This window comes from Tamandua tetradactyla, chromosome 9, assembly GCF_023851605.1.
Source record: "Tamandua tetradactyla isolate mTamTet1 chromosome 9, mTamTet1.pri, whole genome shotgun sequence".
Taxonomy (NCBI): domain Eukaryota; kingdom Metazoa; phylum Chordata; class Mammalia; order Pilosa; family Myrmecophagidae; genus Tamandua; species Tamandua tetradactyla.
Window position 1 is genome coordinate 4,872,962 of NC_135335.1, and position 141,841 is coordinate 5,014,802.

At 49.6% G+C, this 141,841-nt stretch overlaps 3 protein-coding genes across 4 annotated transcripts; 2 read left to right on the plus strand and 1 right to left on the minus strand.

The window, feature by feature from the left end:
• The first annotated feature begins 2,459 nt into the window (after positions 1–2,459).
• On the plus strand, positions 2,460–5,825 carry FGF19 (fibroblast growth factor 19). Its single transcript, XM_077114824.1, has 3 exons — positions 2,460–2,700; positions 2,978–3,081; positions 5,511–5,825. The coding sequence occupies exons 1-3, from the start codon at positions 2,460–2,462 to the stop codon at positions 5,823–5,825; spliced, it is 660 nt and encodes a 219-aa protein (XP_076970939.1).
• A 16,891-nt stretch (positions 5,826–22,716) lies between these two features.
• Positions 22,717–38,163, plus strand: LTO1 (LTO1 maturation factor of ABCE1). 2 transcript variants are annotated; one of them, XM_077115430.1, is made up of 5 exons: positions 22,717–22,900; positions 24,274–24,379; positions 25,486–25,556; positions 37,544–37,661; positions 37,987–38,163. In XM_077115430.1, the coding sequence occupies exons 1-5, from the start codon at positions 22,851–22,853 to the stop codon at positions 38,053–38,055; spliced, it is 414 nt and encodes a 137-aa protein (XP_076971545.1). In that variant the 5' UTR covers positions 22,717–22,850; the 3' UTR covers positions 38,056–38,163. The 2 variants fall into 2 exon arrangements, with proteins under 2 accessions (XP_076971545.1, XP_076971546.1); XM_077115431.1 differs by lacking the exon at positions 22,717–22,900 and adding an exon at positions 23,017–23,335.
• A 9,347-nt stretch (positions 38,164–47,510) lies between these two features.
• Positions 47,511–60,222, minus strand: CCND1 (cyclin D1). Its single transcript, XM_077115428.1, has 5 exons — positions 59,791–60,222; positions 58,006–58,221; positions 57,270–57,429; positions 53,168–53,316; positions 47,511–50,730 (listed from the first exon to the last, which is right to left on the minus strand). Exons 1-5 carry the CDS (start codon positions 59,986–59,988, stop codon positions 50,563–50,565), a joined length of 891 nt encoding a protein of 296 aa, XP_076971543.1. The 5' UTR covers positions 59,989–60,222; the 3' UTR covers positions 47,511–50,562.
• Positions 60,223–141,841: the final 81,619 nt, after the last annotated feature.

Genomic DNA, 141,841 nt, shown 5'->3' on the forward strand with positions numbered 1-141,841 from the left:
GATGATCACCAAAAGCTCTTAGTGTTTGCTGTGGTAAAATGCCAGCTCTACAGCCAATATTCTATATAGGACAGTAATTATCTTAATGAACCCATCACAAGCCTTGCACTGACAAACCTGAAAACAGGCTTTAGGAACAGAGAGGCTGTCCAGGGGGAGCCGGGCATGCATCTGAGCTGCGGTGGGTTGGACCCCAGAGCCTGCACCCCTATTATACGGCCATGTTGACCGCTCCTCCTGCCCCCCATCAATGCAGTGGAGCCTGGATTTACCAGCTCACCTGCCCGGGTTCAAATTCCAGCTTCAGTACTTGCCTGTTGTGGGACCTTGGACCACTCTGTCACTTTTCTGGGGCTCTGTTTTACCATCTGGAAAATGGGGAGTCTTTCGGGGATTTAAGGTGTAACACCCCTGAAGTGCTTAGAACTGGGCCTGGGGCATCAGAGGCCCCCAGTGCCCATCAGGTCCCTATCTTTTAAACACTGTGCCCCAGGGAAGGACTGCAGGCAGGAGGGGGATATTACCCCCAGCTCATCCACACTTGGGATGAGCCCCCGAAACGGCCATTGCCACCCCCCTCAGGGTCCTGCATTTATCGAGGATCTTTAAAACGAAGGCTGCAGAGGAGAGTAATTAAGTTTAATAGGAGCCGCCGTCGATTTAAAGCCACAGGGGGGGAAGTAATTAGATTTAACAGAAGCCACAGCTTTCGAAACCAAGACACACAGCGTGGGGTGTGCGGACTAGAAAGCCACCTGCGAGATGGTGTCTTTTTGTAAAGGCTTCCCTGGTGACACTTTCTATACGCTCCGTCATTAATGCCAGTCACTCGCTGATGTGTGAATTTGGCCTCTGCTCATTGAAATTCATCAAGCCTCGCCCTGGTCTCTGCCCCCTTTGCCTCCTGCAGCCTTTGCACTGGGCCAGTGCAGCTGTGCTCCAAATTCGTGGGGCCTCTGGGAGGAGCTGGAGGCATAATGAGAAAGAATGAGGGGGTGGGGGGCATGCCAAAGCCCCTTAGGAGGCATCCTTTCTCTCCTGCCTGGGACGTGGTTTCCCTCTTCGGAGCATCACTGGACCAGGTCTCTTGTGTGCAGGCACCACTTCTCTGAGGGCGTCTCAAAGTCACATCTGGACCCGAGGGGATGCCAATTCCTGCTCCTGGGACCTCCCACCCACCCCACCACCAGTTAAGGACCTCCTGAGCTCTCCCATCGCAGACAGTGCGCCCTGGCACCAGAGAAGTGCACCCAAGGACCGGCCAAACGACATAAGGCACCCCCCAAAGAGGAGACCCAAGCCCCCGCCCCCTTCCCCTCACCCCACCCCGGTCTTGCCTCCCAGCACCGCACGCCCGGCCAGCGCTGGGCAGTCGGAGTTGATCAGTTCTCCAGCTGGCAAGCTCACCTGCCCCCAAAGTCGTCGACATGATGACAATCCTTCCAGGTTCCATCTCCGGAGACTAGGGCGGAGCAGAGCATCCTGGGGGGCGCACGCGGCTGCAGGGACCCCGCGGAAGATGAAGCTGAGGCGCCATCTAGCGGACGCAGCGCTCGCGGCGCCCCATTGTTTCTCCTAGGGTGGGGTTCGCGCCGGGGGCCCCCGTCGGTGGCAATTCCCCGGCTAAAAGGGTACAAGGTCCGAGAGCGCGAGAAAACACAGCAGGGAAAACGCGAGAGAATCCGAATTGCTTGGAGAAATTCTAATAGAAGGGGTTTAAGCCTGGTGATATGCAGAGACCTTGGGACTGTCGCGGGCTGGGGGTGAATGTGGAATCCACCACTTGAATCTAGGGGAGGCCTTTCTGTCCCGGGGTGAGGGAAAGCAAAGCTCAACTTTCCCATCTCTGGTCCAGGGGTTACTGTCGTCCCCCCACCCCTACCCCTCGCCTTTCGCCCCTGCTACTGCCGGGCGCAGAGCGCATCCCCTGGGGAGCACGGGGCCTGGGGGAGGGGCTCCCGTTGTCTCTCTGGATTTTAAAAATTCGACTTGCCCAGCCAAGAAAGGCCCAGTCTCAGGTCCTGCCGCCGCGCCTTGGGGAGGAGTTCCGCGGACCCTCCGGGAGGAGGGGACCTCCTCTTCCCCCAGATCCCGGCGGCCTGGGCGGGGTCACCTGGGCGGAGACGACGAGCCTCCGGGGAGGGGGCTGGGGCCGGGGGCGGGGTGTAAGTGGGTGTGTGCGGGGGGCGGAGGGCTGATGCAATCCCGATAAGAAATGCTCGGGCGTCGCGGGCACCTACCCGTGGGGCAGATAAGGCGCGCTATATAAGGCGGCCGCCGGGAGCCGTCGCGCCGTCGGAGGAGGAGCGCAGCGCATCCAGGCGCCCAGAGCGCACCGCCGGCCAGAGGGACGCGGCCACCCCCGGTCGCCCGATCCCCCCCAGCACGTCCCGGCCTCCTCCAGCGTCCTGCACCCGCGCTGCCTCAAGCCGCGCCCGGAGCCGGAGAGAGGTGGTGCCATGCGGAACGCGCCGTGTGGGCGCACAGTGGCGCGCGTCCTGGCCCTGGCGGGCCTCTGGCTAGCCGCGGCCGGTCGTCCCCTGGCCTTCTCGGACCCGGGGCCGCACGTGCACTACGGCTGGGGCGAGCCGGTCCGCCTGCGACACCTGTACACCGCCAGCCCCCACGGCCTGTTCAGCTGCTTCCTGCGCATCCGTGCAGACGGCGCGGTGGACGGCGCGCGGGGCCAGAGCGCGCACAGTGAGTGCCGGCAGGACCTCCCACAGACCCCCGCCACCCGCGCCCTGCCCCGGCACCCCTCCCCAACGCCCTCTTCCCCATCCCTTCCCCCCCGCTCTCGTGGGCCTCTCACTCCCGGGAACCCTGGGTCTTGGCACCTCTGCGTTCCGCTCCTTCGCGGGTCCCATGGCTGCGCTCGGAGGGAGTGACACGAGCCGGTGGGCGCGTCGCCCCCACGCGTTGCTGTCCCCGCGCGTTCCGGCTCCGGGCTGCAGCTTCTTGCTTTCTTCGCGCCCAGGTTTGCTCGAGATCAAGGCAGTGGCGCTGCGGGCGGTGGCCATCAAAGGCGTGCACAGCGCGCTCTACCTCTGCATGAACGCCGACGGCAGTCTGCACGGGCTGGTAGGTGTCCCCACGGGGCGGGGACGCGCCGGGGCGTGGGGGCCGGCGGGGGCCGGCGGGGCCCGCAGCGCCTCGATGGAACCCGGGGCCGCCTTGCTTGCTGCAGCCGGGCCCACATGGCACTCCTAGGGAAAGATCGCAAGGGACAATTAAGCTGTGTCCGTCCCTTCTTTGATGCGCAAGTGGTCGCCCCAGTACCGGGCAGTGGGAGAGGGGCTCTTTGCATTTTCAGTTGAGCTAAACGCTCGCCCCCGCCATGGAGGAAATCCATGCCTCGGCTCCCTTTCATATTAAAACAGGAAAACCCACCTCGGGCTTATGCAGAAGCAGACTCATTCTGCGCGTGTGTGGTCCTTCCTCTCCCTGTGGTTTAAAAAAAAAAAAGAATATCCACCACTTGAGACTGAAAAAAGACTTAATCTTCAAATAAGTCAGAAAAAAACGGCGCATTTGGGACTGGGGAGATATTTTTAAAGTTAGTTTTGTCCACCAGGATGACGGCGTGGTTTAGGTCTGCAGACGCGTGAGTAAATATATTCCAGGGGCAGCTGGACTCACCTGTATCGTGCACGCTTTTTGGTGGGGGTGGGTGGGTGTGGGGAAGCTGTGGCGGGGTCGCGGGAAGGCCCAGGTAACCGTAGAAGTTTCTGGGCTGGAAGTGTGCGGATGCCGGGACTCGGGTCTGCCGGGAACAAAAGCTGGCAGTTCAAAGCAAGAAGCCCTCAGCCCACCCGCCGGCTCCGGGCGCTGAAAGGAGCCTGTGTGAGGTCTGGGGCGGCGCAGGGCCCCCCACGCAGCCCCGCGCGGCTCGGACGCAGGAGCCGGAGACAAGGGCGGGGGCGGCCGCGCTTCCCCGGAGCGCCCCCGCCCCAAAGCAGACGCGAGCGCGGGGCCTCCAGCGCCCGATCAGCCCCTTTGTGAACCACGGAGCAAGGCTTTTTAGCGTCTCAAAATTGTTTTGTGGCCGTGAGGTCAGTTTATTCAAAGTCCTGTGCGAAGGGGCGTGACAGGCGGTGGCCGGCACTTTGAAAACTGATGCCTGAGCCCCTCCAAACCGGCAGTTGCACGCTTTATTATTTAGACATTTACTTAGGATAGGGCTGCACCAAGGGTGGGCAGGAGGGCGGGGGCATGGGGTCTCCCTCACCTAGCCCTTCCACCCTAATCCAGACTGGGGAGGGGTTGATGTCTCTTCACCCCAAATCCTATTCTGCCTCTTTATCCTGGGGACATGGCTTAGCAAAAATTAGGGACTCGGTTTCATTTTTTTTCCGGAGCAAATTTTGAATATTTTTTCTGGACACTCAAAATTATTTCATTTCCTGAATAGAGAAAGAATGAGACGCTCATTTTCCCCCTAAGAGCTAGCAGAGAAAACAGGCCTCTCATACCATTTGGTTTTACTTCCCCTGTTTTGGCGTCTGTTGATCTGAACTTTTTGCAAGTTGGGAGAGAGCGCCCCGCCTGGGGAGCAGTGGATGGGTGGCTGGCTGCAGCACGTGCCTTATCGCGGCCTTATCAGCACCTAGCCTCCACCTGTCGTTCAGTGACCTTTCTAGACTTAGCCAGAAGTGAGACCGGGTGCCTCTGGAGCCCTGCCTCCTGCCCCACCCTCCTGGCACTGCACCTCCCAGCGCTGCCTGGAAGGGGTCATGAGCTGTCCATTGGCACCTCTCAGCCCTGTGGCTGCGGAGGTGCTGAGACCTGGCAATGGTCTGCGGTCACCTGCTGGGTGCAGGGAGTGCTGGACCTGGGCGCGCCCCTTTGTCCTGAAGTCTCAATCGCTATGAATGAGTGAACAGGAGGGGCTGATATGTCTTACACCCAGAGGACCTCAGAATTATTCAGGGCATAGGTGGGCAGATCTGGATATCTGTAACTCTTCATGGAAAGATTCCTCCTAAAATGATAGCATAATCTGGCGGTACTTCCCAAAGTGCCAGTTTAAGGGGAATGCAATGAGCTTTTTAATGTTAAAAGGTAAATATTTAATGCAAATTTTAATGTGAAAAGTTAAATATTTAGTGCAAAGGATGATGGAACCATGTGTTCATTGTGGATATTACTGTTAATTGATTGCCTAATAATATGGATCTTATTGAGCCTGTTAAAAAATGAATTGTTTTAATGAACAATATTCAGGGACTAATTATAGCATGTAGAAATTAAGTATACACATAAAATACACATATATGAAGTATAGATATAAAGTAGATTTAAAGGCATCTGGAATATAAACTATGAAGTCTATAAAAAGCATGCAAGCGATGCATGCATGCTTTCCACAGATTTGGAAAACGGTGATCGGTGCATGCGTGGCAGCGTGTGGCTGCAGCACAAATGTCCTGTGTTTACGCCGTGGGTTTTCCCTGCTGCCTGGTCGGAGTCAGGCCCAGGAGATGCGCTCACGGCATCTGTTTTCTCCGCAGCCTCTGTTCTCTGCAGAAGACTGTGCTTTTGAGGAGGAAATCCGCGCCGACGGCTACAATGTGTACCATTCCCGGAAGCACGGCCTCCCGGTCTCTTTGAGCAGTGCCAAGCAGAGGCAGCTGTACAAAGGCAGAGGGTTTCTGCCTCTGTCCCAGTTCCTGCCCATGCTGCCCATGACGCCGGAAGAGCCCACGGACCTCGGGGACGACGCGGGGTCCGACGTGTTCTCTTCGCCTCTCGAGACCGACAGCATGGATCCTTTTGGAATCGCCTCCAGCCTCGGGCTTGTGAAGAGTCCTAGCTTTCAGAAATAAGCGAGACTCTGGGCTGGCTCCCTACCCGCTCGCCGGAGGCCGGGACCCCGGGCTCTGCTGCCTGGCGCCGTCGGTGTTTTGATTACGCTCCTCCAAGAACAATCCCTTGGTCCGTGTTCTCTTTAGCTTTAGGAAGAACCATTTAGAACATGTACATATTACGCACAGCTTGGCGTGGGCTGTGCCAGCTTCTAGTGGGTAGACATGTCTGATCAGAAAATCGTCAGCCCCCCCCCCCCAGCTGCCCAACCGCTACCCGAGTCCCCCACCCTGCACCCTTCCCACTGCTGGATGCTTTGCTGTGCTGCCCCGGCTCTGCTTGAATACCTCCACTGGTGGGGAACTCACTACCTTGGGGGAAAGTTCGGGCCGAGCTGAAACTCTGGTAGTTCCATCTCCCATCCTTTCCTGCAGGAATGGCCCAAAGAAAAGGGATCATTTTAAACTCATGTGCAGGTGATCGGCTCTGCGAAACGCAAGGTAAATTTGAGTAGACACTTTAGCTCTTGTGAAGATTGATTGAGATCTTGACTCCAAAGATATTTATCTCCCTGAGCTCCTCCAGGCCAGAACTAACAGGGGGGGTGGGGAGGGAGAGGGAAGGCAGGCATGACCCAGCAGCCTCAGAAGCTAGGGAGGCCCCCAAACCCCCTTCTAACCCAGGTAAATCTGGCTACCTCTGACAGTTGCTTTTTGGCCATCTGTTCAGGACGATAAGGTCTGTCCTGTGCATTGACCTCTTCCCCACCCCTCTTCTTGGGAGCTAGCACGCTGCACATACCCCGCTTTCTTGCCCAGTTTCAGAGCTGGTTTCCCTAAGGTGGATGGCTGTGATACCACCTCCACCACCTGCTCAGAGGGACAAGATGAGAAGGCAGCAGTGCCAGCTGCCCTTCCCCATCACAGGGATCCTGGGACTTGCCCAAGACTCCAGTTCGCCTAGGCCAGGCAGACGTCGTCCATGAGATGGCCCCCCACGTGCTTTTGCCCCAGCTCCAGCCCTCCCGCCCCACCTCGGGGGTCTGCCTCCTTTCTAAAGAACAAATTGCCCACTTCTGTGTCCCCTGCTTCCCTCTCCTTGGCCACTGACCTAGCTTTTGTTCCCTTCACAAGTCACACTGTGGCTCGGGACTTTGCAGCCTCCCACCTCTGTGAGAACACACACGTCCCTCAAAAGCCAGAAAAAGAAATATCTTTAAGCCTCACCTGCCTGTGGCAGCAGCAGAAGGGGAACTTTTGGGGCCCTTTCCCCAGCACTTAGTTTGCAGCATGGATATTTATGAGTAATTTATTTTGATATGTACATCTGTTTATTTTCTTACTTTATTTATACCCCCAAATTGTATTTATGTACGTACATGCGTTTTGTTTTCTACATTAAAGTGGAGTTTGTATCGAAAAGCGCATGCTCTCTATTGTCCGATGGAGCTCCGGGGAAGGGGACAGCTGAACCCCCAAGAGTGAGGTTGATTCTGTGCACCGAGCCCACTGGCTGGTCACAGCAGCCCCCCCGCGTGGCGCCTTGGCTGGGTTGAAGAGTAGATGTAGGTGAGACCGCTCCCGGTGCAGGCTGGACTCAATCACCCACGCCCTTGGCTGCCTTGTCCTCTGCTCAGGACCCGAGCTGTCGGGGAGGCCAGCTAGCAGTGACCCATCGAGGTGTCTCATCCGGCAGCATTGACATCTTGGGTGACACCTGCCATTCTGGGTTGGGGGACAGGGGTGTGCCTGTGCCTCCTCGTGTGTTGAGCGGCATTCCTGGCATTTGCCTGCCAAATGCCAACAGCATAACCCAATATATCTCCAGACATTGCCACACATCCTTGGGGCGGGGGGTGGGGGAGGTAGATTGGGCCCTGACTGAGAACTGTTGGCCCAAACAGAGTTTCCTTTTCTCCAATAAGAAGAAATCTGGAGGGAAAGGATGCCGGCTCGTCTCTGTCATTCTCTTGGTGTTTCTGTCACGCACTTGGCCTCGTGGTCTCAGCAGGGCTGCTGTGGCATCAGCTGAAATGTCTGCACTCCAACTGGGGAGAAGATCGTTGCAGTGTTGGCTATTCCCGTCCTCGTCAGGAAAGCCCAGACTTCCTTAGAACTTTCTAGCTAGGTTCTAGTTGCATCTTCTGAGCCAGGACTGTGTTTTCGGGCCACCCTCAGCTGCAAAGCAGGAATTAAGCATGTCCCTTTGCCACCCTCAAAAGGGGGTTTTATTAGCCAGGAGGAAGTGGGGGGTGGAGATCAGGTGGGTGACTAACCAGACAACCACAGCAAGTACCCGAAAGCAGCTACCAGGGTGGGTGTGAGAGTCGTGATGGGGGAGAAGAGTAGTTGTGACTGTAGAGGTGGGTGGTGGGAGGCTGGGTTAGGGGTGCCTGGGACCACTCTGTACTATCTTTGCAACTTACTGTCAATCTATAATTATGTTAAAATAAAAAGTTAAGGAAAAAAAGAACTGTTCACAAACGTTGGCTTCATCATAAGCTGCGGCTGTGGACGGCATGGTGGGGGCACCAGGCCCCCCACTAACAGCTATTCATTCTGCAGCACATCATTGAACTTACCCAAGCCTCAACTTCCTCATCTGTAAAATGGGATAATAGTCCTTCAGTCCCACAGGCAATGAATGGGAAGCACGCACAGGTGTTCCGATCGCTCATTCCACAGGTAGTTGGTTACTGGGGGCTTATGTTGGCCGTTATTATGATTAAAATAATTTGTAAATGTCGTTAAAGGCCATTTCAGGGGTGGGCTTTAAACCCCTACCGTGAAGATGTCCCTCATTCTCTAAGTCTTCATTTGCATTAAGACCAGGACACCCGAAGTTGTCCCTTGGTTTCTTCCCCTTCCCCCACTTGTCCATCAAGCTTGCCCATCCTTCTTTGAGGCCCCTGCCCTGTGCTTATTTGAGACCTGAGTGGGCAGGGCTGGAAGATACTTGGAGAGACAGATGAGTGAGTACAGGACCAGAGAGAGGAAGGCACTTATCCGAAGTTGCACAGCTTGGAAGTGGTAAGGTATGGGGTCTGTGGGGTCCAGACAGCCCCACTTCGAAACCTGTAGCCTGTTAACTTGCTGGGTTCCCTTGAGTAAATTACACCACCTCTCTGAGCCAGCTTCCTCATTGTGTGTGGCAGGGTGGATGACGTCTCCACTGCAGGACTGTTGGGAGAGGTAAATGAAGTTCAGGATGCCTGGTGCAGATGGCTGGCAGCCAACAGCACCCCTCAACAAGTCCAGAGCCCTCTGCTCTGCACTGCTGTTACCATGGTTCTCAAATTTGGCTGCATGTTGGAATCCCTCAGGGAAAAATAGGATGGCTAGGTCCCAGAGATTCTGATTTAGTTGGTATGTGTGTGGTCTGGCCTCGGAATTTTTTAAAGCTCCCTTAGTGATACTAAAGTGCAGTCCTGATTGGAGAGTCCAGGGGAAAAATGAGGGAAGGGGGCTTTCAGCGTCTCCCTCTCCTGGGTCTCCTCCCGGCAGCACAGCTGACAATAATTAAGTGCACAGTTTTGTAACCTAATTCATACTAGAGTGTTGATGGTTAACATGTTTTCTCTCTGGGCCATGTTTTCATTTGACCTGGCAGGCACGGAGTCGTGAAGACTGACTAGATGATGTGGGCACTTCGGCAGGTAGGTTATTTTTTTGAGACTGCGCCCTCCTTCGCCCCTGTTTCCAGCTCTTTTTTTCATAGGATGGTAACTTTGCCTTCCTGCTTCATCTCCCTTCCCTGCTTCAGAAAGGATTGTCAAAGCGAGCAAATAAAAATATAGGATGCCCAGTTAAATCTGAATTTCCAATAAGTATGTCCTAAATATTGCATTGGATATACTTGTACTAAAAATGCATTATTGATCTGAAATTCAAATCTAACTGGGGCCGACTGTACTTTTAATAGCTGAATTTACTTAAATCCTATATTTTATCAAGCAACTTGAGCTTTAATTCCAACCACTGACATGGTCGGGGATGTGAAGTGGAGGAAGTAGCAAACCAGTCCCCTGAAGCTGAAATCAAGAGATCACAAGGGCGGCCTTGGGGGGGGATCCCATTCCCCTTTGGGACTGTTTCCGTGTCTGGGAAGCAAGAATCCTCACTCTGCCTTGAGGTCTCCTTACTCTGGGGACTGCATCACAGTGCTTGTGACTGGGAGAGGGAGCCCTGTGACATCCCCTTCCAAGGCCCTGATGTAGGACCCCTGTGGTTGCAAGTGGCAGGAAAGCCAGCTCAGATTGGCTCCGGGAGGGAAAGGAGGGGAGTATGCTTTATCGGCTTGCATGACTTGAAAAAGCCAGGGGGCCCCTGGTGGCGGCAGGCTGGACCTGAGGGTGCAGGCTGCATTTTTAGGCATCCGTCTGTCTCTGGTTTAGGCATCTGCCCCCTCTGTGATAAGAGGATGGAAACCAGGAGCTTCAGGCTTATCTCATAGCCTCCCGGCAGCTGCGGCAGGGAGGCCTGGGGGTCTGCTCCAGACTCTGTGATGGGTGGGCCTGGGAGGAGGGGAGGGGTGGCTCCCCATGGGAAAACCCAGGGAACAGACATTCCCTCTAAACGCTTGCATCTGTCTTCAGATTTGTGAGGTCCAAAACTGGGCAAGCTTCTCTGGCCTCGATCGGGGAACGCTAGCTGGAAATGTGCTTGAATGACTAGGAAGGAGGAGGGGGCTGTGCAGCCAGGGCCCGTCATCCAGCATGGGGGGGGCAGGAAAGAAAGAGAGACCCCCAGACAGAGACACAGGAAGGGAGAGACAGACAGGCAGAGACACGGGAGGATTTGGGCTTCACTCTCCCTTTGCTTCTCTTTGTACAGTTTGAGGTTCTTTTTTAAAAAACCGTATGACTGTGTTTAGCTATCAGTTTTGCAAGGAATGAAGAAAGGATGAGAGAATTTTACCCTGGGCTTCCCCCATCTTTCCTGGAACTCCAGCTCCTCGGGGGCATGTTAGATGTCCCCGTCCCTGCTCTCCCCCAGCCCTAGAACACGCAGTAGGAGTCACGAAATGCCTGTGGAATGAATGGATGGATGAATGAATGAATGAATGAATGCACTTCTGAGCGGCCCCACAGCGACAGTGCAAGTTCCCATGTGCTCCCAGCTCCCAGGAAGCGGCCTCACGTGGAGGGCTGGAGTGGAACCCCAGGGGGGAGGCTGCTTGTGCCCCAACAACGGATTTTCCAATCTCTTCTCTCCGGGGGCCTGGGAAGTTTCTGAGTGCGGGAACCCGGAGCAGCGGGTTTTGCTGCTTCCCTCCTGGGCCTCAGGAAGCTCCATCGGCCTCAGGCTGCAGGACACAACGAGAGGGTGTCCGGCCCACCGAACCCCCACGTCCTCCAGGCCGACAGCAGCCCACGGAGACCCCGGGCAGATCCCATGGACCCCATGAAATGAGGTGTCGGGCTCGGGTCCTCGGAACCCACGGGCAGCACTGACCCTTCTAAAGCGCATCTCGCTAATAAGGGCAGGTGAGTTAGGGTCGTTGTGGAAAGCGCATCCCGTGGGGGAAGAGAGGAGCCTCCCCAACCCCCCAGCCCTGCCACCCCTGCAGAGGGGCGGATGCGACCCCATGCTGGTGCCACAGCCCCACGGCACACAGAATCCTCACCCCTCTCTCCGCCCTCCCCTCCCCCGCTCTCCAGCCCCCCTGCCCCTTTCCACCCCAGCCCCACCCCAGCCCCCTCCTCACGCTCCTCCAACCTGCCCACCTCTAGGGTCTGTGCACTTCCTACCTCCTTCCCCAAATGTGCACACCCTCTTTATTCCAGTCTTTCCTGCCAGCGCCCACTAGAACAGCCCCTTTCCTTCCCACCGTGCCCATCACTCTCCACCCCCTCAGCCACTGGGTTTCTCCTCACAGCCCCTGTCCCACTGAACGCAGTGCAGATTTGGGTGTGTGCTTTCTTTGCTGCCTGCTCACCCCACCAGAAGGCAAGCTCCTTGAGAGTTGAATTGAATACTGGTGGACACAGATGTCCTGTTCACGGCTCCCTGCCTCCTGAGGGGACGCACAGTCAGCACCTGCCTCCTGGGGGTATGCACAGTCAGCACCTGCCTCCTGGGGGGATGCACAGCCAATACCCTGCTTCCTGGAGGGATGCACAGTCAATACCCTGCCTCCCAGGGGGATGCACAGTCAGCACCTGCCTCCTGGGGAGATGCACAGTAAGCACCCTGCCTCCAGGGGAGATGCACAGTCAGTACCCTTCCTCCTGGGGGGGATGCATAGTCAGCACCTGCCTCCTGGGGGATGCACAGTAAGCACCCTGCTTCCCGAAGGATGCACAGTCAGCACCTGCCTCCCGGGGGGATGCACAGTCAGCACCTTGCCTCCTGGAGGGATGCACAGTCAGCACCCTGCCTCCTGGGGAGATGCACAGTAAGCACCCTGCCTCCTGGGGAGACACACAGTCAGCACCCTGCCTCCTGGGGAGACACACAGTCAGCACCCTGTGTCCTGAGGGTATGCACAGTCAGCACCGTTCCTCTGAAGGGGATACACAGTCAGCACCCTGCCTTGGAGATTTGGGGAGGGGGACCACAGCCATGGCAGCCCATCCCACCCTGCCACCACGGAGGATCATCCTCGAGCCCATCCCTGCATATATCAGCAAGCATTTTTGCTGTAACGAGGTGCCACAAACTGGGGGACTTACAACAACAGAAATTGCTTGTGCCATTGTTCAGAGGCCAGAGGTCCGAAATCCAGATGTGGGCAGGGCCTGCTTCCTCTGCAGGCTTCGGGGAGGCTCTCTCCTGCTTCCTCTGTTTTTTTCCACTTTAAAATTTCTTTATTAATTTTCTAATTTTTTAAAAAATATAACAAACAAACACAAACATTCTTAACATATGATCATTCCATTGCTACATGTATAATCAGTAATTCACAACATCATCACATAGTTCATTTTCATCATCATCATTTCTTAGAACATTTGCATCAATTAAGAAAAAGAAATAAAAAGACAGCAGAAAACAACTCATCCATACCATACCCCTTACACTTCCCTTTCATTGATCACTAGCATTTCAATCTACTAAATTTATTTTAACATTTGTTCCCCCTATTATTTATTTATTTTTAATGCATATGTTTTACTCATCTGTCCATAAGGGAGATAAAAGGAACATCAGACACAAGGTTTTCACAATCACACAGTCACATTGTGAAAGCTATATCATTATACAATCATCTTCAGGAAACATGTTTCCTGCCTCCTCTTACTCCTGGCTGCTCCAGATGTCCCTGGGCTGGTGGCAGCTTCACCCCATCTCTGCCTCGGTCTTGCCAGGGCCCCTCCTCCGTGCCAGCTGAATCTCCCACTGAGTATCTCTTAGGGGGACGCTCATGGCTGGACTGAGGACCCACCTGGTGATCCAGCATAATCTCAGCCTAAAACTCTTAATCTAATCACACCTGCAGAGACCCTGTCTCCAAATAAGGCCACACTTGCAGGTTCGGGGGGGGTTAGGACATGGACATATATATATATTTTTTTTATTAATTAAAGAAAGAATTAACAAAACAATTAGAAATCATTCCAATCTACATGTACAATCAGTAATTCTTAATAACATCACATAGTTGCATATTCATCATTTCTTAGTACATTTGCATCGATTTAGAAAAAGAAATAAAAAGACAACAGAATAAGAATTAAAACAATAATAGAAAGAAAAAAAAACAAAAAAACAAAAACAAAAAACCTATACCTCACATGCAGCTTCATTCAGTGTTTTAACATAATTGCATTACAATTGGGTAGTATTGTGCTGACATGGACATATTTTGTGGGGCCACCACTGAACTCTCTACTGGTGGGGGGACGTGAGCGAGCTGGGTCGGAAAAGGCCCACATGTTTCGTCTTTCCAGAAGGGGCCAAGCGATGCTCCGCGGCAGCCTCCCCCAGTTACACCCAGCGCAGCGCACAGCCAGGCTCTTCGGTTCCGTCAAAACCCTGCGGACCCTCTGGAAGCCTGGGGAAGTGCCTGCAAGCGGCCAGGCCCCGGGTTTTGCCCACCACGGACACTGCCCAGACTGGAAGCCCCTGCTGCAGGGAGCCCTCCCTGTCCCAGGACACAGGCTGGCAGGGAGGTCTGAGGCAGGCGGGGATGGGGGGGCTTGGGGGGCTCGGGGTGGGGCTTGGGGTGACAGGTCCCTGGCTGGAGTGACCGCTGCCTGAAGCCTGGGTCCCAGGCAGCCCTGAAGGACTCTGAGCCAGGTAGCAGCTGGGGGAGACCCAGGCAGGTTGACTTGGGGGCGCGTGTGCCCCAAACTTCCATGCTGTCCTCCTTGGGGGAAGGCCTGGGAAGGCAGGATCCCAAGAGAAGAGACAGAATTCCTTTCTCTCCGTAGGTGATGAGAGCTCTGAGCTGGACACGGGGCTCACTGGGAGCTGAGGGTGGACGAAAGTGTGCCTGGGGTGGCCCAGCCCTAGAACCCCAGCTGTGAGAGCTGCCTTGCAGCCTCCTCCATGTCCTTCCCTGCAGCGATGCTGATAACACTCATCTCCAAGGCATTGGGTTGAAAATCACCGGTGACAACCTAAGAAAAGGGTCCTTGTTATAATTACTGTGGCCAGGGTGGGGGAACTAGGGGATCGGTAGAATTTTCTAGCAGCTAGAGCTGCCGCCCATAGAAGGGCAGGGAGGAGGAGGAGATGCCCGAATCCAGGCTGCAGGGCGGGCCTGGCTGGGGAGACACGCGCGGCTGCGTCCCGGGCGGGGCGGGAACCCCTCCGAAGCGCAGCGGCGCCCCCAGGTGGCGGGTGCGCGAAATGACCCGGTGCGGGGCAGCGCGGCAGGCGCACGGGTCCCAGCCCCCGCCGCCCCCGGACCCCGCCGCCTGCCGCACCTTTGCCCTCGCGGCGTCGGGGACTTGGGGCAAGGATGAACGGGAGCGCATCCAGCAGCTGTGCGCTCGGGATCGCCCCTTGGCGCAGTCTGATCTGATGGTCCATGGGCTGCTCAGGCCCCCACGCGCGCCCAAAGAACCCCGGCCACTGACGCGAGCACCCACAGAGCCCCTCCTGTGTGCCTGGGACCCGGAGGTGCGGCTGGAAGGCTCCATCCCTTCTGCAACCTGATGTGACAAAACTGCACCAGGAATCTATTATCCGTATATATTTATATTATATTTATTAATATACATATTCTATTTCTTACCTGCCAGGTACTCATCCTCATAACAACTCTGGGAGAGGGGTTCGAGTATTATGCCCATTTCACGGATAAGGAAACTGAAGCACAGTGAGGTTAATTCCACCTTCAGAAGCAAGCTCATTTGGCCAGACTGCGTTTCAGGTGCCAAAAGGCTGGTTTCCTGTGTCTGCACCCCCCCACCCCCACCCCGGAGACATGAAGACGCTGCCCACCCCCTACTCTGCTTAGACCCCCTACTGGGCGTGGATGGGGTGCTAGATTTAGGAGCTGCAACCTCCTTCCAGATGTTACCATCTGGTAGGGGTTGGGGGCTGGGCTTCCTCATAGCAGCAGAGGGACATGTCCTACCTGCCCCCTCCCAGTTCTCTCAGGCTGAGAGCAGGGGTCCAGCCCAGAACCTCTGCCCCACGGAGGTGGGAAAGGAGGAAGCTCCTCCTGGGTTGGGGCTGGGAGGCCTGGGGGCGGAAGGGCTGCAGTCTGCCTGTCAATCCCAGCCAAAGGGCAGACACGAGGTCCCGAACTGAGGGCCCTTGGAAGAAATGAGGGGGCAGAGGCCATAAGTGTGGGAGCCCCCACAGAACCTCCACAAGTGGAGGGGGTCCTGAGTCATGGGACAAGGGCTGGGGTGGGCTCTGAGCTTTACGGCGGCAAGAAGGCCAAGCCCAGGCAGGGCTTGCCATTTCTCCTTTGACCCCCACTTCCCCAAGACAAACTTGGGGAAATGAACCCAGAAGGGCCCGGTATGGACTGGGTCAAAGGGCTCTGGAAGGAAAACCCTTTACAGGGGAGCTCTCTCTATTTGGATGAGCCCATGAGCTGTGGTTTCCAAGTCAAGAGCCAGCCCAGCTGCGGTGGTCTCCAGACCCCCTCCCCTCCTGAGCCATCTGTCACACTTCCCGTATGTGTGCAACAACCTTTTCTTGAGCATCTCCTACATGCTCGTCCTGTGTAAAGTAAACCCTGTGAGCTTGGTATTGCAAATAGTCAAGCTTTTGTATTTTCTTTTAAATCTTTATTGACTTCAAAAATCAAAGTTTTGGAGAGAACAATTTTTCATTATTTTCAGTAGCAATGTGGCTGTGACACATGACATTGAGAGCATGTCACATTTTGCTCAGTTGCGTGGGGAGAAGTGACTAATCTATCGTGTGCGTGTTACATTACTATATATGACGAACTTACTCAGCTCTTTCTTTTCTTTCTTTTTAAATTGGAAAAGCCAATTGAAAAAAAAATTCAAACAGCCCTAAAGCGTTGTGGCTACGATGAAATTCTCCAAATAGCCATGTGCTCTCCTACATCTCCCGGCCTCCTTTTAATTTTAGCGGGTGGCATGTGACTAGCGTTGGCCATTGGAACTTGTTTTTTCTTAACTTTTTACTTGTATAACATATATACAAAGCAAAGAAAGAAAAAAGCAATAGTTTTCAAAGCACTCTTCTACAAGTAGTTACAGGACAGATCCCAGAGTGTGTCATGGGCTCCCATACCATCCTCGCAGATTTTTCCTTCTAGCTGCTCCAGAATATAGGAGGCTAGAAGGAATGGAATGAATATATATATATGTATTTATTTATCATCACAATTGACCTTTTTTCTTTTTTGTAAAAAATAACATATATACAAAAAAGCAATCAATTTCAAAGCACAGCACAATAATTAGCTGTAGTAGAGATTTCAGAGTTTGGTATGGGTTACAATTACACAATTTTAGGTTTTTACTTCTAATTGCTCAAAGACACTGGAGACTGAAAGAAATGTCAATTTAATGATTCAGCAGTCATCCTCATTTGTTGAATCCAATGTTCTCTGTATAACGCCACCATCACCTTTGATCTTTGGGCTATGGCCATTGGCCATTGGAATTTAAGTAGAAGCAAATCATTCGCTTCTGGGGCAAGGTAATTAGGAGCTCATGTGCTGCCCCCACGTCTCTCTTCTCTGACTGGGGCTACCTTGGAGTCTCTTGCTCCTAGAAGTTGGAGGAGGGCTGCTTTGCCTGGATAGGACTTTGGGAGTTTGGAAACAGTCCTTACTGGCCAGCCACTAAGATGTCAGGATATGTTTGTTACCGCAGACAGCACAGCCTAACCTGACTAATACAAGGAGTAAGTCTCCTCTCAGAATTCCAGTCCCCCTGCTGCCATATCTTTGTGCTGCTTTCTAGAAATTGTCTCTGCTTTCAGAAACATATATAAGACTATCCTGAGGCTCCATGGAGCCAGCCTGGGTTTAAGAAACCTAGCCCCCACCCACCACTCCAGGGCCCTCCAGTGGCCCCAAAGGCTTGGGAGGCCTGTTCAGCAGCGCCTCCTTCAGGAAAAGAGGAGAAGCTCAGCCTGAAAGCCGAAGGGGGGCTCTGCCTTTGGATTTTACTCCTCTGCCCCAGGGTGCCCAGTGGATTTAAAGCCCAGAATATGCCTCTTTCTTCAATTGTGTTTTCATTTCTTTATAACTTATATAGATCGAGATGAGGGATTCTCTGGGTCTTAAAATGAATTGTTATTTATTTATTTTTTTGAATTGTTATTTGATGACATGTTTTTAAGAATTTGACTAGCTCTTTTATTTTTTATATTATGAACGGCATCGCTGCTTTATGTTCTGTATTCTATACAGAAAATCATCAAGGATAAAATAAAGATCACCTACAATCTCACCTAGTAAAGCTAACTGTTCACACCTGGGAACCTACACTTGCAGCGTTAACTACACACATGTAAAGACTTGATATGCTTACAAGGTGTGTGTGTGTGTGTGTTTAAGCAAAATAGGAATAAATAGTACATTTTGTTTCTAACATGCTTTTTTAAAAAAATTATAAAATGGAGGTATTACCAGGTTCACAATTTTAAATCTACATGATAGGTTTCCTTTGGTTTGGTTTAGAGGCTACCTAGGGTTTTGCTGCAGAGATATTCTTTAAAATATAGATACCTATTAGAGAACATCTTTTTTTTTTAACTTTTATTGCTGAGTACTTTTATTGGTGGGTACTTATTTTGATTCCATTTTTGCCATTATGTAGAGAACACCTTTTAATATTAAACTTCGTTTTTTCACTTGAGTGACCTGCTTTCCTTTGAACTTGAACAAGCAGGACATTCCTATTAAAAAAAATATTTTATTTCCTATTTTGCTGGGAGTTTGTTATATCCATTACACCTTAAACTATTTAGCCATAGAGTTTTTCAACCACTGGAGTCAATACAATCAATGCAGCTTTTGGGGAAATAAAAAACTGAAGTGTAAAAAGCTATAAACCTTAAAAAAAATTCTCTTCAGTTAGTTGTTTCTGTTCTTATGCAAATTTATCGTATTTTATTTTATTCATTAAACTGAGCTGAGAAATTCCAGTTTGTGACGTATACAAAAGCCAGTCTCACAAGTCACAAGGAGTGATATTCATTGTGATTTTTCCTACCCAGTTTTAATGTGTTCAGTTGCTAAAATACAAACTAAATTTTGATCTTATTTCAGGATTTTGAAATAAAACATTTGCTCTCGAAAACTCTGCCTTTTTCTGCTTTCAGAGACCCTATTTTAAAAATCTGTTCCTTGTTTGAAAATAAAGCAATATGTGATACAAATTAAAATTCCAAGAGAACCTAATCAGACTCTTAACCCTGATTTTAAGGTAGTCTTGGTTCAAAAAGTATTTTTGGAACAAAACCAAAGAACAAATGAGGTAAAAAATCTTATTAAAGCTTTATTTTTAAATGAATAGTCTGAACGAATAGTGTTTATTTTTGTAGTATATAATCTTTTAAAGCTTTGCAAACTTTTTCAAGTTTGAAATTGACTCTGTACTCTTCTATACGAATCTTTATCAGTTTACCTGCAAATTTTTTTAATTTTCCCTACCATACATCTGTTTTCTTATACCAAAAGACATAGTCTTCTATTTTATTTTCATTGTTTATGCTCAGAAAATGTGTTTTAAATATGTAATAATAAGAAGGCAGTTCTCTTATTTGGGAAATGTTTGAAGTATAATATTAAGTAGGTGGGGAAAGTATATAAAATTGTACATATATTAAGACTATGTTTATATTAAACTTCAAGGAAAAAATTCAATAAAATTAGCCAAAAAAAAAAAACAAACCCAAAAAACTGGTGGCCAGGGTGGTGGGACAGTGGTTTTTTTTGCTTGCTTTTCCCTTTTCCCTATATTAGAAATGTTTTTAAATTTCATTTGCTGATGGGAAAAGAAACCTAAAAATTAAAAAAAAATTTTTTTTTTTTTACATGGGCAGGCACTGGGAATCGAACCTGGGTCCTCTGGCATGGCAGGCAAGCATTCTTGCCTGCTGAGCCACCGTGGCCCACCCTTAAAAGACATTTTAAGGTCAAAATTATAAAAAAATTATCTAATCTCATCTCCCACCTAAAAAGATAATTTATTTTTTTAATGATTATAAAAGTAATTCATGTTCATTCTGGAAACATAGAAAACTCAGAAAAATAGTAAAAAGGGAAATAAAAAAGGTACATATCATTCCAATACCTAGTTATAGTCACCTTTAAAATTAGGATTAAAAAAACAAAATATTAGGGTGTATTTATGTTCACTCCTTTGAAATGCCTAATTGTTTAATGTAATTGATACTCAGGTTTTTGTAGAGCTTTTTGTTTCCTAAATCATCATGGGCACCTTTAATGATATTGCTTCTTTTTCAAATATTATTTCAAGTGGTTTCTTTAGAGTTCTTGTAAGATATCCTATGACAGAGATTATTGTTTTTCGTTTTACCCATTTGAACTGCTTTCTTGTTTTCATTTTTACAAATAATGCTGCCCAGAACATTATTGCCCTCTGATTATTTCCTCAAGATAAATTCCTAGAAGTGAAATTACTAGGTCAAAAGTTAAAAACATTTATAAAGCCCTTTATATCTGATCAAGTTTTAATTTATGCAACCCTGGAAAATGAGAAGTATCTTTAATATTAATTTAAAAGTGTATAAAATAAGCAAAGATTGTTTCCTATTTTATAGGCAAAAAAAAAAAAAAGCATCTCATTGTGCTTTCAATCAGCATTCCTTTGATTGCTAGTTAGGCCCCGCTTTTCTTTCCTTGGGCAGCCAGCTGTCATTCATTTCTGTGAATTTTGTATTCAAATCCGCGGCCCATTTCCGCCCCCCTGTTTGGATGCATTCATCTCTTATCCATTTTAATAAATTATTTATAAATCAGAATCATTACCCCTTCACTTCTAATATTTATGACAAATATTTTTCCCAGATTGTTCTTTGGTTTTTAATTTTGCTTATCACATTTGCCATGCACAAGTTCACATTTTATTGTGGTAAAGTACATGGTTTTTCCCTTTGTGATTTCCTCTATTGCTTTTTCTGTTTTAAAAGGCCAACTTTGTACTTCTGTAAATGTTCCACCTAGACTTTCAATGTACATTTACGTTTTCTTAGCTAACTTCTAATTCAGCTGGAATTATTTCGATGAACGGTGTGGGATGTAAGTGCAATTTATTTCTTTCCCCAAATGGCCAATTTTTCCACCATACCTATTGAATAATATATCTTTTCCCCATTAATTTGTGATTCTTTTTTTAATTATTATTTTTATTGGGAAATCTTCACACATATACATTCCAGGCATGGTGTACAATCAATGGCTCACAATATCACCACATAGTGGTAAATTCATCACCAGGATCCTATTTTAGAACATTCTCATGTGATTCTTCTTTTATCATGTGAGAAGGGTTTACAGCTACTACAGTCCATTTCTGGGCTATTCTATTTCTTTGCTCTGTCTATTCTTGAACCACATGAGACTTGATTCTTTCATATCTGCCCTGGTGAGTTCTCTATTGTTCTCTTTTTCAAAAACTTCTTGGTTATTCTTATCAACTTATTTATCCAACTTTTGGAACTTAGAATTTTGACACATTTCCCCAAATCCCATGGGGAATTTTTTTGATGGTATTACATTTGATGGTTCAATTTTCTCATTCTTGATCTGTGGTTTTCTTCATATAAGTCTGTTTTCGTTTACTAGGCTGCTCAAAAAAATACCATGAAATGATTCTGCTTAAACAATGGGAATTTATTTGCTTGATGGCTGAGTATGAGAAAATGTCCAAATCATTAAGACGATGCTTCCTTCCCAAAGACCAGCTGCCAGCCATCCTTGACTTCTCTGCCACATGGCCGAGTCTGCTTGTCTCTCCCTTCTCTTACAGGTTTCATTGATCTCGGCTTCTTGCCTCCATGGCTTTCTCTCTGTGTCTGAATTTCATTCTTTTATAAAAGGCCTTCAGTAATAGGATTAACACCCATTGTGAATGAGGTTGCTCACACTTTAAGTGAAGGAGCCTCATCAAAAGGCCCCACTTATAGTAGGTCCGCACCCGCAGGAATGGATTAGCTTTAAGAACATGTTTTCTGGGTACATACAGCTTCAAACCACCCCAAGGTCTTGTTCAAATCTTATTTCTAATAAGTTTATAATGACTATCATAAAGCAGATTTCAGCACCACTGTTCCTGCCCAGGCTATTACTAATTGTTGAAATAACAGAAAAGAAGTAATTTTTAAAATTTCTCTTCCCAACGTTTCTGAGCTACTTGCTAAACTGTATTATGTATTCAGAGATTTGGGCTGGGGGCGGGATTGTTTCTAGATGAGCCAGAACAATTGCAAATAATGATACTGTTGTCTCTCCTTTTTTATATTTACACCTTTCATTTCCTGTTCAAGTCTCATTGCCTTGGCTAAGTTTACCAGAAAAATATTAAATGGGCATGGTGACATAAACATTCTTGTTTTATTTCATTTGATTTCAATGGAAATGCTTCTAGTGCTTCACTTTTGTTGATAGTCCGAAATCATTTTTTAGCAATCGTGTTCAGAAAGTATCTTTCATGGAAATGACAAATAGGAGAACGAAAATCAGATCCTGTTTAAGAAACAAACAAAAAAAAGCGTGTCTGCAACGGGTCTGCAATGGGGGCGAAAAGCCTTGGGACGGCGCCAGTTCTTAATTATAAACCTTTCTATACTATGTGATTCTTGACTCTGCACGAATAACTTTGCTGGTGCTTAAAAACAAACAACAACAAAGCACTTTCATTTCTAGTTTTCAAGAAACTTCACAATTTCAACTACAATACCCAAACGTATCATTTGCATATTTTCCAGCGAGGCTGATCCGACGTGTCCTTTGGCCGGCCGAGGTCCCCGAGCTCCTGCTGTCAATGGGGCCGTCCCCTCGAGGGCAGCCCGCAGTCCGGGTGGGCCGTCCTCCATCCGTGCTGGTCGCCCGCCCTTGGGATCACGCCTTTGAGACCCGATCCCCGCAGCGAGCCGGGGCAGATCCTCTGGGAATCTGGTCCGCTCTTTCCCGAGGGCGCTTCCGGGGGTGTCAGAGCCCTCGGGGCCCCGCGCGACCCTCCCCTAGCCCCAGGCCGAGCCTCCAGCCCCACCCCCAAAACTTATGCGGTTTCCTCGTGGTTTCTTGCCGAGTCACCTCTGGTCACTCGGGCCCATCCGCTCGGTTTCTGAACAGTGGTAACAAGGGTCTCTAGGGCTCCCCCCTGCCCTCGCCCACAGTGGGGAACCCGCCCACCCACCGCGGAGCAAAGGGGGAGGCGAGGAGTCCCCCGGGACTTCGCCCACGCCCAGACCCGCCCACCACCTCCACTGCGCCTGCGCCCTGGCTCCGCGCCGGCCCCTACTGAGCCCTCCCGCCTGCCGTCCCTTACCCGGCCTGCCCCGCGCGGCCGCGCCCGGAAGTTGCCTTCCCCTCCTCCGAAGCCGGGGGATTGTGCCTGAATCTCGCCCCTTGGCAACCGCAGCGCGAACAGGCCCGGCCCAAGGGGCAGGGGCCGCTGGGCTGCCGCCATGGCCGGGAGCCAGGACATGTTCGATGCCATCGTCATGGCGGATGAGAGGTGGGTGGTGGTGGTGCTGCTGTTGGGCCACCCGTCTCGTCTGGTCTTCTCTCAGCTGGTCACGTGCGGCCTCCGGGGCGGGACGGCCGCCTGGGCCCTGTGTCCCGCGGGCGCGTGTGTCAGGAGGGCGCTCTGTGGCCCTGAAAGCAGTGAGCATGTGTGGGGCTGGGATGCTATTGATTCTCCTTGACTCTTCGCCCGCCGGGCCGGCCCCTCTTCTGCACGGGCGGGCGCCACGTGCCCAGCTGCTTCCCCAGACCCGCCTCCCGGGTCAGGGGCGGCCCCAGGCATCTGCTCCGCCTGTTGACTCCCTTCCTCCAGGGATGCCCCGTCCTCGGGTGAGACAGACCTTTGCCATCTGGGAGCTGCCGTTTTTCGTTGTTCTTTAATCGCAGGACATACGGCAGTATTCATGGACGTGCTGATATATGTCAGGTGTCGTCCCTTTTCCTCCAGGGCCTTGGGGAGCGTTTAGGGCAGTGAAAGGGTGGAGCTGGGAGTTGCTTTGTCAGTGTTTTCCAGTGCCCCGCCTACAGGAGACGATCAATAAATGTCACTTAAGAAAGCGACAGATTCAGCAATCAGTTTCCTGACATTTATTTAGCACTTACTGTGAATCAGACCCTGAGCTAAATGTTCTAACCCAGTCGGCTGTGAGCTGTTAGTTCCACTGGTGAGGTAGATCCCATTATTTTCCCTACTTTAGAGATGGGAAGGCAGAACCACTCTCTAGGCTCATACAACTAATATATGAGGCTTATACACCCTGCCTCATAGGATGCTCCAAGAAACTCCCGTCTTTGGGGACTGCAGATTAGAATGGTGCCAGTTTGCTGTTGAGCCCTCAAAGTCAGTGCATTTATTAGACTCTATGTCACACAGTCATCGTTTGTTTTGGGGTGGTAATTGACGGTGTTTCTCTGATGCAGAGTTTTTTGAAACATTTGATTGCTTTAACGTTACTTACAGACCCATATCATTGGCCGCTAAACCTGGCTGCACAACAGATTATCTAGGAGGTTCTGAAAAGTAGTTTCCAGGGCCTTGCTCCATTGGGCAGGACTCTTAAATTTGTATCTTTAAACTTTTCTTGTTCTGGTACTCCACCAGGTTAGAGAAATCACCGATTTAACTCATGCTTCTCATCGTAGAAAAGGAGAATTGGACCATAAGAGGTATTGCGACTTGCCAGAGGAGAGACTTAGGATGTGGTAGAGCTGGCATCAGAATCCATGTCTTCTGATTCTTGAATTCTCTGCTTTTTCTACTATACACTGCCTTGACTTGATGGCTTTGAGTAATATGAGAGAGAAACGGGTTTCCAGAAAATATACTGCCCCTGTTTATGACCGTGTACTTTTTCTTTGTCATAGGTTTCATGGGGAGGGCTTTCAGGAAGGCTATGAAGAAGGCAGTAGTCTGGGTATAACTGAAGGAAGACAGTACGGCACATTACATGGAGCCAAGATTGGATCTGAGGTAAGTGAGAACCCCATCTGTAAATGACTCTGTTTTACTTACAGTTTATACTTTACTTTGATGTTCAATATAATTGAGCTAGAACTTTAAGCCTCTTAAAATTGCAAAGCCTTTGTTGGAAGTTAATAGACTAGATAAAATACTGATGGAGAAAACCCCTTTGTATTGCTTTAGGAACATAATGAAATCCTATAGGCTGAAGAATGATAAAACAAGCCTTTGGGATCCTTAAATTACATTGGAGTGTCACAGTACTGTTTCATGTCTTAAGCCAACTGAATCCTGAAGAATGAGTGCTCTGTGTCATGTGAAAATATTCCATTTATATTTACATGAAACCCATAACTATTCTTTTGTCCTAGACTGGCCCTCACTTACAAATTACTGGTTCCCACTGGCAAAGTCTGAGGCAGTCAGGACTATTATATAGCTGTTGCTGTGAAACAAACCACCACAGAATCTGTGGGCTTAAAACAATAGACATTTATTATCTCACAGTTTCTGAGGGTCTGGAATCCTGGAACAGCTGGGCTGGGTGGTTCTGGCTCAGGGTCTAATGAGGGTGCAGACAAGAGGTTGGCAGGGGCCGCATCATCCGAAGGCTTGACTGAGGCTAGGGGACCAGCTTCAAAGACAGTTCGCTTACATGGCTTTTGGCAAGAGGCTTCAGTTCCATGCCTTGTGGATGACTCCACGTGGGTGTGTGGGCTTCTGGAGTGTCCTCACCACATGACTGGCGTTCCCTTGAGAGGTCCAGGAGAGCAAGGCAGAAGTGATTATGTCTTTTATGACCTAGGGTCGGAAATCACACCCATCCTTTCCTCCACATTCTCTTGGTTATGCAAACCGCCTCGATGTGGTGTGGGAGAGGACATTGCAAGGGTGCGAACCCAGGGCTTGAGGATCCCTGGGGCCACCTCGGAGCCCGGCCACTCCACTGAAGACTTAACCTCCTAACTTCCACAGTGTGATGCTCAGATAGTGCTTCCGGAACAACCCGAAGTGCCCCCGCCTTCCATCCCCACCTTCTGTTTTGGGAGCTTGGTAATTAAAAATCCAGCTGATTGCTTATTAATTTCACTCTTAAATATTTTTTCATTTCACAGATTGGGTGCTATCAAGGTTTTGCTTTTGCATGGAAATGTCTCCTCTGTAATTGTGCCACTGAGAAAGACAGGTAGAGTTGGAGACTTCTTTCTTTTTCAGTGTATGGACCAGAGTTCTGGCTCTGTAGCTACTGGGTCATTAATTCGGCTGAACCTCAGTTTCCTCTTTTGTGAGATGGAGGTGATGATATTATGAAACTTGAATGTAGTTACATGATTTAAAGAAAGAGATAAATAGTAAATGCTGGGCACATTGTAGGTGGTCAGTGAACACTGGTTATAACTCCTCAAAAGAGTTTTCTTATTCCTCAGATTTTTCCCTGGAGGCTTTAGTGCCCTGAGTGAGTTTTAGATACCCTGCTAATAAAATAATGTTAAAATTGTTTATATCTTCTTACTCATCTTTCCTCTAAATTGATTATAAACAGATGACAATATTCTTGGCATGGCTGAGGTTCACAAATGTTGATTCCCTTATCACCAGTTTTTAAAATGATAGTCAGCTAAATCTGTTAATGGGATTATTTTGGTTTGCTAAAGCTGCCAGAATGCAATATACCAGAAATGGATTGGCTTTTACAAAGGGGATTTATTGAGGTACAAGTTACAATTCTAAGGCCATAAAAATGTCCAAATTAAGGCACCAATCAGAGGATGTCTTCTCAGTGAGAGGCAGCCTCTGGGTTCCTCTGTCGTGTGGGAAGCACGTGGTGATGTCTCCTAGCCCTCCTCTCCTGGGTTGGTTTCAGAATGGCTCCTCAGTTCCTTCTGGCTTCTACCGGGGGCATTTCCTTCTGCATCTCCAAATATCTGTGTTTGCTCTCTGTGCCATCTCTGAGCTCGCTCTCTCTGTGAGCTCCTTTAAGGACTCCAGTGAGCTAATTAAGACCCACCTTGAATGGGTGGGGTCACATCTCCGTCTGATCGAAAGGTCCCACCCACTGTTGGTGGGTTGCATCTCCATGGAAACAACCTAATCAAAAGGTCCCACCCAAACAATAGGTCTGCCCCCACAAGGTTAGGTTAGAATTAAAAGAACATGGTTTTAAAAAAAAAATAAGAACATGGCTTTTCTCAGGTACATGATAGTTTCAAATCAACGCATTCCACCCTCTGGATCCCCAAAAGACATGTTCTTTCCATATGCAAAATATATTAATTCCATCACAATATTAAAAGTCCTTAAACCATTTCAGTAACAATACAAATGCAATATGCAGTCAGAAACAGTACAAAATCTCATCAAAGTCAGTTACAGGTGTGATTTGTCCTAAGGCAGAAATTCTCCGGCTGTGGAACCGTGAAGCTTAGAATAAGTTAGCAGCAGCCAATATACAAACGAGAGACAGTCACAGGATAAACGTTTCCATTGCCAGAGGAATAAATTGAAAGTAAAACAGGTCACTATACCCAAACAGGTCTCAAAACTGTTTTCAGTTTTCAGAGTTTGGTATGGATCACCATTCCCTTATTTCAGATTTTTCCTTCTAGCTGCTCCAAAACACTGGAGCCTAAAAGAAATATCAATATAGTGATTCAGAAGTCATACCCATTTGTTAAATACTATTTTCTCTGATATAACCACCCCTCCTTTGATCCTTATCCCATCTGTAGGGCTCTTTGGGCAATGCCTAGTCTAACTTCATATTGAATGGCGGGGGTATACTTAAAGTTGATCATCTTAGAGAGACTGGTCCCTCTGGGCTTCAGGATTTATCTGGCCCGGAATCCTCTGGACATTATAGGTTTCAGGAAGGTAAACTTAGTATGTGAAATTTTTACAGAGTTTCAGTCAGAGCCCTAGGTGTTCTCAAGAGTTAACAGTAGTGATATTCGTTGGGGGTTGGCAAACGATGGCAACCATCAGTATCTAGCTGAAGCTTGCAGAAAAGTAGCCTCCAGAATAGCCTCTTGACTCCATTTGAACTCTCTTAGCCACCTTGTTACACCTGTCTTTCCCTCTTTGGTCAGGAAGGTGTTGTTGATCTCATGGTGTCAGGACCAGATTCATCCTTAGGAGTCATGTCCCACGATGTCAGGAAGATTTACATCCTGAATGTCATGTCCCAAATAGGGGAGAGGGTAATGATTTTCCTTGCAGAGTTGGCCTTAGAGAGGGGGAGGCTGCATCTTCACAACAAAAGAGGTTTCCTGGAAGCAACTCTTAGGCTTCATATAGGTAGTGTCCATTTCTCTGCTGCAGAAATAAGTTTCATAAGGGCAAGCCTCAAAATCAAGGGCTTGCCTATTTTCTTGGGAGTCCCAGCGTTTGGGAGATTACCAGAGGTTTCCCAGATGGGAAGTTTAATAGTTTCATATTTTTTTTCAGTCCCTCAAGGGACTCTTATGAGTACTTTTTTTTTTCATTATTTAGAGAATATTTTATTAAACTCTGTAATCAAACCTCTGTAGATAAGATCTTACATATTTAATACAATGTGTTAACCTACCAGTATTTTTTAATTATCAGCCCACCATAGTCTGAGATGTGTCCCGTTATCACATTAATCTATGCAGAGTTACAAAGTGAACTCAGTGCCCTCCCCCATACATGGGACATGACTCCCAGGGGTGTAAATCTCCCTGGCATCATGGAACAGAACTCTTGGGATGAGCCAGGACCCAGCATCATGGGATTGAGAAAGCCTTCTAGACCAAAAGGAGGAAGAGAGAAATGAGACAAAGTAAAGTTTCAGTGGTTGAGAGATTTCAGACAGTCAAGAGGTTATCTTAGAGGTTATTAATGCGCTATATAGATATCCCTTTTTAGTTTATGGCGTGTTGGAGTGGCTGGCGGGAAGTACCTGAAACTGTTGAGCTGTGTGTCAGGAGCCTTGACTCTTGAGGACAATTATATAAAGTTAAAACTTTTTTTAATTTTACATGGGCAGGCACTGGGAATCGAACCCCGGTCTCTGGTGTGGCAGGCGAGGACTCTGCCACTGAGCCACCGTGGCCTGCCCGGTATAACTTTTTCACAATCAGTGAAAACCTTGTGTCTGATGTTTCTTTTATCCAGGGCATAGACAAATGAGTAAAAAAATAAATAGATAATGGGAGGACAAAGGGTAAAATAATGTGGGTAGATGGAAATACTAGTGGTAAATGAGAGGGAGGGGTAAGGTGTATGGTATGTATGAGCTTTTTCTTTTCTTTTATTATTTCTTTTTTGGAGTGATACAAATGTACTAAAAAAGGAGCACGGTGATGAACACACAGTTATGTGATGATATTGTGAGCCATTTATTGTGCACCATGTATGGAAAGTATATTTGTGGAGATTTGCCAGTAAAAATATTAAAGAAAAAAGAATGTTAGGGACCTGGAGGTAAACAAAAGCTAGAAACAAAAGGAAGCTTACCCAGTGAGGATGAACTCAAATGTAAGGGAACAGGTGGACGTGATGGTAACTAATTTAGTGAATTATATTTGTGATTATAATTTTATGGCTCTTTTCATTTAGTAGGAGCCTTTCCGTCAGTATGGAAAACTAAGAAAATTGCTTTCTACTGTATAATCTGAAGTCATCTTAAATTAAAGCTTATTTTTCTGTGAATAAAACATTCAATAAAGTACTCTTCTTTAAAATATCTTAAAAAAAAAAAGATTCCATGTACTTGTGTTCAACTAAACTGATCATACAAGTTAAATTAGGTAACGTGCTACCCAAAATATAATTTTTACACCAAATAAACATCTCTCCCTTTAGTCTCACACAGAAGTTGAAGTTTTAAAATATTAGGTCCCCGATATTCTACAGTGTAAACCTCTCAAATTACCTATACCAGGTCGTAATAATGAAATCATACAGTAGCTATCCTTTTATGTTTGACTTATTTCACTCAGCTTTATGCCCTCCAAGTTTATCCATGTTGTCTTATGCTTTAAGACCTCATTTTATCTTACTGCTGCATAATATTCCATCACATATGCATGCCGTATTGTTCTTATCCACTCATCTGTTGACGGGCACTTGAATCGTTTCCATCTTTTCCCAGATGTGAACAGTGCCACTGTGAATATCAGTGTGCAAATGTCTGTTCATGTCACTGCTTTCTGCTCTTCGGGGTACATACTGAGTAGTGGTATTGCTGAGTCATAGGGCAACTTGATATGTAGTCTTCTAAGAAACCACCAAACTGTCTTCCATAGAGGCTGCACCATTATACATTCCCACCAGCAGTGCACAAGTGTCCCACACTTATGCACATCCTCTCCAACATTTATAGTTTCCTGCTTGTTTCATAGCAGCCATTCTTATAGGTATGAGGTGATAAGCTCATTGTGGTTGACTTGCATTTCCCTAACAGCTAATTTGGAGAAATTTATTTATGTATGTTAATCTTGAATCCCCCCACTTTGCTGAATTTGTTTATTAGCTCAAGGATCTTGTTGTAGATTTCTCAGGGTTTTCCAAGAATAGGATCATGTCATTTGCAAATAGTGAAAATTTTGTTTTTTCCTTTCCTATTTTGATGCCTTTTATTTCTTTGTCCTGCCTAATCACTCTAGCTAGGACTTCTAGTACAGTACTGAGTATAGTGTGACAGTGGGCGTCCTCGTCTCACTCCCGATCTTAGGGGCACGCTTAGTCTCTTACTGTTAAGTATGGTGCTGGCTTTGGGTTTTTCATATATACCCTTTATGAGATTGAGGAAGTTTCATTTGATTCCTACTTTTTGAAGTGTTTTTATCAGAGAAAAGGATGCTGCATTTTGTTAAATGCTTTTTCAGCATCAATCTAGATAGTGTTTTTTCCTTTTTGATTTGTTAATGTGATGTATTATGTTGATTGGTTTTCTTATTTTGAACCACCTTCGCATTCTTGGTATAACCCTACTTGGTCGTGATGTGTATTTCTTTTAATAAGTCGTTGGATTTGATTTGCTGGTATTTTGTTGGCAAGTTTGCATCTATGTTAATTAGGGAGATTGGTCTGTAGTTTTACTTTCTTTAGCATCTTTATCTGGTTTTAGTATTAGAGTGATGTTAGCTTCATACAATGAGTTAGGTAGATTACCTTTTTCCTCAATTTTTTTGAAGAGTTTGAGCAGAATTGATGTTAGTTCTTTTTGGAATGTTTGATAAAATTCTCCTTTGAAGGTGTCTGGTCCTGGGCTTTTCTTTTTAGGAAGATTTTTAATGACTAATTGAATCTCTTTACTTGTAATTGATCTGTTGAGATCTTCTGTTTCTCGAGTCAGTGTAGGTAGTTCGTGTGTTTCTAGAAGTTTATCCATTTCATCTAAGTTGTCTGGTTTGTTGGCATTTAGTTGTTCATAGTATTCTCTTATGAATTTTAAAATTTCTTCAGGATCCATTGTCACAACCCCCCTCTCATTTCTGATTTTCTTCATTTGTGTCCTCTTTTTTTCTTTGTCAAGCTCATTAGGGGTCCATTGATTTTATTGATTTTCTCAGAGAGCCAACGTTTGGTTTTGTTGGTTCTTTCTGTTTGTTTATTTTTGTTCTCCAGTTTGTTTATTTCTGCTTTAATCTTTGTTATTTCTCTTCATCTTTTGCTTTGGGGTTTGTTTGCAGTTCTTTCTCTAATTTCTCCAAGTGAGCAGTTAAGTCCTCAGTTTTTGCTCATTCTTGTTTTTTAACATAGGCATTTAGGGCAATAAATTTCCCTCTCAGCACTGCCTTTGCTGTATCCCATAAGTTCTAATACGTTGTCTTCTCATTTTCATTCGTCTCCAGGTATTTATTGATTTCTCTAGCAATTTCTTCTTTGACCCACTGGTTATTTGAGAGTGTGTGTTTAATCTCATATATTTGTGCAAGTTCTGGTTCTTTGGTGGTTGTTAATTTCCAGCTTCATTCCATTGTGGTCAGAGAAAGTGCTTAGGATAATTTCAATCTTATTAAATTTATTAAGACTTGTTTTATATGTTCCAGCATATGATCTATCCTGGAGAACGTTCTGTGAGCACTGGGGAATTAATATATATCCTGATGTTTTGAGGTGTAATGATCTATATTTGTCTATTAGGCCTAATTAATTTATCATTTTACTTAGGTTCTCTCTTTCCTCATTGATCCTCTGTGTGTTTGTTCTGTCTATAGTGGAGAGTGGTGTATTGAAGTCTTCCACTATTATCGTTGAAATATTTATAGCTTCCTTCAGTTTTGCCAATGTTTGCCTCATGTACTTTGGAGCTCTTTGATTGGGAGCATAAACATTTATGATTGTTATTTTTTCTTCTTGAATTGTCCCTTTTATTAATATGTAGTATCCTTCCTTATCTCTTATGACGTCTTTACATTTAAAGTCTATTTTATCTCATATTAGTATAGGTACTCCTGCTTTCTTTTGGTTATAGCTTGCATAGAATCCTTTTCCATCCTTTCTTTACTCTCTTTGTATCCTTGGGGCTAAGATGAGTCTCTTGTAAGCAGCATATGGATGGGTCATATTTTTTATGCAGTCTTCCAAATCCATATCTTTAAATTGTTGCGTTTAGTCCTTTAACCTTCAACAGTATTACTGTAAAAGCAGTTCTTTAATCTACCAGCTAATGCGTTACTTTTTATTTGTCAGGCATGTACATTCTTTTCCCTCTCTCTCTTTTTAGCCTTTAAATTACCCTTATTGGTACTCTTCAGTTCTGTGCCTTCCTCCAGACGTCCCACTCCTCTCTTTTGTTTTCAGCTACAGAACTCCCTTTAGTAGTTCTTGTAGGGCAGGTCTCTTGTTGACTAGTTCTCTCAGTCTTTGTTTGCCTTTGAAGATTTTAATCTCTCCCTCAGTCTTGTAGGAAGACTTGGCTGGATAAAGAATTCATGGCTGGAAGCCTTTCTTATCCAGGATGTTAAATATATCATACCATGGCCTTCTCATCTCCATGGTGTCTGTTCAGTCAGTCCTGTGTGTTTTCCCTTGAACATAGTAGATTGCTCTTCTCATGCTGTTTTCAGCATTTGAGAGTTTGTGTCTTAGAGTGGGCCTGTTTGCATTTATTCTATTTGGGGTATATTGGACCTTTCTTTTATAAGGGTTTGGAGGTTTTCTCCAATTATCTCTTCAACTAACTGTCTCAGCCCTTTACTCTTCTCCAGTGATTCTTATGTTTGTGTGCTTTTTGTTGTCCATCATTTCACTGAGATCCAGTTCCATTTTTCCATCTTTTTTGCCTTTTGTTCTTTTGCATGCTCTAGTTCAATTGTCTGTCTTCTAGCTCACCTACTCTTCCTTCTGCTTCTTCGAATCTGCTATTGTGTGTCTCTAGTATATTTCTAATTTGGTTCTAGAGTATTTTTCATCTCTGTGAAATCTGGTATTTTTCTATTTAATCTTCTGAATACTTCTTTATGCTCTTCTAGTGTTTTCTTGATATACTTTATTTCTTTATAAATATCCTTGAGTAGTTGTTCCATATTCTGTGTCCCCTTCAGTGTTTTGATTTGATTATTTAGCTTGACCATTTCTGCCTGGATTGCCATGTGCTTTGTGATTTTCTTTTGTGCTTGGGGCATTTGATTATCTTAATAAGGTTATTTTGCAATGTTGGTTTTGTTTAAAGTTTTGTATTTATTTGGGTTTGCGTTGAAGGTCCCCTTTTACACTTGTTCTGTCAGCAGTTCCCCACCAAACCAAGGCCCAGATCTCATGTAGGCAGTGTAATTCTACTTGGGGGTCTACTAAAAGCTAGGTCGAAAAGAGTGCACAGATGGTTTGGTGGTAGAAAGCTCACCTGTCGTGTGGGAGACCTAGATTCAACTCCTGGCCCATGCACCAGAGAAAAGAAAAAGATAATAAAAAGATGGCAGCATAGCTCGGTGGGCCTCCTCGGCTCCCCCTCTCCTGTGCACCCCCAAGATCCCTGGGCCTCCATGGGTAAAGGGGAGCAGGACTGGGCCCCCATAAGCCTCCCTTGCCAGCTGGCCATTGAATTGGCTACTCTCCATGTCCCCCTCTCCTCCCTGGGGGAGGGCCTCCTGGTCTCTGCCAAAACCAGGTGCCCATGGAGACCCACCTCAGGGGTTGGGAGCAGGCACCATGCACCAACCCATCAGTCCTTGTGCACAGGGAAAGCAAGTCCACTCCCCTCTGGGCTCCCGGCCGTGGAGCCACAAGAGAATATCGCTCAGGCCTGCTATAGGAGCAGGCTAGAGTGCAGAAATGCACTCTTCCTCGGACCTGTGCCCGCTGCACACCACCTGTGGGCTCGTGACTGAGGACAGTCACCCTACTCTCTGTCTCGGTCTCTCTGCTTCAACTGCTGTCCCGGTTCTTTCTTTCTTTCTTTACGTATTGACCGTTTTCTTCTTGCTCCATGGAGTTTGGGTTAAGTCAACCCAGCCTACTCCACTATCTTCCCGGAAGGCTTCTAAGCCTTTCCTTTTATAAGCCATTCCAACAAGTATTTGCAAACTGTAGCACCCCACCTGTCTGGTAGGAAAATCTGTTTGCTAGTGCTGATGGAATGCAATGTACCGGAAATGGATTGGCTTTTACAAAGGGGATTTATTAGGTCACAAATAAACAGTACTAAGGTCAGAAGGCATCCAAAGGAAGATACCTTGCCTCTGAAGAAAAGGCTGATGGCATCTAGAGTTTCTCCTTCACATGGGAAGGCATATGGTGACGTTGGTTGGCCTTCTCCCTCATGGCTTCTGGTTTCAAATGGCTCTTTCACCTTCCGGCATCTTCTAGGGCTTCTGGCATCTTCTGCATCTCCAGACGTCCATATCTATCTACTCTTTGTGTCAGCTCTCAGCCCTTTCTCTCTCCGTGAGATTTTTTAAGGACTCCAATAAACTAATTAAGACCCACCTCGAATGGGTGGGGTCCCAGCTCCATCTAATCAGAAGGTCCCACCCACAACTGGGTGGGTCACATCTCCATGAAAACAATCTAATGAAAAGGTTCCACCCAAACAATCGGTCTGTCCCACAAGATTGGATGAGGGTTGAAAGAACATGGCGTTCCTGGGTCCATGATAGTTTCAAACCAGCACCAGATAATGCTTTAAATATGCTTGTACTTGTAAGTGCTAAATAACTGTTAGCTATTATTTGGATTATTTCTGTTTTAATCTATTTATGCTCTTCTGTCACTACCCAGTTAAGCCCCTTGTGACCCTGTTGCATCCATCTTTCTTCTTAAGTTGGAAATGAAGACCTTTAATTAAGGCTCACATGGTCTGGCTACTCTGCTGCTCGTGGGAGCTGGGACGACTCTCCTTAGGCTGGAGTTTTCTATCTTTTGTGTTGTGTTGGCTGTGTTTATCGTGGGGGGTTGGGGGTGGCTCTGTGAGGAGCTGCTGATAACTCAACAAGGGAGGTGGCATTTTGCTGTCCATGTGGCTCACCGTTTTCTTTGAAATATTTTGAATTTCTAGAACATGGACTGTACCTGCATTCAGCTGTAAGGACACAGGTACCTGTGTAGCTGAGTGTGGGTGACTCTGAGATTGCTCTCCTGGCCCTCCCGTGTATTTGGTCCAGGCCATCTGTATTGACAGGAGTTGACCTTATTCTCCTGTTAGCAGAGGGGCACTTTGGAGAATTTCCCTGAGGACTCAGAGGGTGCAGCAGGGCAGCTTGAGAGCCCCTTGGGACTGTGGTTGGTGGTGAGTAGCCCATGCCACCACTGGGTGGCAGGCAGAGCTGAGCATGGCTCTCGTCCCTAGTCAGCTCGCGGTGGAGGAGAAGCCACGTCCTTGGAGTTCTCTGTCAGTGTTTCCCTGCACCCCTGTGAAATGCTGCCTTTATGGGTGAATGGCCCTGCACCCAGAATCTGGCTAGCCCTTTCCCTGGAACAGGGGTTCTCAACTTCTTAAAGCAGCCGGTGGAGCAATTGCTTTGGTTGAGGAAGGGCTGCCCGCGGCCCTGCCGCCACGCCCACACCCCATTCCCACGCCCGCTCTCTGCACCAGAACTTGGAAGCCTTCATCGTGGCCCACAAGAGTTTTGTGTTTAAGTCAGTGCAATTTTTTTTTTTTTTAATGATAGAAGGCCTGTAGAGGAGTTTCTACTTTTTCACCTTTCTAAGTGAGGATGTTAAAAGAAAAAAAAAAACTATACTCTGTATTATCATTCAGTAAAATAATGGGCATTTTAACAGCAAAGAAACCCTGGAGAGCAACAGCTCAGACTAAAGGTGGTACTTTCAGTGGAGTAGCTTTAGCTTTTTGATAAACGCTACGAGGCATTGCTTTTCCCCTTTTCAACAGCTAGTGCAAGCCGGTGGCAGACCAGCCTCTGTCCGGGCCAGCTGTAGGCGGCTGGGGCCCCGTTGTCACGCTGACGGTGGGGAGGACGTAACAACCCTCTGCCTGTGCTCTGCGTGCTGGTGGGGCCGGCTGGGGGTGGTTTGGAGCCACTTCACCGATGAGCAAGCCACGAATAAGTTGCTACTTGCTAAGTTGAAAATGGGTGATATTCTTCAGATAATGCAAAAATATGGCCATTTCCAACATTCTGGCACCTGCCACCAATCTTCCTGGAAATCAGGTGCTTTGATGCTTTAATTAACTTGTTTTGACCCCTCATGGTTTGTATGTCCTCCTTGATGTAACTTAGCAGTCCTGGTGCACACTGGTCTCCACTAGCAAACTGTGTTTGTCTGGGGGTCCGAAATACCAGGTGCGAGCACGAACTCGGAAGGTCATGCTTGCCTTGAGTGACTGTTGATTCATCTCAGGGGTAAGTCGTCTACAATTCCCACTAACCAGACTCGTGTGAACTGTTAGTTGGGTGGCATAGGGGGACCCTGTATTTTCCACCTATTTTTTCTGTAAGCCCACAACTTCTCTAACTTAAAAAAAAAAAAATTCCCATGCATCACATACCTAGAACACTCCTGTCTCTCAGATGATCAGATGTGGGCGAGGGGAAGGGGGCTCATGAAGACCACTTGCGTGTTATACAAAGGGCCTGGCCCTGTCCAGATGGGCACATACATGGGTGGTTTTCACACCGCCAGTAGGAGCAGCGACTGGGTACTAGGTTCCAGGCTTTACCTAGCTTATTTGATCGTCTGCAATCCTGTAGGTAGCCGTTACTCTCCCCATTTTACAGGCAAGTACACCGAGGCTCAGAGAAGTTAAGTAGCTCAGGGCCTTGCCAGGAGTCTTACTCAAGGTGCCCGGCCCCTGAGCACGGGTCCTTTCTGCAGCACCATCTCACCTCTCCTGACACAGCAGTCTGTCTTCCTTGGAGGGAGCCCGAGTCCCACGCTGTAAGCTGACTCCTGGCCTGTGGAGGGAGGGGCTTCCTGGTTTACCTGCAGCTGAATTCCCAAAGGCTGTGAGCATGCCGTGTCTAGATCCTGGAAAATCCTCAGACCCAGAGCAGGCCTGTTTCTGCTCCAGCCACTCTCCGTCTTGCTCATTTCTCGGTTTCCACGTTGGTGACTGGGGAGAGCCAGAGGCCTGTGTGCTGGCTCCAGGTTGCCACAGTCGCTCGGCTCTGGGGCTGTGGATGGAGCCTGTCTTGGCTGAATCCGCCTCTGATGTTGGGGCCCTGGGCATGGACAAATGCACGTGACTAGGAAATCAACCGCAATGAAAAAAATGAATCACCCAGCTTAGGAACGAAGGCATTTTCAGCACACCTGTTGCTTTTTTTTTCTTAATGTTTTTATTGACACATTTTCGTACACATACAGTCCACACATGGTGTACGATCAGTGGCTCACAATATCATCACATAGTTGTGTGTTCATCACCATGATCACTTTTTAGAACATTTGCATCACTCCAGAAAAAGAAATAAAAAGAAAATCTCATATATACCATACCCCTTACCCCTTCCTCTCATTTTCCACTGGCATTACCATCTCCCCAATTTTGGGGGTATTAATTAATTGCCCCCCATTATTTATTTATTTGTCCACATTTTTTACTCACCTGTCCATACCCTAGATAAAAGGAGCATCAGGCACAAGCTTTTCACAATCACACAGTTACATTGTGAAAGTTCTATCTGTATACTATCGTCTTCAAGAATCAACCACCCACCACTTTTACGTAAGTGGTCAGCGTACTTGGTAACATGAGGTGAGCCCCTTGTATGCAGACGACTGAAGTTTTTATTTCTGTGCTTACAGCAAAAAGATGAAGGCCTTAGAATCCGTGATTGGGATGATTCAGAAATTCCCTTATGGCGACCCTACTTACGATAAACTTCACGAAGACTTAGACAAAATTAGAGGGAAATTCAAACAGGTTTGTGGAGTGTGCTTTGTTCGTTCTGGCAGGAGTGTCTGACCGTGAGCTTTCTGTGGCAGGGCTGGGGTGGTTCTCTGGGCTCACCCCACCAGGGCCGCCTCTGGGCTGCGTGCGCCGTGTGAACATGCAGCAGCAGGAGTCGCCTGCCAGCCTCAGGGTAGGCAGAGAACAGTGTGGACAACAGGTGTTTGAGCTTGCTGAATGACTGGCGACACAGCAAGAGAAGCTGCTGCTAGAGTTACGTTCTAATTTGTGAGTAAAAATGCGCAAGATTTTTAAATGCCCATTCTCTCTCTCTTTTTTTTTTCTTTTGTGTTTTCAGCTTTGTTCACTACTAAATGTTCAGCCGGACTTTAAAATCGGTGCGGAAGGTTCTGGACTGTCATTTTGAGGTTGACAGATGAACAAAGACGAACCATCACGGAGCAGATGTCCATATGTTAAGGGTTCAAAAGTGTGATTAAAGGCAAAACAGCGGGGGCACGCATTGTTCTGTCAAGAGGGTTCCAGCTCCCTGCCTGTGAGGTTTTCGGCCTGGGTCGCTGCCGTCTCCCACGGGGCCTCTTGACCCAGGCCCATCCTTTGTGGGGCTCTGTCCGCTCTGTGGCTGAGTAGTCCTGGCAGAGCCTCGCATGGCCGGGTGCTGCTGGTCCACTCTCTGTTGGCTTCCTAGCCCTCTCCAGCAGGACAGGCCTGGCTGGTTCTAGACTGAGGAAGGTTCTGGAAAGGATTACCACCTAAGCTGGACTGGGCATGCAGAGAAACAGTTTTTTAAAAAAAATGAGAGATGGAGTTGACATGAAATAAGTTAATGGGAAGTAGCGGTAATTGCTGTGACATTTCTCAAGTCTTACTCTTGGCCAGGCACAGAGTGCCATGCTCCCTCAGGTTTGATTTAATCCCTGTAGCCATCGTGATGGGTGTTTCCCCATTTTACAGACCAGAAACTGGGACCTCGAGGCACTGACTGGCTGAAGGGCCCTGATCGCAGAATTGGGCTCTGTAAAGCGTGAGCCCCCACGATTTGCTGCCTCCTCTGGGAATGCACACGTCAGCCTGGCACAGAGATGTGGCTCCCTGCCCTTGATTCTGGGTCGCACAGGTGGAATCTGTCTCCTGCTGTGCTTTGGGGTAATCTGGGGAGTTTGCTGTGGGGGGTTTATAGAGGCTGAGAGGGAGAGGAGCCCGCCTGCTCCTGGGGGAGCCTCGAAATATGCTCTCAGTCAGGGACTAGGTTTTGCAGCATTAAAAAATTGCTAAGAAGGAAAACATTTTGAACCAAAGGCTCAATGCTAGGCCATCGTTACACAGGCAGAAGGTTTTGGGGGCTGGTATTTGGGAAGCTTTCTTCGTTTTCACGTGAGTGTCAGCACGTCAAGGGCAGAGGGCTAGGCAGTCCTGCCTCAGTTCCAGGGTGCTGTGGGGTTCTCAGGCACGTGCGGCGCCCCTCCTGTCAGCATGCCAAGCTGACGGGTGGCTCCTGGCATGCCGGCTGGCTCTCCCCCACCTGCTCCTGTTCAGGAGGGCAGGTCTGATGGCCGTGAGAGAAGACTAAAGCAATCACCTTGAATCCGCTCTAATTTATGTTTTTAAATCATCCCAGAAGCCCACTGTGGACGGGTTGTGATTGTGACGCACCCCACTAGGCACTAGGAGAGTCAGTTTGAGCCCAGCGTTCAGAAATTGCTGCCGGAGTTGGGGCAAGGGGCATTTCCTGCCATCGCCTTCGACTGACCTTGCAAATCTGCTGCAGAAGAGAGGAGTGCAGACGCTTCTGTTCTGTGAAGGACGAGACTCAGGCACTGGCCTCCTGGCCTCCTCTAAGCCATGCTTTGCTGCTGTCTGTTCCTCGGCCAAGCCCCGTGGGCCTGGCGCCCTGCCCTCGGTCGTGCTTCCCTGACATCTGGCTCATGGGGGGTGAAAGGACTCACAGAGGTCACGACTTCCAGGTGGTGGGAGCACAGCGGGTTTGTTCGTCTTCCCTGGTGGATTTTGTGTTTTCTAAGTTATCTGCAATGATAATGTCTCATTTTTGTAACTGGAGGGCAAAATAAATAATGGATTTCAAAGCAAAAGGCTGCCTGGGACTATTTACCTCATTCCTGACCCCAGGTGTCCAGGGGAAGGCATCCTGCCAGCCACTGTGACGCTTTCCATCACATTTTCGCCCACGTGATTCACTGCCACGGTGTTGAAATCCTCGTTGCTAGAGAATAGTGCCCCGTGATTTTGGGAGACAGTTGTGTCCCACTTGCCTGGCCCCAGCCACCCTGAGCAGCTCTACCTGATCTCCCTGCACCCCACTCCCGGCACAGTGACCCCCACACGCCGTGGGGGTCCGTCTCCCGCCCTCCTGAAGCCACTGACGTGATCTGCTGTAACCATGGTGTGACTGAACCTAACGGACGGGTTCCTAATTCCCCCAGCGACTCAGGAAACAGCAGTGAGCATTGCTTCGTCACCCACGGCAGGAAAGCAGGGTGCCCTTCACGTGTCTTCACAACAAGGGGCCCGCCCGAGCCCCGAAGGCGAAGTAACGTGTCTCATCGCACTGCGAGGGGTCCATCTCGCCGCCAGATGCGTTTTCCCAGAGCAGAAGCCCTTCCCTGTTTATCACCTTTCCAGAGCTCTTCCTTTGTGGCTGACGGTCTCCTCCACCCTCGGCCCTGCCAGGCTGTCCCTCGGTGGTCCCCATCCGTACAGGCTTTTGGCTGCATCTCACTGGTGCCTTTTACCAGGTTGGCCAGGCAAGGGGGGCACTGGTGCTGGAGTTGCTGTGTCAGGTGACCCCTGAGAGCATGCGGTGTGCCCGGGGGAGCCTGTCGGATGAGAGAGGTAGCAGTGGGCGCAGCCTCTTCTTTTGGTGGAATTTACCGAACACCAGTGCGTGTGCGTCCCCGAGAGAGCAGGACGTGCTTCCAGAGCTTGGACATGTTCCTTTCTCTGGCTTGTCGTGCGCCTGCTGCCCAGACCTCTCTGCTGTGATGGGCAGGAGGCTTCCTCAGGGGACTGGCTCCGCTCTCCTGGTCTTGGCCGCTGCTGGGGGCAGGGAGCTAGGTGCATATGCCTCAGAAAGAGGCCATCATTTCAACACAGGTAGCCCAGGCAGTACCCCCCATCTTGAAAGGCTGCTGCCTTCTGGAAGGGGCTGGCTGGCTCCATACAGGGGACAGTCTTTTGGTTAAGGTCGGCCGGCACGGGCTTGTCACCTGAGAAGCCTTGCCCACAGGTGCTGTCATCCTTACGTCTCAGGACAGGGGAGATGAGTGCCGTTGGGCAGCTTCTCCAAGTCCATCTGGTCACATCCAGTGGCCGTGCTGCTTCCCGTGGAAAAGGCCTGGTCCGGGGTGCCGAGGGCTTCATCCCCTGGAGTGGAGCAGCTCCGCACATATCCTCTGCAGTGGCGTGGTGCCAGGCAGCCGTGGCAGGGAGATGAGGCGCTTGCTGGTCCCACGGGGCTATGTGCTGAGCACGATGGATGGATGTGTTAAAAATCAGCCATCAGTGACTTTGCCGACAACTCCCACTGTTCATATTGGTAATGCGCGTCGCTTCTCAAAAGGGTAGAAAGCACGTGAGCTCCAACAGTTAAGAATCTTTGAAAAGCAAGAGATAGCAAGCCCCTCCCAAACTTAAACGGTGAAGGACAGTGATTGGCTTGTGGGACAATTGACAGCCGACTTCAGGAGAGGCTTGGTCTGGCAGCTTGTCCCAAGGCCCCACTTGCCTCCTGTCCTCCCACTGGATTGGCCTTGAGCTCAGGCTCTGTCCCTCCCAGGGAAGCGGGTGGACTGGCCAGCCCCCACTGTCAGACTCCTCTGCCCAGGTCCTAAGGAAGTGTGTGAAACGCTCTCACCGAAGCCCCAGCAAACATGTCTTCAAACTTCATTGGTTCTGGTTAGATTTCACCCCCATCCTTGAACCTGGCACTCTTGGGGGCTTGGGGTATGCTGTTTGGTTTGAGCTGATCAGAGCCTGAACCACCCCCACCCCCACTCCCAGCCAGAGTTGGGAATAGTAGTTCCCCCAGAGCAAAATCCAGGTGCTATTGGCATCAGGAAATGGGGATGAGAAGGAAAACCAAGCCTGTCCGCTTTATAAGCCAAAGGAAGAAAATAAGCATGGCTGGTGGCATCTGTGCGCCTCTGTCTACAGACCTGGGCCATGAATGTACAGATAATGATGGTTCTACTGATGGGAGAGGGGGAGGACAGCCTTTACTGAGCCGTAACTGTGCCTCGTGCTGGGCTGAGTGTGTCCCACACTGGGAGCCAGAAGAGTCAGTGACTGAAAAGAGATGTATTGAGCTCCTGGTCCATGCTGGGCATTACCGCAGACGCTCAGGATTCATTCATTGGCGAGTGAGATGGAGAGCTTACATTCTTGCAATCGCAATGACCCCCATATTAGAGATGAGAAAACCCAGCCTCAGAGAGGTCACACAGCCCAAAAGCTGCAGAGCTGGGCTCCACCCGAGGCCTTTTACTCCCAAACGTGTGCTGGGTGTGTGCCGGTGCACATGGAAGCTGTGCTTTCAAACTGCAGCGACTGCAGCCGCCCTCTGCCAGCCTGATGGCAGGGGCCGCCAGCTTGAAGCCTCAGACACAGGCAGGCTTGGCTTTAGCCACGGGCGCCATGGGCCTCCTGGACAAGGCAGGGCTCAGAGTTGTGCGCTCTGGCCTCTGGGTGAAAAATAGCAAAACGAAGGCTGTGTGCATTTCCTGTTTCAAGCTCACTCCTGAAAACCTGAGCGGAACAGCAGAACTGCAGGCTTGGGAGACCCAAACCTGGCTTCTGGTCCTGGCTTGGTCACATCCTTATGTTGGGATCCTGGCTCAGTTCCTTCATGTCTCTGGGCCTTGATTTACTCATCCACAACAGGTGTCAACAGACTGCTAAAGGTCCACAGCCCAGATCTAGCCCACCTTTTGTTTTTGTAAATAAAGTTTTATTGGCATACTCGTTCATTTACAGCTTTCTGCTGTAAAGGCAGAGTTTAGTAGCTGCGACAGAAGCCATATGGCTGCAAAGCCTAAAATGTTTACTAGCTGGCCCTTTAAGGAAAAAGTTGGCTGACCCTGACCCAGAAGAAGGGGGATATTAGCCCTTTAGAAGGGTGGCCTGGGGAGGGCAGGTGTCTGGTCTGGGTCAGCAGATCCTCCCCCCTGGAACCCAGCTCACCACCCAGCCTGTGGGGTTGTTTCGAGAATCAGGGGGAAGCTGCATGTTCAGCGTTTAGCACAATGCCTGTGCACAGCAAGTTCCTGTCCCCATCCCCGACGATGACACAAGGGAAGGAGAACTGCCCCTGCCCTGCTTGGAGGGCTCCAGGGCAGCGGCTGACCCTCCTGCCTAGACCACACTCAGCCGCCTTACATGAAGGCCCGGTGAAAGGATTAAAGGACGCCGCGGTCTTTGGCCTTGATTCTCTCTCCTTCCCCCTCTCCCCCCATGTGCCCCTTGTGAGTGGCAGTGACAATGCCCCGGGGTGCTGGGCCTCAAGGCCAGCGGCCCTGGAAGCCACCCGCCCACCCGCCATTGTCTAAGGGGCGGCAGTGCGCGCGGGTCTGTGGGGCCCCGGAGGGCAGGGGCTGTGGGAACGGATTAGAGTCCCTGGGCTTGCTTTCCTGGGCTTGCACAAACTCTTGATCAAAGACATTCCTGGGATGACAGAGCTCTGCGTGCGTCGGGGGCCTGCGCGGCGTGCGGGGTGCATACATGGCCCCCCCCAACGGCAACGCCGCGCGCACAGACGTGCCCCCACCGTACCCCCGCGCACAGACGTGCCCCCTGCGACCCCCGCGCACAGACGTGCCCCCACCGAACTCCCGCGCACAGACGTGCCCCCTGCGACCCCTGTGCACAGACGTGCCTCCACCGTACCCCTGCGCACAGACGTGCCCCCCACGACCTCGCAGACAGAAGTGTCCTTGTGACCCCGCGACAGACGTGCCCCCCATGACACCCAAGCACGGACATTCCCCATCACACCCCCACACACCACGCCCCCACGCGGGAAGCGACCCGGCGCTCACAGATGTGCCCCCAGCGCACGCCCCCGCGCACAGACGTGCCCCCACCGGACCCTCACTCCCTCTCCCGTGCACAGGCTTGCCCCTCCCCCGCAACCCCCTCGCGCACAGGAGTGTCCCCCCGCCCCTCCCCCCACCTCCACGCACAGGCGTGCACCCCACCCCCGCACCCCCCACGCACAGATGTGCCTCTTGTAACTCCCGTGCACGGACATGCTCCTGTGCGCCACACTGCAGGCAGCGGCCTCTGGGGACTGGTTTTACCAACAAAAAGGTGTTTGGGGTGTGCGGTGACCTCTATGGCCACAGGTAGACGGAGGAGCCTGAGTGCTGGCCCCCATCCGATATGGGGGCTCCCCGGAACCCAACTGAGGGCAGCAAGGCTGTGGGTGATGCAGCCCCGAGGGAGACCCTGGCCCTGCTTCCTGGGGGGCTCCTGAGCCCTGCTTCCTGGGGGGTCCCGGCAGGCACCGCTTGCCTATTTTTCCTTGGCTTCCCTCCAAAGGCCACAGGCACTGTCCACCTCAGTGCCCAGTCCCACTCTCTCCCGCCAGCTCCTGCTCATCCTCCCAAATACAGTACAGTCCAAGGGCCCCCCCAGGACTGGCGGGACCGGTGCCCCCCCCAAAGCCCCTGCTTGGCACCTGCTGCTCTGTCCCCCGATCCCCAGTGCAGCAGGCGGCCCCTGGTGCCCCAGGTCAGGCAGACCCATCCTCTGCCACTCAGCCAGGCTCAGCCTGTGGAGCCCACCAGAGGGGGTCTCCCCCCGCCCCAGCTCCCATATCCTCAGCACCCAGGGTGGGAACTCGGGGTGAGGGTTGTGGGGCAGGTAGAGACTTCCATCCTCAAGGTGCTCCCAGTTGGGTGGCTGGGGGTGGGGGGGCTTGCGGGAGTGGGCAGGGAAGCTGCAAGATCTTGAAATGGTCCTGGGTGGCCCAGCCCCCAGGGGAGGCTGGGCTGGGAGGGGCGACTGGAGAAGGGATGGGGGGGCCTGGTGAGAGGGCAGCAGCTGGGAGGCTACTCAGAGGCTGTCCTCATTGCTCGATGCAGGAGCCAAACTCCCCACCAGGTGACCGGCCCTCGCATGTCGGGACCTTCCGGGGCCCTTCCCCACCACCCCTGGAGACACCAGCTGGGTCTGAGAGGTGGGCAGTAGGCCCAGCCCAGTTTCAGGTCTCACTGCACTGACAGAGAGGGGCCTGGCTCTGGAGCAGCCCACAGGCCACCTCGCTCACCTCTTGGGTACCCCAACTCCACCCCCACATACCACACTCTGTCTCCTAGTCAATACATTTCTGCCTTTTGACTGTGTCAGTCCATCAGCCTACAAATAAATTGTCCCTTCCACCTTAAGAAATTAAGGTTAAAAAAATGGAAAACATGGAGCGGCACCAAGGATGGGCAGAGAACAGAACCCTCCTGCATTGCTGGTGGGAACGTAGGAGGGTGCAGTCGATGTGGAAAAGTCCGGCCATTCCTCGGAAAGTTAAATGTAGAGTTACCATATGACCCAACAATCTCATTCCTAGGTATATACCCATGAGAACTGAAAGCAAAGACTCGGACAGATATTTGCACACCTGCGTTCACAGGAGCATTTATTCTCAATAGCTAAAAGGTGGAAGCAACCCAAGTGTCTGTCCACAGGTGGCGGGATAAACAGATGTGGCCTCTCCAACGATGGGATACCCTCCAGCCACCAAGAAGGACGGAGTTCTGATACGCGTGACAACACGGATGGAGCTTGAAGACCTGGTGAGTGAAATAAGTCAGATGAAAGGACAGATATTGTATGATTCCACTTGCACGAAATACCTCGACTATGCAGAATCCTGGAGGACAGGCAACTGGGGGTGGGAATTGATGTAAAATGGGTACAGAGCTCCTCTTGGGGTAAAGGAAGGTGGAAAGGGCAGCGCGCCAAGTGCGGTTCATCCTGCTGAGTTGTGTGCTTGGGAGACGCTCAGATGGGAAGGTTTATGTTGTAAGATGTTTTCACAATTGAAAAAAAAGAGTGAGGGGCCCGAAGAGACAAAAACATGGTCCTAGACTGGATCTGATAATGGAGGAACATGCCCAAATGGACATAATTGGGATAACTGAAAAAAGTACGACATAGACTGTAATCTTTATGTGTCAATTTTCACTTTTGTGAACTTGCTAACTGTACTTCAGTGATCTTCCCAAGTGAATCTCCTTGTTCTTAGGGAATATACATGGCACTAGGAAGGGCTCAAGGAGCACGATGTCTACAATTCACTCGCAAATGTTTAGAAAATAGGTTGGGAGGTAGATAATATAAGAATGATACAACAAATGTAGCACAGTGTTAAAATAGGTTCATCTGGGTATCTGATCTGGTTGAGGGGTTATGTTGGAGTTCTCTGCGTGCGTCTTGTGTTTTATTTTTGCATCTGCCCTGCAAATTTGAAGTTATTTCAAAATAAAAAGTTTCAAAAAAAATTAAGAACAAAAGCCCACCCCCTAAAGCCGTCTACCTCTAGCCTCACATGTCCACCCCCACTTAGAGCCAGTGATCCCCACTCCCTCTCACCCTCACTGGCCGACCCAGTGTGGGCAGATGGTCTGCCGCCCCCCCCCCCCCACGCTGTCCCTGAAGCCCCTCTTGTAGGTGCAGCCCTGCACAGCTGTGACCACTGGCACCCCATCATGGGCAGAGGGCGGGGGCCACGCCCCATCCCCCTGCTCCCCAGCCCTGAACTCCGGCTCAACTCTTCTGCAGGGCTCAGCTGAGGCTTCCTGGGCGCCAAGGGGCCTGCGGGAGCTCTCCCCAGCCAGCAGGGCTGTCTCTTAAGGGCTCTGGCTGCCCTTCTGAGCCCGTTACGTCCCTGGGGGCAGGGGCCTCCCTCATGCCCCCCCCTAACCCCAAGCTGGAGTGATCAGGGAGGCAGGAGCGCCCCCTCCATGCTTCAGCCTCTGGGAAGCACCTGTGCCCCTGGAGAGTGCACCCAGCCCACCTGCCTGGTCTTACCCATGGATGGCCATGGGGGTCCCCCAGAGCAGGGCATGTACACAGTGGGTGCTTCAGAGAGGCTGGTGTGCCTTGTCCCTCACACCCTGAACTCACCTGCAGGGTGAGGACCGACCAGCCTCAAACTGCAGATGCGAGAGCCTGATGCCCTACGAGAGGCTGCCAAGCTGAGCCCACCCACCCACCTGTCTCCAGCTGCCTCCCCAGGGCGCTGCCCACCACCCTCCACCCTGGGGCTTGGAAAACGTGGCCATGTGCATCTGATGTCAGGGGCAAGAGTCACAGGTGTGACATGAGGCCTCCTGGGTTGCCAGCCCTGTCCCGCAGCCTCACCAACTTGGCTAGGCACCAGGGCTGAGTCACCCAGAGCAAACAGTGGTTTACGCCAGCAGGGCTCGCAGCACGCATTATTTACTCTTCTATCTGCAAATAACCTGGGAGGGCATCTGGGAAAGGTGTGGGCGGCCCTTGGGGCCGTGGGCGTCACGGAGAGCAGAGCGGTTGTCCTGGGTGGTGAGGTGGGCCCACCTGGCCATAGCTCCCCCCACTGCCCCATACTCCCTGTGCAGGTCCCAGCTGGGCAGATGCTTTGAGGTTATGGATAACAGCAGCATATGCTCAGAATAAGCAGTGGCCCTCCACAAGGGTGCTTCTGTCCCCCTGCTGGAGACATCCCTGGTTGTCACAATGGGGAGGGGGTCCCAAGATCCAGAGGGTACAAGCCAGGGACCCCCACAACTGAGCGACCCCAACAGATGTCAGTGGTGCCCAGGCAGAGCCCCGGTCCCCCACCAGCCCAAGGAAACAAACAGGACATGGCACCAGGGTTTTACCAATTTTATTTCTAGACCTTCCACGTTTGTCTTGTTTTCTGCTGGAAATGTGCCAGTGACCCGTCTGTGGCAGCAGGCAGTGAGTGCCCACAGAGGACACAGGCACCCAGCCCCAGCTGCCCACCCACAGATGCTGCAGACTGCAGGCCTCGGGTAGGGGGGGCTTGGCCGCCACCCCTTGGACCCGCCACCGCCTCTGGCCCTTTCACCCACACGCTCCTCGAGCTGCCCACTCCAGCTTCACCCCATCGCACTGGACAAACCGCCCCGCATGGATCCCGTTTGGTTTGGACACAGACGCTGCAGCTGGCATGGTTCTGAGGTAAGCACAAAGCAGTGTTCTTGGGTGGGGGGTGGGGTGCAGCAGGGGGGCACAGGGTCCCGGGCCTGCCGGCGGCCTCTGAGCACGGGAGTCGCGTGCACGTCGTTGGGGCCAGCTGCGTGCTCCCGCAGGCCCAGGCATGCAGCTCCATTTGCTGGCTTCGTTGAGATTCGGAGTCTCTTTAAAAGCGAGCACAGGCAGCAACAAACAAAACAGACAGAACGTGGGGACATCATGGCAGATTATAACGTCCCGAATTTAACAAATTCCAGAAGATTCCAATCGTCCCGAACGACAGAGTCCCAAGGGTACAGCACCAAGGCGGCACGCGAGACGCACGTGTAACTTAACAATGCAACTTTCATAGCCAAACGCAAAGAACGATTCGGCTTCAACCATTAGTAGGATGAGAGATCCCAGACCAGCCCGAAGAATCCAGCATAACAGAGGCAGGGAAAAGGGAAATGGACTTGGCCCGGTCTCCGGCGATGCCTGCGTGCTGGACGTGGGATCCGTCCGTGGGTCTGTCTGCCGAAGCAGGAGGCCGTAGGTCAGACAGAACCTGGCCGCCCGAGCCCACGCACACGCACGGCTAAGTGAGGCATGAGGTATTGCGAAACAGGAACCTTTTTGGAATAGAGCAGTAAATCACATTAAGTCAAAATTGATCACATTAAAAAAAAATCTACAAAAAAAAAAATTGGTATCCGTCATACAATTTTCTATGAGAAAATTAAAATCCTAGAACATGGCAGTACATGACATCGTAAAACAAAACAAAACGAAAACTTGATTCTCCAATAGCAGCAAAATGGCATGAAAGAGATACAGAAGCGTGTAAAATTTGTTTCCAAACCATGCTGGGAAGTTGTCGATAGCAGCGCAATAAAAAACCGAAAAAACAAAAACAAAACAAAAAACACACACGAAGCTGCAGCCTCTCTGCACGGCCCCTCTGTGCCCTCACCCTCACGTACTCTTTCCAGCCATCAGTCAGCCTCAACGCTCTCATCACTTCCCTTCAACACTTCCTAAAGAATAACTATGATAAAGTACAGAACCAAGATGTGCAAATTGTCTATCTGTGGCTAAATTTCTCTTACAAAAGGAGGGGAGGGGATAAGAACTTCAGAACTGAAACTTGTTTTAAGTACACTCATTTTCCACATTAGCTGATGGCTTTGGGAAATGCGAAACAGGGCCAAATTCATCACTGGGTGTGGTTTTCCCTATTTTGTTTTCTTCCTTATCTATAAAAAGGACCTTATCTTTTACCCACCATGTCAAATCTGCACCATCAAAAGGCAGAAAAGTTTGTGGGTGCTTTTGAATCAAGGGGGGAGATTGCATTACTTTATAAATCATACTGGCCTTACGAACAGCTTTCTGCAATAAATATTCTTTTTTAGCCTTAACTATAAATTATATATTTTTAGTGTTTAAAACCTTCAGTTGTAAAACATCTAAAGATAATCCTTAAACTACGTGCTCTCTAGGTAAACCTTTAAGGTCCTACTTTCAAACACCGGTTGGCACCAAAAGGATTTCTAAACTTCAGCTTCTCTACAGAAAAGGAAAAGGAACATAACCTGGCAATATGAGAATGCAAATTTTCCTTTCAAAATGATCCCCTTTCACAAACACCGTCCCGACGTGCACTTGCCCTGCAGTCCTCTTTGCACGCAAGTACGTGACTATTCCCAAACCATTCCATTGAAAAAAAGTTGTTCCCTCCTTCCCCCCTCCACCCCCCCACGATATAAACAAAGATATTTCCTAGAACTATTGGACTGAAAGTGCTTTGAAAATGGAATGGTTTTAGAATATGGAGGGGGGAGGGAAAAAAAAAATGTGGGCAGGCTGCAAGTCTGTTGGGGTGAAAAACCAGCGTTTCATAAACAGGTTAACTACAAAAATAGGAAGATTATAAAAATAGAATATATTATGTGGCTATTCTGTTTTCTCTCTAGTAGCGCTTGGTGGGGGTTGAGCCGGCCTTGCCCATTTCTGCAACGGTGCTGAGCTCTGCACTACCCTGGGGGGGGGGGGGGTCCACAGCAACCATTGCTAAGGTGAAGAGGTTACACGACTACCTAAGAAAATCAACTCAATACGAACAAACGAATTATAAAGTGACTACATGCACAAAGCAAGCGAGGTTACACAGATATCTACCACAGCGTTAAAGCTAGGCTTTTTAGGAAAAGCACAAGAATATGTTTATCTACCTACAACCCTCTTCTACTTTAAAAACGGTTTGTTTTTCGATTTTTGTTTTTTTTAAATGCTTTTTTTTAACACGTAATCAAATCTAATTTCACCTTCCCCTGAAGACTCTTCCTTTCTGTTAATGCCTTTTCTAATCTAATGATACAGAGACACAAACATTAATATAAAAACTAATTAATTACTGGGGTATAAAATCCTCTATTTTTGTAGCACTACCCTCCCCACTGCCGCTGCCACTCAGGGTTATGCAAATGCTATTTTTCCTCTTTTTTTTTTTTAAGACAGTTTTTTTTTTTTTGGGAGGGGGGCAGGTGGTAATTTTTCTCTTTTGCTGAAGTCATAGATGGAAGGGGGAAAGAGCAAAGGAAAAACAACCGACAACAAGGAGAAGGAAGCGTTCCCTTCCGGTCGCGCGATGTCCCCCTGTGAGGCGTGGTCGGCTCTGGGAGCACCGGCGGGGATGACTCCTTCGGGGGGGGGGGCGCGCCCCTCAGATGCTCACGTCGCGCACGTCGGTGGGTGTGCACGACAGGTCCAGCTCCTCCTCCTCCTCCTCCGTCTCCTCCTCCGCGGCCTTGGGGTCCAAGCTCTGGCGCGCCTGGCGCAGGCTGGACTCCAGCAGGGCCTCGATCTGCTCCTGGCAGGCGCGGAGGCAATCCTGGGGGAGACGGGGGTGGGCGCCGGCCCTTTAGCAGGGCCCCGGAGCATCACCTGACCCCAGACCCAGAGCAGGAGGGTGTGGGAGCTGCTGCCCCAAACCCCGACCCCTTAGGCTCCAACAGCAGGCCAAGCGCGCCCGCCTTCCACCCCAGACGGCCGGCCGCCAGCCCTGCACCTCCACCGCCTGTCCTCAGGTCCCCAGAAGCACCCCAAAGTCCCCAGGCCTGGGAGCCCCTGGAACTGAGCCTCTTCCGACTTAACCTCTGCCTCGTAGCCACCATCAGTAGTGCTGGGACGTGCATGACTGAGGATGAATGCTGGGTGGCCGGGGATCCCGGTCCCCTTTACTGCCTCCCCGTCCTCTCCCATGGGATCCCCACAGCCCCGCCACCTACCCACGGCTGTAGCGCCCACACCCACTGCTGGAGGGGCCGGCACAGAGGGACAGTCAGGAGTCCCAGGGTCAGGTTTTCCCTTGGAGAGACGACTCTGCACTTCCATCGGGGTCTCAGCCTCCAGGGGCCTCTACCTCAGTCCAGCCTAGGTAGCTCTCAGCTGCTGCTTGCTACTGGGCAGCTTCAAAGTTCCCTGAGTCATCAGGGGCTTCTGGAAACCAGCAGAGCCCGGGACCACAGACCCGCACCTTTCCCACCGGCTGCTCAACTCCCACCTCGACGGGCCAGAAAAGATGCTGCCCACCAGACACAGGCCAGGCAAGGGGGGCAAGGGGCATGAATCCTTAGGGTGCCCAAGTTCCTACAGCTCTTTGCCTTTAAAGGGAGCAATTTCTTGAGTCTTTTTCAACTTTGCAGCATGGCAAGCAAGGAAAGTAGGAGAGGTGCAAAAAGTCCCATTTTATAGATGAGAAAACTGAGGCCCAGACATGCTAATGCCAACTGTGGGCTTCGACCCCAAACTCTAGGGGCTCCCTGTCCAGCCCTGAGGCCTGACTTAGAAGCGACTGTTGACTTGTCCCTGGTCCCGTGGGGAGCAGCGGGGCCTGAACAACTGCTATGGCCTAGCTCATTCTCGAGCTCCAGGGCCCCCTCTGAGCAACCCCACAACCCCATAGCTGGTGGCCTTGCCCAGTGACAGACTGAGTCCCACACTGGAAGTGAAGGAGCCAGAGTCGGGCCCAGCTCCTGGGTCCATCCACCGTGCTTTCTGCCCTAGTCTGACCGGGAAGGCAGCTAGCGAGCCCCAGCCCACTGCCCTCTCCCTTGCCCTGGCCCTGTGAGCCCAGAGAAGCTGCCAGCCACCGGCCTGGGCCACACACTCCCCAAAGTCAGCAAGATCATCCAGCCGGCCTCTGGGTGCAAACACACAGGCAGTTACCAACGTGCCACAGGGTGACCCCTGGCAGCCCCAAGTCTTTTCTGGAGGCTTCTTCTGGTGGAGAGCCTGCCCGGGTGGTCTGGTGGTGCACATGGGCTGAGGGTGAGCCCAGGGCCCTCCAGCAGGCAAAACTCACCCAAGGGAGGACGCAGCCACAGATGAAGAAATTGCCGAGGCCTCCATTAGCAATTCTGAGTCTGGGCTCAGCTCCACCCTGGACTGGATAACCAGACAAGCCCACCCCCGGGTGCCAGCTGCGTGGCCTTTTACGTCAGATCTGATTGCCATACGGGACGTCCCCAGGAGCCATGGGCTTGTCCCTTGGGTCATTTCTTGGCTGGGCTTTGCCAGGCCTTGATGGCGATTTTGAACGAGGAGGCCCCTTTTCCTTTTCCCCAGAGTCGAATGAGGACAACCCTTCTGCCCCGCCACCCCCACCCTGGAATGGCATCCATTCAGGCCCCAGCATGCAAGGAGGGTCCCTGAGCAGCCAAGCAGTTGCCTCCGCTGTAGCTTTCCCTTTCTTGCATGTTACTGGGGAGACGGGACTCAAATGGTGACCCCCCCAGGTGCGCTGGTGGAGACCACCACGTTGAAGCTGAGGCAGGCCCACCTGGAGGCAAGTCCTGGGGTCAAGTCCCTCCTGGGGATGACCCCCGACCCCCCCAACCTCTTTAGGCTAATGTGGTAAATGCCACAAATCCTTGTAATTGTCATTTTAATTCTGTCTTTTTTTAAAAAGCAAAGGGTTGAGAATAAAAGGCATTTCTAAGAGACAGTGGACTGGAGGTTTACCTCTCGAAGGGGGGCTGTAAGATACAAGGTTGCCTCTACGTGACCCACTGTCTCAGGCCTCTTGAGACCTCACAAGAACCCTTTCAAAGCCTCCATTTATTGCCCATCCACATTGTCCCCCAAACAAAGCTCAATGGGGCCTACCTCCAGCCACTGGGGGAGGGGCTGCAGCCCCTGCAAGCCCCAGGGGGCCGCGGGAACCTGTTCCCAAGGGTGCATCCCCCCCCTTGCATAAGGGTGGCTGAAGCCCAGCCCGCCCAGCCCCCCTGCTCCCCACGCCCGCAGACCCCAGGGCGGCCACTCACCGGGTCACACTTGATCACTCTGGAGAGGAAGCGGGTGAGGCGGTGGTGGGAGAGGGAGCTGTCAGTGCCCCCGAGGTGCAGACCCTGCACCGCAGCCGCCACGCTGCCTGCCGCCACCATGGAGGGCGGGTTTGAAATGAACTTCACGTCTGCAGGCAGAGAGGGAGGGGGCAGGGCGGGGAGTGGGTGAACACCGGGCACCTGGATGCAGCAGAGGTGCCCCCGAGTCTTTGGGGGTACGGGCTCCCCCCCAAACACCCCCTTCCTTGACAGCCAGGCCTGGGGATGTCGGCTCAGGGGGACAGTGGGGACCTGGTGTCCATCCGAGGTTCTCTGCACATCCCACCCTAGGTGTTGGGAAGGGCTAAAGCTGGGGACCTGGGGTTTTGCATCTGATGGGACATGGAACATCAGACCCATCAGTGACAGCACATTAAAAGTGAAGCAACAGAGGTGGGTCAGGGAGGCTGGGGGTGGCCCGTGTGTCACAAAAGTAAAATTCAGGTCTCAGAAAGAGAAGCCAGGCTTTACCTGTCTGGCCCCCTTACCAGCCTGTGCCACTGCCCGAGGACAGGCATCAACTGGCCATTCTGAAGCCAGTGTCCCAAGCAGAGAGAGACACAGGCCCCCACCTAGGCCACACGGGACCCTGGGGCTGCCCCTGCCCAAGTGCCTCAGGGCAAGCCTGGCCCTCAGGGGGTGGACGTGGCGGTGATGGCTCAGCTCACCCAGCAGAAGGGAGGGCACTTCTCAGCCGCGCACTCCCCGGGTCCCTCCAGGGGACATTCAGTAAACTGGAGAAGGACCGAGGAAAACCCAGGGCCATGCACCCTGGCTGGATCAAGGCCTTTCCTGTGCCATGTGACACGGCATGACAATCCCAGCAACTGACCACGACCCCCACATTAGGGACGAGTGCTCAGTGTCTACCAGGGTTACTAGATAGAAGCTTCTGGAAGGCTGGACAAGCTAGGGCCGGTGATGGCACAGCATCTGCTCAGCCTCCAACTGCAGACCTGGCTCTGCCTCCATCCCCCCAGACCAGCTTCACCCTCGTCCCTCAGGAAACTCTATCCCTTTCCCTGTTAGCTTCTTGGGGACCCTCTGGCACCCCCCACCCTAGGCCTGCTCCCAGATGTGAAAGCCTGGGGTGGTGGCTGTGGCTGCCAGGTGCTCACTTCCACCCCAAAGCACAGCAGTTAGGGCGTGCCTGCCCAAGATCCAGGCTCCCGAACTCATCAATAGCGGGAACACCCGCTTCCCCCCACAGGCCACAAGAGACCCTCGACCACCCTCGCGCCCTTGTCCTGGAGGTGAACAAGGAGTGGTGACCAGAGGCCCACCTTCCCAGGTCAGCACCAAGGCTGCCCCTAGGGCACCCTTAAGGAGTTTCTTAGTGGGGGAGCTGCTGATCTCAGCATGTCAGGGGGCTTCTCTGCACTGTGGCTGGATGCCCACGAGGGAGGCGTGTGGCACTCGTCAGCCCTCTCGCCTTACCGTGTGCCTAGTGCCTGGGCGCAGGGGGGCTCAGCTGAGCCAAATGGCGCAGAGTGGGACATAAAGCACCAGAGTTTCCATCCCCCGAGAATAAACAACTTTGGGTTGTTAAAGCACGAGTGGGGTGCCAGTAAGGGGGCCTGGGAAGAAAGGCAGCCAACCTGAAGGGGACAGAGCCAGCTTCTGGGTGTTGGGTGCAGCCCCTCCCCCCTTTAAACAGGAGCAATTCCACCCCAGCTGGGGCCGTGAGTGGAAATCTCTTCATCGAGGCAGATCCAACCTGCAGACGGAAAGCATGTCTGCAGGAGCCACAGGTGGATGCGTCCCCTTACGGGGCACAAGCAGAATGGGGTCCCAGGGCCAGCACGTCCCCACTGAAGTGCAGGGTGACTGGGGAGGCTCTGCTAGGTGAGGCGCCAGTACTGGCTGTCAGCCAACACCAGGCTGTGTGCAGCAAAGTCCATTAGCCCCGGCCACCAGGGAAGCGGCTCACTGGAGTCCGGGACGTTGCTGACCCCTGCCGAGGGGCTGATTCAATTATATGTTCACTTCCAACCATGCCGGGCGTTCCTTTTCCTCTTACCGCAGGTCACACCCACACACACGTGTACAGGATCCCAGCCCTGTAGGCACGCACATCATGCAGACAGGCAAAGACCCAAAAACCCTGGTCCGTGCAGCAAATGGGGCTGGGGGCACCCCATTTCCACCTCAGGGCACCCCGAAACAGACCTCTATTGCATGAGGGGACAGACACGTCCCTATACATTCTCACGCCTCAACCTCACCCAACCTGTCCGCTCTCATGACACCACTCTCCTCTTGAGAGGGGTCCACTGTGACCACAGGAGTGGGCCGTGTCTCAACCACATCCAGAAGTTGCAAGCACAGCTAGGGCTTTGGAGGGAGCAGAGCCCCAGTGGGGCCATCCCGCCATGAGGCCAGGCTGCAGAGAGCCAGCCCCCCACCTCCCTCCCCGACCCATGGTCCTGAGTGCCCTGGGTTGGGCAGGGGTGGGGGGTGGGGTCGGCGGGGGCTCACAGGACACCACCATCTTATACAAAAGGCCAAGAGATGGGGCTGCGGAACTGACAGCCGCCCCCCAGGGGTGCGTGGAGAGAAGACCAGGCCCCATAGCGCCATCCCGGGTGGGGAGGGCACACAGGCCCGGCTCCTCGCTTTCTCTCCAGGAACTCTGCCGCTTCTCTGGAGCCACTTTCAGCTCCTTAAAAGGCTGCCTGGAAATCTCGGGAGGCCTGTCCTCAGAGGCGCCCCAGCCAGAGAACGCCTCCCTGCCCCGCGCAGGAACAGCCCCCGGAGGCCAAGGAGACCACGGCAGGCAGGAGGCTCCCCAGTCCTGCTTGGGGGCTGGCTCTCCAGGGAGGGCGCCCCACCCTCAAGATCCCTTGGGCCCAATGGCGGCCCTGGCTCCAGCGCGTACTTCCCTAAGCGCCTGGCCTGGAGGAACTCCGAGGGGGTGGCGGGGTGGGGGGAGCAGAAGAATCTCCCCAACTGGCCTCCAAAACAAAAAGGGTTCTGGAGTATCAACCATGGGGACAGCACGGAGGCCAGGGCTGGGGGCTCTGAGTCTTTGGGGGAGGTAGAAGACTCCGGCTGCTCCCTCCCCACTGTGTCTTTGATGCCACCCCCTCTCCTGGTCCTCAAGTCCCCCAGAGTGCCGCCCCCCCCCCCCCAAAAAAAAGATGTGGAAACAGGCCTGATTGGGAAGAGGCAGGCCAGGGCAGAGCTGGGCAGGGTGGGGGGTGGGGACTTCCCTCCACCAAGGGGGTCATTTTTCCTTACCCAGGTGGGAAAAAGGAAAGTGGTCAAGGGGAACTAGGGGGCCAGAGGGAGCAAGACTGCGGGCGCTGATGCACCAAGTTCCCAGAAGCTGCCCGGCGCGGGTCTGTGCCCGGGAGAGGGCTCCGGGGTGGCCGGGAGCCGCCCGGGGAGGCGGGGGTTGGGCCCCTCGCGGCCAGCTTGCAAGCCCCTCCCCAGGGCTGTGCCCTTGGCGGGGCCTCCAGCCGTGGCGCTCAGCGGGCCGCCCCCGCGCGCGCGCGGCGCCGAGCACGTGGTGCAGGCCCTGCCGGCCCGCTGGGGCTCCCCGCCCCGTAGGCGCCCCTGGCAGGTGGCCCAGCCGGGAGAGGCCGGGAGGGGGCCCGCAGCTTGGGCTCCTTGAGGACACGGGAAGGGTTGGACGTGGGGTGGGGGAGGAGGCCCGCCCGGACGCCAAGGTAAACCCCTTCCAGCATGGAGCGGCCACGGCCAGGCCTGCCCAGTCCAGGGAGCGCAGCTGGACGGGGCACCAAGGCACGGGACGGTGGCCACGGTCAGTCTCAGCGGCGTGACCCCTGGAGAGGGCGACACCTCCCTCTCGGTCCTGCCCTCCGGGCAAACAAAGATTCCAACCCCAAACCCCCCTGCTCACTCCGGCGGAGAAAGAGGGGCGCTGCCAGAGAGCAGGAGGGGCCTGGGGAGCATTTCAGAGGGAGGGAGCCAGGCCCTGGGGCCACGCGGCCACCCAGCAAGGAGGGGCGGCGGGCGACCGGCAACTCTGCCTGAGGACCCTCCGGGGAGCACACGGTGGGCGCTAGCCCGCCCCTACCTGTGGCACACAGAGCGACGAACGTCTGGGCGTGTTTGCGAATGATCTGTTTGTTCTCCTCGGCCGCGGGCATTTTGGAGAGGAAGTGTTCAATGAAATCGTGCGGGGTCATCGCGGCCAGGTTCCACTTGAGCTTGTTCACCAGGAGCAGCTCCATTTGCTGGGCACGCGGGGTGGAGGGGAGCAAGGCAGAAAGGGGCGCAACGGTCAGCCGAGGGTCCCAGCCAGCACCCTGGTTTGGGGGGCAGCCCTGGGGGTGGGGGTGGGGTGTCGAGGGATCTGGGAAGTGGGGGCAAGGCTCAGGTCAAAACAGAGAAGGTGCCGCGTGAAACGGCTCCTGTTCGCATTCCCATTAAGCCAACTATTTGCAAGTGGAGACAAAAAGACCTCCCACCATCTGGAAGGAAAAGTCCTGATTCATTAGCGGGCGGCCAGCGCACGCCGCCACCGCAAGAGGGCGCGCGCCGCCCATTTACCGGCCACGCCGCGGGGCGCTAAAGTGGGCCGCAGGGAAAGTGTGGTGCGGGTGGGGGTGGGGGTGGGGGTGGCGAAGACTCGGGGCGCCTGGGGCCCCACCGCCTCCTCCTCCTCCTCCTCCTCCAAGCGCAGCTCCGGGACAGTGTGGCTGCCCTCCTTCGGGGAATACGGCCTGTCAGTGCCGGGCGGGGGACCCCTGCCGCCTGCAGTTCACGGGGTGGCTGTGGGTGGGTGAGTGGGTGGGGGACCCCACGGGTACCAGCAGCTCGTCTGGCCGGATGGAGTTGTCAGTGTAGATGCACAGCTTCTCGGCCGTCAGGGGGATGGTCTCCTTCATTTTGGAAGCTACGAACATGCAGGTGGCTCCCAGCAGCTGCAGGCGGCTCTTCTTCACGGGCTCCAGCGACAGGAAGCGATCCAGATAGTTCATGGCCAAAGGGAAGACCTCCTCCTCGCACTTCTGCTCCTCGCAGACCTGCCGGGGTATCGGGGTGGCGGGTGGGGGAGAGTCCGTGATTGCCGCCGCCGGGACGCGCAGGACCCCTTTACCGCCACCCTGCACCCCCACCCCGCTCGCCCAGGCCGGCCGGTTCCCGCGCGCCGAGAGAGCCGGGGCAGGGGGTGGCAGGAGCTCCCCATGATGCGCCCCCTCCCCGGCGTGCCCCGGGCACCCACACACCCACCCCGAAACTGAAAGGGAAAGTCCCTGCGAGGCTGGCATAGTCTGGACACGAGCGGGCAGGGCTGCGGCGCGCGCGGTGGTGCGGTGTGCCCGGCCCCGGGGACCCCGGCCCGCGTGGGGGTCCGGGAGCGCGCCTGGCCTGGGGTCCGCCACTAAATGGGGTGCTGGGCCGTAGAGCTGGGCGCCGTGCTCTCCGCGCCCGCGAGACACAAAGGTGGCGTCCCAGGCCGCCGCGCCGCATTTCCCCAGACGTCATCTTTTCAAAAAATATTTAAAAATATATAAAAAAAAACTGGCCACATAAAACCCCCCTGAAAATGACCCTCAGGCGGTCCTTTACCCAGTCCAGGCTTCGGGAGCTCGTCGCAGGCTCCACAGAGAGCCCCAGGAATTCAAACTCGGGGGCCCCCCTCCCCCTAGGCGCGGGCTCCGCTTCTCTCTCGCGAGGGCAGCACACCGCACTTTCAAAAATTATTTAAAAATACTAGCGGCCCCCTAGGCGTCCCCAGGAGGCCTGAAAATGTGCCCCAGGTCCCCGGCTCGCTCTGGGCAGCACCCCCAAGCCGACACCCAGACAGACGGGGGTCAATACCGGGCATCTTAGGGGCCACGCGACCTTGCAGCCCGGCGTGCTCTCCGGCCCAGGCTGGCCTTGCGGGGCGCCCCGGGGCTCGCCGCCTGAACAAAAGGGGCCCCCTTCCCGAGCGGGGTCCCCCCCAAAGCTGCCAGCGACCCGTCCCCGCACCCCTTCCGCGGACCGCGCGGCCCCTCGCGGCGGCCCCAGCGCCTTGCCGGCCGCTCCCCGCCCCCACCTTCCCCCCAATTATTAATAAACACTTTTGCTTTGCAATAAAAGAACAAAGATGGCGCATAATACTGGCACGGGCGGCCCTTGCATACGTGTACATGGATATTAATTTAAAAATCAAATCTATACCCCCTTTTCCCTGAGCCGGTGGCTCGGGACCGAAGCGGCCGAGAGAGGCGGCGCAGGAAAAGTCGGGCGCAGGCTGGGGCTGCGCGGTGGCAGCCCAGGAGGGGGGCACAAAAGGCGCCCGGCCTGCCCACCCGCACCCTCGGGCTCACTGGGGTGCCCCGGGCACTGACTCCCCCGGAAGGCACCCTTCGCCCGACCCCCCTCCGGGAGGAAAGGGAACTTCTAACGCCCCCACCCCCATTTCTTCCTCGTTCAAAAACTACCCACGCTGTCGATTTATTTGGAAATTACCGACTGCTGACAACACCCCGGCAAACTTCAAAGCCGGGGTGGGACAGTGGGGCGAACAGACGAGGGGCAAAGAAATCTGGGCAACACGTTGCTGAGGAGTCTCAAATGGGCCTCCCCTCGCAGCAGCCACGCACCTCCAGCATCCAGGTGGCCACGATCTTGCGCATCGACGGCAGGACCTCCTTCTGCACGCACTTGAAGTAGGACACGGAGGGCGCGCAGGTCTCCTCGGCCTTAAGCATGGCCTGCAGCACTCGGTCGGTGAGGAGGTTGGCATCGGGATACGCCCGGCGGATGGCCTCTACCTCGCAGCACAGGAGCTGGTGTTCCATGCTGCCGGCTCTGCTCGGCGGCCTGGGACGCGGTGGGCTCCGGGCTCGGCGCGCGCGCTGCGTCTCCTGCCTGCCCCGCGCTCCCTCGCCGGCTTCTGGCCCTCGCAAGGAGCGCGGCGGACGCTGCTGCTTGCTGCTACTGCGCCGACAGCCCTCTGGAGGCTCCAGGACTTTGCAATTTCGAACAAAACTCCCCTGTAGTCCCTGTGACGTTTACTGTTGTTAAGCAGAGATCAAAGCCCGGCAGAGAATGGGAGCGGGAGGGGGAGGGGGCGGGGGCGGGCGCAGGGGGAGGGGGCGCGGGCTTAGAACCCAAAAGCCATCCCGGAGGCGCCGCGCCTGCCCCGCGGCGGAGTTGCCCCCGAAGCCAGGTTTTCATAGAAATGCAAATCACCCCGCGGCCGTCTTTCTCCCTGCCGGGCAAGAGGGGTGCAGGGGGCGCCCGTTCTGCTAATGTGGGTCCCTGGGATTTGGGGGTGGGGGGGTGGGGATGGCGCTGCAGAGGGGGTCAACTAGGAGGGCGGGCAGGCCACACGCAGTCGGGGGAGACCGCATGGAGGAGGGTCTGGGGCTCGGCGACACCCTATTACCGAGCCGGGAGAGCGCCACGAGGGCACCCACGGGCGGAGGGACGGCTGAGCAATCTCGCTTCTGCATTTTCTTTCATTTTCATTAACACGTGTAAATTTCAGGAACTCTTTACCATGCCAGGACGCCGGGCAGGGCGCAAGCCCGGGTTGAGGCTTCTTTCCGGCGCCCCGGGAGGCACTTATAGAAATGCCTAAGAGGGTTCGGTAAAAGTTAAAGGAACCTATCTCAGCCTCGCCTGGGCTCACGCAAAAAAAATAAATAAATAAAATAAATCCCCGAAAATTCCAGCAGCGGCTCAAGATGGTGGCCAGTATTTCCTTCATCCTGTGTCCTCCTGGCCGGGTTATGTGCGGCATTCTCCCACCTTGACAAGCCCATCCTCGCGGGGTCTCCAAATGCCCCCTGCCTACCCCAATTCCGGCATTTGAACAGGGAGATCAGTACCTCTGAATGGAAGGTTGCAAAGCAGTGGTCTCTGTCCTGCCTCATCTTTTTTTTTTTTAATTGAAAAAGAAATTAAATAATTGGAAATATCAATCGCCTCTCCACCCAGGAGACCACCGGAACTTTCTAGTTGCGTTCGAAGGGCAAGTGGACAGCCCCTCACCATTAGAATTTGCCCTGGGACCGCCTTCGTGAGCCTGAGGCGGTGGTCGGCAGGGGGCTGGTAAATCCAGGACAACTGTAAATTTAAAAAGTGGGTGCATTGATTGATGATTTTTTAACCAAACCACGGTTATAACAATAGGGCCCTCCATATCATCTCAAACTGAAGAAAGATGAATCCACAATAAAATACACAAAGTGCTTTTAATTAAGTATAGACCGTCTCTTTGGTGCCTTTAAAAAGAATTTCTCCATCTCATTTTTTTTTTACAGTTTTTACAGTGTGCCTCAAATTAGGAAAATTGTTCATTTACTTCTCTCTGAATATAGCTGAGTGCTGTAAAACCACTGCATCCCTAGCAGTAAAAGCTCAGAAAAAAACGGATGAAGGGGTGCACGCGGCGAGATCAGATACCACCCTGCTGGGCAGATTTCTCCCGCGCCCCTCCCCCCCCATCCGGGAATTAGGGTGACTATTAGGTCGGGTCCTGGGAGGGTAATTACCCGGGCTCACGCCTTCAAAGCGGAGGGTGGACTCAGCACGGCGCACCCTTCGCCGTCCCCCCTCCCCGGGCACCGCCGAGCCTGCAGAGCCACGGCCCGCGCACGAAGGCGGCGAGGCTGCTTTTTCATTCATAAAATCCGGACCCGGCGGCTGCCCGGGTGATTTATGGGGCCGCGCGCTATAGCCGGACAGCGCCCGTCTCCAGGGGCTCGCGGGCTGGAGCCCCCGCGTGCGCCCCGGCCGGGCCCGAAGCGCGAGGCCGGTCGGCGACGGCGACGGGTAGCGGCGCAGAAAAAGGATCGCCCACTCCGGCAAAACGGGCTCCGGGTGCAGCAGGGAGCTCCCCCCTACCCAGCCGGGAGAAAGGCAGAGGAAACGGGAATTAGCATGAGCCAATGGGGGCGCGGCGCTGTTACTAGGCGGACCGGGCAGATCTCGACCAGCAACTTCGTTGAGGTCCCCGCTCAGGGACCAGCGCAAAAGTGCAAGCCCCGCGGGCAAGCGTGAAGAGCCGTCCAGGAACACGCGGGGGAGGCCCTGGAATTTGGGGCTCGGCGGGGAGCGCCAAGCGCCCAGCCTCCATCCCAGTGAGCCCTGCTAAGCGGCACCCCCTGTCTCCCGAGGGAACCAATAGCTCCGAGTCCTGGGGGGTGGGGGTGGGAGTTGGGGGGGGTGCGATCGCTTAGAGGAGAGCCGAGGGCGCGTTTTGATTTTCATTTCTTTTTTTCCGAAGAGAGAAAAGTAACTTTGCAAAAACTTTTCTCCTGCAGTTTCAACTTCTCACTGTCTTTTTAAAACCCACCACGAAGCAGGAACTGCGAACTCTGAACTTGTTTAAAGTGCTCCATGCTTATTTCATGGTGACCATTTGGGAGACAAAGGTCCGGTGGCCCAAACGGGAGGGTAACCAGGTTGGTTTGAAAGAAAATCCAAAAGTAACTTAAGTCGCCTCCCGCTCTCCTTGCCCCCGGGTCCCCCACGCCGTTGACTGCTGCTGGGGCGGATTGCCGGCCCCGAGAGGACGAATTCCGCGGCAGACACGTGTTTGCCACCGTCCCTGGCTGTGGGAACCTCCATTCAGCGGGGGAAGGGAGCGCGTTCATTCAGGAACCGGCGCGCCACCCGACCGACCCTGGGACGCACCGCGGCTGCGCACCGACTCAACAGGGGGCTTTGGGGAGTGGGGTGATGAACCCATGGGAGGGGCACTCGTCCTCCTCCGGGAGGATCGGGAAGGCGGGCTAGCGGGCGGGCGCACCCAGGTTGGGTCACCTGCAGCCGCATACCTGGCGGCGACTTGAAAGGACTTGGCTCTCGCCCCGCGAGTTTTCCATTGTTAAGCCCTTAAGTAGCGCTGTAGAATGCTTCCGAGTGCCGGCCGCGAGGTTCCGGGGGCGCTCGGGCTCCCCTTCTCCAAAGCTGCTCGCTTTGGGGTGCTCGCGGTTGGCCACGTGCTGCAACAGCTCGGCCAGGCCTACGCGGCGCGGGTCCCCGAGCGTCTCAACGTTGCGGGACAGGGTAGCCGTACGCTGGGAACCGGGTAACCGCACCCCACCCCCACCTCACTGCCTCGAGCTGCGGGGGTACGTTTCCGCCTAAGTCTCACACCAGCTCCCGCCCCCTCGGACAACTCGGGTACCCGCCCCCACTCCCCCAACTCTAACGGCCGCGGGCGAGTTGTGCGCGAGTTAAAGCGAACCTGGGCAGGTCACACTGGGGGTCTGGGGCCCAACGACATCTTTGGGATCCCAAGGGAAAAGGTGCAAACTCTTGGGGGGGTCAAAGAAAATTCTACCTCCCTCCACGCCCGGCACCCTGAGCGATAAGAACCCCAAAGCCAACTAGGAACGCCCCCCTCCCTGGGGCTCACGACTCAGGCCCCTGGGCCTTTCCTGGCCAAAAGGGGCGGGGAGTGGGCGCCCAGTAAACCACCTTCAACCAAGGCAAAGAAATCTGGTGGGGTGGGGGTAACGGCCTCGGTGCACCCACACTTAAAGCGAGGGGCGCAGGGCGCCGCTCGGGGACCCGCGGGGGTCTCGGAAACCTGCGGCCGCGGCGACTCCGCAGCGGGGCTTTCCAGGCGGAGGACCCGCGCCGAGCCCGACGTCGGCTCCAAGGCGCGCGCGCCCCGCACCCCGCGCTCTTCCAGCCGTCTTCCTCCTGCCCCAGATCTGGCCCCGGAGCGCTTTCAGCCTCTGCCTCGGCCCCTGAGATGGATGGAGGGGCGGCCGGGGTCGTTATAAGGGGCGCCTCCGGCTTCTGGGGCTTGCGACACTCTTCTCGGACGGGGATGTGGAGGGAGCTTTCTTTTCCCAAGCTCGGGGGCAGGGGAGTTGCAAAGCTAAGGCCTTGCATCCCTCCCCTGGGTTCCCACCGGCCCGCGCCGTCGGGGTCTGGCAGCGGGGGCGGGGGTCCGGGATCCACTAGGGGGACCTGGGCGCGCGGGGCCCGAGGGGTCGGTCGGTCCGCGCTCCGCCCCCAAAACCTGCCGTGGGCCCCACGCAGGGCTCAGTCTGTCGGGTGCCAGCGCTGGGCGGCCAGGCCAGGGTGTCGCGGGAGGCGAGAGCGCGCGCGCGCCGCTCTGACCCGCTTGGGAGCGAGCGGGGACGCGCCTTGCATTCCGCGCATTCCCGCCCGGCCGCGGTTCCCCAGCCACGTGGTTGCCCTGCGCGCCGCGCCTACCGTAAGGCTTGGAGAAGGCGCGCACCCGCGGCTTCCGAGCGCTGGAGAACCTAATGCGTGCGGGCCGCGGACGCTCAGGTCCCGCCTGCGGGCCCAGCCGGTCCCCGCCCCGCCCGGAGGGATTGCTCTTTTACGTACTAAGCAGAGTTGTGCTGCCGGCGTAATAACCTATTGTAACCCACTGGTATCAGTGAAAGGCTGAGAAACGTCCACCTGAGAACCGCGACAGAACTGACCGGTGACACTTACACCCTCCCAGGAGGGACAGAAATGCGGAAGAGCTCCAGCCGCCTGACAGTTTTCTTCTTTTCCTTGTTATTGAAAATCATTCCGTGGCTCAGGCCAACGTATCCTGCAACTAGGAAGCAGGATCCTAATCAAATAGGAAAAAGTCCTTAAGATGGCTATAAGTATTTTTAAAAATACTTACATTTTTTATGTCTTGAATGGTCTTTTTTTCTCTTGCACTCTCCTTTTTTCTGAGTGTCAGTTTAAGTTAAAGAATTGAGCTTATGGCCAGGTCAAGTTCGGGGTCCCACCCACGGGGACCCTGGTGCTCTGTGAAGCCCCAGGCTTGGGCAGGTGGGAGAGATTTCGAGAAGGTTCAGGAAGGCATCTCCCTGTTCCCTGCTTGGACAGGGGGCTCCCCCTGCAATCACTTGGAGGCAAAGTGTCGACTTCCTGACCACATGGCAGGGCCTAGTGTCAGGGACCAGTGTCCAGCTTCTCCGAAGCCTGTGTCTTGTGGGGTTGGGAGAAAAAGCTTCCACCCACACAGAGGCCTCGCTCCTCACTTGGACAAAGTGTTTGCCCTGGGCAAGCCATTTTGACAAACGTCCTTTTTACACAATCTTCAAAACAAGGCCTCAGGAAGCCCATTTAATGGGTGGGGGAAACTGAGGCCTGGGGAGGTGGGGTACGTTGCCCAGGTTGACACGGTTGGCATAGGGATGGCATGGCTGTCGGAGCCCACACGCTTAACCACCACTTCTGTGTCAGAACAGATCCAGGTTTCTTAGAAGCAAATCACAATGATAATCCGCTTTCTCAAGAATTCAGGTGAAACCAAGCCGCTTCTTTTTCAAGATGCCGAGAAGTTTGCCACACTATCCATGAAAACAGTGCAAGGGACTCACACGAATTCCCAGATCCTCCAGTAGCTGTGCCATCTTCCCAGGTGTCTATCTGCATCTGTGAAATGGGGTGTCATAGCATCCCCGAGGAGGCAAGGCCGGAAGGAGTTAAGGTAACGCCTGCCACTAAATTTATTCCTTCGTCAATTTGTCCTTCTGTGGCATGGTGGCCGTGTGATGCATGCTGAATGCAGAATTAAACATCTGGCTATGTTCAGAAAGAGGACTTTTCAAATGGTTTTCTAATCTATAAACTTGCTTTTATTCATTCACTTCTGAGCTGTGGACGGGAGACTCAGATCGTGGAGCGGATTTCTGAAAAAGGCGAAGCACATTCATCTTCCTTCATCCCTGACTCCTCTGCCTCCACACCCTGCAAAAGTTGTTAAAAGTTAATGGAAAAGAAACACAGGCATCCAGGGCTGGAGAAGCGACACCAGGACAAAGGGCAGAAACCACAGGGCTGGTCTCTGCTGGGACAGCGAGGCCCACTGTCTGAGGCTCTCCGGGGTCTCGGGGTGGGCCCAGCGAGTCTCAGACGGTGCCTGGGCCCCCTCACGTAATAGGGACCAGTTTCTGCTCCAGTGGAAGGGACCAGCAGTCGCAAGCAAACTCGTGGGTCAGTGACACCGCTGGAAGCAACGAGGCACAACTGTCAGGCAGCCACCAAAGTGGTTAGCTCCGTTGGACCCCTTTGGGGAGAGACGGTTCCCAGCCCCGCAGGCCTGGAGGGCATCCCCGCTTCCCCCAGCACTTCAGGCTTTCATCTCCTTTGCTCCTTCGGAATGAGCAGTCTGGTACTCTTCTAACCCAAAGGCAAAGCTGGAAGCATCTGCAGTGGCGGTGGTGAGGGGGGGGTTACAGGAAAAATGGGGCAGGGGTGCCCTTGGCTTGACAAGCCGTGTCATCTTCCATGAGCTCGGGGGTGGGGGGCGCGGGTCTTCTCTCCTATCCCCCCTCAGCTCCTCCAGCTCAGGCTTGGCACCCAGTAGACTGTCAGCAAGAAGCACCAGGCACCATGGAAGGCAGGTGAGCAAGGCTTCGGACCCCGCCAAGTGGCCACCAAGGGCAGGTCCTGATGCCCTGACCTCTCGGGAGGTCATCGGAGTAAACGGGTTCAGGCCAGGAAATCCCGGCGCACAGTGTGTGATGAGCCCCTCCGTCATTCTCCCTACCCGAACCCCACACCCTGAAACTGTGTGTGACACTGGAGCATCTTTACTAAGTCATCGTCAGCTCATCTCTCCTTTTTGATTCATCAAATACTTAGACAGCTGCCAGTAAAGTCTATGTGAGGTCATCCAAGCGGTAATACCTGGTTGATAAAATTCCAGCCAAAGGCAAAAATAGCTTGAGGTTTTCGTTGCACAGCCTTGTCTTTCCTTCTGTGTTTTTTGGAGTAATCAAAAAAAAAAAAAAAGAAAGTCTCAGAGTCCATTTAGTAGCTTCCCAGGTCGGGAATTGTAAGAGGGCAGCCCAGGGGGTATTGCAGAGAGGGAGTGGGATGGGGCGCACCAGTGGGGAGCACAGAGCTCTTCCAAAGGGAGACCCAGGGGCCGCCCTGCGCCCCAACTCTGTCCCCACCCCACCCCACCCTCCCTCCACCCTTGATTGCTGGTTGATGAGCCCAAGCTGGGAGTGCACCCACTAGCAAATTCCCAGGCAAGCCTCAAGGGGATAGAAGGAGGAGATGAAAGGGATTGCAGGTAAGTGGGAGGGTGTCACTGCAGGGGGTGGGGGTGGGGAGTGGGGGGCAGGGGGAGGCAAAGGCCCGGGGCAAGTGAGTGAGTTGGGGGGGGGAGGGACAGCCAGGAGCCCACGGAGAGGGGTGCTGCTGCAAGGGTGAGGAGAACAAATACTGATGGTGCGATAGGAACGGAGTCTGCCGAGCTCGCCTGGGCTGTGTCGCATTGCCAGGGGTGGTGTCTGGTCTTTACAACAGCCTCCAAAATGGGAATCCACCTTCAGGCTGACACAAGCTGGGGTGTCCCCCAGCTCTGCCTGACTCACAAGAAGCGCTGAGACCTTGCAGGCTTGGTCTTTTGTTGTTGTTGTTAACAGCTTTATTGAGATAGAATTGACATAGCTTAAAGCACACCCGTCTAAAGCGTACAAGTCAACAATTTTTAGTGTGTTGACAGAGTTGTGTAATTATTTCTGCAATTTAATTTTAGAACCATTTCCCTTAGGCCCGATGAGCCTTCAGCCCCTCCTCTTTTACCAGGGTCCCTCCCCTTTTCTGCGGGTCCCAGGCAGGCACCAATCGATGGATTCGCCTATTCTGGATATTTCTGAGAAATGGCATATAATATGGCATTGTTGACTTTTTCCACTTGGCATAATCTTTCCAAGGGTGCTCCATGTATCAGAAATTCTTTCTTTTTGTTTATGGCTGAATATTGTCCCATGATATGGGTGCCATTCATTTTGTTTCTCCTTCCGTCGGTGGATGGACATGGGCTATTTTCACCTTCCGGCTGTTGTGGATGATGTTGCGATGAGCACCTGTGTACATTTGTTTGTGTGCTTTCTTGCCTGTGTGTGTTCAAGTTGAGGGTGGGTGTCTTGTTGGGGTGGGGGAGAGGGCTTACCCCTCTGGGCTCCGTGACCCGGGAGCAGCCTTTGCACTCCTAAAGGGGCTTCCTCGGCCATGTGGGCACCTCCTGCCTTGCTCTTTCCTCTCCCTCCTCGTTTTCTTTCTCTTTCCTCTTTGCACCTCCTCCTCCCACAGGGTGGTTGGAAAGTCTGGGAACTTCAGCAGCTCTGCCTAAGAGCTCTGGCCTTGAGGTCGCAATAGGGCTGATGTAGTGACCCAATGAGTGATGACAGGTCACTGCGCGGGGGGCCTTGTGGTGAGGGTGGGGGTTTCCCAGCACCCCAGCAGCGCCGGCCTGGGAATCTGCCATGTGTCACCTCCAGCGACTGGGACTCCCATTTTTCACCCCAAAAAACCTGCACCGCCGGCAGCCCTAGGAATAACCCAGGGGATCCAATCTGTAAAATGAGAAATAAGCCCCAACCGAAACCATTCCTGCCAATCCTAAAGAACACCCAGGGCAATGTATAAGAATCCACAAGGTTCCATGCACTAGAGTAACTTTCCAGAACCCTACAACCTTCAGATAAGTCCTGAAACCTAGCCCGGCCTCTCCAGAACGTCAGCTAGTTCCATCTCCTTACGTTTTCCTAGACGGTTTATCCTTTCCTTTCTCCCAGGTCTGACCACCTGGGCCTGCGGAGAGCTAGGGCAGCTGTGTCCACCACTCCCACCTCTGCCAGGGGCAGAGCTCTTAGTGCTGTCCCTACCCCCCGTAACCCCACCCTTGGATTTGCCTCCGGTCCTCTGACTCAGCCCAGCGCTGCCCCAGAGCAGGCAGTAATGAACTGTGCCTGCTGGCCTTGGAAGGCTATTGAAGCCCTTAAATCTCAGGTGATTTGGGGACTGCATCCCACCCAGCCCCCACGTCTCTTACCTGGTCAAAAACCTCAGGAGCAGGAAGGAAGCAACATCCCAAATCTTTCTTGGCGGGTGGGGTTTGTAGGTGTATCAGCTATCTATTGCCGCATAACGAATTACCCCCAAATTTAGCAGCATGAAGTAACAGGCACTTACCATCTCGGGCAGTTTCTGGAGATCAGGAATCTGGGAAGCGCTTAGCCGGTGGTTCCAGCTCAGCACCTTTCACGAGATTGCAACTAAGTTGTCAGGACTAAGGCATGTGTTTCTGGTCTCCTGCGCCTGACTACCGGCAGGAGGCTTCCTTTCCTTCCTGCTCATGCAACGTGGGCCCTAGCTCTCAGAGAGGGAGCCCAAGGCAGAAGCTAAGCTCATCTCAAAAGTAACAGGCCCTCACTTCTGCTGTTCGCTGCAGGCCACATGAGCCAATCCTAGTACAACGTGGGGTGTGTGTGCACAAACGCAGGGAGCCAGACTCGTTGGGGCCGGTTTGGAGGCTGATGAGGTGGGGTGGGCATCCGAGGCTCCTGAAGTACTTGGGCAGAGGTACTGGTAGACAGAGGGTGGTGGCTTTTGGAAGGAACCAGCAGCTGGTTCTGACCAGCACATGGGTGGCTTGGCGTTGCAACTTTGCTGAGCGATGGACTATTCTGACCAGCTCATGGGTGGCTTAGTGGCCTAAAATGATATACATTTATTAATTCTCCCAATTTGTTTTTTTTTTGGATCTGGGTTTGGCAGATCTCTGAGGTCAGTTGGCAACTTGGCTGGGCAGGATGGTCCAAGATGATCCTATTTACCTGTCTGACCGCTGGCGCGCTGATGGGGACTCTCGGCTGGGACGGCTTGTCTCTGTTCCACGCAGTCCCGCCGTCCAGTGGGCTCGCCTGGGCTTCTTACCACGGTCTCGACTAGGAAGTTTGAGAAGGAAACTGGCGGAAAAACGGCCAACAGAATGTAAGAACGAATACAACATGAATGAGTTTCTGCACTGCAAACTTCTGATCCTATGTTTAACTAAGATATAATCAGGGGTCAGTGAGCTGAGCTGACACCACTGATGGGAAACCGAGCTCCGGGCTCTTCCCCTTTTTAAAAGCCTCTAGCCCCAAGTATACTTTCTGGTTTGTCTTCAGCAGAACATGTGATTTTTGATAATATCTCTGGACTGGATGATAAATGGAGGCTGGTGAATTTTCCCAGTTAGGCAGACACCATTGAGCAGTGGCAAAACTTGGAAAGAGAGGTCTCTTGACTCTTTCCTCTTGGAATGGCAACTCTTTCCTCAACGGCTCCTATAAGGACATCAGAAAAGTCTGCTCATCTGACCGGCCAGTGAGAGGAAATGTGGCCTCTCGGTGACATCTCTCATAGAAGATTTCTCTAAATATAGCTGAATTGAAGAGCCCTTCATCTGCTGGGGGAAATTGAGGTTGATTTACAGTTTTCATTGTTATTAACAGCATCTTTATACAAAATGCTTTTCTTAGTCTCAGTCTGGTTTTCAGCAGACTCGTACTCTGTGGGATGTTACTAAAGTTACCCTAAAAAAGATTCTGAAGTCAGGTTGATGGGATAAATGTTGCGTTCTCTGAGATTCCCAGCACATATCGCATGTGAAAGGCTCAGAAAAGTCCTGCAATGCAGAAATAGGCTTGCTTGTGAGCAGAATACCTTTTCATTTACTCTCCACTGACACCTTTGGAAGTATTCCAAATACTTCTTGGAAATCACCTTCTTGGGACACATTTTCCAAAGCCATATAAAAGTGTAGTTTTTATTTTCCTCAGTAAGACAGAAAGGGCTCTCAGAATATTCCTCAGAAACATAGATATTTATGCATGATTGTTCTGCAGCAATAAAAAATAATTTTTCATAATAAAAGTTCTAATAATACTAACAATAAAAAACCCCACATAGATAGAGCCCAATTCGGGTAAGCACCACCTCCGCTCCACCCACATGGGGGTTAGCGTTTTGGTTTTTGGGGCTGGATTTACAGGGGACAGTGTTGCTTTGGTATTTCAGTTTTATCTTTTTCATTGATAAAATTTTCATTTGCATTTTTCTGTGTAACGACTTGTTTCCTGAAATGCTGGGGGTTGGGGGGTATAAATTGCACTTTCTTCTCTGATCACTTACTAAATTTGACACTGGGTATTGATCTATATTTTATGCTGACACTTTGCAGATGTGGAGTGTTTTCTACTTATGTTTATTACACATTTCCTCAACTCTGTTGTTCTTTTTATATTTTATCACATGCATGATTATTATTTTAAAATATTTTTAATGTAACTGTAATTTTAAAACTTTTACCAAAAAATTTAAACATGATAACAGAATATTTGGAAGACAGGAAAAATATAAATTACAAGCAAACAACCTGAATATGATTAATAAATACAATTAATGTCTTTAATTTTCTATCGTTTTCCTTAGGCAGTTCTACTTTCATGTACTTAAGATTAAAATGTACGCGCAATTTTGTTTCCTTTTTTTAAATCTAGCACGTGCACATATTTTCTAAACGGCTACACTGTCTTATTTTTCTTTAAGCTTCTCAGAACGTTTTTTAATTTTCTTTTTTCCCCACCCAGACTGAAGCTGTACAGGGAGGGCTGAAACTTCAGACCATGAACGTGTGCTGTTGAAGTCTTTTCTGCTCTCCTTTGTGCATGCTTTCAAGAAGCATCCCGGGCAGTCCACTGCTGCCTTCTGTGACAAGTCCAGCATTGGCAGCAGGTACTCTCGGAGGTCTGGGGACAGTGGGGAGGCACAGCCAGGACAGCTGAGAGGGCCACCGACACACTGGGCAGTGGTTCAGAAATGGTCCCCGCTGGCCAGGCTCTCCTGTCACCCTGGCACTCAGCTGAGCCAACTGGGACCACTTTCTAAGGTGAGACTCACAAGAAGCATGAGTGAGCAACTCAGAATTATTGAACTCACAGTGCTTCACAGGAGATGAAAAGTTCTTTAACAATTGTTTTCTCTTGGAGGGTAGATGGGGGAAAGCCAGGCAGAGGGTTAGAGGCGTTTGGGCCATGCCCATTCTCACTTTTTCATGTTGGAAGGGACTATCAATACGGGGTAGGGGGATGGAACTGAGTAACGTTCTGGAGAGGCTGACCCTCTGGGCGCCAGGATTTATCTGGCCCAGGAACCCATCTGGAGGTTGTAGGTTTCTGGAAAGTAATCTTAGTGCATCACACGGATGATTATTTAAGAGGTCTTTTTTTTTTTTTTTCCTTTTTTACGTATTGAAATCCCTTCATTTAGTCACGCATGAGATTTTTTCCATTTTCTTTAGTTAGAATTTATTTCCTTTATATAGATGGGAGAAAAGTGCTATTTTATTTTCTTCCAGCTTACTAAAATAAATAAAAAAAAAATGAACGTTTGATTCCTCATCATACAAATAATGCATGTTTATTGTAGAAAATGAAAATAAGCAAGAAGAAGCAAAGAAAAGAGTAAGGCTCTGCCAGCTCACCCACCCCCACGGTCCCCTGGGAATATTTTTTGTAGATCTTTTCGGAATTTGTTCAATGTTTATGGGCAACGAGTTAAACTTTTTTTTAAATGTCAGAGTTCTTGTAGGAAAAAAATCGAATAAAAGTATATTACTAAAATAGTATTTTGAAAGTTCATGCATAATTTTTAAACCAATCTAGAGTTTTCTGGAGTGCTGATCTAAATGGGTTCTTCCTTGTATGCAATTCAGTGATGACCGCTAATGATGTGACAGCTGTCGAGTTTCCCGTTTGCCTGGTAAAGGGGCTGCTGTCTTTATAATTGTTCCCATTTGACAGGGGAGAATGCTGAGGCCAGGAGGGAAGCAGCCTGCCCACTCTTTTCTGTATGTGGTAGTGAGGCTCCTGTGATGGATTGAATCTGCTCCCAGCCAGCTTTTCTTCTTTAAAATCCCAAACCAGGTGATTCAGTCATTGCACCTTTGCAATATCCTAAAGCCTAACGAGATGAGTGGAAACCCATTACCGGTACACACGTGTACATACAAGCACACCCTTGTACACGAGCGCACACGCTCACACGTGGGTGCCTCCACACACATCTTTCCCTCTATGATGCTTTCTTCTTACTTCGAGAGGAATTCTGAAATTCTCTATCAAATTCACCTCCCTAAAAGTACCAAGGAAACCACCCAGCTGACCTTGATGAAATCTGGCGGTGGGCAAGGAACCAGCTGTCCGGAAAGAAGGGCCCTGCTTCATGGCATTTGCTGATTTCTGAGGTGTAAACGCTCTCAGCTCGGCCTGTATAGGATTCTAAAGCGGACCGTGACTTAACAAATTTTGCTCGCCAAATTTCCGAAAATTTAACCATCGGCTCTCTCCAGCTGGTAGGGGTGAAGCTTCATCTTCGTTTTATTTCTTCTTCCTAAAAGAAGCAGGGTCAGGATTTGCTTTTCAATTTACGACTTCCTCTATTGCTACTGATAGGGTTTTGTAAGTGTCTTTAATTATGCCTTGTGGGTGCCCTAAGTAAACAGATACTCAATTATTTGATTTTCTCTTACTGCAACTGAAATCTCTTTTATTTTACAGGCATCCTTTAGGTGCATGATATTTCTATTGAACACAGTTGATTAAAATTTTTTTTTCTTATCTACATAACTTCCTGAAATAACTCACTAACACTTTTGGTTGCTTTCCTGGGTTTATAGTCACAACTACAGCAAACTTGATGTTTATTTCCTCTATTCCTATATTTTTGTCCTTTCGTTTTCTTATTAGATAGCTTTCTCCAGTATTTCTAGGTTTGTATTAAATAGGGGTGGTACCTGGGTGGGGCAAGCATCCCAGGTTAATTCAGACTTTCTAGGGCTTCAGCATTAAGTAAAATTGACTTTTGGTTTTAAGCCCACAATCTTTATTGTATTCAGAATGAAACTTGTCCTACAGATTTGTAGGTAGTGATTTTTTTTTTTCAAATGCCTCCTGATTTCTATTAAGATAATTAAATGACCTTTTACTGTTTCTCTTGCCAATATGAGAAATCGGGGTAATCCTTTTTTTTTTCCTTTAATGCCACCCACATATTCTTGGGGTAAACCCTCTTCAGTTATGGATACATTTTTTTTTTTTGTTTTTTGAAATTACTGAGAGTCTTTGCTTAGTATTTGGAATTTTAAAAAAATAATGTTTTATTTTGGAATAATTTTTGATAGTACAGAGAGTTTCTAAATACCCACTTTCTGATATTGTTAATATCACGCAGACACGATATCGTGTCACGTTTGTCAAAACTAAGAAAGCAACCTTGAGAGGTTACTAACTTAACTCCAGACTCCATTTGGATTTTGTTAGTTTTTTCACTTGTGTCGGACTTTGGAGTCTGTGGTTACTTTATAATATGCACTATACATTTTCGCTGTTCTTTTCAGTTTGATTTGAAGCTTTATTTGTGCCATAATTCCACGCTGCATTCCACTTTATATATTTCTGTGGTGGTTGAATTATTTAGGATTATTTGGTCCTTGAAGGAAAACAAATTTTCCATGTCTTGGCCAGGACTCTTGTCCTTTGACAGCTTTTCCTCCTTCTTCCTTTGTCACCTACCACGTGGCAGACCCATTTCGCATCGAGGGAGAGTTGGTTCATTTTTTTGGCAAGTTGTTGAGTCCTTCGTCTTGATCAGCAGATTTATTGACAGAAAGCTGGGAAAATATCTACCCAGGTTTTTTTTTTTTCTTTTTGTGTGGGCAGGCACCGGGAATCGAACCTGGGTCTCTGGCATGGCAGGCGAGAACTCTGCCACTGCGCCACCATGGCCTGCCCCGCCCAAGGCTTTTATTAATGTCTGTTCTGAGTCGGTTGCTTTATGACCTTGCTCCACATTTTCTGCCCATCTGTCATGGGGTTGACAGGGCCAGGGTGGGGCAGTGGGGTCTGAGTTCGAGTCCCACTGACCGTCCTCTAGGTCCCCTCGCCACCAATGGATAGCGAAGACGAGACAAGTCAAGTAATTTACAGGGATGCCGGGAGGCTCCGATGATTAAATAAAAAGAAATGAGTGCCCGATGGGTGGCAACAATGGAACAATTTTTTTTTAAAGGAAATAATGCTTGGTTTTGTTTATTACTCATTTATTTGATTTAGCGTATCCTTTTCTAATTTTTTACACTAACGATTTGGCTCGATGTGCTTCTCTTTCTCATTCATAGTAATAAAATGCAGCAGCGTTTCCTCTGAAGATTGTTCAAAGGAAAGTTTCTATTTCTATTTATAATTTATGTCCACAACATCATATAAAATATAAATATCCATATATGTTTACATTTATACAATGTTATTTATGTTTTCACAAAATCACGTGTGACTATAAATATAAGCCATCAAGGACAGGGTGCTGCCAGAACAGTCTTCAGAGAAAATGCGGCTGCTTTTGGTTACTATAATGGAGAAAGAGAAACATATTGTAATACATAAAATATAATATTAATAAATGTAATATAAATCATGTGCTATTAAAGTATATCATATGTGCATATGTGATGTAATCTATCTATACATCTTCTCTGACCCAGGAATTATTTGGAGAGCACTTTATTTATTTATTTTACATGGGCAGGCAGCGGGAACCGAACCCGGGTCTTTGGGCATGGCAGGCAAGCATTCTTGCCTGCTGAGCCACCGTGGCCTGCCCTGGAGAGCACTTTAAAGTTAGGCGGGTGGAAGGGGACTTCCTTACGGTCCTGTGTTGGCATCTGCGCTTTCACCTGGTGAAGTTACCAGGAGGGATGGCCCGAGGTGAGGGCCCGCCAGTAAGGGCTGCTGGACTGCCCAGTCATCTGATTAACTGCCCTTCTTGGCCACCTCTGCTTAAGGCATGAGGATGGGACCCTCATGCAGGGAGTTTTAACTGGGGAGGGCTGGAGCGACAGGGGGGTGGGGGGCACGGCCACGGGGTCCCCGTCAGCCGGGAGAGACTGCCAGGCTGCTGGTGCCAGGGGGTGAGTGGGTGCATGAGTGTGAGTGGGTGTGAGAGTGTGAGTGTGGGTAGGTGTGTGCATGGATGTATGAGTGTGTGTGTATGGGTGTGAGTAGGTATGTGCATGGGTGTGAGTGTATGAGCGTGAGTGTGCGGGTATGGGAGTGTGAATGTATGAGTCTAAGTGTGTGTGAGTGGGTGTGGGTGTGTGAGCAATTATGTGCGTGAGTGGGTACATGAAAGTGTGTGAGTACACGCATGTGTGAGTGGATGTGGGCGTGGGTGCGAATGTGAGTGTGTATGGGAGTGAGCGAGTATGTGTGTGTGTATGTGAGTGAGCAAGTGTGCATGGAGGCGAGGGCCGGGGCGACTCCCCGCCTGGCCTCAGCAGCCCCCCGCTGGGGTCACCTTGCATCCTCTCCTAGCCTGGGACCTCTCGGGGTGGCCTGAGGACCTCGCACCTCCTGGGCCGGGCTCCTGGGGTGGGGGTGCTGCCGGGTCACAGGCCACCTGCCTGCCACCCACTGCCTGGCCTTGGTCAGTCCCGCCAGGCCCTGGGCGCGGCCCCCGTTGTGCCTGGAGCCCTGAGCTCCCGTGGCCCTGGCGCCCACCGTTGGGGCCTGGCTGCCCCGGATCCCAGTGCGGGCGGCCCGTCCCCTCCCGGGCGCCGTTTCCAGAGACCCACCACCCTCGAGGAGGAAGCCGGCTCCCTGAGCGCGGACGGGACCATCGGAGGCCTGGGCTAGGTCCCCGCCGTAAGTGACCACGTGCCTTTGGGAAATCACACGTGTCCCGAGCCTCGGGCTCTCCCCCGAGCCGGGGGTCTGGGAGGGACCATCGGTGGGGGGGTCCTGTCCTCCCCTCAGCGTGGCCGGCCCCTGCGGTTCCCTCCTGGCCTTCCCGAAGCTGGGACCAGCGTGTCTTGGCAATGGAGACGTTTCCTCCAGGTCCATTGCATTTCTCTTTCTGAGCCCAATCTTCAGGATCAGCCGAGGGGGGCTATTTCTGGTCCTCTAGGATGCTTGTTGACTCACCATTGCGGCATAAACCACCCAGGCCTCTTCCCATTTCTGGTGTGGACAAGCGGCTGTTGGTGCTGGGATAAAATCCACTGCCCAAGAACCTGAAGGATGGAAGCCAGCCTTCCCCTTCCCAGCTCCTCTCCCCTAGGTGAGCAAGACCCCAGGCCAGGAGACCCCGGCGTCTGCCCCCCAGGGCAGGGCGAAGACCCTCTTCCTTTTAAAAAAAGATGAGCTGGCTGCAGGCCGGGGGCGGCTCCGGGGGCTGCACTGGGGTTGGGAGCAGCGGGCGAAGCAGGAGGGGCTGGACCTGGCAGGCAAGATGGAGATGCTACTGTGGAGGGGGGTGGGTGGAGGGGGCTCCTAAGGGTAGGAGAGACCTTGCCCTGTCCCCCCTCCACCCCAGCACAGAAGTAGGTCCTCTGACAAGGTGGCAGTTGAATGGCAGGGTGCAGAGGGGAGCCTGGGGGGGTGAACTCAGGTTTAGGGCACAGCAGGTGGGACCCTCCGCCTTCAAAGGGACAACGAGGGCAGCCAGTGGTCATGCACGTGGGCCATCCAGGAATCGTGTGAATCTTCCCAAATCTTGGGGCTGGGGACACTTAGCCAGGGATTGTCTTGGGTCTCGCCCTCTATGCCCTGCCTTGGGGGTCCTACCTGGGCTCAGGGCTGACAGTGCCACCTCGATGCCCGCCATGCCCAGGTGGTCTCTCCAGCCTGGATGCCCCCCTGCTGCCCACCTTCACGGGACATCTGCCTCTCGACATCCCACGGGACATCTGGCGGGCACGTCAGACTCGGCGGGCCCAGCACATCACACGCGTGTCCGCTGCTGAGCTCCCAGCCCCCCTGCCCCCGCTGGCCGGCAGACGCCCCCGTCTCAGCTGATGGAAACTCCATTTTTCCAGTTGGCCAAGCTTCAGACCTTGGAGTCTTCCCTGTCTCATTTTTACCAGCCCCCCTCATCTTCCCCCCAGACAGTCCATTAGCAAATCCTTCCAGCTTTACCTTCAAATACATCAAGACCCCAACCCTGTCGGGCCCCTCCTCTGCCGCCTTCCTCGTCTGAGCCCCGACAGCACCTGTTGGACTCCGCACCAGCCCCTCGGCGGATCTCCCCCACCCCCTGCCCCCTTGGTGCTCACGGTCAGGCCAGGTCACGCTAGGGGAGCAAAAGGTCGCCAAGATCTCAGGGGTCAGAAACCATGCAGGTTCCCTTCTCGCTGGTGCTAACGAGGGGGCGTTGACCCAACGTGCCCCTCGGACCCGGCGCCCTGCTGCCTCCCGTGGCCTCAAACACGCCAGGGCGTGGAAAGCAGGCGCTGGCTTCTAAAGCGTCTCTGCAGAAGGGATGTCGCCTTCCTCGCACCTCATTGGAAGAGAGTGTGACCCTGCCACGCGCGTGGAAGCAGGGAGCTGCGGCCTAATGCCGGCCACACCTCTTCCAGGTAGGCCTCCAGGGCATTCCTGGGAAAAGCCAAAGGTCCTGTGTGCAGCCTCCCGCTGTCTCACCCTCCCCGCCCTCTCGTACCGCCTCTGCTCCAGGCTTCCCCTTGCTCTCTCTGCCTCAGCCCCACGGCTGCCTCCTCGCTGGTCCACTCACATGCCGGGTATGCTTCTGCCTCAGGGCCTTTGCACTGGCTGTTCCCCCGCCTGGAACACTCTTCCCCCCGCTGTGTGCACAAGCAACCTCACACCCGTACGCCCTCCCATCGGCACCCCTGTCTCCTGCCTGCTTTCTTTTTCACTTTCTAATCTGCTTTATAATTTCCTTATTTCTGGCATCTGGACACCTAGAGGGGTGGGGTGTCTCAAGGGTGGGCCGGGCTCCTTCCCGCTCACCTCCGCACCCCCCCAGCGCCCGGCTGGTGCTGGGATATTGCCCTGTCTCAGGGCGGATGAGGCGTCGAGTGATGTGTTACGGGCACTGCAGGCAGGATCAGGAAGGGCCCCTGCCGGGAATGTCATTCCTCAGGGTGAACTTCTCGCCTCCTCTTGTTCACTTTGCTTTCGAAGGTGGATGTGAGGCCAGCCCAGGTGGTCCGAGAGGGTCTGGGCCGGGCGACTGTCTGGCCTCTGTGGCTGGGGGACAGCCAGCTCAGGCTGGTGGCTGAGAGTGAGGTCCACCTGTCTGCGTCTCATGGCCACTGGGCCACGGAGGGGGTGGGGCATGGAGGGTACAGAGGGCAGAGAAGCCACGGAGACAGCGGGTCATACTTGTGGACCTTGGCGAGGATCGCCCCCACTTCGTCACCAGAGCCCCCTTTGCTAGTCAATCCTGGCTCTCACGCCAAGGTCAAGGACAGGGAGAAAGGCTTGGCCTCTCATGGGGACACCCCTGGGGAGGGCAGGCTGTGGGGGCCACCCGCTCCTCGCTTGAGGCCCAGCAGAGGGAGGGGAAACCTTTTTCACTTTCCCTCCCTCCCTCCCTCCCTTCTTCTTTCCTCTCTCCTTCCTTCTTTCCTTCCTTCCATCCTCCCTCCCTTCTCTCCCTCTGTCACTCTCTTCTTCTGTTTGTCCTTTTCCTTTCTCCTGCTTTAGATCCCACTGCCTTTTCCCCTGTGCACTGGACTCCGGCAAAAAGCAGTTAGCTGTCAGATGGTGGCGGCTGTCAGATGGTGGCGGCTGTCAGATGGTGGCGGCTGACACCGGCATCTTCTCAGCACCCCTCTGCGGCCGGTGGGCATGCGAGTGGGCGGCGCGGCTCCCACTCCGTACCTGGGCCGTGATGACCGGGCACCTGTGAAGGGGACACAAGGTGGTGGCGTCACAGCCCGCTTCCGCTCAGGGCCCCTGCCGGGCGCCCGGGGCCAGGCCTGGGACACGACGGAGCGCAGACTGCTCCGTGCACGGGCCCCGTGGCGGTGCCGGGCCCTGCCGTCCCATGGCTGATGGTGGGGGACAGGCTCGGCGCAAGAGGGGCGCGTGTCCTGCAAACCCACCGTGGCCTCCGGGGGCTTGATGACCCCCTAGCCATGACTGCATCCGTTCAGGGTGCGCCTGGGGAGGGCCTTGTCTTCCCAAGGCTCGTCCTGGCTCTGGGGATACCCGGCGATGGTCCCAAAGGGCTTGTGGGCGGGGAGCTCCGTCACCTCCACGCTCGAGCCCCAAGCCGGGCCACTGAGCCGTGCACCAGCCGAGCGGGCCTCAGGCCACCCTGGGAGCTCTGCTCCGGGGCCTTGTCTCTCAGAGCCACAGCCGCTGGGCCCCCCACCCCGGCGGATGTCCTTCCCGGCTGTGCCTGTGACTTCGCCACGCTGCCCCTCGCCTGGCTGGGGCTGAGAGCAAGTGGGAGCTGGGGATCCCGGGGGTGCTAGGGGTCCCAGTGAGTGCTGGGGCTCCCCGGGGACAGGGACATGCTGGGGGAGAGGCCCAGAAATATGCTGAAGAAGGGGTTTCTGCAGTGGGGTGGGTGTGGGGCAAGGGCACAAGCAGGTATCTACCGCAGTGGGTGGCAGTGGGTGCAGTGGGTGGCAGTGGGTGGCAATGGGCACAGTGGGTGCAGTGGGTACAGTGGGTGGCAGTGGACACAGTGGGTGGCAGTGGGGGCAGTGGGTGACAGTAGGTGCAGTGGGTGGCAGTGGGTGGCAGTGGACACAGTGGGTACAGTGGCTGGCAGTGAGTGCAGTGGGTAGCAGTGAGTGGCAGTGGGTGGCAGTGGACACAGTGGGTACAGTGGGTGGCAGTGGGCACAGTGGGTGGCAGTGGGGGCAGTGGGTGGCAATGGGTACAGTGGGTGGCAGTGGGTGGCAGTGGGTGGCAATGGGTACAGCAGGTGGCAGTGGACGCCGTGGGTGCAGTGGGTGGCAGTGGGTGCAGTGGATGACAGGGCGCAGTGGGTGGCAGTGGGCACAGTGGGTGGCAGTGGGGGCAGTGGGTGGCAGTAGGTGCAGTGGGTGGCAGTGGGTGGCAGTGGGTGGCAGTGGGTGCAGTGGGTGGCAGTGGGTGGCAGCAGGTAGCAGGTCAACACTGCTGCTCCCACACCCACTGAGCATGGGGTCATGATGGGTTGAGCTCTCGGACACCCCCTGCCCTCCCCACCCCCCCCAGGGAGCCCTAACCTGACTACACTTTTCCTTTGGCAGTTCCCCGAGCCCCAGGGGGTGGGGACGAGGTGGGGAGCAGAGCTGGAAAATGGCCTGGGCCTGGGCCAGGCCAGCGGTTTCTGGGCCAGTCAGCTTCCAGGGGCCCTTTGGGCACCCGAGGCCCCATGGTGGGGGTGCTGCTTGGGCAGTAGCTGCATCCCCTCACTGGCCTGTTCATTAAGCTCTCTCCTCTGACACTGTAGGCACATGGTTTGCAATATTTCTGAAATGTTTTCAGTAGTGTATCTGAAAAACCCGACCCTCATACCCTCTTGTCTGTTTATAACAGTCCTTGTTTTACTTGCACTTTATTTGTCATCTTTCTCTCTGAGTCCTCCACAAAATTCTCTTTCTCAGACATCCCAGTGCTGCCAGTGGGTCTTTTTCCTCATTCCATTTCCATGCCGTTTGGTTTAAGGGCTGGGCGAGATGGAGAGATGGGCCAAGAAGCCATTTGCTGGGGCTGATCACGTTAGCTCTTCAATCAGGCCTTCCAGATTCCTAGGGAATTTGGTTATCATTAAAATGGCTGCATCCGATCGCGTTAATGAATCAAGTCACATTGCAGAAAATGGCTTTTGGGAAACCGTCCAGCCCATATGCAAGTTGGGAATTGGAGCTTCCTCGAGTACAGGGGAAAATCATGGTTCAGGAATTGAAAAATAATGCGGTTACAGTGATTTAGAAGGCTTTTCAGTGAGCAAGATTAAAAAAAAAGAAAACACAGCTTGTAAAAATCTGTTTAAAAAAAACCTCAGTGGAAGTGGTTATTTTAGAATACTACCATTGTTTTTAACTTAATTCAGTAAAATTTTTATTAACTTAATTATTTTTTCACTCCCGTGTTTTCGCACTCCATAAAAGTATTTAAGTAATGTTTTTACAAGTTGCCACACCAAGCCTTTTATCTTCAGGGGAGCAAATCCTGCCTGCCGATCTGCAAATGGCAATTTGCTTGTTTTGGTCAACAGACAGCAGCTGACCCTGCCTTTTGGAGTAAGCGCTGCGAAGTTGGCAACTGTTATCATTGGTTGGGGGAGAGGGTCACGAACACATGAATCTTCTTTTTCTTTTTAGAAGTTTTTTATTGTTAAATATAACATATATATAAAGAAAAGAAAGAAAAAGCAATGACACTTCAACAAGTAGCTATGGAACAGGTTTCAGAGTTTGTTACAGGTTACCATTCCACTGATTCAGGTTATTCCTTCTAGCTGCTCCCAAACACTGGAGGCTAGAAGAAAATTTTTTTCTTTTTTGTGAAAACAAATACACAAAAAGGCAATAAATTTCAAAGCACATTGCAACAATTGGTCGTAGAGTGGATTTCAAAGTTTGGTATGGGTTACAATTCCACAATTTTTACTTCTAGCTGCTCTAATTACTGGAGACTAAAAGAAAGATCAACATAATGATTCAGCAATCACACTCATTTGTTAAACGCTACCTTCTCTGTGTAACTCCACCATCACCTTTGATCTTTCTCCTACTCACTGATGGGATGAGGGGGGAAAGAAATGTTTTTCTACCACCGAGAACTGAAAATTGGCCGCGCCCTACCAAGACGGCACTGCCACAGCCTCCCCTCTTTGGGGGATACTGCCTGGCCCCTCAGGCTTGTTTATCTTCCCGAAGTGCCTGTGTGGGCCCACCCAGCTCTAGGTGCCTCCCTTCATGAGCAAGGTCCAGGCCACAAGCCTACACACGGGTTCCCAGACCCACTGGCGCATCCCGGCCGAGGGCTCCCTGCCTGCAGCCGTGCCTTCCGCAGTCAGTGGCATGGGGGCGAGGCGAGGGGCCTGGGGCCCAGGAAAGAGGTGCCACGTCCCCTTCCCTCTTAGCGGCATGGGCAAGGCTGGTGATGTGGCAGGCTCGTGGGGCGGCCCTGGGGCCCGGGAGGGAGCTTCTCCTGAGCTCCCCACTCAGGCTGGTCTGACCACGCTGGCCTCTGGCGATGGCAGAGCCCGAGAAGGCAGTGACGTGTGAGCTGGGGACAACCAGGTGAGGACAGAGGACGAAGCCCAAGATGGCTGACCTGGCCAGAGGCCTGACAGGGGAGGGATGGACGTCTTCCGTCTCCTTGGCCGGTGTCACAGGCCCTAGAGAGAAACTGGCACAGCTGGAACAGTGGCCCAAATCCATGAGGACAGAGCTCTATGGGGATGATTTTTTTCTTTTTAACTTTTTTTATTGTATAGTATAACATATATACAAAGCAAAGAAAGCAAAAAGCAATAGTTTTTAAAGCACTCTTCAACAAGCAGTGACAAGACAGATCCCAGAGTTTGTCATGGGCTACCATACGATCTGCTCAGATCTTTCCTTCTAGCTGCTCCAGAATACAGGGGGCTAGAGGGCTTCAGTATTTTTTTTTTATCATCACAATCGACTTTTTTTCCTTTTTTTTTGTTTTTGTGAAAAATAACATATATACAAAAAAGCTGTAAATTTCAAAGCACAGCACCACAATTAGTTGTAGAACATATTTCAGAGTTTGAAATGGATTACAATTCCACAACTTTAGGTTTTTACTTCTAGCTGGTCTAAAATACTGGAGACTGAAAGAGATATCAATTTAATGATTCAGCATTCATATTCATTTGTTAAGTCCTATCTTCTCTGTGTAACTACACCATCACCTTTGATTTTTCCATCCCTCTCTTTAGGGGTGTTTGGGCTATGGCAATTCTGTATTTTTGATATTGAATGGGTCTGTCACTAATATGGGGTAGGGAGATGGAACTATCCGATGTTCTGGAGAGGCTGGGCTAGGTTTCAGGACTTATCTGGAATAGGGACCCATCTGGAGGTTGTAATTTTCTGAAAAATTACCCTAGTGCATGGAACCCTTGTGGAATCTTATACATTGGCCTAGGTGTTCTTTAGGATTGGCTGTAATGGTCCTGGTTGGGGGTTGGCAGGTTATGATAGGTAGCAGGGTCTAACTGAAGCTTGTGTCAGAGCAACCTCCAGAGTAGCCTCTCGACTCTATTCGAACTCTTTCTGCCACTGATACTTTATTAGTTACACTTCTTTTCCCCCTTATGGTCAGGATGGAATTGTTGATCACACGGTGCCAGGTCTGGATTCATCCCTGGGAGTCATCTCCAATGTCACCAGGGAGACTTTCACCCCTGGATGTCATGTCCCACGTAGGGGGATATGGGGATGATTTTTTTTTTTTTTTTTTTTAAAGGGAGGAAGGGAAGGAAAGACAGAGAGAAGGAAGGAAGGATGGAAGGAAGGAAGGGAGGAAGAAAGGGAAACATCTTTAAACATTTTCTTGTTTTTATTATATTTTGTTTGTTTGTTTGTTTTTTACATGGGCTGGGGCCGGGAATCGAACCGGGGTCCTCCGGCATAGCAGGCAAGCACTCTTGCCCGCTGAGCCACCGCGGCCCGCCCGATATGGGGATGATTTTGAAGTCCCCCTCTTAGCAAGGGTGGCTGACAAAGAGATGAAGGCATTTCAAACAACCATAAATTCACAGCAATAGCCTTTTGGACCTGCCCATAGCCAATTTGACTTTGGATCATATTAACAAAGATATGGTGTGAGAGATTAAGAGGTGGTGATAGCCCGAGCTGGGTCACAAGGAAAAGACTTGGCCTGGAGTGCTGACTCGGTCACCGGTGAGCTTTGCGCTGAGTGTGGATGTGTGAGTGGTGCAGGAAGGAGCGGTCAGGGCAGCGAGGAACCTTGGAACTATATCACTCAAGAAGCAACTGAACCACTCTTTGGGGCATACCCAAGAGGAAAGGACACATATATCCACGCAAAAACTGGTACCTGAATATTTATAGTGCATTATTCATAAGAGTCAAAAGGTGGAAACAAACCAAATGCTTATTAACTGACAAACGGATAAACAAAATGTGATCTCTCCATGCTGTGGAACATTATTTGGTCATGGAAAAGGAGTGAAGTTCTGCCACATACTACAACATGCAGAACCTTGCAAATATTCTGTTGAGTGAAAGAAGCCAAACACAAGAGGCCACATGTTATACGATTCCATTTAAATGAAATGTCCAGACAAGGGAAATCTGTAGGGACAGAAAGCAGGAGAGGGGCTGCCAGGGGCTGGGGGGAGGGGTGTTGGGTGATAGCTAAGTGTGGGCTGTTTCTTTGCAGGAAGATGAAAATATCCTCAGCTTGACTGTAGTGAGGCTGCATCTCTCTGTGAATCGACTAAAACCGTGGAAAGATGAGGTGACTGAAGGAAGTGGGATGAGTGGGCCCAGGGAGAGAAGATTCTGGGGGGTGAGGGTGGGGTGATGTAAAATGTTCAAAGCTTTGGATTGTAGGAAGGAATATGATCTTAGGGTCCTGGAGCAGAAGGGAGACAGATTCCTTCTCAATTCTAGAAACTTCAAAGAGTCAAAACCATCTTCCAACATGCTTCCGTGCTGGAGCGTGGATATGATTAGATTTTTACGCTGTGGTTCTTTCTACTTTCCCTCGCTCAGAATTGTGGCCTGTGGTCTGGACATTTGGTCCATTCAGCAACCTCCTGACCACCGATCGGCCCTTTCTGTTTGTGCCTGGGAAACTGTCAGCAAGACCAGGCCGAGCCAAGCGGAGCTGCCCTGCTCATGCAGCACGGAAATCCAGACTGCTCCTCACTCTTTCCATTCCCTTCTGGGACGGCGGCGAGGGAATTCACAACTTCCCTCCTCCCCAGATGTCCAAATATTTTCCTTATCAAAATGTACATTTTCAGCAAATTGTTCAGCAGAAGAGGAAAATCCCACAGAACACAGGAAAAAAAAAATCAAAAAACAAATCCTGCATTTACTCTCTAGAAAACAACCACTTGGAAAAAGAAATTTCCCTAGCTCTCAAGGTCAGCCTGTGGTTCTCAAAGGCTTGTGCGATTTCAGATTCGAGTCAACCCACTGATTTAATGGACATTTTCCCGTACGCCACGCCTAATTTCACTCTCCCCACCCAAATGATTCTTTAGATAACTTAGGGTGTTCTGTTTGGGGCAGATGATGCACAGGTTTTTATTCTAGGGAGAATGAAGTAGACTTTCAGAACTTCTAACAAATGCCTCCATGGCTTTAGATTTCAGTAACTTCATTTATAATGTGGGCCACGTGCTGTCTGATGTTCATTTCCCATCCTTACTCAAACAAGGTACTTAGTGCTTTGAAGAGTTGGCTCTGCATATAATCCAATAGTAAGAGCAGTACCACACCGACATGGGCCGTGGGTCTTGGTATTTCCCTCAGAGCTGGGAAACTGAGGCGAGGATGAGAATAATTCTGCTCCCAAACTCTCGCACCTCATTATCTGCCTGAAGTGTGGTCCTGGATTCAAAAGCCAGGCAATTGCCTGAGTTCGCTATTTTGTGGGTACAACGTGACTTAGGTTTATCCATTTAGTCAGCAGATGTTTATGTATTTGAAAGGGCAGGCACTTGGACGCTGACTGAATAACATACCTTGAATTGATGTATTATTTCCCTCCTTCCCTGATTTTTGACCCCCCTTTTCTTCCTTTCATTCCTACTCATTAGTTCTCATTTCCCAGTAAAGCCCTTGCAGTGAAGCCCGTGGTTCAGGCTTTGCTTCCTGAAGCTCTCTAGATAAGAGAGTGGGTACAGGAGTTGTCTCTGAAAGCAGAGCTCCAGGATGGGCTTTTGGAACTGGACTACTTCCTGGTCAGACAACAGCGAGGACCCGTTCCTGGTGGTAAAGGGGGTGGTGGTTATTCCTGTCACACAGCTGCCAAGACTCTTACCTGTGTTAACTGGGAAGACATACACGTGGAAGGGGAGGTATTGAATCATGCAGGAACCATGGTGCTCGAATAGTATGTCGTGGGATGCCTTTTGTTAAATGGCATGGAAGCCTTAGGAGAGGAAGTGATGGGTTCAGAGCAGCCAACTGTCAATCCAAGTCACTCTTTAAGCCAGAGGGAGCACTTGGAGATGTTTGTTTCCTATAGACGTGGCAGACCATACTGAAAATCATGTCTGGGTCTAATCAGAAGGGTGGCAGAGCTGCAAAGGGGATTGAATGCACAGCCTCGGCAGAGCGTCTCTGTCCCATACAGGGTCTTGGTAGGAAGTGAGTGGATTCTGAGACCTAGGACGGGCATGTTTAGGTGGATGAGCCTGAAAATCCTGAGCCCCAGGCTCTCCTGAGCCTTCCGCATCAGCAGAAGCAATCTCTTTGCCCTTGACAGAAGAGAGATACTTGCTCAACTGGAGAGTCCACAAAAGCTCACCTGATACAGGTGACTTATGATACTGGTCTCACCCCCATATAGGTCCCTGCCACCCCTCTATACCTCCAGGCTGAAAACTAGGGTCAGGGCTCAGGACAGCCCAAGGGGAGATACATATCCCCACGCTGAGAGGAAATAGCTTAGACAGAGAGGACAGTAGGACCTGGCTAATCTGAACCAAGGAGAACCTACCCAGGAGTGGACTGAGCTTGTGTCACAGACTCAGATGCCATTCACTAAAAGAGAAGTTGGGTTTCTTTGAGGATGGCTCCTGTGAGGCCACTGCAAATATGTGCTGGCACTTTCCCAAAGCAGCCTGTGGCTATTTACCAGGGGAAACAAGCACTGGGGAACAGGGGGTGCTTAAGCCTTCAGGGACTGTTGGTTGTATGGCCTGATATTAGCAGACCTGAAACTCCATCATTGTCCTCTGGTTGCAGGGGGCTGTGCTGGTTTGAAAGGATGTATGTCCCCTAGAAAAGCCATGTTTTACTCTAAATACCATTTCATCAAGGTAGACTAATCCCTATTCAATACTGTATGTTTGAAACTGTAATCAGATCGTCTCCCTGGATGATATGATTTAGTCAAGAGTGGTTGTTAAGCTGGATTAGGTGACAACATGTCTCCACCCATTTGGGTAGGTCTTGATTGGTTTATTGGAGTCCTATAAAAAAAGAAACATTTTGGAGAATGGGAGATTCAGAGAGAGCAGAGAATGCTGCAGCACCACAAAGCAGAGAGTCCATAAGCCAGTGACCTTTGGAGATGACGAAGGAAAACGCCTCCCACGTTGCTTCATGAAACCAGAAGCCAGGAGAGAAAGCTAGCAGATGACGCCGTGTTCACCATGTGCCCTTCCAGCTGAAAGAGAAGCTCTGACTATGTTCGCCATGTACCCTTCCACTTGAGAAAGAAGCCATGAACTTCATAGGCTTTCTTGAATCAAAGTATCTTTCCCTGGATATCTTAGATTGGACATTTCTATAGACTTGTTTTAATTGGGACATTTTCTCAGCCTTAGAACTGTAAACTAGCAACTTATTAAATTCCCCCTTTTTTTTTTAAGCCATTCTGTTTTTGGTATATTGCATTCCAGCAGCTAGCAAACTAGAACACCCCCCAATTTTATAGCCACTTATGGTATGCCACACATGGTAGTGTCATGGCATGCTGGGATAGCCCCTCTAAAGTAAAGCACAATTTGTTGTTCATCTTACATATTCTTCTATTAAGAAGAAGGTCTAATGCTTAGTGGGTGTCTTTGTATTTTGGAGGCAACATATAGTCGGGAATACTGCTCTATCCAATTCATTGAGTGACACAAAAAGCTTTCTGTTTCAAATGGGTCCTTGGACATGAGGGCTCTGCAGCAGGTCCAGGCTGCTGAGAAAGCTTCTCTGCCACTTGGGACGCATGGACCAGCAGATATGATGGAGCTGAAGGTCTCACAGGTGGAGAGAGCAGAAAGACTGTCTAGGAGGTGATTAATGTGGGCCTGCAGACTTCTAGATGAAAGCCATGCCTTCCACATCAGCTAATTGGAAACCAGTTCCTGGCATGCTGTTGAACTCCAGCAGAGATCAAGTGCCCAGAGATGGAATGTCAAATGACTCTGCCACTGGAGCCACCCATTGTGAGTAGCTAGCTGGAACTCCCCACACCATAAGTCCCGGCCCACACGGCAGCGACACATTATAGGATGGGCATGGAGCATCTGAGGTCAGGTTTAAGCAGGTCTAGAAGGCATGAGTCAATGACTTGAAGGCACCTTGTAGATCCCCAGGTCACCTACCTCCAATGCAGCTGTTCCTCTCCCTCCGCTCACACCCAGGAGGCCATCAAGGTATTCTCTGCCCCAACTGATGGAAGAATCATGATTCACTGATGCTAGTGGAGAATGGATTTCTTTTACATTAGAAACCCATTCAGGCACAGCCTGGAAATGGTGGGAAAATCATCTTCAGGCAGCACAGCCAGTCTTTAAGTCTGTGTAGAGAGAAGTGCCTGGAGTACATATATACACAGACCCCTGAACAGGGGTACCCTGCTTGACAGAACCAAGTTAGAAGATCAGAGAGGAGGTAGTCTGGGTAAGAGGCTGCAAATGGACCTGCGGGAGTGGGCACAAGGTGTGTGGCTCTTCACTGCCCACCGGAGGGCATCAACCACAGAACAGGTTTTGGACAACCAGGTGACTCAGGTGACCTGTTCTGTGGGTGACAGCTAGCCTTTCTTCAGCCACCCCAGTATGAGCACATTGGGCCCATCAGTTATGGAGGTCATGGAATGTGGCTAACAGCTGGGGCTCCCTCTTACCACAATTGACTTCACCAAGACCCATGCTGGATGTCCAACCTGCCAGCCACAGAGACAAACAGCAAACCTTCAATAAGGCCACATTCTTGGGTGGCCAACCTGCCACTTAATGACAAGTTGATTGCATTGGTCTTTTTCTAAACTGGAGGGGCTAGCAATTTGCCTTTCCTGGAGGTGAGACCACTGAGGCTGTGGGTTTGCCTTCACTGCCAGTATCAATCAAAGGGCTTTCAGACTCTATCACTACAGAATTCTTACATGCCTCGGACCAAAGACCCATCTTATGGCAAGGGAGATATATCATGAGATCTACTTGTCTTACTGTATTCTCCATCACACAGAAGCCTGATTGTTAGCTGGAGTGTCCTATTAATCACTCAGGGAATGTGCCAACTCATGGGAAACATCCAGGGCTCTCTTACAGGATGTGGGGAATGCCCTGGACCAATAGCCATCATGTGGTCTTGGGTACCCAAGAGCTAGAGTGCTCGGATTCAAGAACATAGGCTGGAAGTTGGAGAGACATCACTCTTCATCACATCCAAAGACCCACTTGTGCACCTTACCTAGAAGTCCATGCTGCATGTGCCCCTTGCTTCCTGCCCCTAGGTTTCTCCGATGTCTACAGTGAGGGATGCTACAGGAACTTGCTTGGTGCTCATACATGGGCAATCTGAAAGTGCTGGTGAGTGAACATTTTGTAGGGTGACTCTGCCCAATGGAGCTGATGGAAAAAGGTGAAATTAATGCTTTACCCCCTTTCTTCCCAGATGAAGGTCATGGGATGCATTGCATGCAATCCTTCAGGGAACCCCAAGAATCAAGTAGCCAGTGACGATAGCAGTAGCTGATCCAATAATTTGCTCTCCTTTCCTGCTTTGCTCCCTCTGCCCCTCACTCCTGCTCCCTAAACACATTCCTCCATAAAGGGCCCACTCTGAAGACTTTCTGGGGACCCTGAGCTAGAAGAGATGGAATGTTACTCCATATGCCTGGGAGCGGAGGCCATCCACCCAGTAATATTACTGAGCTCTTACTATGTGCAGTGTTTTCAGGTTATGGAATCAGACAAAGTCCCTCCACTTCTCTTGGACACTGCATTCTAGGGTGGGGCAGGGTATAGAATGCAAATGAATGAATATTGATACAAAAAATATGAGCCCAGGTGTTTTTTAGTTTGCTAATGCTGCCAGAATGCTATATGCCAGAAATTGAATAGCTTTTATAAAGGGTATTTATTAAATTACAAGTTTACAGTTCTAAAGCCATAAAAATGTCCAAACTAAGGCATCCAGGGAGACATACCTTGACTCAAGAAGGGCTGATGTCTGTCACATGGGAAGGCATGTGGCTGGCATCTACATCCTCTCTTGGCTTCTGGTTTCAAGCGGCTCTCTCAGCCCCAGTGAATCTTTCTGGCTTCTGATTTGCTTAGCATGTCAGGGGAAGGCACGTGGAAATGTCTGCTGGGCTCTGCACTTCCAAACATCTGTGTCTAGGCATCTGTTCTCTCTGTTGTCTCTCCAGACATCTCCAAAGGTTTGCGTCTATGTTGCTTCTCTGTTGGCTATCCAAGCATCTCTGTCGGCACTCCAAGCGACTCCAGGTGTCTGTATCTATGTCAACTCTAGTGTCTGTCCAGCTTCTGTCAGTGCTCTCAGCTCCTGGCATCTCCTGGAGCTTCGCATTTCCAAATGTCTGCATCTGCATCTGAAGTTTCTCCAAAATCTCTCCCCTTTTAAAGGATCCCAGTAAATCATTCAAGACCCACCTTGAATGGGTGGAGTCACGTCTCCATCACATCAAAAGCTCCCACCACAGCAGGCGGCATCACATCTCCATGGGAGGTCCGGCCCTAAACAGTAAGTCTGGCCCCACAAGATGGAAAGAAAATGGCTTTTCTGGTACATAGCCATTTCAAACTCGCATACCAGGTAAGAGGCGGAGAATGACAGGGGCGGGGTGGCACGTGGGCAGAGTGCTGAGCGAGGCTAAGGAGGCAGCCAAGAGCTTGGCAGGGATAGAGCATCCTGGGCAGGGGAGTAGACAGAGACCACACCCACAAGGTCAGGGTCACCTTCGTTCCAGCCCATTTGGCGTTCAGACATTGAAAAACATGTTCAACTTCACATAATATCCTGAGAAAGTGGCTTAGCAGGATTACACAACAGTTGCACCCACGGTGCCTGTGAGCCATGGACCACACATGGCTTGTCCTCGTCGGTTACGTGATATGGGCAGCAGAGCTGCGTTCAAAGGGTGGCAGACCAAAAGGCAAAGTATCGCTATGAGCATCCCCAACCCCTTTATTAGTTCAAACCAGTCAAGTCTTTCTGCTTTATTATGGACCAAACGAATCAGTACAGAACGAACAGCCCGGGACCGCTCCTTGGCTGTTCATTAAAAAAGACAGCTTTGTTGTCGAGCAATCTAACCAGGTGTGGTGGTGACCACACCCATCCCCAAAGGGCGCCGTGGGTGCTGGAGGACTGAGAGATCCCAGGAGAGGAGGAGATGCAGCCTTACGCTTTCCCTGTGGATGACCGGGTTGCTTAACCGCCAGGTTCAGAAGTGACAGTTGTTTCCCAGCCGCTGGGGCACACAAGTGACCGTTGGAAATCAAAGGGCTTTAAAAGGATTTGAACTCCGGGGCAGTGGACAGAGTCGCATCAGGGAAATAACCATTCCCGGAAGGGACAAAGTTCAGGTAACGCTCATTGCAGCTCAGAAGTCCCCCCCGATTGGATTCTCTAATAACACTTTGTGCTTGTGGTCTGTTTTCATCTAAGGATCTGAAAACATTTTCGAGCATTAATTATACTTCACAAGGCTCCCAGGCACCCATTATTACATGGGTGTGTAATTAGACCCATTTCTTAGCTGGGTCCTCCGAGGCCTATTAAAATGAGCGGACTTGCTTCAAGCTTTGGGTTCCAACTGTCCTGTCTTCGACCCTGGCACGCTCGGTTTGTTTTAAGGGCTCCAAACCAGAGAGGGGCGTGGGCACTTAAACAAATCTCCATGGAAACAAGTCGCTTAAACGAATTCTTGGGCAAACCCTCAATGGGTCTCCTCGACTACTGTGCTATTAGGTTCTTTCATCACAACCAATTAAGCAAAGTATTTTATTTTTTACATGCCTTTACGAAAAGTGGTTACATGGACGTATTGAAAACCAGGAGATGTGCCCCAAGGAGGAGTGTGAAAGCATCCCTTTCCCATGGCCTGAATTTGACTCCCCCCAGGGTGAAGGAGATGCAGGTTTGCTGTTAATTTCCCATTATACTGCCAGGAGGCTATAAAATGTCTTTTCATCCTAAGTTGCATAAGTATCCAACACAGAAGAAGACCGTTATTACAAAAGGCAACTGCACTGAAAAAAAAAAAAGGCTTCATTTATTCTGAATGTCTGCATGGAACACTTTTGATGGCTTCTAAGGGACTGCTAGGTGAAAAATGCACAAAGGTCCTTTTAAAAGCGCATCCTGGTGTGGTGGATGCTGGATCTGGCTAGAAAAGTACCATCCACAAGCCAAGGCCGTGTGATAACAACGCCTCCTATGATATCTGCATTTGCTTTGCCTCCTGCTCACAGAGGGCTTATGCCCAGCTACCCTCCTTATTTCTCCAGAGGCTGGGGGCAGGGAGACTGTCTTGTGTCTTGACTTCTCAATGGCTCCAGGCAGCTGAGAACATTTGCAGCAAATGCACCATAATCTTAATGTTCCCGCCCCCCCACTTCTTCAGGAAAACAAATGGGTAGTTTCTTCGACAGTGAGATTGATGGGTAACCGAAGGAGGTGTGTGGGGAAAGCGTCAATTCCCCGTTTTCAGTGTCCTCCCTAGAACCACCGCACTCCATCTTTCCAGGTTCTTTCCTCGAGACCGATTCGCAAAAGACCCATTTCAAGGAGGAATAAAGAAAAACTCTGGCATCTTGAGATGGTGGCTGTGGAGCCCTGTGTTTTCATGCGTTTTGCCTACTAAACTGGCAGCTCAGGCTTGGCGACCCAGGACAGGCGGCTACTCTGGGGGACAGTCTCCCAGCAGCCCAGCTCCTGAAGGGGTTGGAGGGAAGCCAGCCCTGCAGTCTGGGAGCCTCTGGTCCCAGCTGGTGCTTGGTTTCCTCTGTAATCATTGCAGCAAGGTGAGCCCAGTCAGTGACTTCCCAGGAAGCCTCCAGCCCCATGGAAAGAAATTGAAGCTGCTTTCTGCATCCCCAGAGTCATTTAAGTGGAACTGGTACCCGAGACCCCAGCATCGTCCTGCTCTGCCCGTGCCAGTTTGCAATTCCGCCGAAGTTGCCGCTGAGCTTGGACTCTCTTGGGGAGTCAGGGAATTCAGTGGAGGTCTGTTTTAACTCAGCAAACATTTATTGAGAATTTACTAGATCCCGCGTGGAACGCTTGGGGTGCGAGCCAATCATGAATAAATAAAAAAACGAAGTCTCCCGTGGGAGAGACGGGAATGGGCACCACTCATGGAATGCCCGTTGGGATGAGTGATGCTCTAAAGAGAGGCACAAGGATGTCCCGGAGAAAGGATGGATCTGGGATGTGCTGCAGAAGCCAGGCCGGGAAGGGCGGACTTGGCCACAGTGATGCTGGGAAAGAGGGTGTGTCTCTGAGCAGAGGGAGGCGGTGGTGTTGGGGAGAAAGCGAAGGGCAGGGCTTAGCTCGGGGTTCCTAGAAGCAGAGCCTGAGGAAAGGCTTTCAAGAGACAGGAGGTGAAGGAAGCAGGGCAGAGCAGCAGCCAAAAGGTCTCCGAGGAGGTGGCGGGGAGCTGACCCCACAGGGAGCTCGGGAGGGTGAATTGTCCCACAGAGGTGCCCCGCCTTGAGGTCCCCCTATTGCTGGCTGCAGGCTCTCCTGGGCAAGGGGGTGGCAGCATGATGTCCCGGGCCCTGCTGCTCCCATGCATTTGAGGGCGAGCATCGGGAGAAGGAGGCGGCTGTGAGTCCTTTGCAGCCAGCATCTCAGCGCTGGGTGACAAGGTCAGCAGCCAGTAAAGGGGGGACCCTACAGCTTCCCCTCTCTCTAAGAGCTGCTTTTACCACCACCCTTTTGGCTCCTATCGGAAAGAGGTCATTGAAATCAGATGAAGGAGTCAAAATGAATCAAATTAATGAATGGCACGTGCACGCCTGCCGTGGTGTGGGGTCGCCTACCCAAGGACAGCTGAATGTTCAGCCCGGCTGGAGGGTGGAGACTCAACAAGAGCTGCTCCTTCAGAGGAGAGGAGACAGGAAGGACAGAGGGATGGCGTTCTGGGACCCCGAGTCCAGGCGCTCTCTAGCAAGGCAGAGTGCTAAAAGGTACTTGGCTTTACTTCCTACGGAAATTCATCGGTGATGGAACGGTTGGCAGCTCTGCCCTTTGTGCTTTGAGCTAAGCTTTCCCGCCTCCCCATTGCCGCCATGTGCCGGGCTCGGATCCCCGAAGCCCGCCTGGATTTCGTGAGGTTGGAACCTGGGGCCAGCCCCGAGGCGGGCAGGGGTGTCCGAGGAGGGGGCTGAGCCCCGAGGCTGGCGCTCCCGAGATGAGGGCATGTGTCTCCGGGCCGTGGGGCTGCCCACGGGTGAGAGCATTCCCCGTGGCCAGCCCTGGTCTGGGGGGCCCTCGGGGCCCCCACCTGGTGAGCGGGGCTGGGTCATCCCGAGCCCTGAGCACAGGGCGGCGGGTGGGGGGTGGGGAGGGGGCACCCGGCCCCACCTGCGGTTCCGGTCCTGCTTCCCTCCCGTGTGCATGGTGGAGAAGGGTTCCAGGAGAGCCACCCCCAGCCCCGCCCATGGGGGGGCGGTGGGGGAAGTATTCACTTTGCTTTTTTTAGTGTTTGCACTTTTTGTCCAAAAGGAATACTTGGCGAATACCAGACAGTCTCTTTGGAAAACACAGCATCATATTACAAAGGGGTGGACCCCCTTGTGTTAAATGAAAGAGTTCTTTCAATACCTGTGTTGAATTTTTAGAAATAAATTTCCCCTTCCGCCTCTCCCCTCGTAAATCTCATATTCAGGTGGGCAGTGACCGCGAGCGTGTCTGAAGGTGTAACCAGGAGCTCGGGGGGGGGGGGCGGGGGACGTGGACCTTTTCCAGACGCTCCCACCGGCTCAGCAGAGCAGCCAACATCCAGGACTCTTGATTTTACGAAAATGGACACCGAAGGGCATGAAGACAAAGGAGAAAAGGGAGAAACACCGATTTAACTTGAGCTGACTTTTTTTTTTGGCTGACTTCGAGGACTAGCAGAAGTCTGGAAAAGATAAAGCTACAGGTTCTCATGCCCAGAGCTTGCTTTTCGTTCGCATCAAAGCAAACCAAACATCGAGAGGGTCTTTAGGCCGAGCTGAAATACTCAATTGATCCTTTTTGCCCCCCACTGGTTCCCGGGAAAGGGGGCTGCCCGGGCCTCTTAAATGACGCAGCCTAACAGTGGGCCGATTGTGCCCGCACGCTGCCCAGGTAGCCGGGGACTTCCTGTGCGGAGCTGATGACCCCGAGATCTCATCGCGAAACCCCTGCCCGCCAGGAAGTATCACCTTACAGGCCTGCGTTTCTTCAAGTAATCTGTGAGAATGCCATTAAAGTTAATGTCTTAATTAGCTAGGCATTAGCGAAGGAATTATCGGCATCCGAAGGCTTAGCCGGCTTGTGGGATCCAGTTGCACCGGGCGGCCAAGGAACGCCAAGGGAGAGATCCCTGCGCCCCCCAGGAGCCTGCCTGGGAGCGATCGGAAAACTGCAGGGGCTCCAGGACTACTCAGCTGAGGGGCTCCCCACCCCACCAGCCCGCTGCTGTCTCTCTGCCTCCCTCCTTTCCTCCTTCCCTCCCTCCCTCCTTCCCTCCTTCCCTCCCTCCTTCCCTCCCTCCCTCCTTCCCTCCTTCCCTCCCTCCTTCCCTCCTTCCCTCCCTCCCTCCCTCCCTCCCTCCTTCCCTCCTTCCCTCCCTCCCTCCTTTCCTCCTTCCTTCCCTCCCTCCTTCCCTCCTCCCCTCCTTCCCTCCCTCCCTCCCTCCTTCCTTCCTTCCCTCCCTCCCTCCTTTCCTCCTTCCCTTCCTCCCTCCTTCCCTCCCTCCCTCCCTCCCTCCTTTCCTCCTTCCTTCCCTCCCTCCTTCCCTTCCTCTTTCCTTTCCCTCCCTCCCTCCCTCCTTCCCTCCCTCCTTCCCTCCTTCCCTCCCTCCCTCCCTCCTTCCCTCCTTCCCTCCCTCCCTCCCTCCTTCCTTCCTTCCCTCCCTCCCTCCTTTCCTCCTTCCCTCCCTCCTCCTTCCCTCCCTCCCTCCTTCCCTCCTTGTTTTCTCTTTTTTTTTCTTTCCCTCCCTCCCTTCTTTCCTTCCCTCTTTTCTTTCTCTTTCTTTTATAGGTAAACAAATATACACACAACAAAATTTGCCATTGTCGCCGTTTTCAAGTGTACACCTCAGGGGCACTGACGGCATTCGCAACGCTATGCCGCCACCACCGGCCGCCACCCAAAATTTGAGTCACCCCAAACAGAAATTCTGCACCCACTGAGCCCTGGCATCTGGTATCCTCTGTTCTACTTCCTGTGTCAACGCATTAGTGTATTCTGGATATTTCGTGTGAGTGGAATCGAACAATATGTGTCATTCGTCCCCTGCGTAGGTGGACCCTGCTTTGTTACTCACTCACTCAGTTCGTTCCTACCTAATGCCTCTGGGAGATCGGGGCGCAGGGTCTGCCCAAGCCCCTGTTCTTTGGGGTGGGCACCTACGGGAGGCTCGTGGGGTAACTCAGGCCACCTGAGGAGCTGGGGACTGTCCCCCACTTTCCCAGGTAATTCTCAGGAGGAGATACCGGGGCAGGCTCCTCTCCCCCGACTCTGCACATTTGCGGCCCCCACCCCTTCCAGAAGGTGGGCTGGTCTGGGACGCATTCGAGGATCCATTGCATTTTGGTGTTTCTGAAGGAAAAAGGAAGGTCTCTGATGAAACCGGTTAAGACCTGAGTTAGCAGAGCCTTTGGCAGACGCTTGCCCAGGTCCCGCCACCTTCCGGAAGGAGATGCCAGGGTGTGCGCTGATGCGGTGTCCCGGAGAGGCGTCCTGGGAGAAGGGGCCCCTCCTGTGCCTGGCAGGATGTCCCTGGGTGGGCTGCACGTCGGGGTGGGGGACACAGAGTCTGGGAAGGACACTCCAGGCCCAGGGACGGCCCCAGCGAAAGCGTGGAGGCCCACGCAGCTGCACAGCAGGGAGCTGGCACCCAGGAGGGTCTGACGCCAACGCCTTCACTCTTTCGGCTGCTTCCGTTCCGAAGGCTTGTTGGTGTTCTGAGCTGAGGCATCTGCACCCAAAGAGGAGAGGGGACGCGGCTCTAGGTTCCCAGTTCTTAAGCGGTCCCTGGTACATCTGGCAAATGCGGCTTCTTTGGAATTCCAGCCACCCCTGCTGGGTGGGGAAGCGGTGGGAAAGGGGCTGGTGGAATCATCTTCTCCCTGAAAGGAGCTCTGGAATGGGGAAGTTTGCAACCATGAGTGCTTAAGTCCAAGTGCAGCAACCCCTCGCCAAGGGATCCCCCTCTTCTGGGCTCTGAGGCTGCCTGACCGTCCACCCCGGGCAGCCTGGAACTGAAGCAAGTTCTACTTTCTCTCTCTGCCCTTCAGGTGACTGAAGTCAGCCATCACCGTGCCCGTTTTCTGCAGGTGGGACAACTCCAGGTACGTCCTGCTCCTCTCCATGCAGCACTGTGGTCAAGCCCAGGGTACCTCTGGGGTGCAAGGGGTACAAATCCAACCTAAGCCACCCCCTGGGAGGGATCCTGGCTGCCTCCTGTACCTGGCAGGTCAAGGGTGGCTTCAGGTGTGGCTGGTCCAGGTGCCCAAAAGTTATTCTCAGGGCTTCTCTTTGCTGTCGTTATCCTGACTTCCTCGGGACACTCTCCTCTCAGGAAGACAGGGCTGCAGCGACATGGCCAGAGAAGAACAACTGTTGGGCTTCAGGCTCAAACCATTCCCCTGGGCAGGCGCTTTTCTTTCCTGCCGTCTGTCCATCCATCCCAGGTAAGACCCCGATCTGCTCTGCTTGGGTCACGTGGCCATCTCTGGACCAACCCCCCACGCCTGGGGAGGGGAGCACCACAGCTAGTCTGGAGGGGTGGGGCTTGACGGCTGCCACGTGGAGCCTCTAGAAGAAATGGGGCCCATCGGTGGTCACATGCCGCAGTGCTTTGTCCAGCAGGTCCCGGGCAGGAAGAACAGAAGCAGTCTCGATGGCAAACCAGTGAAGGAAAGGACCTGGGCCAGACTTAGGGTCAGGTAATTGAAACACATGTTTTCTTGGTACTTGGGTGACTGACCAGTCCATATTTCTGGATGATGCTTGTCGTGAGCAGCTGTTTATGGTGTGCTCGGGCCCCTACTAAGCATCCTCATACCTGCGACCTTCATTGCTTGACCACACCTTCTGCTGTCCATGCTGCCCTCCTTTTTGACAAACCAGCCCAGAGCTGCACATCATCAAACCTGCACTGGGGACCACTCGCCCCTGCTGCCTCCGTGTGCAGCCCCCAGGGAGGGTACAGTCCCTGCCTTACATCTGGCAGGGTGAAGACATGTGAAAGTGAAGACGTGAAACAAATGGTTGAAGGTCCAACCGCCGAGGAGCTTAGGGGAAGGAAGCACCAGCTGTTCAAGGTGGAGGATGTGGGCTCAGGGAGGGACGCCTGCAGCATGAAGGAGACGCCCTGGAAGCCCTCCTGTCAGCACGGGAACCAGCCCCATGGGGCCTGACCTATGTCAGGCGGTCAGGGAGACAGGCGGTGAGGGGAGGAGGTGGGGGAAGGCGTTCGGACACCCCCCATCCCCTGCCCCGGATGCCAGTTCTTTATGCACCGACGTAGCCCCTGCACGCATTCCTCAGGGACGCAGGGCGTGCACAGACCTGGCCGGACAGCTGTTCTCACACCTGGTGCCCAGTAGACTCACCTGGGGCAGCTTTCAAAGACCTGATACAAGGCCCCACCCTCTGACCATCCGACTTAGTCCACGTGGGGTGGGGCATTGGCCATTTTTTAAACGATTCTCAAGTGCCGTCAGGGTTGAGAAGCACAGGGCTAGGCTCCAGGTTGAGTTTCTTCAACGAGGACCCCCCGATCTTATATGCAAAATGGTGCATGGTGATGCAAAGAAGAGGCAGCCCAGCGCCTCCAGGTGACACCAAAGCCGCCTGAACTGGAGTCCCTGCCCTGAGACTTTATAACCCAGATGCGGAGACGCCCCACACCCAAGGTGGTTGGAAATCCAGGGCAGCCCTCTGGGCTCCTTGCATGTAGACATGGACAGAACATTCCGTCTCAAGAGGTAACGAGAGGGAAAACCACTTGGCCAAATTTAGCACTTCACTCACCCTGGTAGGTTCTGACAATAAAGGCGAACGGGGTGCAGGGGGCAGGGCGAGGGTGGGGTGTGTCTGAATTCATTTACAGACGCCGGAACGGGCTCTGAAGCAAAAATGTCTTAAATGGATCTATAAAAAGAACACCAAGTTTCCTTAGACAGACCAAAGCATTTTGATGATTTAAGTCTAAATGAATCTGGAACACGAGGATTACATTTCTTTGGAACTCCTCGAGACTCCGAAATGGTGCGAAGAGTGGAAAGGACTGAAAGACATGACTGCTTTTGGAGAATTTCAGAGGCAAGAATGTGGCTAAAGCATCCAGGAAATGGATCCTTTTGGTGTTTTTGATGTCACAGGCAAGTGACTTGAAGGACCATTTTTGTTCATTCCTTCTGTTTGCTGCTGCAAGGAGCATCGATCTTTGGGACTGGTCGTAGCCTCCCTCTCCGGGAAGCCCCCTAACTTCTGAAGCTCTCAACCCTCCTCTGCTTGCCCCTGTCATTTTTTATCTCACTCAACTGCTCCTTCCATGGTCTGCTGGCCAACACAATGCTTGGCACCTAAACGGTGGTGCTGAGGGAAGAGCTGGGAGGCGATACCAGGTGATGCTGAAACTGAATGATGAAGCCAGAAGGCCAAGGAGCCAAAAGGACCTGCAAGTAAGTGCCACATCTGGAGGGTCTGCCCAGGAAGAACATGTCAAAGCTGGAGGTGAGGAGTCCTAGGATGCCAGGGGCAAGAGAAGGGGCAGAGGCTAGGGCGAGATCAGTAGCAGCTTCCTATAAGAAACAGATATGTGGGAAGGCCTGTAGGCTTAATAAGCAAGATACTCCCTGATACTCCTTATCCTTGATACTCTCCATCAGCAAGATGCTGTCAGAAAATATGCTCCATCAGCAAGATACTCTCCATCCTCAAGATACTCTCAATTTCAAGATACTCCCCACTCTCAAGATACTCCCTGTCAGCATAATTTGATAGGATCACTTCAGGTGGCTTCTAAAGTTTCCTCCAGTTCTAAAATTCCAAGAGCCTGTCACAACCTTATAAGTGATAGACAATTATATTATTTAATTAGAAAACATATCTCAAAGAGGAAATGAAATTGTGACTTTCTTGTATTAGGAAGAGGTGGGAGAGATTGTATAAGTGAAATATATCCTCATCTATCAGAGCAATAAATAATGCCTAAATATGATAAATCAATGAGTAGCAGCTCATAGGGTATATTTCCACTCATCATCTCTTAAATTGTTTGTACTAACGCTTCTATTCCTTCTTCGTTTTCTCTTCCCCCATCTCCCTGTACTTTTAATTTTACAGTGTTGAACCTGATAACATTTATAGATAGTGTGTGGGGGGTAACCACATTTAAGGCTTCATGCTTTGTCTATAGATTTATCCTAAAAGTAAAAAATCTGGAAATGATGTTTACGTCTTTAAGACTATACAAATATTGCTTACTGCAGAGCCAAGTAGTATACTACAATCACCTTTCTTCTCTGGTACAGCTTCCCATCTTTCCTGGAATTCCTGCCCTTTTTCGAGTATTGTTTGTTTTGTTCGCTTGCAAGTTCTACTGCCTACTCAAGTATCACATCATAGCTTACATTTTTAGATGTAAAATATTTCTTCCCCTCCATTTTTTCTGCCCTCTTGTTCTGCAATACTCATTAGTTAACTATTGAACTTCCTAGATTGGTGCTCTTGGTTTTATCATTTCTTTCATATTTTCAGTCTCTTTGACCTCTCATTCTATTTTCTGGAAGATTTCCTTAACTTTATCTTCTAGCCTTTTTACCAAATATTTTTTTAAAGAAAAATTTCAGCACTCATGTTTTCTGTTTAAATTTTAGTTTTCAATGGCTCTCTCTTGTCTTCTGTTTCTTTTTCATAGTGTCCTCTTCTTTTCGTAGATGTGAACTTATCTCAAATCTGTTTGAGAACACTAGAGTTTGTTTTTACGTTTTCTCCTATTTCCTGATTATCTCTGATTCCTTTAAGGTCATTTTTTTTCTCTCGGCTTATCTTGGTCTTCCTTTCTCTTTTTCTGGTTTTCAAGTGTGTGCTGGTCTTTGTATGTCCCATGTTAGAATGAGGCATGAGGGAGCTGACTGAGAACTTATGCGGGAGCATGTGGGCAGTTGACTGACGGGCAGGCTCTGTGCTGGGGAGTCAGGGAGCTCATGAGGGCTGAAGTACCACGAAGTGGGGGTCTTTGCTGTGGGCTCCTGAGCCCCAGCAGCATAGGCTTCCTATTCCGAAACAGTTTGTTCCAGTTCTTTAAAGAAATGCCCTCTTTTCTCTTCCCTTTGGGGACCAATGTCTAACTACAGATGCTGTACATGATGGGATTGGGGGACTGTGGAGGTAGATTGGGGTCCTTTTCCTTCACCAATAGACTTTTAATGGCCACCCCCTGCTGTGCACCCATCTCACATGTCACATGCACCTTCGCGTCTGGTGTTTCTGGGTTCTGGGTGGTGGACTCCCTCCATCGCAGCCTGAGCTGCCATCTCCTTGATCTGCTTCCTCACTCTCCTGTATTCCAGCCACTTTACAGATATTCGTTGAAACGTCTTATCCATCCACGCACACCTTGTCTTCTTCATTTTGTTCAAACATTTGCATTTTTTTTCTCTACTTTTAATGGAATCTTGAAAAGAAAAAGAACAAATGGTTGTGGTCACTTGGCCATCCTGAATTGGAAAACCCATTTCCCTGTTGATGGACAACCATTGGGCTATTTCTAATCATTCATTCATGTATTCATTTTTGTTTTTTAATGTTACACATCGACATGATTCAAAATACGGAAATATGTGCAGTGAGGTTTCCCTCCCATCTTTGTCCCTCTGACCAATTCCCACCCACCCAACCCCTTCATGCAATCATTGTTGTTTGTTTCTTTGTTCCCTTCCAGAGTTTCCTTACAAGAAAACCATACAAGCAAATACATGTATACATTTTATCCCTTTCTTTGTTTTTCCTAAAATCTAGTGTTCTATTTGTAGTTCTGCACATTTTTTTTAGCTTGAAATACTTCCATTCCAGTATAAAGAAAGCTTCTGCTTTCTCTTTCTTCTAACAGTTGCACAAACCCTATGGCATGAATGTATCTGATTTAATTAACCCGTTTCCTATCGAGGGACATTTTGTTTGTTCTCCCTTTCTTGCTGCCACACATAAAGCTGCATTAAAGTATTTTGAATACATCATTCTGTATGTGTTCATATGCATCTATAAGATAAGAAGTTCCACTCTGCTGGAGAGCTCCAGAAAGGAACCATTCACACGAGATATAATGATCGAAAGGTATATGCGTTTGCATTTTTGATAGACGTTGCTGTAGTTTTGAGCCAATTTAAACTCACACCAGCAATAAATGAGTGACTATTTCCCTCTAGCCTTGTTAACAAAAAATGATTTGTCCAACTTTGGAGTTTTGCCGATTGGACAAATGAAAAACTGTATCTCAGTCTGGTTTTAATTTGAACTTTCCTTCTTTTGGGTGAGATAGGCTTTCATTATAAGAGTCATTTGTGTATCTTTCTCTGTCAACATTTTGCCCACTTTTCTATTGAGTTATTGGTCTTCAGCGATAGTCACCTTTTAATTAAAATATGAGGTGCGATTCTTTTTTTTTCTAATTAGTCTGTTCTTTCGATTTTCTTGCGGTGCTTTTTTTCCATTTGAAATATTTTTTAAGTAGTAGAATTTTTAGATTGCTTTTATATTTTCAGTCATAATTAAGAAGCTGTCCCCATCCTATAGCTATAAAAGAACCCTTCTATGCTTTTTTTTTCCCTATCACTTTTACGTTTTTCTTATTCTCTTCTCAATTAAATCTTTGATCTGTTTGGAGTTTATTATCACGGCGTATGGGATGAGGCTACCCACTTGTTGCAGCAATCTCTTCCCTGTACTATTTTTTACCTATCTTTTCCCCACTGATCTGAGATGCCACCTTTTTCTTACACCAAAGTCCTCCATGTATTCTGAGCCCTTTTCTGGACTTTCTGTGTCTTTGGTCTTTCGGTCCATTCATTTCTGGTACCACACTGCTTTAGTTACTGATCTTTTGTAGTCCTCCCCTTCGTTCCTCCTTATTTTTAGAGTTTTCCTGTCCATCTGATTAATTTTTCCTCGTGAATTTTTAGCATTGCCTTATCTGGTTTAAAGAAAAAGAAACTGCATTTTCTCTGAAATCAAGTTAATGTTATAAATTAACTAGGCAGACTTGGCCTCTAGAGCCTGAGTTGTGTGTCCAGTCGTTCACATCTTTTATCATCTTCAATAGTTTCAAAATTCTCTTCATACAGATCTTAAATAATTCTTGTTATACTTATTCTTAGCAGTTAAGCTTTTTTTGAAAAAAATAGCTGAGAATCAGGTCTTGTTTTACAATGTACCTTTCAATTGGTTGTTTTCTTGCGCATATGAAAACCACTGATTTTTAAAAAATGTATATTCTGCTCCCTTTCATTGCTTATATTAGTTTTGTAATGGCTTCTTTTTTTCCCCCAGAACATAAGTATATCATGTACAAATAGCAAGATTATGTTTGCTTCTTCTCAAATTCTTTTATTTATATTTATCTATTTATTTTTTTTACATGGGCAGGCACCGGGAATCGAACCTGTGTCCTCGGGCTTGGCAGGCAAGCATTCTTACCTGCTGAGCCATCGTGGCCCACCCTCTTCTCAAATTCTTTTGCTTTGAATTTCTTTGTCTTTTCTGGTTGTATTTGCTAGTAATTCTGAAATCATGAAATAAGAGTGGTGATAAACATCTTTGCTTGTTGCTGACTTGGTGGAGATAAATTTAATGTTTCTCTATTAAGCAGGAGGCTGGCTGAGATGCATCTATTTATCACGTTAAGGAACTATCAGCTCTTCTCATCTTATTGGCTGTTCTATCAAGAGTTTTGTCAATTGCCTTTCAAACTGTAGAAAAAAATCATTTGCTCCCGCTCCTTAGGCCAATCGATATGATCAATAATGTTTCTTAGTATCGAACCATGCTTTGTCTTAATGAATTGCTATTTTAGGGTGCTTCTGAATACTGTTGTTTAAATTTTATTTTGGATTTTCCCTTGATATTATAAGAGAAGATTGTTCAAAGACTTTATCAAGTTTTGGTATCAAAATAGCACTTTGAAAGTTTTCTTGTTCCATGTTTAAAAGATTTTAAACTGCATTGAAATGAAGAAAAATTTATGAGAGTTTTCTTGTGAAGCTTTCCAGGCTTGGTACTTTTTTCTGAGCTTGGTACCTTTTTTCAGGGCATTATTTTTAAATTTGTGGTTAAGAAGAATATGTTAACGAATACCCTTGTATATCCATCTTTGCACACTTGCATGAGCTTTTCCATTAGATTAATTCCTTGAGGTAGAATTGCTATCAACTCCACAGAGGCTGAACCAAGTTATGTCCCTACCAAGCAGCAACGGCGTCGGGTTTTTTTTTTTTTTTATGTATAGTTTAATTCACATACCATACAATCCATCCAAAGTTTACAGTCAGTGACCTCTGTATAATCACAGAGTTATGCATTCACCGTAACATTTTAGAATATTTTCATTGCCCTGAAAGGAAAAAAAATTTCCCTACCCTCTCTACCCCTCAATTATTGATGCTTACTTTAGTATAGTTCCTTTGTACAATTGATGAAAGAAATTACAATGTTGCTGTTAGCTACAGTCCTTAGTTTGCATTCATTGTATTTTTCCCCCATACCACCTTTGACACTGGGTATTGTCAATCTTTTTTGTCTTTGTCAATCTGATAGACAAAAACAAAACAAAAACAAAACGAGGCAAACGAACAAGAAAACTCAAAGAACAACCCTTTCTTACATTATTTTAATTTGCTTTTCTTTAATTAACAGGGAGGTTGGGCCCCTTTTTGTATGTTTATTCTAGGTTTTTCCAATTTGGCTTTCCCTCTTTTTCTTATCACTTATTTATTTATTTTATTACTGTAATTATTTTGGGGTCCATGGGCTGGAAATCAAACCCAGGTCTCTCTTATTGCTTTTTAAATGCTCTTTGTATATTAAGGATACTTAGCCATCCCACTGAGTATGCTATAAGAGGTCAGTTATGAGTCTTCCTGGTGAGTGGACTTTGTTATAAAAAAATTATATAGTGAGTCGGCAGCATCTACGCTCATGCCACTGGGCAGTGGCTGCAGTGTGGCTGATTCAGTCTTAGGTCATACAGAAAACTTAGAACTTGTTGCTTGAACATCCAGAACTAACTTGAGGAACTTGACTCAGTGACTCAACTCTTCTGTGTCCAGTTCCAACAAGCTCTTACAGGACTGGAAAACAACACCAGCAGCTGAAAAATTCCCATTGATCTGAAACATACCAAAGTTACACGTAATTCTGGTAATCCAAATTCATTTCCTGAGTAGGGTCAGATGAAATATGGGCCTGCCCCTGATGAGTTATTCCAAGAAGGAAAATGAGACAACCAGGAGTTTTAAAAGCCAGCATTTGGCCAGGTCTTCTGTGCAGCCGTACTTACCACTGCTTTGCAGATTTCTGGAGGAAAACCTAAACACATGATTAGGATACAAAGGAAGTTTCCTGACCTCTCCCTGTTGGCTTCCACCTCTGGGTGTGGCTAGGAGTTAGAAAGCTTAGAAATGCTAGTTCCTGGCTGATAATCACGGCAGGGGAAGTATCTGATGTGGGATCTCCCATAAATGGTTTGATATAGTTCCAGAAACAGTTTTTAAATCAAACCAAACCATCAGGCCATGACAGTTTCAGATCTATCTCTTTGGAAGCCATGTTTTCATGGGATCTTCTGTTTCCTTCACCCTCAAGCCCTCCCAGCATTTACCCAACAAGGAGAATCATCATGATGAATCAAGTGGATGGCTTAAAACTGCCCAATAAAACACTGTGGGGAAAACACAGCCTGTCCTCAGGAGACAGGCATTCCCTTAATCTATAGACTTACGTCTGTATCAGTCCCTGGTTTTAGTTTCAGGAAGACCAAGCTGCTGGAGATAATAACACAATAGCTGCGACAGTAAGGAATGGTTATTTTCTCTTACCATGAGCAGGCTCTCTGTAAGCATGCTTCAAAGGCTCTCTCATTCGCTCTGCAGGATGAGGCGGGTGGTATATTGATAGCCCCAACTTGTAGAAGAGCACAGGAGGCTTGGAGAGGGTGGAGAACATACCCAAGAGTGAATGGCTGGGAAGTCTGGATCAAACCCATGCTCTCTGCAGTGCCACCACCCCAAGGCCACCAGCCCATGGGCAGGGCTCTTGAGAAGATCTTGGCCTGATGATGCAGCCAGAAAGGGGACAGAGATATTGAGGTCGGCCAGGAGAAGAAGTGACAGAGTCGGCCCTGGGGAGTCAGAGAAGAATATGCTGAATTCCGTGAGGGGGTCCTGCAGGGAAGGTGAGTGGTCGCTCAGTTGGAGGGGCCGGGCCAACTCCTTGTTGGGTAAATGCTGGGAGGGCTTGAGGGTGAAGGAAACAGAAGATCCCATGAAAACATGGCTTCCAAAGAGATAGATCTGAAACTGTCATGGCCTGATGGTTTGGTTTGATTTAAAAGCTGTCTCTGGAACTATATCAAGCCATTTATGGGAGATCCCACATCAGATACTTCCCCTGCCATGATTATCAGCCAGGAACTAGCATTTCTAAGCTTTCTAACTCCTAGCCACACCCAGGGGTGGAAGCCAACAGGGAGAGGTCAGGAAACTTCCTTTGTATCCTAACCATGTGTTTAGGTTTTCCTCCAGAAATCTGCAAAGCAGTGGTAAGTACGGCTGCACAGAAGACCTGGCCAAATGCTGGCTTTTAAAACTCCTGGTTGTCTCGTTTTCCTTCTTGGAATAACTCATCAGGGGCAGCCCCATATTTCATGTGCAGGTGAAGTTCAGGGACAGTGAGGAGGGCTCAGTGGTCATACTGGAGCCAATACTGCAGCGGTGACTCAGGAAGGAGCTGAGAGATAGTGGGCATTTCCCGAAGGGTCTCTTCCTGCAAGGCGATGGAGTTGAGTCACTCCCCAGCAGTGGGAAAACACGGAGGTGGCTTGGTTAGATTCACTTTTTAGAAGCACCAGCATGACAGCAGCCAGGAGGGAAACGCTGGAGCCCTGATGAAAAAGTATGGGCTTGGTAGAGTTACTGGTTTGAGGCGACACTCTAACTATTCCTCTGGTGTAAATATTCACTGAACACATAGCATTTGAAGGTAGAGTGGTGGCAGCGAAAGTCGACGTGTAGGCACAGAACTCAATGCATGGTGCTAATAGATGCTAGCAGTCAGGCAGCTGCTTAGCTCTGGGGCCTCAGCTTCTCTCAACAAAGAATGCTACCAAGCTCCCTCCACCGTGGACCACTAGTCTGCCTAACTAAGATAAGATTTCTGATAGGTGGACATATTTCTAAGGCTAAAAATTGATGTAAAGGTCATGAGAATATTCACCAGGGAAGAGAAGTTTTTTCATTGTGGGCTGAGATAGACTGCAAGCCCATGTGTCTAGATAAAGCCACCTGCTTTATGCTTTGTTACTGCTTCCTTTCTGCCTCATTTACCATCGTCACTTTATTTTTGCTCGTCCATGTTAACATGCCAAGGTACTCAGTGCTCGTCCATGTTAACATGCCAAGGTACTCAGTGGTGGCCAAAGAGAACCGAATTTTAAGTTGGTGGGAGGGGACTTAGCTAATTGCTGCAGGTAACCACCCAGAGACCAGTCTCTTCCAAATGTCAGACATCCAAATTATGAAAAGCACCAGACGGCAGAATAATATGAAAAGTGGGCTAGAGCTGATGATAACAACCCAGCAGAGCTCTAGGGAAGGGTCTGCTAAAGAAACTGGGAATCCAACTAGGAACTGAACACTTGAATTCGCTTTTCTATTTGGGATCTGAGAAAGGAAATCCAATAAGCATAATTTATTTGTCTGATTATTTCAGAACATGGTGCTGGAACAAATCTTGCCTTGTTCTGGAATTTAAAAAGCAAGCAGAATTAGGTTGTTATGTGTTAGAAGAAAAAAATTTTAAATCAAACACACAGACATATGAATGCACAACACAATCAGCGATGGGCTACAGTTAATGGTACAATTACAAAAACATTGTTTCATGAATTATAACAAATGTATCACATGAAGGCCAGGTGTAAATAATAGGGTAGTATGGGAACTCTGTATTTTATGCACATTTTTTTTCTGTGAAATTAGAGCTTCTCTGATAAAAAGATTAAATTAAAAAAGATAAACAAACGAACAATTGAGAGAACAAACCCACCAATATAGAGTAACCTAGTAGTATTCAAATGAGAAGAACACGGTCTGAAAAACATCTGCTGCAGAATCCAGAAAGAAAAAAAAAGAGAAAGAAGTTCAGGAAAGCAATCAGCATTGACTATGAAGCAAAAGAAAAGAAACCAACTATATACCAAGTTGAACCCTATGAAATTGCCAGTGTTATGAGTCCAAAACAGTTGAATGTAGGCAATTTCATAGGGTTGGATCTGATATATATTCTATCTACCAAAGGCAGAAAACAAACAACTAGAAATAGACACATATTATAGAACAAGGGAACGAAAACAAGACTGAATCTCTTGGTTATAATAATAAGTGTAAACAAAATAGATTTTCTTACGAAGAAGACCAAGATTGGATTAAAAAAATTTGACTATATACCATTTCCAAAAAGCAATACCACCTAAAGGATAGTTGCTCAAAAGATTTAAAAGTAAATGCACAGGTATATGCATCTTAGATAAATGCAAATAAAAAGAAATCGAAAGTCATAATACTAGATTCAGCTTAAGTAAAATTCAATAACAAAAGTGTAAGCAGAACAAAAGAGCGGACTTTAATTTCGACAAATGGTACAATTAACAATAAAGAACTTTCAGTGCTAGATAACTGTGTCCCTATATATATAATGCAAAACTTTTTACAAATATCCAGGGAAATGGTCAGAAATTCATCAAGGCCTGTAGTCTCTTGTCCATCATTTTGAATCCCATGAAACTCTGAAAGGCAAGACTTTTTCATAAGCCTGAGGGATTTGCACAATTTGACCCAAACTGATTTGAGATTTTTTGTAGTCTTTATTCCACTCAGGGTGACTATTCATGTATTTTACTGAAGAAATATAAGTGGACTTTATTATGGGGTCCTGCCTCTCATCTGTTTGGGGGTTATGTAAAATCCCTTATATTATCTTCCTAAAACCTAAAAGTTCCGAATTCTGAATCACAGCCTCTAGTAAGGAAATTTTTAACACACTTCTCTCAGTCTTTCACCTATGAAATAAATAAGAGATGGATCCTATACTGTAATTATAATTAAAGAACATCTTTAAATGTGTGCCTGTATATACGCATATATAAATTTTGTATTCTATACATAGAGAATGCATATTTTCTGGCTTTTACATAATGGTTATATAAATCACACTCTATGATTACAATGTAATAATACAGTCTACATATATAAAAATTTATAATCCGATCACATGTTTTTTAAAAGCACATGTCTAAATTAGGACAAAGCAGAAGTAAAGACTGACATTACAGACATCAGAATTAATGGGATGTGGTCAGTTTCATTTGGAGACAAAGAAAATGCTTTCATTATTAAGGTATAAAAAAGGAGAACAAATAAGAATGAGAACAGGGAACTGGCCACAGATAGCGAGACAATTCACACAATTATAGAGAAGGTCATGGGATGCTCCCAGCTCATAAAGAGCTCGTGTTTCCTGGGTGCTTATTATGTGGCTCCCACAGCCTAGGAAATTATAAATGACAAAAATTTGAATTAATGTAAGGGGTTGGATACCAGAAGAGGCAAACATCCATATGAGAAATTTAAAAGCTATCAAAGAAATGCCCTCCCAAAAAGTGCTGGATCCAAGCAGTTTCATGGTGAATTCCATCAGACTCTCAGATAGCAGGTCATCCCCACATAATGTGGGTTGCTCTTACTAATAAAAATGGATGGAAAGCCTCTCTTTTCACAGAAAAGAGAACTTTTTTTATAGATAATTGATTTCTCTATCTACAAACTTCATAACAATCATAAAAAAGGTTTCTTAGAATGGTAGAAGAATTCAGAAGGTGGCTGGATAGGAAATAATTGTACAAAACCCAATAACTTCTTTATATACTAAAAATAGCCAAGTAGAAAACGTGGTACAAAGTAAATACAAAGTAAAGACATCATTCACGATAGCAATCTCATTATACAATCTCTAGTAATAGACTAAGCAAGAAATATAAAGGATGTATTACAAAAAAAAGATGAACTTTACTGAAGGACATAAAAGAAGATTTGAATAATAGAGAGAACACTTTTCTATTAATACGTAGAATATTTGTTAAATATGTCAATTCATTCCCAAACAATTTGTGTATTTAACACAATTCAAATGAAATTCCCTAGGATAATTAGAGGAAGCTGACAAACAGAATTGAAAAATCACATAGCAGAATAAATGTTCAAGAATTGTGAAAGAAAATATTAAAGAAAATACAGTATAGACATAACCACAGTACTTGAGATGGCTAAGGAATTGACTTACAAATTAATGAAATGAAATTCAGAAATAGGCCCAAAGTATATAGAATATAGTTTATATTTCAAATCAAGAGAGAATGGATGGAAAAGCATAAAGTTAGACTCATACCCATTCCAAACACCAAAATAAATCCCAAATGATTAAATAATTAAATGAAGCAAACCCCAAATCATTAAAGTTCAACAGGAAAACTCAGGCAAATAAGATATATAATCTTGAGTGAGATAACTCTTTCTAATTGATGGAAGAATTATCAAGGAAAGGTTGATAGCTCTAACTCTATGAGCCTGAAATCAGCTTTCCATCAAAAAGTAGCATACCTAGGGTGGTTAGAGCAAGCAGCCAGAAGTTGAGCTGTTTAAACCCCAGACATTTGAAGCTGCACAATCCTGGACACGGAAGTCTGAATCTAAGGTGTAGGCGAGACCACGCTTCCTCTGAAGTTCCTGGAAGAGGGTCCTTCCTTGCCTCTTTTGACTTCTGGTGGTGGCAGCTGTCCTTGGCATCCCTTGGTTTCCAGCTTCAGCCCTCCAACTTCTGCTTCTGTCTTCACATGGCCTTCTCCTCTGGGTCTCTGCGTCTCCTTCTTCTTCTTAAAAGGATGGCCGCCATTGGATTTAGCCCCCTCTCCAAGATAACCTCATCTTAATGTACATATAGCTCGATTGCGCCTGCAAATGTCATCTTTTTCCAAATCAGTTCATGTTCACAGGTACTGCACATTAGGATTTGAACGTATCCTTTAGGGAGCTTCTACGGGAAAATGTAGGTGGATGTGTTAAAAGGTCTGGGAGTGAGAGGATTCTTTCTAATTGACAGGAAAGGTGGCTGCACCTAACTCTTCAAGATCAAAATCATCTTTACATTAAAATGCAGCATAAATGATTTTAAAAGGCAAATGAGTTGAGAAGACCTTCTGAAACCAGTTTGTCAAAGATTTATATCTTTCATCATTAATGGGTCCTCAGATATATCCAATAATTTTTCAATATATGTATTTAAAAAGATAGACACCCCAATAGAAATAAAACAACAATGCACAAAACAAGAAGGGCAAATGGTCAGTTTGCAAAATGATGTGAAAAAAAAATTCAACTGCCTCCGTTGCTTCTTGCAGGAAGCCCTCCCTGGTCTGCTTTAGGCATGGAGGTGGCAGCAGGGTGCGGTGGTGGAGAACCATTGGCGGAAGTCCTGAGCTGGGTTACAAGCTTGGCACTGGGCCTCGTCAGCAGGAGAAGGGGCAGCTGCCAGCTGGATGCGCCAAGCTGGGAGGGAGGCAGGAACGTGTGTGCAGCCCCCCTTTATGGCGTGGGGGCACCCCTCGTCCAGTTGCTGTGGGCCTTGTTTGCCCATGGCACCCCCTGCCACTGGGGTGATGCTTTCCACGTGCCCAGGAAAGGTGCAGCTCTCCCCAGGGGGCAGCCCACACCAGTGACCAAACGATGGGGTTTGAAAGGCTGGCCCCAGCCTTGGAAAGAGCCAGCTCTGCAGAGTGCTTTGTGCTCCAGGGCTTCCCTGGACCAGGGAGGGCTTCCCCCCCGCCTGAGCCTTGGGCCCACAGGAGTGGCCAGTGAGGGTCACTTCCCCACGTCTCTTACAGCTTCCATCAACCCTTCCCTCTGGACAGGCTATCAGGACACAGCCTTTGAGTCCAAAAAGTGGCCAGAGGGTAGCATCAAAAAAGAAGTCACAAAACTGAGAAACAACCTAAGTATCATCAACGAGGGAATGGAGGAACCGCCTTTGGCCTGGGGCACGTGGATATCAGGCTGTAAAGAGGAGGGAAGTTTGGATCCATGCTACAAAAGGGCTGATCCCTGAAGACATCACACGGAGAGAAGAAGCCGGAAGCAGCCACCACATTCCATGTGACTCCTTCTGTATGACGTGTCCACAGAAGGCAAATCTTTAGAGGCGAAGGCAGATGAGCGGCTGCCAGGAGAGGGGAAGGTGGTGAGAGGGGAAGAGAGGGAGCTCTCCTGCTTTGCACCTAGCAATAAACTCTTTCTCTCCTCGAAATCCTAGGGCCTCAGGAATTGGCCATTTGAGCACAGCGGGCAGAGAATCCGCTGCTTTTGTCCGGTGTCATTATTAGGATGATAAATATGTTCTAAAACCGACTTACGACTTGCTAAGTTTACTAAAATGTCATTGCCCAGGACACTTGAAATCAATGGTTATATGTGTAATATATGCCCCAATAAGGTTAGTTTTAAAACCCTGATGGTTTCCATTCCTGGGGAAGGGTTTTGCTGGGTATGTGACTTTGGATAAGTTCACCAATGTCCCTGAGTTTTTCTTTTCTTTGGTAAGAGGCAGGTAAAATTTTTGGCCTCAAATATCTTGGCATCCTGAGGTCTTTATGATTAACCATACAAAATCAATGAAAGAGCCTTATTATTTGTTGCTTCTTTGGCTCCAGACTTCGGCCCAAAGTCTACAAACTGAATTGAGATGCTTTCCCACCTCAGTCCGGACCCAGCCTTGCAGGAATGTGGGTTTTTCAGAAGATCCCACTCAGAAATTCACCTGCTTGGATTCCTCTAGGGCAGAGTTCTGCAGTCCAGTTGCCTCCAAACCTTCTGGAAAGCTCCTTAGAAATTCAAGTTGTTGATTCCAGTCCTGGACACGATGTATCAGCGCCTCTGGGGCGGCCCAGGTACTTGCACTCCTGGGAGCTCCGGTGGCTCTCAGGTCCGGTGAAATCGGAGAGTGGAGAGTGCCGCTGGGGCTTCACGGGATGGGATTCTCGGGTTGCACAAACCTTTCGCCTAACTGCAAGATGAGGCTGGTGGTGGCTGCTGGGGCTTGGCTCCCCAATGACTCCCAACTCGCTAAGTTTCCACCGAAAAAGTGAATCTGTTATCCGGGGAGGACACTTGGAAAGGGATATTTTCAGTACCTCCATGTAAGTGGCAAATGATCTTAGATGGGCAATTTGCATAGACCAGTGGACAGATTTGGAAGATCCAGGTAGAGAGCATGGAGTGGAAACCTGTTCTTTGCAGGGACCAAGGAGACGCTGTCGCCGGTGTGGGTGGGAGCCCCACATTCCAGGCTCGGGGCTGGGGCTGGGGTGGGAAACCCAGCAATCCCAGGTGGAGGGCCATGGAGAGAGGGGCCTTGAAGGACAGACCCAGGAATCTCTGAGGAAAGCTTCTGTAGAGAATTCACTTTAGCCCTGTGATACCAGCTCGCTTAAACGTGAAAACTCTCCCTCGTTAGCCAGTGATGTGGCCTGCGGACATGAAAATAAACACTCCCATCGGTTTTTTGACCAGTTCTTTGCAAGCAAATATTCTGAAGGCTGCATGCTTACTCTCACAGGCAACCTAAGACTGTAGCCTTAGTGTAATTGTCACAGGTGCCGCCACCTCCAAATCACACCCTGAAAGGGGGACAATCAAGGACCCAGTGAGGGGAGGGAAAAACCTACAACGGAGCCCATGAATGGGCAATGGACTTGGTCTCATCCCTGCAATACAGGGTGAAAAGGCTTCTTTCGGAGATGAGGGTGGGGAGGTCTTGCTTATTCCCAGCAATGAAAGAAAGTAAAGAAGTGGCCCTTGCTAGGAGCAGATATCCCAAGGTTAGCAGCGCTGCTTTGTAACCGAGCGTCAGAGGGACAATGCTCTTATCTGGGCAGGGGTCCTGGAGTCCCAGGGCAAATGGTCCTTAGAGTTTGGCAAGATGAGATGAGACAGGCACGGAAGGAGAGGTCTCTCCAGAGGGAGACGGAAGCCCTGCCTCAGGCTTCCTCTCTGACAGCAGGAGATAACTGGGGGTCCTGCTGACTCTCTGACAGCAGGAGCTAGGCGGGGGGTCCTGCCGAGGCCCTGAGCTGGACCCTCCCCCCTGCCGGCAGCACCCCCTTCCGGGGACCCCACTCCCCGGTGACCTCCTCCCTGGCACCACTGCAGGAGGGGAAGCAAGCCCAGCGTGCATGCCCGGAGGGGCGGCTGGAAGTGACTCCGCGGGACACCAGCTCATCCCAGCCAGAGTCACACACGTGGGGCTTCCTTCCAGCCTCCCCCCAACCCCGGAGAGGAGAAGGCGGGTAAGAACCCAGGTGTGCAACATCGAAGGAGGCAAGTGCCGACCAGGGAGTTGTGCCGTGCAGGGAGGAGTGTGGGGGGTCCCGGAGGATGCAGGGACCAGCCAGTGCAGGCCAGGTGCTCAGGGCTGCTTTCCATGAGTTCGCTTTCACCACAGCCCCAAGAGAGGGGTACAGTCACCTGCAGACTGCAGAGGGGGAAACCGAGGCACAACAGCCTGGGCTGGCGCCCTTGGCGGCCGCACCCTGCGTTCTGCTGTGTGGGGACGGGGCTGTCAGGTGGAACCCGGTGCTTTGCTGTGCTGTGCTGGGAGCTGCACAGAAGGCTGGTTTCAGAAAGCTCCAGCTTCCCTGAGTTTCTAGAACTTGGAAATGATCAGTGTGGCTCCTAGTCTAGGCTTTCAGCCAATCTATTGACCACACCCCACGGGGCTCGACTTTTATCTTTCCATTAGGAAGTCCTGATGAGGCAGGGGTCTCCAGGGAAATGTGCCCAGCCCCTGCCAAGCTCTGCAAGGGAGGCAGAAGGATTTGAGAAGGGCCCTACCTTCGGGCAGCTGTGACCCACTCCTGAGGGTGGCATGGGCTGATGGCATGGCCATCCTATACCATCCTATGGGTCATCAAAGGTGAGACATGAAGCAGGTGTAGTCAGGAGGGCCTTCCTGGAAGAAGGGGTCTTTGAGAGAAGCCCTGGCCAACAGGAGGTCTAGGCCCAAGAGATAAAGGAGGGCCTGCCAAGCTAGAAAGAAGGAGGTGAGCCTGGGGGGTGAAGGTGGACGGGGTGTGGGGTTCCATCCAGTGAGGACCCCGATGGGGAAGCTGGTGGGGCAGACATGGGCAGCGGTTGCACTGCTGGTGGGGCACGGTGTGGAAGGAGTCGGGGAGCCACAGAAGGTCGGTGTTCCCGCCCATCACGATAGCTGGGAAATCAGAATAGAAAACGTTGACTGCCTGATTCTCCTGTGCCAGACGTCAGGGCAATGGCGTTTTACATTGAATCCTTGCAACAACTGTTGCCACGTATCGCATGAAAAGAGTAAGGCTTGGACGGGGTCTGGATTTGCACACGTCCCTGCAGCCAGGGCTTTGGTGGATGGTGCAGAGGCAACGCTGTCCCCTTACGCCTGCAGGCCAGAGGATGCAAGCACGAGGGGAGGCCCGAACACCGCTCACAATTCTGCTTTCATTTCACCGTCCCCTTCAGCAGAGTATGAGCTATTTGTGGACATGACCCGGTGTCTCAGCTCTCCTTACGTCGGCGGCAGGTGGCACGGAGCTCCCTGAAGCTTTGGTGAGTGTGAATCTGTCCCATGGCGGAGGCACAGAGGGGCTCGTAGCTCCAGTGCAGTTAAGTACCTGGGAGCCACAACTCAGGACTGGTACAGGCTCCATGGAGACATCAACGGTCAGATCCCCTCCTCCTCATTCATTCATTCATTCATTCATTCATTCATAATACATGTTTATTACATCTCCAATGTGCCAGGCACGGGCTGGATTTGCTAAGGATTGTGCATGGGTGTAAGAGAACGAAAGAAGTCAGGATGACAGCGGGACTTTGGCCTGAGCGGTGGGGAGGGTGGGGACACGTTGCAATGTGCTGGAGAAGGCAGCGGGCAGCTGTGGAGGGGACGGCCAGGAGCTCAGTCTCAAACACTCACATCTGGGGGGTCTGTGGGACGTTCCAGGCAGACACTGGCCAGGCAGGTGTGAAGAGAAGCAGCACGTGGGAGCCCAGGGTTCTTGGATGGTGCTCGGGGCGGGCAGAAGGGGGAAGAGCCACGAGGCAGCTGAGGCAGGTCAGCAGGTGCTTTCCTTTCTGCAACCCCCACGCGACTGCTTCCAGTTGCATCCTTGCTATCTGACGGCCCCACCCAGCTGCAGGAGCGTCTGGAAGGGGTGTTTTTTCACTTCCTTCCCCTGGAGAACAGAGAAAAGGGAGAAATGAAAAGGTGCTGGAAAGGTAGCCAGCACAGAGGGCTCGCCTGGAGGTGTGAAGGGATGGAGGGACATAGGAAAAGCAGTCAGGATGGCCCAAGGCTTGGTGGTAAGGGCCTCAGTGAAAAAAATAAAAGTAAAAGCAAAAATACTCGAATGCTAAAACCTCAGAAATTAGGATTAGGAATAGGAAATCGCTAAAGCATGGTTTCTCACCTTCGGCACTATTGACATTTGGTGCTGGGTAATTCTGTGTGTGCCCTGTGCATTGGAGAATGTTCACAGCGTGCCCAGTCTCTACTGTGCAAAAGCACGGCCCCTACCCCCCGTGTGACAACTAAAAATATCTCCAGACATTGCCAAATGTTCCAGGGGGAAAAAAATCACCCCCGGTTGAGAACCACTGCTCTGAAGAATCAGAAAGAATGATTCAGTTTTGTATAGTTAAAAAATAAAGTATCAGAGGGCCCAGCCTCTCCAGAACATCAGCTAGTTCCATCTCCCTACCCCATATTATCGACAGCCCCTTCCAACCTGAAAAAGTTAGAACGGGCATAGCCCAAATACCCCTAAGAGTGGGAGAAAGATCAAAAGTGATGGTGGGGTTATACAGAGAAGGCAGGGATTAACAAATGAATATGAGTGCTGAATCATTATATTTATATCTCTTTTAGTTGAAATTGTAACCCCTACCAAATTCTGAAATCTGTTCTATAACTAATTGTTATGATGTGCTTTGAAATCGATTGCTTTTTTGTATAGTGCTATTTTCCACACACACAAAAAAAAGAGAAGGAAGAGTCTAATAGGGAAGATAGGATTTAACAAAATAACTATGACTGCGGAATCAATATATTGATATTTCTTTTGGTCTCCAGCGTCTTGGAGCAGATGGAAGAAAAAATGAAAAAATCGTGAAAATATAACCCATACCAAACTTTTAAATCCATTGTATGAACTACTTGTTCAAAGGTACTTGGAAATTCATTGCTTTTTTTGTGTTTATGTTATTTTTCACAATTAAAAAACGTTTAAAAAAATGTATAAAGTGTTTCACACATATCCACCTACCCTCGCTTGATCTTCTCTACCACACGGGCAGGTGACACCACAGGGCACCAAAGGTCTTGGAAATATTTTTTCCATCCCCCCACCCCATGCACGCACAGGCACATCCATCTATTAGAGTCCTCAGGTGAAATTGATGTTTCTCCTGCTCTGAGTCATTTGCTTGCTCTCAGCCAAGGTGACCAGCTCTGCAGAGCCCCTCGGTGGCCGGGCACCTGCCCACTGCTGGGGAGATGCTTTCAACTGAGGAACTTGCCCACATCCTCCTAGATGGAGCGTGTCTGCCGTGGGACTCGCTCCCTACAGAGGCTGCGCCACCTGTCACGTGTCTGTGGGGTGGTGACCAGTCGTGCCCCGTGCCGGCCAGGTAGAGGGGTGTGTGTGTGTGCTGCGAGGAAAGAGCCCAGCCCAGGGGTGGGGAGGCTGAGGCGCCCTCCTGCAAAGGCGGGGAGCGGGTGCTGGAAGTGGAAGGAACTCTGGCTGGAGCTGCAGCGGCTCTTCCCAGGTGGGTCCTTGGGTGACCTCTTCCCTTTTTGCTTTGAAAAACTCCTATCAGTTGAAGCCTTAAAAAACCAAACACACACACACACATATATATATACATGCATATATAATAATAAGACATATATAACATAAAATTTCTCCATAAAATGGGGTGTATTCATTTGCTAAAGCTGCCAGAATGTGATATACCAGAAATGGAATGGGTTTTAAAAAGGGAATTTATTGAGTTGCGAGTTTACAGTTCTAAGGTCATGAAAATGTCCAGTTAAGACACCAACAAGAAGTTACCTTCCATGAAGAAATGCTGAAGCCATCCGGGACACCTCTAGCATGCGGGAAAGCACGAGGCATGTGGCGACGTCTGCTAGCTTTCTCTCCTCATTTCATCAGGCTTCCCTGGAAGCGTTTTCCTTCTGCATCTCCAAAGCTCTCTGGCTGGATCAGCTCTGAAGTGTTTTCCAAAATGGTTCCCTTGTAAAAGGCTCTACTAAGCGACCCCACCTGGAATGGGTGGCGATGCATCTCCATGGAAACCATCTAATCAAAAGGTCCTCCCCACAACTGGGTGGGTCATATCTCCATGGAAACAACCGAATCAAAAGGATCCCACACTCCCAGCAATATTGAGGATTAAAGAACATGGCTTTTCTGGGGTACATGACAGTTTCAAACCAGCACATGCGGAAGGATTAAAAACCATTTTTAAATGTAAAATCCAGTAGCATTGATTACATTTACAGCATTCTTCTAACATCACCACCACCCATTACCAAAGCTTCCACCACCCCAAGAAGTAACTCTGTCCCCCATTGACCCATAACTCCCCCCCTTCTGCCAGCCTGTGGTTCCCTCCATCTGCTTTCTGCCTCTGTGAATCTGACTGTCCTAGGAATTCATATAAGTGGAATCTCACAGTATTTCTCCTTATACGTCTGACTTATTTCATTCACCGTGATGTCGTCGAGGGCCATCCATGTTGTAGCGTGTGTCAGAACTTCGATCTTTTTCTCAGCTGAGTAATATTCCACTGTCTGGCTGGACCACACCTCCCTCTCCAGTTCTCTGTCGACGGGCACTTGGGTTGTTTCTACCTTATGGCTCTCGTGAATAACGCTGCTGTGAGCCTGGTGTTTGAGTGTCTCTCTGACACTCTCTGCTTTCAATTCTTTGGGAATATCCCCAGGAGAGGAATTGCTGAGTCATATGATAATTCTATGTTTAACTTTTTGAGGAACTGCTAAACTGTTTTCCACAGTAGCTACACCGTTTTACATTTCCACCAAAAACGTTCCTATTTCTCTGCGTCTTACCGACATTTGTTATTTCCCATTTTTTAAGTCACAGCCATCCTAGTGGGTGCAGGGTGGGATCCCATTGCGACCTGGGTTTCTTTTCCCTGATGATGAATGATGTTGAATATCTTTTCATGTGCTTATGAGCCCAGTGGAAGCTTTTGATTCATCCAATTATGTGTATCCATTACTTGGATAAAGCTATAAAAAGGCTTAAGCGTTCTGCAAAATCAGTAAAATAGTAGTCTGTCTTTGTCTTTAAAGGTCAGAAAATAAAATTGTGCAGAATGGAAAACCCATCTGGAAACCTGGCATTTAGAGACAGACTGTGCTCACTTGGTAGGCAGGCTTCCAGATTCTATGCATAAAGATAAATACTTTTTTGAAAAAAAAAATGGGATAACTCTATACCTTATTTTTTGTAGGCTGCATTCTTTAAAAAAAATTAATAGACTTTTTATTTTTTTAGACCATTTTTAGATGTTTACACTCTAAATGGAGCATATAATAAAGTTCCCGTATACCACCCCCTCTTCCTTGCACACATTTCCCTGTTATCTACAACTGGCATTAGTGTGGTTCATTCGTTACAAATAAGGAAATACTATTGATACATGATCATTAACTAAGGTTCAGGATTCCCAGGGGCCCCCCTCTGCATTGACCAGTTCTGCAGCTTTTGACAGATGCCTCAAGTCAAGCACCGACGCTGAGAGGACTAGGGGTGGGATCATGTTCCCCCACGTTTGGGTCCCAACTGCTGGCCCTGTGGGTGTGAAGTGTGAACCCACCTGTCAATAGGACCTTTGAAGATGTCACTAGTTAAGGAATCTGTGCTGGTTTGGAAGGATTTATGTACCCTAGAAAAGCCATGTTTTAATCCCAATCAATCCTGGGGGAGCAACCGTTTCTTCTAATCCCTGTTCAGCACTATAGATAGGAAACTTGATTAGGTCATCTCCATGGAGATGTGACTCAATCAATTGTGGGTATTAACTTTTTTTTTGGCATGGGGAAACGAACCCGGGTCTCCGGCATGGCAGGCGAGAACTCTGCCACTGAGCCACTGTCACGCTGCCCTGGGTATTAACATTTGATTAGAGGGCGATGTGACTCCACCCATTCCAAGTGGGTGTTGATTATTTTACTGGAATCCTTTAAAAGAGGAAGCACTTTGGAGAAAGCCTGAGAATGACGAGAGTAGCAGAAACATGAGGACACAGAGTCCACTAGCCAGAGATGTTTGGAGATAAAGGAGAATGCCCTGGGGGGAACTTTATGAAACTAGAAGCCTGGAGAGGGAGCTAGCAGACGTCGTCAAGTTCGCCACGTGCCCTTCCAATTGAGAGAGAAACCTGGAATGTCATCAGCCTTTCTTGATGAAGGTAACCTCTGGTTGGTGCCTTAATTTGGACATTTTTGTTGGTGCCTTAAGTTGGACATTTTTATAGACTTGCTTTAATTGGGACATTTTCTTGGTCTTAGAACTGTAAACTAGCAACTTTTTAAATTCTCCTTGTTAAAAGCCATTCTAGTTCTGGGATAACACATTCCGGCAGCTAGCAAACTAGAAAAAAATCCAATGTGGCTGAAGCCCTTAGAAGCAAGGGAAATTGGACTCAGGAGGAGACGCCACGGTGAGCAGCCAGAATTGGGAAGTCAAAGAAGCCTGAAAGAGAAAGAAGATGCTGCCATGCCCATTGCCAAGTGAAGAAAAGCCAAGGAACCCCAGAAAACACCCGTGCTGGGGGGAAGCCAGCTTCCAGTCCCCAAACCACGAGCCCACAAACTCCCATAGTTTAAGCCGCCCCACTGCATGTTACTTATTTTAACTGCTGGGAAACCATTATAAGTGTCACACAGAATACTTCTATTGTCCTAAAAATGTCCTGTGCTCACCCATTATCCCCCTCCCTGCTCTGAACCCCTGGGAATCACCGACCTTTTCACCATCCCTGTTGCTTTACCTTTTCTAGAATCTCATATACTTGGAATAATACATTCACTTAATAATATATTGTGAGCATCTTTTCCTGTAAAAAAAAGAAATCCACCTACCCTATTGGTTTGAGTGGATTCATAGCTTTTTCCTTCAATGGACACATCACAATGTTTTTGACTGATGTATTTCAGCAGCTTTTATTTTTTCCTGTTTTAAACAATCCTGCGATGCTCCTTGTGGGCCTCCATTTTTGTGCACTTGTCTGCTTATTTCATAAAGGAAATTCAGGCAGCAGCTTCAGCACCTGCATTTCCTAGCACCCTGTGCTCGTTAAGGGAATGTTGAGAAGCTTTTTCTGCTTATTTTACAAGGAACTGTGACTCCAGCCAGCTCTTCCCCAAATGGATCCAGGTTCCGTCAGAGGTTGAACGGTCAGCTTTGGACGGCGTGTCGTTCTGAGGGCAACTTTGGACCAGTGTGGCCTGGTATAAGGATTTGGGCTTCAAAGGGCCTTGGGCAAGAGGCTTAGCCTCCTTGAGCCTCAGTTTCCTCCATAGGTAAAAGAGGTATGATAAAGTAAGTGTCTCCAGGGGGCCGTTGGGGACTTTTAATGGTAAACCATATGTGGCCTTTTCAGCCCAGCTGCTCCATAGAATAAAGACGATTGTGAGGCATTTTCTGCACCCTTAGTTCCGTTCTCCTTTGTACTGTTTTGCGGATGCCGACCTTACAGCCCTCTTCTCTGTCCCTCTCCCCAGGGCCCTGCGCCTGCCACTTGGGTCATTTGCCTAAACGTCCAGCCAGGCAGCCCCCACTGAATGCACGGCCCCCTCCCCGCTGCTCTTAACTCCTTTCTCGTTTTCAGTGCCCCCGTCCGGCCCGGTGGCGCGTCCCCGAGGTGCACGTGAAGTCAAATATTCCTTCTGCCTTTCTTTCCCCGCCGGCCCTTCGGCCCCTCTGGGGCTATTGAAATACGCGGGGCGGGAGGTAGGGGCCGTGCACGGCCCTCCTGCCTCTTGTCCCATTGTAACTGAGCTCATTTTTCAGGGCGGGTCCCCATTCTTGGGGGGACGGACGTGGCTCCAGGCCTTTTGATGTCCAGCGCCCTCTCCGCGGCCGTGCCAGCCGGGCACCGCGCTCCTGCAGACGCATGCTCAGCCTTCCTCTGACCCAGCGGCGGCCCTTGGCCCTGGTGGTTTTGTCCGTGGGCCCTGAATGGATGGATGGACGGACGGGCAGACAGACAGGAGACAGCGATGTCGGGTCCCCGAGCCCCGGGAGCATGCTGCGGACAGGTGAGGGGACCACGGAGAGGCCAGCACTGCTCCAGCATCCTCTGGCTTTAGCCGACGTCTCCCAAAGGGGCCCAAGCAACACAGCCAAGACCCCGGGGTGAACGTGGTCTCGGGGGGGCCCCGTTGGAGAAGAAAAGTCTTAGGGACTGGAGCAAGAAGAGCAAGAGAAAAAAACAAAACAAAACAGATTGGAGGGACGACCCCAAAGCCAGACCCTACGAGGAGAAAATATGAAAACATTTTAAGGGTGCATTGTGGACTCATTTTGTGGGAGCCTGGGGTGGGGGCGGTACGAGGAGACCCATCTCCGCTGCAGGCCCCAAGCTCCTTTTGGCCCCGACCCCGGGCGTCCTTGGGAACCAGCCTTGTCCCTGGTCAGAGGGTGACTCTCAGTCAATGCTGTCGGGGACAGGGCTTTTGTGTCCCCTTTGTGTCGGCCCGGCTCTCCTAAAAGGCTCACAGCCACTTCCTTCTCAGGTTAATCATTTTTGACCAGACATATCAACGGACTTAGAAACGGACCTTTAGATATGCTAATGGGTGCCTACTGATGCCGCCGCATTTAAGGACTTCATTATAGCTGGGGAAGGCTGAGTCTTCTTTTGTTCAATTTTTCATATAAATGGGCACATCTCCTCCTCCTCCTCCTCACTCCCTCCCCGCTTCCCACCCCCACCCCTGCAGATTTTTTTTTTTCTTCCCAGGGACCCAGACGGATTGGAGGGCGATGGAGAGAGGAAATCCACACTTCTCATTTCCAGGTTAATACGAGAGGAACAGAAGTTTGTTTGTTTGTTTTCCGGGTTCGTTTTATGACACCGCAATCCTGCCTTTAAGGAATGTTTTCTTTTTGTTCTCCTGTAGTTTGGAGATCAAAAGCATCCTAAAACTTAGATGATCTGACAGACAGACAGACAGGCAGAAGTAAGGGTGGAAGAGGCGGTGGGGGCGGGGAGGCAGAAAAACAAGCAAGAGTGAGAGAGGAAAAGGCAGGGAAGGGTATCCCTCCTCTGTGGGGAGAAAGGAAGATGCAAAGTGCCTGCTCAGCTTCTGTTGTCATCTGACAGGTACCGAAAAGTGCCTGCCGGCCCTTAGCTGCTTTACGGTTTGCGATCAGGTTATTATTTCTAAAACACAGTCAAAGCATAGACCGTGAAAGGACAAAGTGATGGATTTGCACCAAACCTACAAAGCGAACTGAGACGCATGAGATGAAAATGTGCAGCACGAGGTTGGGGTGCTTCCATCAGCCAGACGAAAGCATGCCCCACCTGGGTGAACCCTGAGAACCAATGGTCAAGAGACTGCAGACACCCATACGTCACTTTGTCCCTCATTCATTAGGATTTCCAGGGAATGACCAGTGTGAAACCAAACAAATCAACACGCTAAAACTAACACCGTTATATTAATCACCTTCCTCATACAGTGTATGTAACACGAAAATACAGTAGCGGATGCAATTTTCTCCATGCCAAATGTTCTTCTCGTTATTAACTATTTAATCCTCTCGAGAACCCTATGATGTGGGTACTTGTGTTGTCCCATTTTACAGACGGTGTTTTAGTTTCCCAGTTGTTAAAACAAATACCATGCAAAGGGTTGGTTTAAACAGTGGGAATTTATTGGCTCACACTTTTGAGCCTAGGAGAAGTCTGAAATCAAGGCGTTGCCAAGGTGGTGGCTTCTCCCCTGAGCTGGCTGCTGGAGACCCTCGGTCCTGGGCTTTGCAGTCCCCGGCCTCTCCCGGCCTCTCCCTTCTCTTCTGGGATCCCTAGCTTCTCCCCGTCCTGTGGCTTCTTTTGCTGTGGCCTTCCCTGTAAGGTTTCCAAGATTAAGAGCCAGCCCTATTCAGCTGGGCCGCACCGTAACCAGAGCCCCCCATCCAAAGTTCCCGTGCACAAGCGCTCACACCCACAAAAAGATGAAGAACACGTTTTTGTAGATTCCATAGCCCTCAGCCACCATGGACGGGAAAACTGAGGCACAGAAGGGAACCGGAGACTAACCGAGTGCGGTTGAAGGAGCAAATCAACGAGAAAGCATGATGATGCAACTTCCCACTAGTGCCGTGGGTAGTCACCTAGCAATGAATGACACTGACATTCACAGCCGGCGTGTACTTGTTTGGCACTCACCGTGCACCACTGCTTTTCCTGACTTAGCATCTCCGATGCCTGCAGGCAGCGAAGGAAATGGGAGAGAGCCGGACACGTGGGGAGGAGCAGAGGCAGCAGTGGGTGGGATTGAGCCTTGGCTCCACCCCCTGGGAGTCGGATGTGGCATCTGCAGAGCACCTGGCACCCCGGGGGTCCCCTGCCTCTGCTCCCTAGATCCCCAGGCTGTGAGGACTTCGCCCGCGTCTCCTGGCAGCCACCTCACTCAGCACCACTCCCCCAGCCATGCCACCAACAGGGTGGGCGCGGGTTCCAGGGGCTGGGACCTGAGTGGGCAGGCCATCTTTGCAGGACAAAGCTCAACTTCCATGAAACCAGGACCCCCGAGCACTGGCTTTAGGGTAGGGGGCTTTAGGGGTCACCTTTCAAGGAGTAGAGATGGAGCTCAGGGGGCTCAGGGACAAGGCTGGGATCGCAGGGTCGCGGGGTCACAGGGTCACAGGGTCACAGGGTTGCAGGGTCGCTGAACTGGTAACGGTGGATCCTGGGACCTCCAGGCTCAAGTGCAGGGCCGTGCCCACCTCAACACCTCTGGCTTCTTGGGCAAGTGACCTGGGCAGGGGCCCAGAGGCCCCACTTAGAAGACCTCACTCAGAAGACACCCCACAAGCACCTGGCTAGAAGTTTACATGCTTGGTTTACAGCTCAGCTCTCACCTTCTTGAAATTCTTAGAAGTGTCTGTACAAGGGGCCCTGCATTTTCATTTTGCACCGGCTCCCAAAATCAGGTGGGGGGTCATGGAGAGAGGACTCGGGAGTCAGCCTCTGGGTGGGGGTCTTGCTTCTGGCTTCCTGTGTCACCTCATCGGTTGTCTCCCCATTGTGCCTCAGTTTCCCCAGATGCAAGATGAAAGGGTGAGGCTAGACCAGTGCCTCCTAATATGTATCTTTGGGAACACTGGCCTCTCTGGCACACGGATGCACTAGTGCCTCAGAAAGATGCGTCTGTGAAGTGGCAGTGCGGGCTGTGTCTCTTGGGGAAAAAACAGCACATTCCGGGCTCCGTGTAGCCTTGCAATAATGAAATCTATGGAACGTGCAAGCAGGAAAACAAATCAGCAGGCACAGATCACAGTCGGGAGATCTAGCAGCCCCGGGGAGGGAGGAGAGGTCCCAGCCCCGCAAACTGCCCTCGGTTCCACCTCCCACCCCTCCTGGAACACCTGACCATCCCTTCCTGGTGTCTAAAGACTGGTGCCCAGGGGCATCTGCCCTGCTTGTGTCGTTGGCCCCTCAGCCACATTTGCAGTCACTTCTCAGAGCACATGGACCCTTCTGGAATCTCAAATTTGTCCAGTGCAGGGTGCAACTGAGATGGAAGCAGACTGACCCCCACCCCCCAGGTTTTCCTGGGTTCTTGACAGCTGACACTAATTCTTGCATGATTCAACTGCTTTAGGGCTGCAGACACGTCTCTCTCCATGGCTTTCCTGAGCTGATCTTGAGGAGTGGAATTTTGAGCTTGATTCTGAACTTTCAAGGAGGATGTACCCAGATTTTCAGGATTTGCATGGAGCACTGGGTCTCACCATGCAACTGTAGATGAAAGCAACTGTGAATCGCTGAAGGCTTCCTGGGGTAGATTTGACTGAATGATATTCCAGGAGTAAAAGCAGATTTGAAAACAGCCGTCCTCTTGGGCAGTGGTGCCCCAGTTACTTCTGGTCTGTGCACAGAACCTTTGCCACCCCGGCCCCCTCGGCTGCCTGCGCCCACTGTCCCCTGCACACCTCGGCCCCTGGCCCCGTGGGGATACAGGCTGTGCTTAACATTTTTTTTTTTTTTTTTTGCATGGGCAGACACCGGGAATCGAACCTGGGTCTCCGACGTGCTTAACATTTTGTCTTTACACTTGCCACTCCCTCTAACTGGAGGCCCTTCTTTCGTTTTTTTCTTTTGGTAGCAAACTCCTATTCATTCATTCATTCATTCTTTTATCTATTTATCAAGCATCTAAAATGTACCAGGCACTGTTCTAGCTGCTTAGAATAGAGTGGCGAACAAAACTGAGTGGGAGGCAGTGGGAGACAGATAGTAGGAAGAAAGTTTTCCAGACAGCGGGAGCGTCCGCTGCTTTGGGAAGCCTCTCCTGACTTCCCCGCTCCCTCCTGGCCAGTTCTTTTAGCTGTCATGTGTGTAGGGAGATGATGACACTGGCCACAGCAGCTGCGTTGCTTTCTCTCCTTGGCGATTTTCCCTACTAGAGTGTGAATTCCTGAGACAAGGAATTCAGCCATCCCCGAATTCTCAGAACCAGGAGGTTCCCAGGACGTGCACCGTTGAGCCACACGTGCCTCCTGCCTGCCGTGTTTCTACCGGTGTTTTCTCTGGGCCTCACCCAGTTTTCGATCGTGTGGCTCACGTGAGCCAAGCATACGTTTACTTGGAGGGGAATTGTTTAATTGTTTACAGGCTGCAACTCCGATGTTGGTGCGCTACGGTAGAGATTTCATCTGATGCTACCTGGAAACACAGCTTGGGAAGTTGTTTTGAGATAGGGTATGGTAGTTTGAAGCTGTTATATGCTGCAGAAAAAGCCACGTTCTTTTAATCCAGTCCTGTGGGTACAGACTCACTGTGGGTGGGACCTTTTGGGTGAGGATAAGTTGGTTAGGTTATTTCAACTGAGATGTGACCCGCCTCATTCAGGGTTGGTCTCGATAAAGGAGACGCACGAAGTTCAGAGAGCTCAGAGAAGACCCAGAGAAGCTGGGAGATGAAATGAAGAGTAGCTCATAGAGAACAGCCTCAGAGGAGCTAAGAGAGGACCCACAGAAGGTCAGAGAGGAAGCTACTGGAACCAGGAGCTAAAAGCAATGAAACTCAGGAGGAAAGAACCAGTAGACATCAGCCATGTGCCTTCCCATGTGACAGACGTGGCCCAGATGCCAGCAACTTGTCTTCAGAGTCCAGGTATCATCCTATTGATGCCTTGAGTTGGCCATTTTCACAGCCTAAGAACTTTAAATTCTGTTACAGTTACTGTAAAAACTGTAAGCTAATAAATCCCCATTGCAAAAGCCAACCCATTGCTGGTATACTGCATTCTGGCAGCTTTAGCAGACCTAAACATGAGTGTAAAATAAGACTAAACATGCATGAAAAAAAAAATCTCAACACACACACACACATGCACACGCACACAACCTAGGTTCCAGCTGAATTTTTGAGTTGGAAGACGAAGATAATCACATTTGCATCCTTTGTGTGAAAAGTAATTCATCATTCAGAACATTAAACGGTACTTAATACAATTGATTAAAATGTATTCCAGGTCTCCTGTTGTGCCTGTTTTAACCGCACATGATCGGCATCAGCAGAAACTGTTTCTGGTGGAGAGATGGCAGTGAGCCACATGCTCTGGGAGTGCTGAGTGCCAGCCTGCGGGTGCCATCCTGGAGGGGCAGGGCAGTGGGTGAAACCAGCTGGAAAAGTGGAGCCGAGGTGCTCAATGGGGTTTTCAAGAAAATTCCATAACAGACAATGACAAAATTGTTCATTTTCTCCCCTGATCCATTACAGAATGGGTGCCCCAGGACCAGCTGCAGGTGGCCAGGATGAAGCCACGCCCTGGGAGTGTGCAGAAGGAGGGAGAGGGGGGTACCCCTTCCTTGAGGTCCCTAAGCCGCCATCTTGTGGTTACTAAGGAGACTGAGGCTGGCAGGGACCTGAGCTAATGTCAGTGCGGACGAGCTTTCAACACACCCCACAGGTGGGTACAGAATTTAGACAACCCAATGAGCGCTTGGTCAACATGATGGCTCAGAGCTGGACCAGCACTCCGTGTCCCTGGACGGGACAGTCTTTTCCTGGAACTGGTTGAACCAGTGGCTTGTGCCCGTGTTTCAAGGTGTGCCAGTTTGAATCTGTTGTGGACCCCAGAAAAGTCATACTCTTTAATCCTCTTTCAGTATTGCTAGGTGGGAGCTTTTTAATTGTTCCCATGGAGATGTGACTCACCCAACTGTGGGTCGTAAGTTTTGATGAGGTGGTTTCCATGGAGATGTGTCTCCACCCTTTCAAGGTGGGGTTGCTTACTGGAGCCCTTTAAGAGGACCATTTTTGGAAAAAGTATCAGAGCCACGAGAACTGTGAGAGCCCACACAGTCAGAGACCTTTGGAGATGAAGAAGGAAAATGCCCCCGGAGGAGCTTCATGAAACAAGAAGCCTGGAGAGAAAGCTAGCTGACGTCACCATGTTCACCATGTGCCTTTCCAGTTGAGAGAGAAACGCTGAACGTCATCAGCCTTTTTGAACCAAGGTATCTTTCCCTGGATGCCTTAGATTGGACATTTCTATAGCTTTGATTTGGACATTTTCATGGACTTAGAACTGTAAACTCACAATATAATAAATTCCCCCTTTTAAAAGCCATTCTGTTGCTGGTATATTCCATTCCAGCAGCTAGCAAACTAGAACACACAGCTACCTCTGAGTCTGCATATCTATGTGAACTCTTCAGATTTTTTAATATTAGTCAATTGTTACAATTAAAAACGCAATGTAAGCCGAAATACAATGTGTCCTCCAGTCAAATGTAGAGGTCAGGAAGCCGAGTTTGCATCCTCGATCTGGTTTATGCATTTAGAATTGTAATTGTATGTAGAAGTACATGTATACAAAAAGTATAATTATATATGAGTATAGTATAGTACATGCACAATTGTTGTATGCATACAGTTATATGTTCAATTTTTTCTCATTTAACACGTCATGAATATTTTTCATGTTTAGTAATCTTTTAAAAGCTAACTATAATGATTGCACGATATTTTGGAGGTGTTGCGTTTGCTTTCATCTCCCCTCCTTCTAGATGCAAGGAAGTTGCATGTATCTTAGACCTGTTCCCTGCCACGCTCCTGTTATTTCATTTCACTCAGGTGGGCAGTGCAGAGAAAGAGTGACACAGAAGTGTCTCTGTAAAGTTTCCTTTAGCATTTGAGGTAATATATTCACAGGTTCTTGGATTTAGATGTCATTATTCAGCTCACTTCTGCTCTCATTTATGCTGTTGAGATGACAACAGTTAAACTAATTACTGTTTCTTTTTAGATGATCAGTTTCTTTGGGGATCTCTTTAAAATTTTTTCCGCTGAAGTTTTATTGTGACGCATCGATTGCAAACTTATTTTTTTTTTGACACACAGATAATGATGTTTAATTTTTACCAGGTCAAGAGGTTTCTGGTTGTCATGATTTATTCAGCAATAGTATATATATATATGTATATATACACATGCATCTAATGCATAGACCTAACATACACATTATAGATATTATGTTTACTATGATATGAGAGTAATTAGAGTTTACAAGTTAATTCACCACAAAGTGTTCAATTTTCTTTCTTTTCTTTTTTGACATGCGCAGGCACCGGAAATTAAACCTGGGTCTCCGGCGTGGCAGGTGAGAATTCTGTGTGCTGAGCTACCATTGCACCACCTTTAAACACTTTTTGTTATGAAATAGAACATATATACAAAAAAGCAGTAAAATTTCAAACTACATTTGTTTAATTGACAAACCAAAACAACATACAAACACGAACATTCTTAACATACAAACATTCCATACATGGTGTACAGTCAGTGGCTCACAATATCATCACATAGTTGTATATTCATCACCATGATTATTTCTTAGAACATTTGCATCACTCCAGAAAAAGAAATAAAAAGAAAAAAGAAAAAACTCATACATACCATACCCTTTACCCCTCCCTCTCATTGACCACTAGTATTTCCATCTACCCAATTTATTTTAACATTTGTTCCCCCTATTTTTTCTATACCCCTTACCACTCCCTTTCATTGATCACTAATATTTCAATCTACTCAATTTATTTTAATTTATCCCCCTTATTATTTATTTTTAATCCATACTTCTTACTCATTTGTCCATACTGTAGATAAAAGGAGCATCAGACACAAGGTGCTGTGAACTTATTTTATATGGATCTTTCTTGCTTTTTCTCCAGCTGCTATCACTTTGAATATTTGATCATCTCTATTCCTTCTATTAACTTTCTTTGAATCTCGGATTAGACCTTCTCACATCTCCCTCTCGTCTCTCTTTCATATTTTCATCTCCTTATTTCTCTGGGATGTTTTCTGGACAATTCGTCACATGACTCTTTCAATTCACTAAGTCTTTTTACAGTTGTGCCTAATGTACTATTTAATACACCTATCCATTAAAATTTAGAAAAATTATCTTACCTTAAAATGGACTTTTTTGGGTGGAAGTACAATTATGTTTTTTTTTTTTTGTATTTGGGAGCATATGTATAGGTTTATATAACTTCCACAAGTAGAATACAAATCAGTGCCATTACCCCCCAAAACTCCCTGGTGCTATTCCTTTATAGCCATTCCCTTTCTCCACCCCTGATCGCTTCTTTGTCACTGCAATTTTGTCTTTTCTAAAATGTAATATAAATGGAATCACACAGTATGTAATCATTTTAGACTACCTTTTTTACTCAGCATAACATCTCTGAAATTCATTTAAATCATTGTTGGTTGTTCCTTTTTTTTTTGGCTGAGTATGTAGTCCATTGTATGGGTGTATGCTTGTTTATTCATTCACTTTTTGGAGGACAGTTTAGTTGTTCCCAGTTTTGTCAATTATGAACATAAACGTTCGCATATAAATTTTTGTGTGAACATAAGTTTTCATTTCTCCAGAGTAAAGACCTAGGAATGAAATTGCCAAGTCAAATGGTATGAATATATTTAACTTTTTAAGAAACTGCCAATTGCTTTTCAGATTGGCTGAATCATTTTGAAGTTCCATCAACAATGTTGCTACACATTCTTGCCAGGACTTAGTATCGTGGACATTTTTTTTCTTCTAGTTTTAAAATAAAACATGTAGGTGGTATCCCATCATGGTTTCATTTGCATCTTCTTAACGGCTAATGATGTTGAACATCTTTTCATGAGCTTACTTGCTATTTGTATATTCTCTTTGGCAAAGCAACTTGTCAAGTCTTTTGCACAGTAAAAAAAAATTATTGGCATGTTCTATGTAGATAATCATGTTGTGTGAGAATAGGAATAGCTTTATTTTTTCTTTCCAATCTGCATGCCTTTATTTATTTTTCTTACCTTATCGCACTGGATAAGATTTCTACTATGATGTTGATTAGGAGTGGTGAGAGTGGATATCTTTCCCTTGTCCCAGTCTTTGGGGGAAAAACATTTAGTATTTCACCATTAGGTATGATGCCAACTGTAGGTTTTTTTTGCAGATGCCCTTTATAGGATTGAACAAATTCCCCTCTGTCTATAGTTTGCCAAAAGCTTGGTCATGAATGGGTGCTGAATTTTGTCAAATTTTTTCCTACATGAATTGAAATGATTGTGTGGTATGATGTGGTAGATTACAATGATTGATTTTTGAATACTGAACTAGCCTGGTATTCCCAGAATAAATTCTGCTGGGCCATGGTGTATTATTCTTTTAATATTTTGCTGGGTTTAATTTTTTTGTTGAAGAACTTTGTGTCTACACTTATGTAGAATATTGGTTTATAGTTTTCCTATTTTGTGCAGACTTTGTATATCTTTTGTATCAGAACAATGCTAGTCTCATAAAATATGTTGGGAAGTATTCCCTCTGCTTCTATTTTCTAGAATGCACTGTGCCCAATTGGTGTTACTCTCTCTTTAATGTTTGGTACAATTCACCAGTAAAACCATCTGGATCTGGAGATTTATTTCTTGGATTTAAAAAAAAAATGTGTATTCAGTTTGCTTAAGAGTTGTAAGATCACTCAGGTTAGCTGTTTCATCTTGAGTGACTCTTGTTAGTTTTTGTGTCTTTCGAGGAGTTAATCCATCCCATCTAAGGAGTGGAAGTTATGTTTGTGGGGTTCGTCTCAGTATTTCTTTGTTAGACATTTACTGTCTGTTGGATCTCTAGTGTTAGCTCCTCTTTTGTTCCTAATATTGGCTATTTATGCCTCCTCTCTTTTTATGTCAGTCTTGCTAAAGATTTATCAATTTTATTGATCTTTTCAAAGAACCAATTTTTGCTGTTATTGATTTTTCTCTGTTGTTTTCTGATTTCGATTTCATTTATTTTGATTCCAATCTTTGTTGTTTTCTTCCTCTGCTTGCTTTGGGTTTATTTTGCTCTTCCTTTTCTAGCTTATTAAGACAGCGACTTAGATTATTGATTTGAGACTTTTCTTTTTTTCTTATATAGCATTTAAGCCTATACAATTCCCTCTAAGCACTTCTATAATTGCATCTCATGAGTTTTCAGCTGCTATATTTTCATTTTGTTCTGTTCAAAACATTTTCTAATTTCTCTTGAAAATTTCCCCTTTGATTCATAGATTATTTTGAAGTATGTTGTTTAATTTTCAATTGTTTAGATATTTTTCTTTTATCTTTCTGGCATTAATTTACAGAACTCCATTTCATAACTCCATTATCATAGAGAATAAACTTTGTACAATTTTAGTTCATTTAATTTTGTCAAGGTTTGTTTTATGATCTAGGATATGGTCTGTCTCAGTGGATGTTCCAGGTGCCCTTGAAAATATTGCATATTATTCATTGGGTGGGATGATCTATAAATGTCAATCAGAACCAACTATTAATGGGATTTTTCAGCTCTTCTCTATATCTGGTGAGTTCCTATTAGTTCTACCTATTATTGAGAGAGGAGTGTTGAAGCTTCTAGTTGTAGTTTTATCTATTTCTTTTTCAATTATGTCAGTTTTGCTTCATGTATTCTGAACATCTGTCCTACATGCCCGCACATTTAGAATTGTTAGGTTCTAGTGGAATTGATCCTTTAAATTGCTATGTTCTCCCCCTCTTTATCTCTGGAGATTTTCTTTACTTTTGAAATCTACTTTGCCTAATATTATAGCCACTTCACATCCATTGGATTTTTAATTTTAGGTAATTATATTTTTCATTTCTAAGAATTCTGAATTGTTTTTTCAAAGATGCTTAATTATTATTTATAGATTTTCTTATTTGGTCATTTTTAAAGCTTCTCTTTCATTTCTTTAAACATATTAAATGTACTGACATGATTTTCCATGCTTGACAATTTTCAATTCTGAAGACTCTGTGGGTTTCATTCTGCTGCCTGATGTCTTTTTCTGGTTTTAGTTATGCTGCCTTATTTCTAATGTTTTGTCATTTCCGACTGCAAGCTGCTAATTGTCCAGAAGACCTTATCTATGGAATCTTTTTTTTTTTTACTTGGACAGTCACCGAGAATCTAACCCCGGTCCTCTGGCATGGCAGGTGAACATTCTTGCCTGCTGAGCCACTGTGGCGCACCCTATCTATGGAATTTTTTGACATTGTGTTCAAAGTTGCATTCCTCCGAAACAGGCTTGCAGTTACTATTGCCCACCACCCAGATGCTTCATCAGTCCTGGACCATGCTCATTTAAACCGAAGGGGCGAGAGACTTGGAGCCACCCAGGTAATGCGAATTTGAAATGCAACATAGTGTGCCAGCTGGCGTAGTTATAAATTCGTAGGAGCTCTCTCCCCTCACTGCCATCCAGCGCCGACACTGAGTCTGGGAACTTTCTGGACTGTCAGATTAGGCACAGCAGTTTTAACTCTTATCGTCCGTCCTTCTGAGCACGTAGCCTTATGGTGGGGGAAGTCTCAGCTCTTTGAGGGGTCTCCTATTAGACTTCCCAACTTAGGCAGATCCTAGATTTGCTCTCTATGCAAATATTTTTTTAATTCATTTATTTATTAATTAAAAGAAAAAAATTAACAACAAATGAACAAAAACATTAACATATGATCATTCCGTTCTATATATATAATCAGTTATTCACAGTATCATCACATAGTTGCATATTCACCATTTCTTAGAACATTTGCATCTATTCAGAAAAGGAAATAAAACGAAAACAGAAAAAAAAAAAAGATCATACATACCATACCCTTTACCCCTCCCTTTCGTTTACCACTAGCATTTCAAACTAAATTTATTTTAACATTTGTTCCCCTATTATTTATTTTTATTCCATATGTTCTACTCGTCTGTTAACAAGGTAGATAAAAGGAGCGTCAGACACAAGGTTTTCACAATCACACAGTCACATTGTGAAAGCTATATCATTATACAACCATCTTCAAGAAACGTGGCTACTGGAACACAGCTCTACATTTTCAGGCAGTTCCCTCCAGCCTCTCCATTACATCTTGGATAACAAGGTGATATCTACTTAATGTGTAAGAATAACCTCCAGGATAACCTCTCAACTCTGTTTGGAATCTCTCAGCCATTGACACTTTGTCTCATTTCACTCCTCCCCCTTTTGGTGGAGAACGTTTTCTCAATCCTTTGATGCTGGGTCTCAGCTCATTCTAGGGTTTTTCTCAATCCCTTGATGCTGAATCTCAGCTCATTCTAGGATTTCTGTCCCACGTTGCCAGGAAGGTCCACATCCCTGGGAGTCATGTCCCAAGTAGACGGGGAGGGTGGTGAGTTTGCTTGTCGTGTTGGCTGGAGAGAGAGGTCACATCTGAGCAACAAAAGAGGCTCTCTTGGGGGTGACTCTTAGGCCTAAATTTTAAGTAAGCTTGACCTATCCTTTCGGGGTTAAGTTTCATATGAACAAACCGCAAGACTGGGGGCTCAGCCTATAGCTTTCGTTGTCCCCACTGCTTTGGTGAGAATATCAAGAATTCAACTTGGGGAAGTTGAATTTCTCCCTGTTCTCACCACTCCCCGAAGGGGACTTTTCTATGCAAATCTTGAGGTCTCTAGGCTTTAGAAGCAATCCCCAGGGAGAAAACCAATAACCTAGTTCCTCACTTAACCTCTCCAAGGACAGTTACTACGTTTTTGGGGCTGTATAGAGTCTTTCCTTTTGGGCTGGCTCAGCACTTAGTTAAAGGATTGTTTTTAAAACTCAGCAATTTAATTGTTTTCATTGAGAGAGCTGTGAAGGGTGTCCAGCCCTTTAAACTGCTGGCAATGGGAGCCTAACATTAGCTCAATTGTCGTTTTTAAATTAAGTTTAATTTAAAATTTTCAGTAGCATTTTTATTTTGGTACAATTTTAGATTTCCAAAACACTTGGGAAGACAGTACAGAGAGTTCCCAGTGTACCCTAATACCCAGTTTTCCCTATTACTAATGCCTTATATTTCTATGGTATGTTTGTTACAATTAATGAACCAACACTGATGCATTATTGTTATTATTATTTTTTAATATTTTTTATTGATAAAACAACATACAAGGGCACATGGGTAGTTTGGTGGTTAGAATACCCGCCTTCCATGTGGGAGAGCCGGGTTCGATTCCCGGACCGTGCACCCCCAAAAAAACCCACAAACAGCATACGAATATACAAACATTCTTAGCATACAAACATTCCATATATGGTGTACAATTAATGGCTCCTAATATCATCATAAAGTTGTGTATCCATCGCCATGATCATTTTTTTTAACATCTGCATCATTCCGGAAAAAGAAGTAAATAAGAAAAAACTCACACATACCATATCTTTACCCCTCCCTCTCATTGTTCACTAGTATTTCCATATACCCAATTTATTTTAACCTTTGTCCCCCCTATTATTTGTTTATTTTTAATCCATAGTTTTTGCTCACCTGTTCATACCCTGGATAAAAGGAGCATCAGACACAAGGTTTTCACAATCACACAGTCACATTGTAAAAGCTATATCATTATACAGTCATCTTCAAGAATCAAGGTTACTGGAACACAGCTCAACAGTTTCAAGTACTTCTCTCTAGTCCCTCCAATATACCATAAACTAAAAAGGGATACCTATATAATGCATAAGAATAATCTCCAGGATAACCTCTAGACTCTGTTTGAAATCTCTCAGCCACGAACACTTGATTTTTTCTCATTTCTCTCTTCCTTTTGGTCTCCTTTCTCAATCCCTTGATGCCAGGTCCTGGCTCAGCCTGGGATTTCTGTCCCACATTGCCAGGGAGATTTACACCCCTGGGAGTCATGTCCCATTGAGGGAGGAGGGCAGTGAGTTCACTTGCTGAGTCGGCTTAGAAAGAGAGGCCACATCTGAGCAACAAAAGAGGTTCTCTAGGGGTGACTCTTAGTCCTAATTTAAGTAGGCTTAACCTATCTTTCGTAGGAATAAGTTTCATAGGGGCAAACCCCAAGACTGAGGGTTCGGTCTATTGATTGGTTGTCCCCACCAATCAATAGACCTAATGTCAGAAATTCTTGAGAGAACGTCAGAAATTCTCCAAATGGAGAAGTTGAGTATTTCCCCCTTTCTCCCCAGTTCCCCAAGGAGGCTTTGCAAATACTTGTTTCTTCACCATCCAAATCACTCTGGGATTTTAATGCATTATGAATAACTAAAGTCCTGCTTAGTTCAGAGTTCCATAGCTTTAGGCTAATGCCCACATTGCATGTTGTCATCGTGTCTTCTTAGACTCCCCTTGGCTGTATCGTGTCTCAGGCTCTTTGTTTCTGACGACCTGGACAGTTCTAAGGAATACTGGTCAGGCAGTTTGTAGACTGTCCCTCAATTGAAATTGGTCTGATTGTTTTCTCCTGATGAGATTGAGAGTAGAGGTTCTGGGCAGGAAGGCTGCAGAGGTGAAGTGACTCTCACTGTTGATTCTGACCTGGCTTACCTGGCTCAGGTGTTCCCGCTGTGAGTCACTCTGGTTTTCCTCTTTGAAAGGAAGTCCCTGAGCGCAGTCCACGGTAAGGAATGGGCCATTACCCTCTGCCTTCTGAAGGGCAGAGAATCTGCATAAATTATTTGAAATTCTTCTGCATGGGAGATCTGACTCTTCTCCCCATTTATTTATTTATTCAGTCATTTAATTATGTCAGTATGGACTCTTGGACCTTTATTTCATAGTTTGGGTTTTAATCTGATTCTACATGGCTCATTTTGTTGCTCAAATTGTTCCACCTTCGGCCATGCTGAGCACTTTCAGTTGCCTCCTTCCCACCTGTGTCCTTTTGGCATATCCGCATTGTCGAATGTGTGTGGGTTTAAGTTTTATTGTGATATCATGTGATATCAAAGCATTCCCCGTTTTAACAACTTTCAAGCATACAGTTCAGTGGCGTTAATTACATTCACAGCCGTGTGCTCCCATCACCACCATCCACTCCCCACTTTTCCATCACCCCAACCAGCTACTCCAAACCTGTGAAACATTAATCAACCAAACCCACCTCCACCCCCACCCCCACTCCCAGGTTACCTGTATTCTAATTTCTGACTTTATGAATTTGCATATTCTAGTTTTTTCCTCATAGAGGTGAGATCGTACAATATTTGTCCTTTTGTGTCTGGCTTATTTCATGCACTATGATGTCTTCCAGTTTCAGCCACCTTGTAGCGTGTCTCAGAACTTCATTCCCTTTTGCAGTTGAATGAGTTTCCATTGAATGCACAGACCGCATTTTCTTTATCCTTCCTCTGTGGATAGACAATTGGGTCGCTTCCACGGTCGTTTTAATTTCATTGATTGGGGGTTGCCATTTCTTAATATTCTGCTTGATTTCTGTTTTTGTTTTTATTTTCGAATATAACCAGTCATTAAAAATAATAATAAAAAAATGCCACAGGCTCCTGTTCCATCTTCATAGTCTCGATTCACTCTTTTATTTATTCAAATAGATTAAACCTTTTTTTCTGTATACTCTATGGTGGGGGTCATGTTTCATTCTTTTTTCCATGTGAGTATGCCACTATTGCAGCACCATTTGTTGAATTTTGGTTGTTTGTTTGCTTGTTTTTGGGGGAAGTGCATGGGCCAGGCATCAAACCCGGGTCTCCCGCATGGCAAGTGAGAATTTTACCCCTGAACTACCCTCGCACCCCTAAACCTTCTTTTTATTCTGCATCCGATAATTCCAGTCTTTGAAGAAATCTTTGCAGGTCCAAGTTTACTGTGATTCCACCACATCGTGCCTTATTGCTTTATATACTTTTTGATATTTAACCATGTGTTCCTTTTCTTGGGATTTAATTGTGGGAATGAGAGCCGAGGCTAAGACAGACGTTTCCGGGCCGTCTCCCCCTTTTCCTGGGGCCCTTCGACGCTCCACTTAGCGTGAGCCCAGAGCTTTTTCTCAGGAGTCCCGCCCAGCCTGGGTCACAGTGATAGGGGGACGCTGTCAGTGCCGCGGGTTGTCCCAGCCCCTCCCTCTCTGAGTTAGCCGTGGGCTCCGAGATTTCTCCCTTTCTGCGTGGGTCTTCAGGATGGTTTCAGGACACACAGCTCCCAAATTGCTAGAGTGACTTCTCTCATTCACTTACCATTGGGGGATTATTCTATTTTATTTTAAAACACTGTTGCTCCAATCACAGCCAATTTCCAACCCAAACTCGCCATCACCATGCAGCTGGGAGACCGTCGTAGCACCCCGCCCCCGGCCCTGCCGCTGGCCCCTCCCTTCTGGGGTCCCCAGCTGGCCTCTGTGACTCTATAAGAAACACGGGAGCAGGTCCACGCATGGAAAAGCGCTTTGGCATCTATACTGCACGTTAGCATCTCTAATGTGCTTCAATATGCTTCTGCTCAGGCAGCAGGCATTATCTATGGGGTGATCTGTCCAAACGACAGGCTAGGGAAGGTCAAGTTCACCCAAGTAGGAGCTAACAGCCTGGGGAGGTCAGCTAGAAAGCTGGCTCCAAAGACGCCTCAGCCAGAGGGTTTGTTGATTGGCACAGTGAATGCTAGAAATGGACAAACACTGCGGAGATTGACAATGCTATCATCAGCATCAGGGGTGTCGGCGAAGGGCTCTCGTTTGTGAAATTGGTGATGTTCAGGAGACCTGGGTTGGCTGAAATAACAAGACTCTCCCTGTCCTTGTGCGAACAGGATATAAAAAATCACATGAGGTCCCAGGCCCTGATCTCAGGGTTGGCTGCTGGGACTCGGCACCTGAAGAAATGGTCCTGGGTCCAGTTTTTGGCCTGGAGGATCTCAAACACGTGAGGTGGATTCCAGGCTAACAGAAACAGGGATCTAAAACTGTGCACACTGGAGAGGTCAGCCTCTCCCCATGTCAGGCTCCACTGCACTGTGCCGTGCAAAATATCTCGTTAATAATTTTGTGGATTACATGGTGAAACGACAATATTTTGAATACGTTGCATTCTGCAAAATAGGTTACGATTAATTCCACCTGTTTCTTTTTTACCTTTTTAATGTGGCTACTAGAAAATTTAAAATGATACCTCTGGCTCACACTGTACTTATTTCCATGGGCAGCTCCGCTCTGGAGCAGGGTAACTTTCACTCCCAGGGAGCAGGGACAGCTGGAAAGGAAAGCAGCTGGAACCCAGTGCATTTACAGGGCAGGTCCACCAACCTGTTCGCTAACCACGTCTGCACGTGTGGAAGCAGCTGCCCTCGCCCCAGACGGTCCTCCTCCCAGACCCCTTGGCAGAAAAGCACCTCGGAGCTGTGCAAATATTAGGATGGCTTTTTGGATTTGTACCATATGCATACGGCGAGCCATGTGCATAGATGCTGTTTTTTAAAAAGAAAGATGTGCCAGTTTTTAAAAAGCCATGCAGTTAATCGTAAATTGGTTCCAAATATAAAACTCCTCGATATAACAGCCTTTGGAAAGTACCGGTGACCTTGCAGAGTGTTTTCCTCCTTTCATCCCTCCCAACAAGTCTGCATCCTTTCCATTGAACAGACAAGGAAACTGAAGCCCCACAAGGCTAAAGGACTCGCCCCAGGTTATCTAAGGGCAAAAGCGGCTGATTTGGGTCTTGAAGCAAGGGCTTTGGACCCCAAAGCCCATGTTCTTTCCCCAGTTCATCTGTTGCTTCTCTTCACAGCCTCAGGACCCCACCTAGACCCCTGCCAGCGCGCTTTCAGGTTCCTCTCCCTTCCCTTTGCTTTGGGCATGAGCCCTGCACTGCAACCCTTCCATGCAAAGCTCCCGGGAGCTGAGCGAGAACACATCTCTTGGTCCACCCACCCCTCCAAGCAGCACTGCACGCAGCCCTTTATCTCAGCTGCAAAATCAGGTCTCTTCTTCTCCTGTTCTCGAGCAGGATG

What these genes read in the sequence shown, in the direction of transcription:
- FGF19 (XM_077114824.1), top strand. Translation starts at nt 2,460, where the DNA reads ATGCGGAACGCGCCGTGTGGGCGCACAGTGGCGCGCGTCCTGGCCCTG. An exon ending in GCGGGGCCAGAGCGCGCACA is followed by an intron (nt 2,701 to 2,977) that starts GTGAGTGCCGGC and finishes CTTCGCGCCCAG; the next exon opens with GTTTGCTCGAGATCAAGGCA. An exon ending in ACGGCAGTCTGCACGGGCTG is followed by an intron (nt 3,082 to 5,510) that starts GTAGGTGTCCCC and finishes TTTTCTCCGCAG; the next exon opens with CCTCTGTTCTCTGCAGAAGA.
- LTO1 (XM_077115430.1), top strand. Translation starts at nt 22,851, where the DNA reads ATGGCCGGGAGCCAGGACATGTTCGATGCCATCGTCATGGCGGATGAG. An exon ending in GAGCCAAGATTGGATCTGAG is followed by an intron (nt 24,380 to 25,485) that starts GTAAGTGAGAAC and finishes TTCATTTCACAG; the next exon opens with ATTGGGTGCTATCAAGGTTT. An exon ending in TGTGCCACTGAGAAAGACAG is followed by an intron (nt 25,557 to 37,543) that starts GTAGAGTTGGAG and finishes CTGTGCTTACAG; the next exon opens with CAAAAAGATGAAGGCCTTAG.
- CCND1 (XM_077115428.1), bottom strand. Translation starts at nt 59,988, where the DNA reads ATGGAACACCAGCTCCTGTGCTGCGAGGTAGAGGCCATCCGCCGGGCG. An exon ending in TGGCCACCTGGATGCTGGAG is followed by an intron (nt 58,222 to 59,790) that starts GTGCGTGGCTGC and finishes ATACCCCGGCAG; the next exon opens with GTCTGCGAGGAGCAGAAGTG. An exon ending in CGTCGCTCTGTGTGCCACAG is followed by an intron (nt 53,317 to 57,269) that starts GTAGGGGCGGGC and finishes CTCTGCCTGCAG; the next exon opens with ACGTGAAGTTCATTTCAAAC.